Raw genomic sequence first — 123,965 nt, 5'->3', positions numbered from 1 at the left:
TATGATACTTATTCAGGTCTTCAGGGGGAGGTTAGGCGTCGAATTTCTTTAATGATACACGTACATACACTATATGTTGATACACACATACTTCCCCACGCTGTTCCTGTTGTACGTACATACACTATATGTTGATACACACATACTTCCCCACGCTGTTCCTGATGTACGTACATACACTATATGTTGATACACACATACTTCCCCACGCTGTTGCTGATGTACGTACATACACTATATGTTGATACAACATACTTCCCCACACTGTTCCAGATGTACGTACATACACTATATGTTGATACACACATACTTCCCCACGCTGTTCCTGTTGTACGTACATACACTATATGTTGATACAACATACTTCCCCACGCTGTTCCTGATGTACGTACATACACTATATGTTGATACACACATACTTCCCCACGCTGTTCCTGATGTACGTACATACACTATATGTTGATACAACATACTTCCCCACGCTGTTCCTGGTGTACGTACATACACTATATGTTGATACAACATACTTCCCCACGCTGTTCCTGATGTACGTACATACACTATATGTTGATACACACATACTTCCCCACGCTGTTCCTGATGTACGTACATACACTATATGTTGATACACACATACTTCCCCACGCTGTTCCTGATGTACGTACATACACTATATGTTGATACAACATACTTCCCCACGCTGTTCCTGTTGTACGTACATACACTATATGTTGATACACACATACTTCCCCACACTGTTCCTGATGTACGTACATACACTATATGTTGATACACACATACTTCCCCACGCTGTTCCTGATGTACGTACATACACTATATGTTGATACAACATACTTCCCCACGCTGTTCCTGTTGTACGTACATACACTATATGTTGATACAACATACTTCCCCACGCTGTTCCTGATGTACGTACATACACTATATGTTGATACACACATACCTCCCCACGCTGTTCCTGATGTACGTACATACACTATATGTTGATACAACATACTTCCCCACGCTGTTCCTGATGTACGTACATACACTATATGTTGATACACACATACTTCCCCACGCTGTTCCTGATGTACGTACATACACTATATGTTGATACACACATACTTCCCCACGCTGTTCCTGATGTACGTACATACACTATATGTTGATACACACATACTTCCCCACGCTGTTCCTGATGTACGTACATACACTATATGTTGATACACACATACTTCCCCACGCTGTTCCTGATGTACGTACATACACTATATGTTGATACAACATACTTCCCCACACTGTTCCTGATGTACGTACATACACTATATGTTGATACACACATACTTCCCCACGCTGTTCCTGATGTACGTACATACACTATATGTTGATACACACATACTTCCCCACGCTGTTCCTGATGTACGTACATACACTATATGTTGATACAACATACTTCCCCACGCTGTTCCTGTTGTACGTACATACACTATATGTTGATACAACATACTTCCCCACGCTGTTCCTGATGTACGTACATACACTATATGTTGATACACACATACTTCCCCACGCTGTTCCTGATGTACGTACATACACTATATGTTGACACAACATACTTCCCCACGCTGTTCCTGATGTACGTACATACACTATATGTTGATACACACATACTTCCCCACACTGTTCCTGATGTACGTACATACACTATATGTTGATACACACATACTTCCCCACACTGTTCCTGTTGTACGTACATACACTATATGTTGATACACACATACTTCCCCACGCTGTTCCTGATGTACGTACATACACTATATGTTGATACAACATACTTCCCCACGCTGTTCCTGATGTACGTACATACACTATATGTTGATACAACATACTTCCCCACGCTGTTCCTGATGTACGTACATACACTATATGTTGATACACACATACTTCCCCACACTGTTCCTGATGTACGTACATACACTATATGTTGATACACACATACTTCCCCACACTGTTCCTGTTGTACGTACATACACTATATGTTGATACACACATACTTCCCCACGCTGTTCCTGATGTACGTACATACACTATATGTTGATACAACATACTTCCCCACGCTGTTCCTGATGTACGTACATACACTATATGTTGATACAACATACTTCCCCACGCTGTTCCTGATGTACGTACATACACTATATGTTGATACACACATACTTCCCCACGCTGTTCCTGATGTACGTACATACACTATATGTTGATACAACATACTTCCCCACGCTGTTCCTGATGTACGTACATACACTATATGTTGATACAACATACTTCCCCACGCTGTTCCTGATGTACGTACATACACTATATGTTGATACACACATACTTCCCCACGCTGTTCCTGATGTACGTACATACACTATATGTTGATACAACATACTTCCCCACGCTGTTCCTGATGTACGTACATACACTATATGTTGATACAACATACTTCCCCACGCTGTTCCTGATGTACGTACATACACTATATGTTGATACACACATACTTCCCCACGCTGTTCCTGATGTACGTACATACACTATATGTTGATACAACATACTTCCCCACGCTGTTCCTGATGTACGTACATACACTATATGTTGATACACACATACTTCCCCACGCTGTTCCTGATGTACGTACATACACTATATGTTGATACACACATACTTCCCCACGCTGTTCCTGATGTACGTACATACACTATATGTTGATACACACATACTTCCCCACACTGTTCCTGATGTACGTACATACACTATATGTTGATACACACATACCTCCCCACGCTGTTCCTGATGTACGTACATACACTATATGTTGATACACACATACTTCCCCACACTGTTCCTGTTGTACGTACATACACTATATGTTGATACACACATACTTCCCCACGCTGTTCCTGATGTACGTACATACACTATATGTTGATACAACATACTTCCCCACGCTGTTCCTGATGTACGTACATACACTATATGTTGATACAACATACTTCCCCACACTGTTCCTGATGTACGTACATACACTATATGTTGATACACACATACTTCCCCACGCTGTTCCTGATGTACGTACATACACTATATGTTGATACACACATACTTCCCCACGCTGTTCCTGATGTACGTACATACACTATATGTTGATACAACATACTTCCCCACACTGTTCCTGTTGTACGTACATACACTATATGTTGATACACACATACTTCCCCACGCTGTTCCTGATGTACGTACATACACTATATGTTGATACAACATACTTCCCCACGCTGTTCCTGATGTACGTACATACACTATATGTTGATACAACATACTTCCCCACACTGTTCCTGATGTACGTACATACACTATATGTTGATACACACATACTTCCCCACGCTGTTCCTGATGTACGTACATACACTATATGTTGATACACACATACTTCCCCACACTGTTCCTGATGTACGTACATACACTATATGTTGATACACACATACTTCCCCACGCTGTTCCTGATGTACGTACATACACTATATGTTGATACAACATACTTCCCCACGCTGTTCCTGATGTACGTACATACACTATATGTTGATACACACATACTTCCCCACGCTGTTCCTGATGTACGTACATACACTATATGTTGATACACACATACTTCCCCACGCTGTTCCTGTTGTACGTACATACACTATATGTTGATACAACATACTTCCCCACGCTGTTCCTGATGTACGTACATACACTATATGTTGATACACACATACTTCCCCACACTGTTCCTGATGTACGTACATACACTATATGTTGATACACACATACTTCCCCACACTGTTCCAGATGCCGCTGCATGTAATGTTTCCTCATAATCTTCCAAGTTCTTTGATTAACGAAACTAACGTACTTTCGCAGAAGATTCTTCCACCTTTTGTAGAAGATACTTTCATCGATGTTGGGATACTTTCATCGATGTTGGGATACTTTCATCGATGTTGGGATACTTTCAAGTTCGAGGATGATACTCACTTCCGTGTAAAGACAAGAATTTAGACGACAGTGTACTAACACAGTAGATCTACATGCTAAGTATTTAATCATTCCTAGATCAGCTCTGAAGAAGGTGGAGAGTTGATTATGAAGCAAATGATCCTATGGATAGCAAACTCTTGTTGATTGTGTGGAGAGACAATTTTCTTAACCTCAATCTACACGTTGCTATATGCAGTAACCAAGAGGCCGTTATCCCTGAGGTCGTTTGTTTAAGTATTTACCCAACACGACACTCAGAGGTGTTTGAAAGGCACAGAGGACGTTTAAAGGGACACACAACTGTATACCCTCTGTTGCGGTGCTGCACAGCGGCTTTTCCGTGTGGATTCCTACACCGTTATTAAGCTGGGGTGACAAGAAACAAGCAAAAGTATTTGTGTATGATTGATGTGTTGTGGTCATCAGCAGGTGAGCATTCACAACAACAGGTAAATACAGGTCACAGGCTCACAATCCCAAATACTACACAGATAATGAAGCCAGTGTACCTAGACAACATCAAATACCACACAGGTAACATCAGATAGTACATAGGTAATGAAACAGTTGTTTAGTGAGAATACCAAGTAGCATACAGGTAATTAATCCAGTTGTATAGTGGGAGTACCAAATAGCACACAAGGAATGAAACAAGTGTACATTGGGAATACCAAACAGCATGCAAGTAATGAAACAAGTGTACAGTGGGAATACCAAACAGCATGCAAGTAATGAAACAAGTGTACAGTGGGAATACCAAACAGCATGCAAGTAATGAAACAAGTGTACAGTGGGAATACCAAACAGCATGCAAGTAATGAAGCAGTTGTATAGTGGAAATACCAAATAGCATACATACTATGATTACGCAATGCCATTTTAGAAAGTGGTCAAGTGCAACATATGTCACATCTGGGATTACACTTTTCTTAGTAAAGTACAAATTCTAGTACGTTTTTGGTTGAGTCCCATCCGGGATTCGAACCCGAAGCCTCAGAGTCAGGCACCAAATCGCCCGCACACAAAGTCAGACGCCTAACCCACTCAGCCACAACGACTTCCGTGTGGATCGAATCCCCATATGGGACTCATCAAGAATTTGTACTTTACTAAGAAAGTGAAATCCCAAATATGACATATGTTGTAGTATACAGGCGGTGGAACAGCTGTATAGTGAGAATACCAAATAGCATACAGGTGACGAAGCAGTTGTATAGTAAGAATACCAAATAGCATACAGGTGACGAAGCAGTAGTATAGTGAGAATAACAAACAGCATGCAGGTGATGAAACAGAAGTCTGTCCTAGACTCTAAAGACCCATTTGCAAATATATCCATGAAAGCCCGAGAAAGTTTAGAAAATGTGGTAAGTCTAGATTTCCATGGCTTCTCAATATGAAGAAAGTCTCAGGGCTTCTTTTGATTATATTTTATTTTATTATAGTTTTTAATATGAGTTTTATTCTGTAGTGAGTGGGTGAGTGAGTTTAGTTTTAGGCCGCTTTTAGCAATATTCCAGCAATATCGAGGCGGGGGACACCAGAAAATGGGCTTCACACATTGTACCCATGTGGGGAATCGAACGCGGGTCTCCGGCGTGACGAGCGAACGCATGAACTACTAGGCTACCCCAGCGCCCCGTTTTATTCTGTAAAATATGTTCATTTCAGAGACTAGTTGTTAGTGTAATAGTCTATAGAATAATTTGGCTATCTTGGCTGAGTCGCCTTACATTGTTATGTAATTGTCAAACGAACAAGGTCCACGGTATACCAATCTACCATAATCTGCTAATAGGCGATACGGTTAATCATTTACAGGAGCTAGGATATACTGGGCCAAAGGACACTGCATGGATAACAGCACTGAGATAAAATACCTGATTACACATACCGGTAATTGTGTTTAGACACGGGCTTCTGGTAGGATATTTGCAGGGATTGTTAAATGGTTAAGTCTCTGTTACTTCATAAGTTTGAATGATATAACGCATGAATGCTGTCCTGCTAAGAACGTAATGTTCTATGAAAAAAACGATTGGGAAGGATGTGGCCAACTGAAGCGCATCATGCATGCACGAGGCACATGCACATGCACATGCACATGCACATGCACGGTTGAGCGCAGTACTTACTTCCTAATATAAATACGGTAATGTGCATGAAAATCCGAGTTAGTACTGGTATTCAGCAACCCATCTCAAAAAGAGGATACTAACTAGTATAGTCAAGATTCGATTATTTACTGACCGCCGCCCTACAGCTGGAATGCTGCTTAGCACAGCCTAAACAACAAACAATATATAACTGCGGTTGAGTGCTTGGCGATGCGCTCAGTTTATATATGGGCTAAAGGGATCGTTGTCGGCATAGGTACTACAGAAATGTACCCCACTTTCCTTTCTGTATACAGAAATGTACCCTTGCCAAAGCTGTTTTGGCTTAAGAAAAGTGGACTCCTCTGCTGTTTAGGGTACCGGGTACGTTTCTGTACATTTACTTTGGCTATAGTACATTTCTGTATACAGAAAGGTACCTGGGGTACAATGCCGAGAACGAGCCCAACAGCTATACTCGGCCTATGTCGCAATGTGTTGGTGTAGCGGGGTCACAGATTTCTTGACTATGGCATAGTTCACAGTAAATACGTATGCGTGTATGTCACAAAAAATCAAAAGTAGGAGCGTTCATAATGGGAGAACCTCACTGCGACGTACGGAGCGCCATTGGCTGGTGTAAACAATCCAGCATTAGGTGTATTGTGGCTGACAGAGTGCATATAGAAACTAAACGCCTCGCACATTACCGCATATAAAACCTGCGCGGAGTACAAACGAACATCACCGTGGATGCTTGTTGTATTTTTGCACCGGGAACAGTTTCATCCATACACCGGTAAAGATGGCGGCGATGATTCGAGTGGTAGAAAATGTGCTTTGGAGTGAAACGTTTTGGTTCGCTAACGGGACATCATGGAGAGATTTGGAAAGCACAGACCCAGATATATATTACCCAAAGTTCTCCGATATGAACATATCATTTTTTGTTGGGTTCTTGCTACTGGGAATGCGATATATTTACGAGAGGTACGTAACCAAGGCAGCTTCAACTGTCGTCCCGAGTCTTCCATATCCCCATCCTGATCTCGCCGGCTGATCTTTCCGAGTAGAATTTGACTCATGATTCACCAGACGTGTAGTGTTTTGACCAAAGAGATAGAATTATTTTGTTCCCCTTTCAGCGAAACGATTTCCTCGGCCATTGAAACTCATTGCCAACTTGAACACCAATGAATAAACGTTTTCTTGTTTTGACTTTTGGGTGGAGCACATGGCGAAAAGTCACTATTGATATATTCATGGATATGTATGATAAACGTTTTCAGTATAGTTCTTGACACAGGTGTCTTCTCAGAAATATGGTTGTACTGGTGGAGTTAAGCAAGTGTATATGACGATATGGATCTCAGTGACGCTGGAAATTACAGACCTACAGTAGTTGGTCACAAGTGAGTCATCAGTTAGTAAAATTCATACATAAATCAACGCTTTAAGGATTTTTTTCATACATTTACTTTCAGTCAAATTGCTTTATTAATGTACCTGCTGGGAAATCATCTCCGCTACATACACGTAATGTGCATTCAGTTTTCCGATGATTATTAAGAAAACTACAACAATTTAAGCAACATATATTAGATATACCAATCAGGTTTAACATGGTTGTCTATGGAGTAAATTTAGAGTTGTATTTATTTATGGTGCTTAATCAGGTGACAATCGATAACTGATCAATGGAAAGATGAAAGAAAATTATGTACATGTACTTGAAGATGATTGATATTTTGTTGCAAAATATCAAAATGAAGTGACTTCTTCTCAGTTTGTGAAAATTATTCTTGCAACAGTTAATTAACATATATTGTTGTAATTCTAGGGAATTTTCACCAATAATGACTCACTTATGGCCAACTAGTATATCTTTTGCTTTTGTGTTGTTTAGTTTTGGTAAACTTGTTTTACTGTAAACACGTTCTGTTTTCTACTAGGATCACAGTCACAAATGTACATTCTATAGCCTGTCAGAAGTAGTGAAAGTATTGATAAAAATATTGTATACATTTGCAGACTTCCAAAAAGCACTTGACAGAAATTGGTGATGAGAATGCTGTTGTGAAAAGCAATCTTAGGCTAAAGTGGCCATAAATCCCATACTTTAACATAGTACGATTGTTTTATATACCAGCACTCTGATCTGTATTTTGAAATTATTATACTTTGACACATCAGGTAAAGGTTATCAAATTACATGGTATTGATTTATAATGTATCGTATGTATGTTACAAATTTCTGCCTGTGTAAATAAGGTGCAAAGCAAGGAAAAAACGTGTTTGCCTCTTTAGTTTGCACTGTTCCATACCCTTGTAGAGATGTTACTACCAGATGAATTTCATGAGTGAAGAGAAAGTGTCAATGTATGCTTATATTATTTTATGTAGATGATGCAGTACTATTAACCTAAAGTGTGAAACACAAGATATTGTAAATAATATAAGATCATTGATATTAATACTTCATTCAGATATTGAGTTTGGGTAAATCCAAAATGGATTACAAAAACAGTTCCCATATAGATGAATTTAGTTTAGGAAATGTGGAATTCTAAAGTACTGTAGTGTCATCATGTCAAAATTGTCAAATGTACTATTATGAGGCAACAGAACAAGCCACTAAAGCAATCTGTTATATTCAGTGCTGAAGGTAGGAATTACATTTATCAATCAATGTCAAACAAGACCATGCTTAAATCATTGCATGTACCAATTGGTAGCAAAATGTGGAGATTTTGAAATCTGTCTCTCACCATCACTAAATACCTTACATCTTTAAGAGAGAGGGAGAGCACTTTAAAATTTTATATTTTTTGGGGGACTTGGAATATCTGATAAAACGAATGTTGTCAAAATTAAGATCCAGGCAAGAAATTTGATAATTGCCAGTACGTACCCCTTCAGCATAAAGGCATAGGCCATTTTCAAAAACTGTACTGGTTATGATTTCGGTAGTCTTAGTTCCTGCTATGAAATAGTAGCGGAGCATCTTAGAATACCGCACCACAACTTCTCGTGAGGACATTAGGGTTAGGCTAACCTACCCTAAATTTAACCCTAACCCCAATCACCTACAATTACGTAAAAGAGTATTATAACATGTTTTTAAAGTTCCTGGTGCTGTAAAGGTAGGCCATAGTAACAGTACAGATGATCTGTGTGTCATTTGGGGGAGCACCACGCAACACCTTTTAAGACCCCCCTCATGTAACTCCCAGGGTGATTCATCCCACACAACACCCAGGGTGGCTTATCACATCCAACACAACAGCCAGGGTGCTCATCACATCCCACACAACACCCAGGGTGGCTCATCACATCCTGCAAATTAGGCACTGGCTACTCCCACAAGCACCCTCAGTATCCCCTCTCACATTACACCCTCGGGTATGTTTGATGTCTACCCATAATCCTGACTTAATCATGACTGAATGCGTTGTCTGCCTGGAATAATGAGTTAACTTCATGTTGATGTGTCAGCATCATAAATTTAGCAGAGCAAGAATAGAACTGCATCCTGATGAACTGGCAAGCCCTTTCAGCCCTTACATGTTTGATACCAGGTTACTGAACAATACCGTGTTGTCAATCATCCGTGGAACCCTTCCTACACACTTCCTTCAGGTTGTTGTGTCCACAGTTCTGAAATATTAAAGTGAGATAATGTGTTGATGTGTTCTTCTCTATGTTAGGTTTACAAATGCTAGAAATCTGTGTATTTCACAAGGTTTCCATCCAAAAGCTATTTGGGCTTCTGTTATTTCGTTTATCAGTGGCTTAAACACTCACCTAATAGATGACTATCTAATGTCTGCATTGTGTGTGTATTGACTTGCTTGTCATGACTCCCAACATCCTATAACAGTATGGTAAGAGGTTAAGTATGTCATGTATTCTCTCTAGCTGCGTCCATCAGAAGCTGTACACCTCAGTCACTCCATCAATAATTGATAATTGATGTATTGAGTCATAGCCAGTCTTTCAGGGTCAGCATCTTCTAATCAGCTTCCCCAAATCACCTTCCCATTGATAAGGCTGTGACAGGTGCTTGGGCAAATTAATCTGGTCATGGTTCCTCCTGAAAGTTAGGACAGTGGATGATATAAATGTAAGACCTAAAATAATATTGCTTAGATGAACTCATTCACTAAAACTCAAACTATGTGCTAGTCACAGGATTTTAAAGTGCTGTTTATACAATCAGCAGTGAAGCGTTTCAATGTCTATATTTGAACTATCTTGTGTATGGGACTATTCTGGCTGCGTAATACGAGAGCATGATCACAAGTGTCAATAACCATGCCTGCATGCAATCTATCATTTGTGTACAGTGAGAGAAAGAGAGAGAGGGAAGGTTTAGAGATGTTATAATGTTCAATAAACCAGAGAGAAAGAGGTTAAAATCTTCAGTAAAATCTTCTCAGAGAGAGAGAGAGAGAGATGATATAATCTTCAGGGAAAGAGAGAGAGATGTTATAATCTTCAGAGAGGGAGAGATGTTATAATCTTCAGTAACCCAGAGAGAGGAGGGGCGGGGGGAAGGGTTATAAACTTTAGTTACCTGGCGAGAAAGAGAGAGAGAGAGAGAAAGATTCTACAGTCTGCTTAACACAGAGTTCAAAACAGACATGAGCACAGGTAGAACATATCATCCACTGCAAAATTACCTGTCCAGATGTATTTATGGTTGTTGAGGGCAAAGGCATGGAGGAAGGGGTTTCTCATGTATTTATCGTTGTTGTGCTTGTTGAGGTCCAAGGAATCATGGAGAGGGGTTTTTTTTTCATGCATTTGTTGGGTTTGTTAAAGTCAAAGGGATGGAGGAAGGGGTTTCTCATATATTTATTGTTGTTGCATTTGTTGAGGTCCAAGGAATCATGAAGTAAAGGGTTTCTCATGTTTTGTTGATGACTTTATTCCTTAGATTAAACATACTGAACCTGATGTTAATAGTACACAATATGACATTGGGGAACATGTGAGTTATAGAACTCATCCACCATTAAGCACCTGGTGAGGTTATAGGGCATATACACGGGTTTGAATGACCCAGGTTTTGTAATCGTGAAGTAGCTGACTCCTTGCTCACTCCTTCCTGCATATCCAATGGTGGTCATGCTTGTGTCAGACCAAAACCTCACAAACTGCATATTTTGTTCCTGATGTGATATCTGTATGAGATGTAAACACTCTTCAACATGTATTTATCCTTCTGGATAACCTTATCAACTTGTTTTGGTATGCAAATGAAAAATCAAGGGACACAAATTTTGTCTTTTATTGATCTAATTAGCTGTAAGTTGTTAATTATCTGTAAGTCATAACAGATAATAAGATGTGGAATGATCTTATCTGACTTCTGACTGACTTTTGTCAGTAAACTGAGACTGACACAGATTATTAAATGATAATGTGTTGCATATTATTATGAAAGGTGTATCACAATTTCCTTGTTTCACATGTGAGAACACAGTCAGTACATGAATACTCATTATTCAAGCTTCACGAAATCACTGTGACGCTCACTAGGATCATACCTTCTTTATGGCGCACAATATTTCTTTATCTTTGAACTCCCTTCATAAAAATGTAGTGATTACAAACACCAGCAAGAAAATCAGCTTTGAATAATGTTATTGGTCTTCAGCTATAACATTATTTCATATGACATGTTTGTAACTTCATGTCACATTTAGATTCAAGGTATCTCAGCAGTGATGTCTTTATCAGCTGAGCAATGTGCTAATGTGTGTGTGAACAGTTATTTTGACTTGTGGACATTCAAGTTTTCTTAAGTGTCTAATCCTGTGTGCTACAAACAGAATTTCATAGCCATTCAAGTTGTCAAGCCTTAGTCATTGATGTCAGTTTGCACCATAGTGAGGCACATGTGCGAGACAAAAGTGCATTTGGTAAAGTTACTCGCCAGGTTTTAAATGAGTTCATGTGCATTGAGATCTGGAGATAGATAGAATTGGTCTTTGCCAACCTATGTTTGTCATAAAAGACGACTAATGGGATCAGGTGGTCAGGCTTCTTCACTTCGTCGACACGTGTCATTGTATCACAGTTGTGTAGATTGATGCTAATGCGGTTAATCACTGGATTGTATGGTCCATACTCCATTATATACAGATTGCCGCCATATAGCTAGAATATTGCTGAGTGTTGCATAAAACTAAACTCACTCACTTCCAAATGTTTTACTTGACCTGAGTCTGCCTTTAATTATTGATTGAAAATATAAACCACTATCACAACATGGTAAAGGGAACAGTTTGAAATGTTTTACCCAGTGTGAGGAGTGAAACAGTTGATAGGATGACCATGAATTGTTTTTGTGATGGAACTTAAACACTATCACTTGTCATATGTATGGTGAGAGGTACTTGACCTGTCCTGATCAGCAGCATCAGGCTACAAACAGTATTGTGTAACAAAGTACGTAGGAGTGGAACTATGTGATAGGCTGATGATACACACCAGTCACTGACTCACAGTCCAATGTTAGGGTCAGGATACAGTTGGTGAGGGATAAAAGTCATATATAGTTGCTCAGGGTGGACATGTAACTGTGTGATAAAAGTCATGTCAACTGTCATGGTGTTAATCAGGACACATTCCTTGTATCTACTTTGTCACATAATGTGTATACGTACAAAGGTCCTCTATACAATAGTCAAAATTAAAGTTGGCCCTTAGGTCCTCCAGCATTATGTAAGGCCCCCTAAATTGTTAGAAATTATCAGGAGAGCACTCACAAGGACTTGTTGACTTCAATGCTTAATTTCAGACACTGACTATATAAACACTTGAAGCAGGATACAAATACTATATGATAAGTGTTACCCCACTCATACTGGTTGTCATTTTAACATGGCCTGAATGATAATTATTGTGCTTAGTATGAGTGTATTTTATGTTTCTAAAGTTAACAGACGAGAAGTAGAGTGGACGTTTGCAGATTACAGTGCAACCAATATCCCATCTAGAGCTGGGAGGGGTAGGAAAGAAAGGAATCGAGTACCCTCATGTATTTACCTGAATCAGAATCGAATACCTGGACATGTAGGGAATACAGCGCTTCTGTCGACTTTCTGATTATTCAACCATGAATTGACACAGATTATTTTAGAAAACCTGAAAGGATGGCAATAAGACACTGAAACTGATCTTAGACTAATTAATTTAGGTGTGTTTAATATAAAGAGTAGCACCTGTAACTTGATTAGTCACTACTCATGTGCAGGTAAATTACTGTCATTAATAATAAGCTCAATAAATTGGACAGTACCAATGATGTATGTTATGTCAATAATGAAAAGGCAAGTTATTATCTGAACTTCAAGTACCCAAGTATCCGTTCCAGCGCTAGGTCCATCAAACACCCGCTGATGCCCACCAAAGTCTTGTCCACATATTATTTTATTTGGCATTGTTTGACAAAGATGTGGAGTTATTAATTCAATATATATTCATAGGACATTTTTAAACATTGTTTTATAAAGGTTTCATTATTAATGGGATTGTAAAATATTGTTTCATAAATGTGTGTCCATATTAATGCAATATATAGTTATGGGAGGTTATCAAATATAGTTTTATAAAAGTGTGTTATTTAATGCAAGATATAGTCATGGGATTGTAAAATATTGTTTTATAAATGTGTGTTTGTATTAATGCAATGTATATTTATTGGAGATTATTAAATATTATTTTACAAAAGGGTTTTATTTAATGCAAGATATATTCATGGTACATTATTAAACATTGTTTTATAAAGGTGTTCTATTTAATAATTATATTCATGGCTGAGTGATAATGGTAATCTATACCATTGTCCATATAATGATATGCCACTATTTCTCATCAGGAATAAGCTGTTTAGTTCTTCACTCCAACTTGCTGCTTCAAACTATTGTCTGAGAAGTGAGATATTTTGGCCATAACTTTCAGTGCAAGTAAATAAATCAACATCAAACACAGTTTGTGATTTTCTCAAAAACCTTTCCAGAGTGTGAAATGATGATCATCATGATCATGAAAATGAACAATGAAAAGATCCCAGATAGTCCCACACAATTTATGGCTACATTTGATGAATATGTTAGTGTTCTGTTACTGATCAATAATCAGGTGTGTTTGATCACCAGAATATTACTGATCATATCTTTGTATGCTGGGATTATAACAACTAGTCAATGTTTTTCCATGGACTGGACAGTGGGATGTTAGACGACAAGTTATGTTACATCGTTGGTGCATAGTCACATAAACGGTCTACTATTCAGAATGATTTTAATGTGTTGAAATGACATTGTTTATCATGTAATTGCCTGATGCTTGTGCACTGCATACTTTTAACCCTATTATGATTAAATGATGGTGCATTCTTTATACTCAGAGTAAATACAGAAGATAACGGACCCTTGAAGGTCTCGGGTAGAATAGACCTTCAGCAACCCATGCTTGCCATAAAAGGTGGCTGACTATGCTTGTCGTAAGAGGCGAGTAACTGGATCGGGTGGTCAGGCTCACTGACTTGGTTGACACGTCATCAGTTCCAAGTTGCGCAGATCGATGCTCATGCTGTTGATCACTGGATTGTCTGGTCCAGACTTGATTATGTACAGACCGCCGCCATATAGCTGGAATATTGCTTAGTGTGGTGTAAAACATTCATGACGACAATGTGAATGAACCAAACGGTCTATCACTGTGCAGTGAGCAGGTAGCTATCATGAACTCCACATGCATTTACCTTTCTGACCCAACACTGCCGCTGTTACAGGTCATTGGCTCCCTCCCTCTGCAAGTCGTCTGTGTTCTGCTGTTTGCTTTGTTGACAGTTACATAGACAGATTCTTTCATACAAATGCATAAAATCAGTGATTTACAATATGATTAGGCTGTTTGACAAAACATCCACTTGCAAAGTTTGAGATTGATTGGATCATTGGATGGAGAGTTATTTATAAAAAAAACAAAAAAAACAGGTCCACATTTTGATGTCAAACTATAGCTTACGTATGTTTAGGGATACCTGAAAAACAGTGAAATGGGTGTGTAAGCGATTGACACCATCATCATTATCATTACAATCACAGACACACTTGGGAGAGATAAAGTATTGATGGCATGATGTGTGGGCACATTCTCGTGGGGTCTGACATGGCCACTGTACCAGCATTCAGATCACTATTCGTCATCAGTCATGGTGTTTTAACTGGCCACTGCATGTAGAATACTCTTTATGACCAACTGACAATCACACTTCAAAATTAACTTTTGATATAACATTGCTAGATATCATGATTTTCATAATAAAAGGTAGTGTACTTGTCTCACAAAATTTGCATTCAATTCTATACATGTTACATGTCCCTGATATTCTCAGTGTCTTAGCATATGTTTTGCTTCCGATAACAATCCATGTAGTTGACCATATCCGAAGTATTCTGACTCCATCAGTGATAAGCAGGGGCAGGCCTATGTTTGTAAACACTGAAAGTAGAACCTATCTGACCTGTTTGTTTGCTTACTTGTCTGTAGGTGTCCCATGCAGATACTGTTTTCAATTGGCTAAATAGAGAAAGTGAAATCAAGTTGGCGTGTCAATTTTGTTGTGCACGTAACAACTTTTTATTGCCGTTTAAGAAAAGTTACTTTGACTTGGTCACATCCTGATAATGAGTGTCTGTAAAACAAATGTGACTGAATCTACAACTCATTAACACGTGCTCTACTGCCCAAGCTGTATTTCTAAGAGAGAGAAAAAAAACATGTTACTCCCTAGTCACTTTTTTTTCTATAAAAATTACAGAGAAAGTCCATCTGCTCTTGTCACTATTGAAACACTTTTTTAAATTTTAAATTTTTTTTAGGCAGCCTGACTGTCCAAGAAACCTGCCTACCTTCACATTTACTGATACTCTTAAGTAAACATGTATAAGTAGACACCCCCAGTTTCTGACCTCATCCCTATACAAGGCACTCTCTGAAAGCAGATGAGGACACTGCCAGGACAGAGGTCTTTAGTGAGCTTCCCACTGTTCATGTACACTCAGATTCAGAAGTTAAAACACACTCACCTTTCACAATGAATTTTCAACTAATATGTTCAGTGGTAATTATGTATGCACATAAATGGTTGGTTGCCTGGTGATTAAGTCGTGCAAAGTGCCCATTGTTGTGTGTGCTTAAGGGTTATAATGCACAAGATGTGACATATGCATGATATTGCCTGAATAATAACTAGCGCACCAGCTGTGTATCCCAGCACTTGATATCATTGTTATTGTGATGGCATGTTGGAATGTAATGGACACCTTTTGATGAGGACTGCATTCAGTGACACATTAAATCTAAACTACACAAGAAGTTCAATTACATGTCCAGGAAGTTGCTGAGCCATGCCATGTTCCACAGGCATTTTATGCAGGCACAAAGTCTGATCACTTTCGGCACTTCTAATTTCAGAATCAGTGGCCATTTATGCATGTAACAAGTAGAGACATAAATGTAACAAGAACAGACACAAGTGTAACAAGTTTACATACAAGTGTAACAAAGTGTAACAAGTTTAGACAAATGTAACAAGTACAGACATAAATGTAACTAGTTCAGATATAAATGTAACAAATTTAGACATGTGTGAGAAGTTTGTACATAAGTGTAACAAGTACAGACATAAATGTAACAAGTTTAGACATAAATGTAACAAACTTAGACATAAATGTAACAAGTATAGACACAAAAATGTAACAAGTGCAGATATAAGATAAATGTAACAAGTACCGGTAGGCAACTCGACACGTAAATGTAAATAGCTGTTACATGATGCAATGGCACTGTCACACTGTATATCCTAATTCTGTATGAGGTGTGCATTTACATTTCATACACAGTTATGTTCACAATTCTCACATCATATGCATGTCAGTCGTTTTGTGTAAGTTTATAAATATGCACTGAATCATCCCAGAGATCCAGATAAGCTGCGTATTTGCGCATAATACATGGCAGAAGAGTTGAAATATGAAAGCAAAATAAATGCCAGTGTATAATTATTTGCGTTTATGCTATGTCAAAATAACAATGTGTGTTGACCCATAAGTACATCAACATCAAGTTGCTGATCATATCAATTCGAGCCAATCAAACCAAACCTTAAGTTTTTCCATCTCCAAATTTTCGTGCATAATGTATCTTGAATAATTGAAAATGCATTTAAGATGCGCAACAAAGGTAGAATACCAGTCATGGTTTGTTCACCCTTCACTGATTGGCCACAAGCCCGTCACTGATTGACCCATCTATGAATAACAACCAGTGAATTAGCTGTTGTCTTTCTACATGCAATGTAAACAATTGATAATGTCCAGAGAGCATGGTCGAATGCTTAAACACACTTAAAATATCTATTTTTTTCACTCTACAAACAGTAAACAATTTTATGAGAGGACTGCTAGATGAATTTATAGGCAAGGGCTGTGTTTCATAATCAGATTCAATTGACAGTGATATCATAGATGAACTTGTAACATTAGCTGTTTGCAGTACCAAAACAGATATAGACTAAGGCACCTGATAAGCACGAGTGGATAAATCTGCATTAGCTATCAGCTACAAATGAGCATTATTTGTTATTCATCTTTAACCTGGAGGAGCTTGTATTATCTCTATTATCAAATGAAAACATGTTGCACCTCTTGAACTTGTTTTTAGAAATAATTTCCCAAATTTTTGTAATATGGTAGGTATAAAAAAGTATAGATACCCACTTGAAATTGGAAATACCCACTTAGTTTCACATGTATGGGTACGATACTCACATGGCCTAAAGCTTATCTGGAGATCTGTCGTCCTAAGTCAGTCGAGTGCAATACAAGTCTACTATGTGTTCATTGGGTATACATGGTTCATACACAGCAATAGGCTGTACTCCCACCACAAGTTATTAGCTGTCTGTATTGGACTTATGCCTTGCGTACTTGTAGTGCGGATACAATGCAAGCTGAATGAATTCCTAGAAAATGCCATCATATTGCACAAATCAGGTCCCTTTGTCTTGCATTTCCTAATTCCATATGAGTTGCACATTGACATTTCTTTCATACGTGGCTATATGCATAACCCATATATATCTCAGTCATTTTGTGTATGTTTTATGTACACCAGCATGCGCACAGTACAATGGAGTATGTGTGATAGTTTTGGACATGCAGAGTATGTACAAAACTTGCTGTATTGCAGGTTACAGATGCTGAACGTGGACTCCCTCTAGGAAGTAGTATTATTCTGATGGTCAAGTAAATTTTGAACTTGTTTTTCAGATTTATTGTTGTTCCAATAGCCAAGAGCCTTGGCCTTAAAGACCGACATGTCTATCTTGTGCCTAACCAGAATTTGGAGGCCATGTACAAGCATATCAAGGGCAAGCGTCTGACAAAGACAGACATTGAGGTAAGGTTGGATCTGTTCCTATTTCACAGTATTTCATAGTCCAGTGTGCAGACAGACTCAGATAAGCAGCTGAAGATTAAACTTCAGTAGTATCATCTGGGAAGGCAGGATCAGGCCAAATAAACCACCCAGTATTTCTACTTAACATAGCACAGCAGTTAGGCCACTAAAGGACAGTTGTGATTGCAATAGGATTTACTACTCCATAAAGTAGTTTTATCAGTAAAGAACAGGGAGGATCTGCAAGTAAAGTATAAGCTGATAGAGGGGATTTAATGTTTATGAGGTAGTCTAGTGGTTAAAGCATTTGTTCTTCATGCTGCAGGCCAGGGTTTGATTCCCCACATGGGCACGATGTGTGAAGCCCATTTCACAAATTTTCAGGTGTCCCCGGCCGTGTTATTGCTGGAATATTGCACAAAGCGGCCTAAAACCTCACTCACTCACTCACTCAAAGGTTTACAAGTTAAATATCCTGTCAGTGGATGGGTGGGCCGATAATACTAATTGAATTTTGTTTTATACATTTCAGAAAGCACAAAAACAGAACGATATGACTGAAAAACAAGTCCAGAGATGGTTTTTCAGGCGTAGATTGAAAGATGTGCCCAGCAACCTGTTTCGTTTCCGCGATCAGAGGTACACCTCAACTGTCACACTTTTCTTCTCAGTATGCATATCATTTGTAATCTTTGACTGTAACTGCATTATCTAGCTGGGATCAGCCATTTGTTTTGACTAAATGGATTGTCTTTATACAATTGTTTTGATTTGACCAAATGGATTGTTTTGAAGAAGTGTATTGTTTTGTCACTGCCTCCATTTAGTCAAATGGGAAGGTTTGCAATAAAATTCTGTGTTTTCTAATCCAGGCCATCCTATCAAAATTGCAAAGGTTTTATGAAGTCCTCTGAGGAAGATGTTCAGTCTGATAATGTGAATTCTGTTCAGTTGGTAAAGGTTTCTCATTTAGTCCGCTCTATCATTGGCGAAAGTGCTATTAAAACAGTTGCAAAGGTTGTTTGTAACAAAATATATTGTTACGTGAAGAACAACAATCTTCAGAAACCAACAAAGCTGAAGAAAACCATAAAGAAGATGTCCACATCGGCAATTGCAACTGTTACTTCAGGGGATTTGAACCTTGTCACATTAGTTGATGACCACAATACTCAGGGGACCTACCCATCGCAAAGTCTCCCAGTGCTTATAACAGAATAATTGGAAGGTCATTCATCATTCTTTCAGCTGCCCATGCTTTCTTAAGCATCATCAGCTATTCATCACAGAACCTTCACGCAGACCCAGACATTTATGCAGCTTAGACCTTTAGCAGCGTAAATGTTGTATTCTCTAGTCACCCTGGTAACAAAAAAAGAATTCAATCAAGAAATTGTGAGAAATTATCAACACAAAGGAGTAGAAGAAGAATTTTCTGGATCATCAGAATCACCAGTTTTGTCTTCTGTCACATCCAAAGAAACACATACGTATTGGTGGAAGATGAGATTAAATACCTGCAGAGGAACTTGTTTAGAAGAGCGATTGTAACAACCTACATCAAAACATAGACGCTTCATTGCATGGTTAGGACCTCACTTCAACAGAGAAGCGATGGCAGGACTATGGTCCAAAGCAGAGAAGTCTCCTCACAGCAACCAGCTAGAATTCAAAGTGGTTATCAGAGACATATCTCTTGAGGCCTTTATTGTCAGGAGTTCTACAGTAAAAGACTTCTGCATCAGAGCACAAGGCACAACAAGTTGGCAAGTCTTCTACAGTTGATGTTTGAATTGTATGAACTGACAGACATTCTCAACTTCACGTAGTCTAAGTAAACCTAGGCTCAGTACTGTATTGAGTCTTGTAGAAGATCGTGTCAGCTAACCTTTTGATGTGACCAATCAAAATACAGTTTACTGAATCAAGAAAGTTAACATTCGCACGTACTGTTTGAACTTTTACCTCGAAAATGTGTGCAGAGAATGATCCAGAATGCTATTTAACTTTCAGAAGTACATTCAAGAGTAATTTATGCCACTATGAGGCAAATTTTCTTCAGAACTTTCAAGAACAACTTTATTAGTTGGATGAGGGGTAATTCTCAGAGCCTGCATAGCTGCTGGACTCACTTCAATCCAAATGAAGTAGCTTTAACATCCAAGTTATCTCTTCATGACATTCATTATGGAAGGATATTTGTGGAAGTCTGATACTCAGTCTTTGTCAACCTGTACCTTAGATATGCTACAGAAGTTGTCGCTATTCTTCAATTTGAACCTTTGACAGTTCCTTCAAAAAGATAATGTTCACTCAGAAGTTGATTGAAGTCGGGTTACTGTCCAATAGACAGTGGAGCATCTTCTTAAAGAGATTATGAGGGAATTACAATAACTGAATGAAAGATAAAGTCAACAGTAACATATGCCCAAATATTCAATTCAGAAATTTGTATATTTATGTTTTCATGTTTCATCCAAGCTTCAGCCATTATGCATATTCCACTGAAACTCGCATGACCTTTCCCCTCGTGACGTCAAATGTGCCTTGAGTCTGCATAGTGCCAAAGACCTAATGCTACAGTTGTACAAAACTTAGTTTCAATTTATACTGGCATGTGGATGCATACCTAGTCACATGAAGTGGTCAAGATTTTAAAATTGTAACTTATTATATGCTGCCTTGGTGTTCTGTTATGGTCGTTGAAGTGGTCAAAAGTATGTGAAACTGTCTTCCTCAGAGATAGTAAAGTCATTTTCTCCATGCATTGATTATTTCGTAAGAATAAGCAAATTTCCTTCCCAGTTACTTGTGTATTTTATGGAAAAATCATGCCTGCATTACTCAGTGGTTCAGGAATTTGGGGGTAGGTATTATGAATGCTTAGAAAAGGTACATACTATATACTTCAAATTATTTCTAAATGTTGGCAAGTATGCATCAAATAAGACGATATTGGATGGGTGTGGTAGACTATGCTGTGCGCTCAAATACATCTTGTAAAGTTTTGGTTAAAATTATTAAAAATGGAATCAACTCACGGCCCTCACCAGTGTTATTTATTCCTCAAAAACATGGAGATGGTAAACATACATGGGTTTCAAATGTCTGTCAGTTACTTTTCACAACTGTTTTCACATGTTTGGACAGAGCAATTTGCAGGAAAAATGCAAATGTTTATGTTTGTCAATACTTTGTCCAAAGAGTCTGTGATGTATATATATTCCCTGGTCTGGCATGGCTCACTTTGTATATCCCCATCACTCGACTTTCAAATCATTATTACAGCCTGAAGTATAGTTTTCAGCACTAAGTCATAAAACCTTTATTCGAGCATCCTGTAAATTATGTATTGATAAATTCTTCTTTATCATCTTCACTTGAAGGTGCTTGCATGATGTAAAATCTGCTCATATTGGTATGGTTCAACAACATCTAGGTCAGAAATGTCATTGGGAACATCTTTTATTGCGTCAGAATCAATGGTCACAGCTGTCAAAGAAAAAGAGGAAGCCATTGGCAAAAGGCACATCTGACGTTATATCATGTGATACCCGCCTCTGCCCGTTAACTGTCAGGTGTTTGTAGTATATGGGATTTTGAGGATGTTTTTCGCCTTTTTATTGAGATTTTACAAACTTTTTGTGGAATTTTAATAAGGGAAGATGACTTTATGATGCTTTTTTTTTTGTATATCAAAAAATAATATTATATTAGTATTCTCCTTTAAGACAAGCATGAAACATTAAAAAACGTGTATGCAATAGTTCTTACAAATCCATGAAATCTTTACGATTTACTTCTTATTCATTTGTTCCAAAGTAAAGGCGGTACCCTTTTTCATCAAGATTCAAGAAGACTGGCAATTACCATTGGTTATACGATCAGTGCATAAATTTAGAATTAGGTTTGCTGCCCACCACCTACTGATGGATGGAAGAAATGGTGTGAGTCAGGATAAGGAAAGATGCATATGCTTGAGGCAAACATTATTTTATGCTGAACCTGACTTACACTTAACTACCCACCCACCATATCTCACTTTCCATTAGTTTGTTTTTGTGATTTGGAAATTACGAAAATGGAAAGAGTGACAAGTAATGCTTGTCCGATGCTTTGAAACGAGCTGTCTTTTTACTAAGTTTGAGGTACGCCACCCGAATGTTTCCTCCACTGGAGTTAGGGAGAGAGAAGCAAACCATATGAGTCATGTTTGATATTATGTAGTATTTCCACACTAAAAGTATATTTTTGATAATATTGATTGCTGTGAATAAATGTCTTGAGAGGTAGGGGTCACTAGAAGTATCATTTTGACTACCCATATTTGTTAGGGCATCATGTTATGTTTGGACTGTGTGTATATTCCCAAGAAATGTGTTTTGTTTGAACAAGTGTCTTGTTTTGACCATGTTTGTGTTGATTTTTTTCAGCTGGCAGATGCTGTTCTACTTGTCATCCTTCACATATGGAATGTTCACTTTGTGGGATGTGAGTACATGAATTCATAATTGTGCTATGTCACTGGTAGAAGACAAACCTATCTGCTTACAGAAGCTCCAATAGCTAAAGAACTTTTGTGTGTAAATTTCGTAACGCAATGATATGATAGTTCTGTTTATTGAGAGGCAGGACATACATAAGAATTGCATCTGTGGTTAAGGAGTGTCCTCAGAAAGAAATGTTCTTGACTGACATCTTTTCATGTAGACCAAGACTGACACCTCTCCTTGTGGGCTGTGACTTGACACCTCTCCGTGAAGACTGACACGCCTCCATGTGGACTGTGACTTGACACCTCTCCATGAAGACTGACACCCCTCCATGTGGACTGTGACTTGACACCTCTCCGTGAAGACTGACACCTCTCCTTGTGGACTGTGACTTGACACCTCTCCGTGAAGACTGACACCTCTCCTTGTGGGCTGTGACTTGACACATCTCCATGAAGACTGACACCTCTCCTTGTGGGCTGTGACTTGACACTTCTCCGTGAAGACTGACACCTCTCCTTATGGATTGTGACTTGACACTTCTCCGTGAAGACTGACACCCCTCCATGTGGACTGTGACTTGACACCTCTCCGTGAAGACTGACACCTCTCCTTGTGGACTGTGACTTGACACTTCTCCGTGAAGACTGACACCTCTCCTTGTGGGCTGTGACTTGACACCTCTCCATGAAGACTGACACCCCTCCATGTGGACTGTGACTTACACCTCTCCTTGAGCACTTGAACTGACATCTCTCCTTGTGGACTGTAACTAACACCTCTCCTTTAGGACTGTGCCGACACCTCTCCTTCTGGATTGTAACTGACACCTCTCCATGTGACATCCCTGTGCGAACTGTAACTAACATCTCTCAATGTGGACTGTGACTGACACCTTTCCTAGTGGACTGTACCTGTGCAAATACAGGGTAGAATAGGCCATCAGCAACCCATGCTTGCGATAAAAGGCGACTAAGCTTGTCGTAAGAGGCGACTAATGGGATTGGGTGGTCAGGCTCACTGAATTAGTTGACACATGTCATCAGTTCCCAGTTGCACAGATAGATCATCATGTTGTTGATCACTGGATTGTCTCTTCAGAACATTGCTGAGTGTGGCTTAAAACTAAACTCACTCACTCATCGTGTGGTCTGAAACCTCTCTTTGTGGACTGTAACTAACACCTCTACATGTGGACTGTGACTGACACCACTCCTTGTGGACTGACACCTCTCTCAGGACTGACACCTCTCTCAGGACTGACACACCTCTTGTGGACTTATACCTACGTGGACTAACAGCTCTCCCTGTGGAATGACAGCTCTAGCTGGACTGACACCTCGTGTTTGGACTGACACCTATGTGGACTAACGGTTCGCAGGACTGACACACCTCTGTGTGTATTGACACTTCTGAATGTGGAATGATGTTCCTCCCTGTGGACAGCAAATGACTCCCTAATGTCGACTGTGACTGACACCTCTCTGTCTGGACTGACATCTTTCTGTGTGGACTGAGGCCTTTCTATGTTGACTGATTTCTCTGCTTATTTTGCTGTTGACAGAAGCCATGGCTGTGGGACACAACCAACTGCTGGAAGGGATGGCCTAAACAGGTATGATGTGATACCTATGTATTATGACCTTGGGGATTAACAGGACCAATTATTGTAAATACTGTAGGCTTGCAGTTTTAAGGGACCCTGATCCAGAGCAAATGGACTGGTTGTTGCTTTTGTTATTGGTTTTCTCCCATTTCTCCCATTACACAGATGATATTCCAAGAAATCTTGACAGGTTTCCGATCTGATCTCTACTGCACTACATGCAAGTTCATTTGGTTGTATACGGGCGTATCCTTACATTGATCAACAAGGTTGAAATACTGTTTCATCTTGAAAGTAATTGGAAAATGTAGTCATCTTTTTAACCTAGTGGTGTTTCCATCTTCATTATCATGATACAAAAAGGTAACATTTTGAAGATCGTCATCTCCCAGTTGTAAACAATGTTTGGATGGAAAGAAACCAAAGTCAGTGCACATGTGTCTGTCTGTCTGTCTGTCTTTTCTTTTACTCATAATCAAAGTCAACCAGTTTTGGAACACTTGTTTGCTTAAACATCATGTTTCATAAAGACTCCAGGAAATTTATGTTCCTAACATGCTAGTATATATATAACAATATATATATATAATTAACAAACATAAACAGGAGAATTTCATAAATGACATTAACCAGTCATTGTTTATGACTGATTGGTTGTAATGAAGCACCAATCATCAGTTGTGAGATTTAAACCAATTCCAAACAGTACTTAGAATGCTAGCATAATTACTTTATGAGTACATTTCATTCACTTTGGGGTCCCATAAAGAAGTACACAATCTGTTCTCAGTGAACCTTATAAAATGACACATTTAATATATCCTAGGTGCGACTTTGTGTGTGTTGTCTATATCGCATCAGAAAACTTCATGTCGAAAAAATAATGAAGTGGAATGATGTTGTTTAATGCTGCAACAAATGAGTAAAAGGTAAATACAAATATGCAAATTATAACCAACAAAAGATATAGCAATAATATCAGGCTATTACCTTGTTCAAGGAATGTATCTATCACAAGGGAAATATACGCCGTTCATCTACAGCTGTCAAAGGAATCTGATACATGAATTTCGGGGTTTTTTCACATTGATGTATACTCTCAGTGGTCTTTTTTTAAAAAGGCAGTGAGCAACCAGTGCAATGTTGGTTAAGCCTTTGAAGGAAGCACGTTATATTTACACCTGCACTTTACAGTATACGTTAGTACCTCTACAAACAATAAACACTACCTTTTGACAAATTCTCTTTGCAAGATAAAAGTTAATGTATCAATTATGGGTTAATGAATTGATCAATGTTTTACAAAGGAGTAGTCATCGCTGAATTGTGTGTAGTTTTTATTCCATTAAAAACATGCTGCTGTTTTGAGGATATGAATGGAGCTTCATTGTTTCGTAAGAAATACAGCATTTGCTATGTACTTCATTATAAGCTTAAAAGTGTATATACCTACTTACAAAGTGCTGTTAAGGTTTTTGTAGCAATGGCAAAGTGAGGTTGATTTGGTTTACAGATTAAAATAAAACAAATGTGTGTTTTGGATATAATCATGATAAGATATCACATTGTTACATCAAGTTGAAAAACACAAAAACACAGAAATTGGATCAAATGGGATCAGTCATCATGCCATCAACACATCAGAATATCCAAAAAAGTGTACAAAGCTGGAATACTGTATTGTAATCGGACGAGACCTACAGAGGATAGTTTTAATTATTGGCATCTGATAGGCATAAATTGTTCATATAGAGATATACAGTATTACTGTTAAACCAGTATATACCAGTCAGGGTTCCAAATCTATGCTAGTCCACTAGCCAAAGGCTAGTACAACTCCCAGAGGACTACCAAAATTATATGGCTGAAATATTGCCGATGTAACATTTAATATTAACTCATACACTCTTGATAGTGTTTAGCAGCTTTAATGTGATTATGCATCCATGTTTAACACACTAAGCTGCCAGATGCAAGGGGATTGGATTGTGCGATTGGCTGCTTTTTTAAGCATTGGCCAATCAGAAACAGATTTTTCCAAACATCACCCCCACCGACCCCGCCCTAAAATGTTATGGAAAATTCTCAGCCACATCAGAGTTGTCAAAGAGCAACGTAACAATGTTTCGAGGAAATAATTATACAAATTGCATAAACTGAAGAATTGAATCAACAACAGTACGCATTAAAGTTGTTAAACGTACATTTACAATTGGCATGATGTTAATTTTAAAAGCTAAAGAATTCGGTGACAAGTTGTCAGTTACGGATTTCGCGTACTCTCGTGGATGACTGGCCAGATTCAAATCTCGACACTCTATATCGAAGCAAGTGCTCCAGGGAGAAGCAGCCAGCGCCGACAAGACTGCAGTCAACGTGGGGAGAGAGGAACTGAAGAAAGTTTTGAGTGAGTACGATGCCGAAACAATTTTCAACTTTGATGAAACGGGACTTTTCTACAGATTAGGACCAAATTGCACATTAGCAACTAAAGCCACTGCTGGCGTGAAACGTTCGAAAGACAGAATAACTGTGGCATTGTGTGCAAATGCAAGTGGAACTGTGAAAGTTGAGCCATTTGTGATCGGTAAAGCAAGGAGACCACGATGTTTCGGACGTGATTTTAATCCAGAAGTGTATGCGAGATACCGACATAACTCAAAGGCGTGGATGACCAGTGAGCTCTTTTCTGATTGGCTGAAATTTTTTGACAGACAGATGCGTTCATGTGGAATTAAAGTGATTTTGCTTCTAGACAATGCTGCAAGCCATAAATGTGCTTCGATCACATTGCAAAATGTGACCCTGCATTTCTTGCCACCAAATACCACATCACACATTCAACCAATGGATGCAGGCATAATTCAGACTTTCAAGGCCTATTACAAAAGATCGCTTGTCAGGCATTGCATCACCTGTGATGAGGAAGGACGCAATCAGACACTGACTTTGAGACAGGCACTTCTCTTTGTGAAAACCAGTTGGGATGAAGTCAGTGCGAAAACAATTAGGAACTGCTACAGGCATGTGGACATAATATCTCATGATGGTGATTCAGATTTTTTTAATGAAGATGACATTGCATTGTCAGAACTGAGACTCACCCTGAATGAATTTCCTTCATCGGATGTTGTGAGTGCAGAAGAATATGTTGCCGAAGAAGACAGTGAAACAACATGTGAGCCACTCAAGGAGAGTGAAATCATTGACATAGTTCAACCAACTGACGATTGTCAGGAAGAAGAGGAGGAAAGTGATCCAGCACCGGTGCCACCGAGTTCGACAGAGGCAAAGAATTATCTGGAAAGTCTGGTGACCTATTTTGAGTCAATCGGAGACGAGATATCACTCGGGAAAATCATCGATGTCAAGAATTCGATGAAAAAGGTAACACACACACAAACGACCATGAAGGACTTTTTGGTGTGACTGTGACATTGTACAATGTTCCTGGAAAATCAACAACGAGAGACTTTGCAATGCCTTGAATTTATTTACATGTATTGTTGTGCTTGCTATTGGTCATTTTATTAGCTTTACAAACACTAAATGTTTATTATTTGTTTAATCCAGAGTCGTGTCTTTTTTGTAATGGTAAAGGAAAGAAACTCTTGCTGAGACGTGGGTTTTGATTCAGTATTCTGGATCATTCACATTCCGGACGAATTTGCTGAAAAACACAACCGTCCGGATTAACAAGGCTTCACTGTACCTACCAAGTGCCTGGGACTTGTTAATAAATTAATGTCTTCTATCTGTGTACATTCCATCTATGTAATTCATTAGTGTTTACACACGTGTACATCCTTTATCATCATCCCTATCATGTACATCATCCTTAATCCTCATCCAATCATGTGTTTGTCATCACCATTGGCCTCCTTAATCCCCAATCATGTACATCATCCTTAATCCCCATCTGTGTTATGTAAACATAATCTTACCATTGGCTTCCATCATTGTTATCATAACTGTCAGCTTCCTATCAGTGCTTGTTTATACTGGCTCCCAGCTTTTGTTAACTCATTCTACTTGTTACTTTGTTATTGTTTACCTGTACATATAAATATAGCTCTGTACCCCTTTCTTATTCACCTGATGAAGGAGTAAGCATTAACTCCAAAACATTGTGTTCTCATAATAAAGAAGTTCATATCCATAAAAATCTTCATTCTAATGTATTTCACTTCTAAATGTCCTTCAAAGACTTGAGGTTGTAAGGTATCTGGTAGGGCCAATCTGATGGTCGGGTACAGAACCCAGTTTGATAGGAACAGTCTGATTGGTACAGTGCAGTGAGACATGTATATGCTGTCATTGTTGGAAACCAAGATGTTTCACTAGCAAGCACTTCAACAGAACTTCCTCTAAATGAAAAACCAGCTATAGATGTAGTCCTGTGCAAGGTAACACTAATCCTTCCGGTAAGTGTATTGTGTAGCAGTTTTAAATTATACCGTTTGCTAGGTGTATGATGTGTACTTTGTTTTACAGCATGTGACCAATGACGTGTACTACTTCTATCTGGTGGAATTGGGCTTCTACTGGTGCTTGCTCTTCACGCTTTTCTATGACGTCAAACGCAAGGTGGGTCACCAGTTACTGAGTAACTTGTCTTGAAGGTGTACTTTTCAAACTCATTAATCATACTTCAGCAAAATGAAGGCTATCTGACCATCCTTGCTTATGTCTACAAATCACATGTTGTTTTTCAGGACTTTTGGGAGATGGCTACTCATCACATGATCACAATGCTGCTGCTGTACTTTTCCTGGATCACAAACTATGTCCGTGTGGGGACACTGGTCCTGGTTGTGCATGATGCTTCTGACCACTGGATGGCTGTAAGATATTTCCTCTTCGTCCTGCAATATGTCCTCTAGCACTGCAGTCGCCTGTGCTTCAGCCAAAACATCTACCTCCATATCTCCCCTCCACTCCCACCTCTACCATCACCTCTTCCCTCCAGCACCAGGTCAACCTCCACATCTCCCCTTCACCCCGACTTATATCTCTCTATTTCTCATCCACCAGGTCTACCTCCACATCTCCCCTGCACCCTGACTTCTATCTCTCTGTTTCTCATCCACCAGGTCTATCTCCACATCTCCCCTCCTCCACCAGGTCTACCTCCACATCTCCCCTTCACCCTAATTCTATCTCTCTATTTCTCATCCACCAGGTCAACCTCCACATCTACCCTCCCCCCCCAGGTCTATCTCCACATCTACCCTCCTCCACATCTACCCTTCACCCTAATTATATCTCTCTATTTCTCATCCACTAGGTCTACCTCCACATCTCCCCTTCACCCTAATTCTATCTCTCTATTTCTCATCCACCAGGTCAACCTCCACATCTATCCTCCTCCACATCTACCCTCCTCCACCAGGTCTACCTCCACATCTCCCCTTCACCCTAATTCTATCTCTCTATTTCTCATCCACCAGGTCAACCTCCACATCTACCCTCCTCCACCAGGTCTATCCCCACATCTACCCTTCTCCACCAGGTCTACCTCCACATCTTCCCTTCACCCTAATTCTATGCCTCTATTTCTCATCCACCAGGTCAACCTCCACATCTACCCTCCTCCACCAGGTCTATCTAGACATCTCCCCTTCACCCTGACTTCTATCTCTCTATTTCACATCCACCAGGTCTACCTCCACATCTCCCCTTCACTGCGACTTCTATCTCTCTACTTCTCATCCACCAGGTCAACCTCCACATCTCCCCTTCACCCTGACTTCTATCTCTATTTCTCATCCACCAGGTCTACCTCCACATCTCCCCTTCACCCCGACTTCTATCTCTCTATTTCTCATCCACCAGGTCTACCTCCACATCTCCCCTTCACCCCGACTTCTATCTCTCTATTTCTCATCCACCAGGTCTACCTCCACATCTCCCCTTCACTCCGACTTCTATCTCTCTATTTCTCATCCACCAGGTCAACCTCCACCTCTACCCTCCTCCACCAGGTCTATCTCCACATCTCCCCTTCACCCCGACTTCTATCTCTCTATTTCTCATCCACCAGGTCTACCTCCACATCTCCCCTCCTCCACCGGGCCTACTTCCACATGTCCCTTCCTCCACCAGGTCTACACGTCTCCACTCTCCTCCTCCACGGCGACCTCCACATCTCCCCTCCTTCCTGTCCTCTACCTCCACCTGTCCCTTTCTGTCCTGAAATCTACCACCTCTTCTTCCCTCCTCAACCTCTAGTCTGAGCACCTCCTTCCATGACCACTGCCTCATCTCACATGTGCTTCACCCACATAATTGCCTCTTTCATTGCCTCCTCTAGTGCTTCAACTATCCTACAGTACCTCCTCTTCTGCCCTTTCTAAGCACAATGGCTACTATCTCCTTAACCATTATCTTAATTGCCAGTATAACATACTGTCACTATACACATTGAATTAGCTAAAGCAGCCAGTATGCATCTAATGAGCATCTGTATTTAGCAGCTTTACTTAGGAATACAACTGGTTTGTAGTTTGTTGTTTAGTGTTTTGCTCAACAACTTATTACACTGTATGACTCCAGTTTGGAAATAATTGAGCCTGGCTCACGGTTTACTGATTGACAAGCACCAGTGACAATTGATGTATGATTAAAATGGGATTCATGTACAAAATATATCTTCTCTAAAATCTGCTACTGAAAGACCGGCTTTCCACATGCAGTTAACCTAGATCTATGTCCATGTCCTGTGTTATGCTAGTGAAGTCCTGTAGCAGTGTTTTATTTTCTGTGCAATACATGTAGATCTTCTGTCTCTGTGCAGGGAGCGAAAATGGCCAAATACCTTAAGAAGCAGATGCTATGTGAGGTGTTGTTCTTTATCTTCATCGTCATCTGGGTGTACTGTCGGCTATACCTCTACCCTTTCAGGTGAGTCACTGGCTGGTATCTAGCACCCTCCAGCTCAGGGATAATTTAGCAGCTTCAGTGTGAAGGGACTGCATGAAGCAGTTGTTGAGATTTTACCAGTGTTGCAGTTACACTCTTTTCTCAACCATAACATCACAGCATAGCTTGAGGCCTTACAGCTGATGTACCTTTGCTACACCTGGAGAGAATATTTCAGACAAATATTTGTTGGTAAATTTTTGAAGGTCAAGGTCACATGCTATGGCTGTCCACCTTTTTGGAAACATGCCTCTCTCTGTTTCTATTGTACAGGTCATCTAACTAGTTTTGATTGGAATTGAATGCTCACTTAGTAATATTTCACCTTCCTCTTTGAAAATGAGTCTGTCTTATTTTCTGTTGTTAAGTGCATATTAGTCATAAACATTGGAAGTGGAAACATGAAAATGCACTTTCTTTGTAAAGTACAGATTCTAGTACTTTTGTTGAGTTGTGTCCCATCTGGGATTCAAACACACACCCTTAGAGTCCGGCGCCTAATCGTCAGCACACAAAGTCAGCAGCCTGCTCAGCCACTGTGGCTTCCACTTTGAAATTCCACTTGCGTAGTCAAAATAAAAACATTTTGATATCTGTGTTTATTCAATTTCTGTTTCTTGTTGCAGGATATTAAAGACAACCTACTTTGAAGTACACGACTATATTGCAGTGGGGACATGCTTTTGGCTGTTTAACTTTATGCTAGCTGCCCTTCAAGTTCTACACATTGTGTGGACATGTTTCATACTACGAGTGATAGTTATAAAAGTTACAAAGGGATCGGTAAGGATATCCGTATAACAAGTTGCACAAGTGTGGTGTTGTCATTCGTCCATGTGACCCGTGAAGATCTCAGTTAGAACTGATCTTCAGCAAGTCATGTTGTCGTAAGAAGTGACTACCAGGTGACGTCATCAGTTCTCCCTTGCGTAGACTGATGTTTATGCTGTTGATCTCTGTATTGTCTGGTCAAGGTTATAGCTGTCCTATAGCTGGAATATGGCTGAGTGTGGCATAATAACAAACTCACTTGCTTATTAACAAGTTTGTTGAAATAGTTCTCTGTTTCCATTGATATTGCAGGCTGAATTGGACACAGAAGTTACCATATGATGAAATCAAGTACATGATAAGGCCTAGAAACATCACATCAACTTTTTTGTTAATTACAGTCTGATGACATGTGCCACAAAATCAACAATTTGCTGCATGTCGTTTGTGTATACTGTGAAATAAACAAGAAAATAGGTGCGTTAGTGCTACAAATTTCAAGCAGGCATTTTCGCTCAGAATAAAGAAATCATGATTTTTTAGCCTCCAAAGACCCTATCGTCCAAAGTAATGCTTCGATTTTTGTGCTGTTTGTCTCATTTTGTAGATAAAACTGTTGGCTTGAAATTTGTGTGTTTTTATGATGGGATACATACAGAGGGCATTGTTAAATTCGCCCTGAAATGAACTTAGCATGTTGACCTCGTTACATCCCCTTCCTTTTATGTAGTGCTGAGACCCCAATATTGATAACATACCTTGATGGCAGTTTTTAGCACTACAAGCCCCTGTACATTACTGTGTGTTTTTTTTTTCCACATGTGGAAAGAGTTGAGAATAGAACTTTTTTAACAGACAACATTGATTGAACCTTCCACATGGCAGTCCTAAGGAGGAAGTGCGACTGATGCTTGTGACCAAAACAGTGGATTTTGAACATGGTGACTGTTCAAAGAGTTCTGTTCTAATAGACCCACCCAAAGAAAGTCTTTCGAATTCCAATGTCTTCTTGTTGATCACGAACAGAGCAATACTTTGAATACTGTTGGGGACGCTGGGGTAGCCTAATGGGTATAGCATGGGCTTGTCATGCCAAAGGCCTGGGTTCAGGTCCCCACTTGAGTAAAATGTGTGAAAGACCCACCCTTGTCCATCCTTCCTTCCTTCTGAGAAGGTTTCTTCAAACAGCGTTCTAGATATGGAAACCAAATTTGGTATGTGTTCAGGACATGAATGTCTTTATGGAGTTCGAAAACAGCAAGTGTGTTACAGAGTTATGCCCTTGTCGTGCGGTTCTTGACATACAGGTTCTTCACCTTGACCTGAGTTTCTCTACTTATGCATGGCCCAGGAGGTCAAATGGGACAAATGGCAGGTCGAGCTGACTTAAGTAGGGGAGCAGAGAATGTTGTCAATGTTCTTTTCCTGTGAAGCATGCATACATTACAGCAGATACATTAAACCATCTGTTTCTTTTTTAAAGAAAGTTAGGACATTGCTGACAATTTCTCAATGCTGAGATGTCAAATGACAGCCTTGTCTCGGCTGTTAACAGTCACACACCAAAGGTGCACCCCTTGAAAATAGTAGACCCAACCAGTTTTGACACGGTTACACAAATCATTAGTATTAGTGTAATGAACTGTAATGAACGATGTTCCTAAAGGGGACAGATTCTCTCAGAAATTTTTATAGGGAAACCAAATTTGTTATGTATTTTCAGAACACAAATGCCTTGATTAAGTTCAAAAACCGTTACAATTCTTTACAGAATTATGGCCCATGTCATATATTTCTTGACTTAGTGCACATTATCCCCAAAGGAACAGCTTTTTTCAGAGGCTGTTATTGACAGGGAAACCAAATGTGATATTGTTTTGAGGATATGAATGTGGTCGTGGAGTAAAAAAAACCGGAACGAAATAGGAACAGCACAACACTGTGGCAGGAGATATTGATGACCATGTCATCTTGTTTCATTTTGTTGTTGACACATCTCTCATCATGGATCCCAAACATGTCAATATTCTAGACACTGCCTACCAGTCATTTTTTGCAAATGCCATTTCCTGAGAACCAATTTGTTTGCCGAATAGATGAACATTACCTGATGTTTCAGATCGAGCGCGACATCCGCAGTGACACAAGTGATATGGATGATATTCCATGCAGCAGCGAGTCGGACACGGATGTTTCCAAAAGTACTCCTAGCAAACCAGTGATGAATGGGGTGACAACTCCCCGTCTGATACGAAACCATGACAGCTAGGTGAAGTGGCGCCCATGTCCAGCTCAGCAGACTTCAGCTCATCCTCATCATGTGACTACTACTACTACTACTACTACTACTACTACTACTACTACTACTACTACTACTACTACTACTACTACTACTAAAGTGGCATTATTCAGAGTTTCCCTTGACTGTATTTATGCAGGAATGCTGTTAACATTTGTCAGTGTGACATGTACATTTAGTAATGCTTGATTGGTATGCAGTATTGTTGAGTACGGTCAAGCTTTATGTATGTTTGTTCTGACAACTTTCATAGTTATGAAAGAGAGCAGAAAAAGTAAGAAATAATCTGTTTTGTAAGCTAGGTTTCTATATACAGCATTTCTAACTCAGGTTCAAATACTGACTGAACAAACTGCCATGTAAAGTATTTCATGTGACCAACACTTTGTTAAGTGTCCAGGATATGTCACCTTCTCAGCATAACCACAAATGCATGTTTTCTATATGTGTTGAATGCACTACGAGAACCCGTTGTTCTCTCACATTGTAAGGTCAGTGGTACTCTCTTTTAGGCCTCGCTGTTGCAGCATGTTTTTAAACATTCCACAGACTAAAGACATCTGCCGTATAGATTCTCTTCTAGGAACAAGGTGTCAAGAATATAGCTTTAGATGATGTTCAAAAGCTTTTGTTTTCCTGTGTGAAAATGTAGAATTGTCCTTTCAGGTCATAAATTCATGTTGTCACAAGATCCTTTGTTGTAGACCAGAGATGGTCATAAGGATGTTTTGATGGACTTAGTGCTTGTTTGCTCTTGGCACAAAAATAATGTTTGGGGATTATTTCACTGACATCACTGATGATGCAAGGGAGATCACTGATGGTTCTGATTTTGAAAAGGGGAGCTATGCTAACTCTTATAAAATTCAACTACCTTGAGCAGGTGCCTGTAGTTTTGTATCAGTCTCCAATCTCAGGCTTAAAAGAACATGGTGTCTTTGGGCATAATTGTCAACAGTGTCTGTTAGTGTCAAACTAAAAGAAACAGAGTTTTTATTGTGTAACAGTAATCTTGTATGATTTTCTCCAGTTGCTTCTCTTGATGTTACCTGCTTGCAGTCCAATAAGATAGGAACCATGTTTGTATTTTAGCAAAGACTGTAGCTCTATACCAGAGGAAAATTGTTTTGTGAAAATAACGCCAAGGGAATATGAGTTTGATTTCCCTGAACATGTTTAATCGGCAAGTTTTAATCGTCAGGAGTCTTGGAGGTCTTGAAAGATGGACTGATTCGACATAAAGGCAAAATATTAGAAACTTTATTACTATACTCTGATTAAAGATGTGTGGTTAATAGTACACTGAAAGATGCCAGTCACTTCAGTCATATATTGTTGTCATCATGCTCTTAAAGGTATTTTGAGAAGATAGTAAAAGTATACGAGGCAAGAGCATACATATGATACAGGCATAAACATACTTTAGTTAGGTCAGGATACCATCAGCACAAGTCATTGTAATGCGGCAGTCAGGGGAATGTCATCCTTTCTTCCATTCATTGTGTTTACAAGTGTGTCTTGGTTTTGGCATATTTAAGTGTACTCATTATTAGTGTAAGGTTTGGAGAATAAATTTCTGATAAATACAGGGATGAGAAATTTCCGCGGAAATCCGCGTTTTTTTACATCCCCAGGGTCATTTTTCTGAAACGTCTAAATATATATACAGTGTTAATATTGATTTTAGAAGCCATATTTAGTGTGTAAAATGCCAAAATCCCAGAAGCTTCCGGGGGGCTTGGCCCCCCTGGGCCCCCGACCAGGCTCCTCCCTGGACCTGGCTGTTTTCAGCTGTAAATGAAAATTTCCATTCTCATCCCTTTAAATAACAAAGAAATAAATAACTGATATCTACAGTTATGCCACCTAAAATACTTGGATTCAGTACGTAAATAATATTGTGAGTTGTAAGATACTTAGACTGTTGAGGAGTGTAGTAGTGTTTCTTGTTCACAGCATTCAACAGTATATGCAGCATTGTTGCTTGTTCTGTAGCAGGCCAGTATGTGAGGTAGAGGAGCATATGCAGATCTGTATGTGCCCAGTAAGGTGGACCAAAGAAATTATATTAGATCTGCAAAAATTAACTTTTTCCCCCCTTTTTGTTAGATATATCCTGTTCATTGCCAGTTACTTATATTTGGACAGTTATTCTGCTGTTGTTAGTTGTTATTTGACATCATAGCTTTGGAATACTCATAGGCTGGTGCTTAACAGTTATATTGCATGGGTTTGTTCACGTCAACGACACTTCTCCCAAAGAAGTCTATACATTTCCTGTAAATGCCCACGATTGTTTGTATGATTTTTCTGTGTTTCTGTGATGCTTCACGTCAAGTACTTCAAGTAACAGGTTACTTACTCTTGGCATTTCACTTGCCAGAATATATGCTTGATAAATTCATGAGCATCAGTCTAGTATGTCTATATAATACAGTTGTGCTATAGAGTTTGAAAACTGAACACTGTACAAACATCTGTATGATACATAGCGCTACCGAGTTGGAAGACTGAACACTGTACAAACAGCTGTATGATACATAGCGCTACCGAGTTGGAAGACTGAACACTGTACAAACATCTGTATGATACATAGCGCTACCGAGTAGGAAGAATGAACACTGTACAAACATCTGTATCATACAGAGTTACAGACGATTGTGTTCTTATTTTCTTAATGAGATGTATGTTCACGAAAATATACAATATGATCATTTAGGTTGACTGATCTGTATGTAGGGATCCGAGTAAGAAGTAGAAACCAAATGCCTTATCATGTATGTAATTTTTTAGTTAGTTAATCGTAGATGTTTTGAAATTAGACAAAGTATACATGTGTCAAACGGTATAACCACACTTTTTGACCTTCCTTGATGCAATACCTCACTAGTGACAACTCTCTGCTTATTCAAGCAGCCTTATGTTGGCTACAATTTTACTGTTTTAATTCAAAACGTTGTCATATATGGGTTTGACTGTAAATAATTTTGCAATGTTTCTGCATTATATATTATATGTCTTTAAAGGCTTTTTTGGCCAGACATTCCACTTCTCAAAAGTGGCAACAAGCAAGTCAACATGTCAAATCTATATCCAATGGAAGGGACGCACAGTGACATCATGTTCTAACGTAACGACAGATTTACTTGTCATGCTGGCCTGTCACTGTAGGAGTTGGCGTTTCAGGTTGAACTTCGCTGTGGTAGTCCTACTGCACAATAGGGGGCGATGGGGTAGCAAAGACCCAGGTTCAATTCCCCTCATCCGTACAATGTGTGAAGCCCGTTTTTGTTGTCCCTCACTGTGATGTTCCTGGAATATTGATAAAGGCATCATAAAACTATGCTCACTCACTCACACACTACTTCCTAGTTGCTAAGGAGCTTGTCTGTTCTCAGCTGTGTGATGTGTTGTATGCACTATCTACTACCTGGATTGTCTGTGGAAGGTAGATATTGCTGTAGAAACCGTGTATACTTCAGATAGCTGCATAGTATATACTACTGCAGCATTTGCCAGCACACTGTCTTTAGCAGATAAAAATTATGTCAATATCTTGACATTCCAGGAAGAGATTTACAGATGTGTGTCATAGAAATAGGATCAAGAAAACATCAGGCCATGTATTGGTCAGTATGGGAACATCATTTTTTTAGCCATTAAATTAGGGTTTTGAACAAGTATCTTTCCATAAGCAGTACTTAGTGCATGTGACACTGGCCACTTTATCCATACAAAGTACATAGGGCACACCTTCTTAAGTGTATTTCAAAGTGAGAGGGGGCAGTGTGCTACCCTTATGGTTAAAGCGTTCGTTCATCACATCAAAGACCTTGGTTTGATTCCCCACACAAGTAAAATCTGTGAAGCCCCTATTAAGTGTCTCTTGATGTGATATGGCTGGAATATTGCTAAATGCAGGATGAAACCATTGCTGGTACAACATGTCAGATCAGTTCTGGGAGGCTACAAGTAATAAAGAACATTCCATCAGGGGATTTATAGGATGCGAGTCACATGGGCAAGCCATCTTAGAAGTTGGGTTCTAATGATGGGTTGTAAGTGCAATACATGGACACTCAAAGAAAACAAACTGTAGCTTTCCTGAAATCTGTTTAGTAAATTTGTATTAATTACTAAAACACTTTCTGGATTCCCTTGTGGTGTTTCAAACCTGTATCTTGTCTATTTCATGTGCTGCCTTGTGTATGCTTAAATCATGGCACAGAAAATCCCATTGCACTGATTGTTCACTAACTCTTAACATTCTTTCAGTTACTCAAGACGTATGTCTCAGATGAGACATTCCTTACACTTGCCCAATGTTTAGAGCCATATTTGTAAATTGGTACTTTCCCAATGTGAAGACCTTTACTTTCCATGACCCAAGTATTACTTGTTGATTTTTCCTCCTCTGAGTTGCCCTGGAACAACACTAGATGACTTTATACTCCTGCCAAACTCAGTGATGATTGGGGAAACACCTGGTATGGGGAAACACCTGATAGCATGGCAGCCTCTGTACAACCAGATACAGCTGCTTCAAGTGTATACAGGTTGGAAGTATTGATATAGATTCAGTGGCTATTCATATTTGAGGCTGAAGTCCATTTCGGGTACCCTGTGTTATTTCTGGAATATTGCTAAAAGCAGTGTAGAACGCAACTTGCTCTTTTTTAAGGTGTACAAACAGTGAATTCAACCAGTAGCCTGTGTGTTGGGCCAGCTGACAACTGTACCATAATAACAGGCTCTTGAAGTGTTAGAACATGTTTCTTTGTCTTGATTAACTGACACATAGTACTTACTGACTGCTGTGCAGATATTTAACATTTCTCAGATAATACATTTATGTAATGTGAGAAAGAAATAACTAGCTTTGTGTTCATATCTTTGTTACCTGTTCATGTATATTAATGTTCTTTCCTGCATGTGTATGTTTCTGAACTCTACTATCTTGACATGTGATAATACCAGGTCACTGGTGCTTTAACCAGAGCAGATATATCTTAAAAGCATATCCTAATATATGCACTTTTATGCAGCCATTGATTTAAGAAGCTTTGCTCTCCGTTTGTCTTTCGACAACACCAGCATAATACATGTTGTGTGAACTTGCACCTGCTGACCCTGAGCTGAGACAGCCATGAACAACATGGTGAGCTATGAAGCCCAGAGCACAGGGGTGGGTGGACCCTCTTCCTCATCTTCACCTCTCTCTATCATCACCTTTAGTAAATCATTTTACATTTTATCTTCTCCAAAAACATATTTTCAAAATTCTACAAATGTGACAAGAAAGTAACAATTGTTTGTCAATTAAATGATGTTTGCTGTAATTTAAAATTAGTCTTGGAGTAAATGCTTGAGTGGTTGCTGAAGGCTGTGACTGGAGAGCTGAAATACATGAGGGATTGTATTTGTCCTTTAAGCTCAATATAGGATTGGATTTATAGTAAAATAGTCAGATGATTTTGTGATATAATCTGATTTTATTGATTACCACTGTTATCTTTATAGTTGTTAACAGAAATAAGATATGATTGTGAATCTAGTATGATGTATTTATTTTCTTTTATACTTTTTATTGCACTATTTATGAGGGTTTATATTTGGAATTATTTTCTTAATGAATTGTTTAGATTCCATTTTGTTTTTGATTGCTTGGGATGACCAGAATATAATTCTTTTATACACGTTCTGCACGGGTAATTCATCACAGCACATACATGTATTCATCTTGCAAGTAACTGTGGTGGATTCAAGAGAGACCATGCCTAAGTCAAACGTGGAACCCACCACAGCTTGTATATTTCATGACCAGTATATTGTGAAAATGAATTACAGAACTGCATAACCTGCAGCATATGTACATGTGCCTAGGTGTTCAGAGATTCATAGAAATGGAGTAGTTGACCACGAAAACCATTTATTAATCCAAAATATGTCCCATTCAAGCTGCCCGGTTGCTGTTGACATCTGCCAATGTGATGGATACTTATGCTTTCTATGGATTCTGCCTATTATATCCCACCTGGACATTGTTGTACTATTATATATTAGGCTGTATGAGTACAGTATCTGAAGTGTACCAGGCTGTCACAGCCCTTTATCTCTAGTGATGGTGACATCCATGGACTAGGATTTAGAATCACTTATGCTTGGCCTTATGGAATCCGAGAAAGCTATGGAAGTGACTGTCCCCCAGTCACCTGTTCAGCTCCCGGAGTTGCTTGTTACACTGTTCTGTCTACGTATTGTATGTGTGGAAACCCTGAAAAAGGGGGACCTTTTGTAATTCTTACACTTTTGTATCTATCGCAGTGCAATAAAAATTGTCAACTTTGACCTACCATGTGTATGGATGATTTTTTTTATTCATTTGTCAAGGCTAATGTCAACCCTTTCTATAAAAGAGATCTGGACTATTTGGTTAATTTATCATCTGGATTGTTTTGCACACAGTTACTTCTGTGATATTTAGGTCTTACAGCCTTTGGCCAGAAATCCGCTCAAGGATACGACTTTTGGGAAACACAGATACTGCAGCTGCACCTGTTCTTTTCCAGAATCCCCACAAGGATAAGATGGACTTCTCCATCATCAGAATTCCCTCTAGGGACAAGGATAAGATGGACCTCCATCACTAGTAGGGAAAAGAATAAGATTGAACTCTCCATCAGTATCCCCAGCAGGGATAAGGATACGATGGACCTCTCTATCAGAATCCCCAGCAGGGACCTCTCCTCCCCCAGAGTCCCCTCTAGAAACAAGGGTAAGATTGACCTCTCCTTCCCCAGAATCCCCTCTAGAGACAAGGATTAGATTGACCTCTCCTTCCTCAGAATCCCCTCTAGAGACGAGGATTAGATTGAACTCTCCTTCCTCAGAATCCCCTCTAGAGACATGGATTAGATTGACCTCTCCTTCCTCAGAATCCCAACCAATTGCACAAATTGGTGCTACTTCACTTCTATGTGAAATTTATTTTAACAGAAAATTAACATGATGTTTCATGTTAATAGAAATGAAACATAAAGGTGAAACAAATGGCAGTCTGATTTGTGAATTACTGCATTTTTCAAGACAATAAGAGACCTTGTTGTATCTCAGGAAACAAACCCATTCGCGCATCTGAATATCAAAGGCGTTTTTACGTGAAGTTCTTTACCTGTGTCGGTTGAAATGGAAATGGATTATCTATGGATCTGAGTTTATGTTCCGTTATATTAATACTCGGTCAGCCTGTAATTCCATTCCAATTAAAACCCATTCCGTGGCCATGGAATCTAATGGCATTGGTTGTCAATACTTGGGGGAAATGTTAGAACATAAGGACCTAATGTCTGATCGTTAAATGGCTAGTTACAGCAGGGAGTGTATAAAAGATCTATATGGAATATTGACTCCGTTATATACACGCATGGAGCAGAGGTCCAGGGATTTTAACTGACTGCTTCACAGGATCCTTCAGTATGAGGTTTCAAGTCTTCTGGCCAACACTAACATTAAAATTTTACTCAGCACCTAAATTGTTGTAAAAACATTGTTTTTGGGGGTTTTTTTTCAGTATTAAAAAACCTGAAATGACACACGTGTACATGACATGTCACCCCTGACAGTAGCCGTACAGGGAAGTTTCACTCATCTGTGTGGAGATATATCAGACTGTGTCCGGTCGTGCCGACCGACAAGTTTCATTGTTAAGTTGGGTTTATGGTATCCCGAGGCATGCTAATACTTTTTCTCTCAGTGGACGGCTTAATTTGAAATTGAGCTTGTGGTTAATAGGCATGCACAAGGAGCACCCCAAGGTTAACAGAGGACAATATCATCAATGTCCTTCGCAATGGCAAAATTCTCTTCATAAATATGGCAAATAGTCATGACCATTCCAAATTATTTGGCATGTGGAAGGAGAGAATAAGTTCAGCTCCAGGAAGGATCACTACCACTAAATATTACATCATATCATGTATCATAACATATCACATCACACCATTTCATATCATATGCAGTACCATATCATATCATGCTACATCATATTATATCATATCATACCATAGCATACCATATATCACATCATACCTTACCATATTATGTATCATATCACACCATACAATATCATATATCACACCATATGTCATCATATCATATATCACATCATACCATACCACATATCGGACATATCATATATATATCATATCATACATCATATCATATATCATATCGCACCACATCATACCATATCACATCAAATAACAATATAAATACATGCTTTCTATACGTTATTAAGTTTATTTCGTAGAGACAATGTCTGGTAGATAAAGGCTGACAACTTACGGATAAAGACATTGTCATCAGTGCTCATTAGCAAAGAAAATTTCACCCTATCAGGATATTCATGATAATTTGTTGGTCTTAACTCCCAATAGAATGGGCAAATTAAGAGGAAGTGATATTCATTTTCTACACAATTAAGATCACAAAATGTACGAATTCTATTTTCTCTCTCTATTTTGTGATATCCCCCTGTTTCGACTGCCGTGCTATGTGAGGAACACCTAAACCGGGCAAATGCCTTTTGAAATTTCTTGAGTTTAGTGAAAACAGATAATTCTCCCTGTATATGTGGGATTTAAACCTTCTATAATAGAAACATTTACTTGACAATGAAAGTGCTGCAGTCCATTCTTGTGTGTATATATCTTTCAGCCTTTCAGTAACATTATTCATAGAATTCGTATGAACGTCAACATGCTGACTTTGCCATACATGCCCAAAACCTATTGTATTTAACAACTGACGAATGTTGGTCACCCATTTAGTCTTCCGGTTGTCGTACATTAGCATCATATTATCACATCCCACGATATATTTAACAAACGTATCCAATATTGTATTATTCTAGCCTTAGCGAAAACGTGTATGGGAAATCTTCAACAATCTCCGTATTCCATAGTATTAGGTGTACTTGCTTTCATTCCTAAAGATTTCTTTCAAACATATAAGTGTATTTTCTCAATTACGTCAAAATGATTGAAACCCCATACCTCGGAACCATACAACAGAACAGGAAGGATTTTTGTATCAAATATTTTGAAAAAGGAATGATAATCAATATCTAAGAGCGTGTGACTGCTTTTGAGAACCTCTACAATTTCCTTTCTGGCTTGTGTGGAACAATATTTAGCATGAGATGAAAAGCCACTGCGATTAGTGAAGCAGACTCCCAGGTATTTACATGATTGTGAGACTCGGAGTGGCTCTCCTTTATAATACCGTTTTCAGTTTTAGATAGTTTGCTCCCATTCTTTGAAACAACTATTCTAGTTTTCTCAATATGAACAGTTAATCCAGCCTCATTGTAATAACGTTCCAACTGATGTATATGCCTACACATCCAACAACAGTAGTCGCAAACCAAATCATATTAGCAGCAAACAGCAATAAAAATAACTCTCGAATAAACCGATGTAAAAAATAAAGTGTACACTGGTGCTTTGGCATGAAAAAAACACAACAACAAAACAAGGAAGCAAAACAGCAAGTAAAAAGCTTATGGTGCGTAACATGGAATCGGCAAAATCAGCATTATCTGTGCATGGTGTTTAGGTCATAGTAAACTTTATAAGGCGGACACTAGCACTATCAATTTTAATAGAGTGTCATGTCAGTAGCCTAATGAGCTCTAACTGCGCACGGCCCTGGTGTTTTGGCAAATTGTATGCGATGTTTGTGACCGGTGTATCACATTCAAAACACTGTTTACTTTCTTTTGTACTCCAGTATAGTTGCTTACCGTTCTGCATTATTTCCTCAATGTTGCCTGACGTGTTGAACATGTATGGTATTGCAGAGTTCCACGTTCATGACATCGTGTCATCGTAATGTGTCAGCCAACGTCCATCCAGCACTTTCGGGGAAACCACCTTAGTGGCAATGAAAACCAAGGATCATTATGAGTCATTTCCTCAATGTGTACCCAACATCAACCGATCCTGCATTATGGCAAAGGGACGTAACTGTGTTTAGCAAATTAGGAGCTCGTTGTTCCGAGTCTGAATGTATTGATTCTTGCAGAATCTTCAATTCAGTTTTCACGTTTGATTCATGTAAGTAATGAGAAAGCAAGATAACGGACGACACTTTCGGATATTGGGTGGATTCAAGGGATGCATAGCATGTGGACCGAATTATCATTATGAAGGAATGGGATACTACTGGTAAACAAGGATAAGTTGGACCCGCGCAGAGAACGCATTTGTGAGAAGTAGGCGGTGCACGGCAATAAAAAAAACAACATTTGGTGTGTGAAAGGGAGCGCAGATGTAGGCTTGTGCACGTGCAGTGCATGTCGACGAAATTGATTCGGCGCTCAGCTACACGCCTTGCTCACAAGACTAACGTGCTTCACCAATCGCTCTACACCTGATTGCGGGCAACCTGATTCGCGTGGGCGGCAACCACTGGGCGGCATTCACACATGCTGATGTCAGGTCTTAACTTATCCTTGTTTGTCAGTACCTGTCGTGTCTCATACCGTCGGTAACATCAGAAACGTCGGAAAGACTAACGTCGTGCTTAGCTGATCGTAAACCCCAGGGCAGGTCCCTTTGTTCGTTGATTCAGGCCTCATTACGTTAATGGCTGACATTACACAGATGGACAGATGGACAGATATAATTAAGACAGCAGTTTCTACTCCCGCAAATGCAATTTCGAACGCACCCCTACTTCTATATTTGTAGTGAGTGAGTTTAGCTTTACGTCACTCTGTAAATAATCGAGTCTGGACCTGACAATCCACTGATCACCAACATGAGCATCTACCCTCACAATACGATGACATGTGTTGACCAAGTCAGCGAGCCTGACCACCCGATCCCGTTAGACAGAGAAGTATGTTCATGAATTGTTGGATGGATGTGTTCAGTATCAAACAAATAAATTAGAACGGCAATTAGAAGCAGCAACAATTGTTACAGGTTTACCTAAATATACTTGTCATTAACATCTGTATTATGAAACTGGAAGGGATTCTTTGGCAGAGCGTAGGAGAATGCGAAAACCTTTTCACAAAACACAACATAATATAACACCATCGTATCTTATTGATCTTGTTTCTGGGGAGGTAGCATCGAATCGTAATTATAATCTTTGTAACTCTCATGATGTCTCACTACTTTTTCACGCAGGTTTTCATATAATTCATATTTTCCAGCCACACATTTAGAATGTGGAATGATTCTTCCAGCTTAAGTGAGAAAATGCGTGTCTTTGAATTCTTTTGAATCTAATTGTGTTATAACACAAAAACTGCTCCTCAATGCTTTGCTTTTGGACCGACAATCACTAATATCATCTTTACAAAACTACGTTACATGTGTAGTCAACTGAATTATGATGTATTCCGTGCTTTTATAGCAGATAACCCAAGTTGTTCTTGTGGAAATGTTTGTGAACATTTTTATCATTACCAGTTTGACTGTCAATTATATACTCAAAAGAGAACCATGATGAGAAATTGATGAGCAATTTACGCAGTGTTACCACTTTGAAAATAAACTCTGAGTTACGATTACATGGTAATGCAGATCTGACTGCTCATATAAATCAAAACCTATTTAAAAATTGTTCAAGCATATCTTTGTCAATCAAAAGGATTTCTTGATTGTTGCAGTTGTTCCACTCTTTCCCATCTTTCTGTTCTTGTCTGGCTGTCTTGTATAATAAATGCACGTAATAGTATGTAAATACTACGGAGAGGGTGTTCTTGTGGTATAACTTGTACCCAATCCTTTTCTCATGAATAATATATGTTTAAAAGAAACAGATTCACCAAGTGTGCAGCTTTAAAAAGCTGAAGATGTATGCACAGGATTCTTAAGGAATTACGAAGAAATTCGCATTAAATTGATAAGAGACGAGACATGGGTAACGCAATGTTGTGTATGCGCGCAGTATGGTATTGTGTTGAGTTTTAGCACGGCTTGAGTTTGATAATCTGCTTTTGGTACTAGCCTTAATCAAGCCTGCGTAATGAATACTCGTTAAACCCTTTCACGAAGATAATTGAACCCTAATACATGCCCCAGGCAGAGAAGTCTTCAGTGGTAATTACACATTGGTTGGTCTGGTTTAACCATATCATATTCAGGCTGACGTAGCATCAAAATGCTATTATAACGAAAGTCTCGCAACATGCCTTCAAACATAAGTCTAGTGTTTTCTCAACGTTATGCTAACATCACGGAAACCTCACTGTTGGACTATCATATGTCGAAGCTGTGTTCGTGAAAAAAGCGCAGGACACTCTTTAGTGTATGAAGATCGTACGAACTATCAGACTTAAGACTCTAGAGCAGGCGTGAATGTCTGTGGTCAATCATGACAGAACATATCCCTTCCTATCCGTCAGGGCTAACGGAATCGCGTGGTCAGAATCGCTGACTTAGTTCATCGTATACGAACTGCGTTGATGGATGCTCATTCTGTTGATCACTGGATTATCTTATCCAAACTCGGTTATTTACAGACCTGCACCATATAGCTGTCCTATTGCCGAGTGTGAGGCAAAACTAAATTCACTCACTCTTTTCGTTTGCAGGTGAGCCTAGGTCATGTGATCGCGATTTCGAAATCGAGGTTCTCCTTGCTGAGGACTGTTTGTCAGTCAGCGCCGACAGCATTCATGGGAACTGCTGCGCATTTGGCTTCAGATAACACTTAATTACTCATGTCACGGACTTGCGCCAAACAAATTATAAATCCCTCGCCGAACCTGGTCAAAAAATAAAAATAAAAAGCAGTCGATTTGTAAAATTTGTCTTTTTGAATTCTGAATGACCTGTTCATACCTGATAGGAGATTCGAGGCTGTAGCGTCCCTAGTATCACGTTACTTCCTTCACTACTGTTCAGCAAGGGCGTGGCGTGTCAAAGCGCCGTGTACATATTGACTTTGTAATCTGAATACCAAACGTCCCAACACAGTGTGATTTCTAATATTTTAATATCGACGATCGACTCTTATATTATCTTATCTTGTGAGTGATAGCGATGCATCCATGCACGTTACAGGACAATATGCATTGTACTGGCAAATACATTGTATTACAAGATATTGCGGTATTGCGATACGCATTGCGGTGAATTGGGGACGTAAGTGTTTGACAGCGAGTGAAACTAACTTTTCATGTCATTTTACAACACCTACATGTTCTTTACCCAATTTGCAATACGAATCGTTTTAAAAGCGTATTGCGATATACTTGTAATGCCGCGCACTCATCCAGGACAACATCTATAGGCAGAAATGTATGTCCACTAAATACTGCCATCAGTAAGAGGACTTCAGTTGTGTACGAGGGCATCTAAACAAATTCTAATTTTCGGTATGAATTTACTGAGAAATGATGTTGGAAATTATAAGGCAACACCAGTGATTCTTATCTAGTTAACGAACGGGCAACTACTTCCTTCATTTTATTCTATCTTCTGGTCCTTGATCCTAAACGCGAGTAGCCCCATGCTTGCAGAAGACTGAGTCATGCAGTGTTATCAAGTTTTTGCTATTGAAGGGTTGCACTGCCCGACAGAGCAAGAGGAGATGAAATCTGTTTATGGTGAAGATAGCTCATCTCATGATACTGTTGTGACATGGAAGAGGAATTTTCAAACCGATCATATGTCCCTGACGGATGAGCCAAGATGTGGACTCCATTCTGATGATAGTAGTGAGGTCATTGAAGAGGCGGAGTGTTGGTTTTCCACGAAATTAGGGGGTCTATAAGCGGTCTGCCCAAGGTCAAGAGAAATGTGTCACTCTGGATGGTGACTATGTAGAGAAGTCTTAAGGACAAAAAATCAAAGTGAAGTTTCTACTCTGAAAACGTCTTGGTGATAATTAGAACTTTTTCATATCCCCTCGTATGCGTTACATGATAGGATCGAGGTGGCACCGAAATACAGAGAAGCTGATTTGGAGCGGTTCTCTCTCATTTTGTGAAACGTCAATTGTTTGCAGCCACTGCTTGTACGCACTATATATAGTTCACCGTTTCATTAAATATATTGCTACAGACACTTGCTACGTGCATTATACTTTGAGTCAAAAGTTACAGCAGTGTGAACTTGTGAGTTTATTCGTGACTAAAATGTCATGATGATATCGTTATAGATCATCTGTGTATCTATCTACCATTCACTAATAACGTGTAATAATACATTCTTTTGAAAGTCCATGTGGATAGCGGCATGTCATTGCTGCCAGAAGAGGGGTTTGTTCTATGTCTACTATCAACTGTTTGTCAGTGGACAGTTTGGTACAGACTTGATAACTTGGTATCGCCGTCAGTGCGGTGTTAAACAACAACAGTAACGAATTGGAGACGAAAAACCACACGAAAGCATTCAGCACGCACGTTCACCTATGATATATTTAGGTACCAGTGTGGTCTACCATACTGACCCTGAAACACACATATCCAAAAAAGCCCAGGCAAGTCTAGATTACGTGGCAAGGCTAGCTTTCCACTGCTTTAGAGTCTACAAAAATGAAAAAAAAGGTCTCCTTTTGATTCATTTTTTTATTCTGAACATTTTTCTGTATAGTATGTTCATTTCAGAGACTAGCTGCAGAAAGTCCCGGGGATTCTTTTCAATGTGTTTTATTTCATTTTTACTAGGAACTGTTTTTTTCTGTAAAATATGCACGTTCATTTCAGAGAATAGTGCTTAATAGACTAAACGGTTAATAAATACTAATCATAAAATAGAATGAAAAGGAGTCTGGAGACTTGTGTCATTTTCAGAAACTCTACTAGTAATATTCTACATATTTCTACATATTCTAGGCTTGCATGGGTCTTCTTGGATATGTATGTTTCAGGATCTGTACAGACTACGCCAATTCATTTTCGACATACGATGAGTTAAATTTAAGTCTGACGTCTTACTAAGAAACGTTTTTGTTACTGCAGACCCTTATCTTTATTCTAACATTTCACGGGTCCCTCCTTTCTTGGTGTATCCTCAACCCCCCACGTGTACTCGGGAGCGCGGACACGTTTAAACAGCCGACGAAGTTATAATTTATACTCCATACCGTTATCCAAGTGCCATTGCTGTAGTATAATAGAAATTAATGCGACTGTGACATTAAGCTAAGCAATTTACAATTTTACGCCAAGACATAAAATGTCAACAGTTGTATAAATAGCAGTGAGTCACTGTCGCGAAGCAACGAAACATGCGTGCACACGTCAAACGAGTGAGCCTCGCACACCGGCTTGTGTAGCCAGTAAGCTTGTGTGCAATAGTCGTACGAGGTGTTGCATTGATTGAAATCAGTCGAGGTTCCAAATAGCACAGAGAGTTGTCACACCTTACACCGCAAAACATGGCCGCCCAATGGAGAGCGCTGTGCGATTCATTTTGGAGTACTAAGTTTTGGCTGCCTGATGGATATACTTGGTCAGATATTCAAAGTAAAGACAATGATGTTTATCTACCACAAGTTGCAGATATTAATATGTCCGTTGTAGTGGGACTTTTGATGCTCGTGGTGCGATATTTGTACGAAAGGTAAGATTTGTACATGTCGCGTGTCAGATTTGAACTGTCATCCGGCATCAGTTACGTGTTTTGGGGTCTCGTGACTTGATAAACATTTCTGTATATGAAAAGACGACGAGTGCGTGTATACAATATACTGATTCTCTTGTGGACATCGGTGAGTAGACTTGTCTTACACTGGTTGCATGTAGGACTCCGATCATTGTGAAGCACGTTGTGTCGATTGCCGGTCATGTTGGGGGAGCTTTCAAGGCCATACAACCCCAACATGCCTCTCACACGATCAAATAAGCACAATTTTTGGGTGGATCGTTTGTATTGCGAACCACGCAAACAGTATAACCCTGTACATGTATTAGGATCTCTGACGTTCGCACTGATGCACGTGTTATTTTAACTCGGATTAGTTGACCTGTTGAATCTGCATGGGTGTCATGTAGTACCGTTTGTTCCCATGAGAACTACAGTGGAAGCTGTCTCATCCGGCACTCATTGGAACTGAGGAAATAGTGTGATTTAGGCAATGTGCCGGATTGCAGAGCTGATGGTAAATTTAAACGCCACAGAAGTGACTTGGATTTTATGCCAGTATTGACAACTTGCTGGATTAGACAAATGCCAGTTTTTACAGCTTCCACTGTATGTCCCATTGGAACTACCACCCAAATTAACGACATTAGAGATTACATATCTGAGTGGGGTATTTCCATGGCATGAACACACTTCCCACAGCTCAAAATAACAAGTGAAGAGTAACTTGATACAGTAGATGACACAGTACTGTACCTTATGTTGATGAGGAAGTGAGCAAACACATGTTACGTAAGCTCTCCTTTGGAGGAAGTGATTCCAAAACATTCATTGTTTCATTTGGTTGTTGGATGGCTATTGGTGTAAACATGAAGTCATGTACTACCTGAAATTGTGGAAAGCATTCCTCAAGGTATAAAATAGGATTTTAAACAATTGTCGTTGACTTTCACTTTGTGTGAGTTCATTGGGGTGTGAACTTGCATGAAATTAGGGCTAAACATTGTATAGATGTCATTGCAAGCACCATCATTCATACAGTTACGCAACTTCAATACTTAGGTTTAGCAGTGTACAAGGGACCAGTGTACAAGGGACCAGCGTACAGGACAATAGACCCTTTTATTTCTTGTACTCTTTCAACATGAAATGTATTTAACTAGCAGTTTGATAATCTAATAATACAGATATGAGAAGTCACTGTGTTGAAAACTGTATACTCTTTGTCAACATCTAATTTAAATTTGCGTGTGTTGGCTTCAAGAGCTCTATGTGCACATTAAGCTTGTAACCAAATACTTGCATAATTTATGCGTGAATGATTTCAATGTTATCACAACTATTTGTGTAATATAATTCAGATCCTTTTCTTAATGAAATATGTTTGAAACAGGTAGTTTGGGTGTAAAAGCAACTGCTTGAAATGCCAGTTTGGGTTTGATTTCACATTAGTGCAATGCATGATGTCCATTTGCCATACAATGTAAGCTGAGCAATGATTTATAGAGAATGAAAACCCACACAAGTACATTTTCAAGGTGCCAACACAGGCCAGTAGTTGAGACATATTATGCTAGTTTCTCAGTATTGTGTTACAGTTCTCAAATCAGGTTACTCAATTACTTTCATTTTAATAGAGAAATGTATTTGCTGAAATCCTGGATTCTGGCTACCAGTTACATCTCTACTGAGTAATTTGCCTAATTGCCCAGTAGGTAATTGCAGTCAAGTAGGTTTTGCACCGTGAATCAACGCATTGTAATCAGTTGCCCTTAATAGCCCATCATGTGCTTTATGTGTCGTTTACTAGCCTACTGTTTCATGGATAATATATTCATCAAGACTAATTAACAAGTCCAAAATATTGTCTAATTGTTAATCTGTCTGCCCTAGAATGATTTCAAAGTAATTTTGGAAGCAGTTGATGCGTCACAGATCATCAACAGTGTTGCCATTACCAAAATACTACATTTATTTGCATGGCTTACTCACTGTTTATAATCACAGACTGTGGTGTATGAAGCAACCACATTCTTCTTTTTTTAGCCATCAGTTCAGACTAGGTGCATATACCAAACATTGAGTTCATGTACAGTTTGCCTCATTTTGTGTAAATGACTGATTTCATAATCTGACTGTAACATCTGTACACTGTAAGATCCAACCTGGCCTCATTGAATAGCCGCTTGCTGTCACTACAATATTGATGTTACTCTGCTCGTTATCATAATGTATCATCCTCTATATGTTATATCTCATCACATGGTTGTAGTCACAATTCATCAGAGAAGAGGTAGTAATCCATTCAGTTGTGACTTTGGTGGATTTTTCAGCCAGGTTGCCTCATCAGACAGTTGCAAAGTTTCAGTCCAAATGTGTGGACTTGCAGCTTAGCTGCTACTGAAGAGGACAATATGTCATTGAGAGATATCACTGTAGTAAAGTTTAATCATAATACTTTGCAGACCATTGTGACGTCATCAATTACCATAAGAACACAGTTATATGATATCACTAATCTGTTTGCTACTGAGGATGATTGTCGGTATTATCTATACACAAGTCATGTGGTGGCCTGTTGACAAGATGTCTTAGGTAAGAGCAAAACTGCAACTGCTCAGTCTCTAAGTAAACTTAGTCTCAGTGTATTTCGTTACACTCCACCACTGAGTCTAACATAACCTAGTAGAAGGTCGCGTCAGGTTACCTTTGAGCGACCAATGACCGTCAGGTCGAAAGCGAGACAGTTAAATAGATTCAACCAATCAGACAACTGCTACTATTTAGGGATTGGGGGGACTTTCAAAATATTCATGTCACTGACACAGATCTCTCCACAAAAAAAAATCCCACATTACACAGTTATTTGACCTGCAGTATATACACTTTGGGGTTTCGGTTGACATTGTTACTATTAGCTAATATTTCCGCAAGATGACATCCTTGAATATTGCCAAAAACACCATTTTCAGTGACTGTTTACTCACCATTGTCATGGTTGTACATACGCCGTGTGCATCACTCGGAAGCGATCGTACGCTAAATAGCATTAGGAATCGTTCGGGTACGAACCTTTTCTAGATAAAAAGTTCAAAAGGTATGTGCGAATGTGCACTTTCGTGATTTGGTAAGCTGTGTTCTGATTGGTCAATCTCAAAGGTTACCTGACGCGACCTCCCATAAGGTTTTGTTAGACTCAGCAGTGGAGTGTAACGAAAAGTACTGAGGATAAGTTTACTTAGACTGGTGACTGCTATAAGAGGTATTCTTGAAACTGCCTTGAAACACATGTTAGACTAGGAGTGAAACGATATACATTTGTACTGCAGCATTAGTAGAATTGAGCTATATACTGTGCATCATAGTATTGAACATCCTGTGTTTTTCGACTTTCTGTTAGGCACATGACATATCTGGTAAAGGCTACATTGTCTTCTGGAACAAGTTGTTCATGTTTTGAACTATAAGTAGAAACTTTATTCACTCTGTAGACACATACTGCAGAGTCATTTTCTTTAATTAACATGTAGTTTGTTGACTTGTCCAATCCTGTCTGAATGTGTTTCATAAACAATACATAGTGATAAGACAGCTACAAGAATAGGCTTGTCTGGGTCAGAATCTTCAAATATGTGAGGGGCTTTTGTCCAGAAGGGCTTTTGGTCAAAGGGCTTTTGTCCAAAAGGGCTTTTAGTCAAGGGGCTTTTGTCCTTGGGGGAGGGAGGGGGATTTGGGCAGGTACCCCAGGGTTAAACTGTTTACAAACAGAACAGTGAACAGTAAAAGCATTACAGGAAGGATTTCAGATAGGAAGAATACCACTCTCATCGCTTCCCAGTCTAGATATTAGTATCTGCTGTTCATTCAAAGGCATATTACCTGTCATTAGGAATAGCATTCCTTACCTTTGTTGTTGATATGGTATGTAGTGTGCTTACACAACAGAGTATTTGTGACTGTTTGAAGTGAAAATCATAAAGTATCTTTTTCTTGTTTTGTCAGTTCATTCCGATACTATCATGTATGACTAAACCATGTTTATGCTAGTATTTCATCTGAAATGTTTGCCACCTGAAATCATCATGTGTATATTTACAACAAATTATGTGTGACTGTTGTCTTCAAGCTTTCAGTCAGTCTTGATATGTTCGAAAAATGCATGTAACTGATATTTTTTTGGACGTTTTCAAGGTTTAGACCAGCTGTTTGCAAAAAAAACAAACTAAAATCAGTGTCATAAAATGACACATTGCATCCTTTGTTCATTGGCCTTGAAAGGAATGTATTGATTGTATAAAGCTTAAATATAAATAAGCTGTACTACATATATATAGTGTATGAATACTGGAAATCAAAGATGCAGTGATCCAGAGCGATACCTGTTTTGCTGCAACAATCTATTGAAGACTTCAACCTGCAAAGTGGTCCTGTCACCCGTGACGGACATGGTGACTAGGCAGTTGTCCACCTTGGCAGCATTTCGTTAACCCAAACAATGAGACAAAAGAGCAAAGGCTAGCCAACAGATACCGTTATGTTAAACTATCCCCATTTGGGCCAGTATTATTGTATCCAAGCTGTGTATCTTTTCTTCTGGCTTTCTGATGCATGGATGGTATGATGACGGATCAAATTTGATTATAATTCTGTAGTATTTACATTAATGTTTGATCATGTCATGTAACAATTTGATTTTTTTTAACATGTAATAGATATCACATTGCCATTGCTAGAAAAAGTTTCTCAGGCAAATAGGTAATATATGGAATATTGTTTCACACTTGATTACAGCAAATGCTTACATGTATTTTTTAAGTAACAGTGAAGTTCATATCTTCAAAACAGCAGTAACCCCACACTTCTTTTACTATTTTAATGAGCAAAAATTGCATCAATGACTACTCCCTTGTTCTAACCCAGTTTTGGTGGTGCAAGATATATAAACCTGCACCTGTCTATTTGTGATTGTTCACTTGAGGGTCATTTGAGACATTTAGAACAGGTATAATTAGTGGTAGCACCATTCAGATTACCCAATAAAGGTTACCATTTAGCATTTCTCGTGTCTAGAGTAAATACTAAATGTTATTAATTAATGTTTGATGTGGCAAACACATTACATGTTATACAATATGTACATGGAAGTGTAGGAAGAGGAATATCAGATCAGATAAAAAGAGAAACATCAATCAATGGATTAACCATCAACACTTTAATTGATTAATTACTTTAATCTTGAACTACAGTTTTGTCAAAGGGTAGGGTTATGTATGTAGAGATACTGACAGCTGTCACATTCTTTTATAAAATGCCTTTTGAAATACAGTGTATTGACATCACATAAATTGTTGTCTGGTGTGCTGTCTTGGGTGACCATTCAGAGTATACACCACTGTGCAAACCTTGAAAGAAAGTCACATAACCAGTTGAGAAGGTACCTCAAGTTCTAACATTAGATACAATTTGTCGTTATCAGACTGTTTAGAAGACACGACAAGGAACAGATTGTTTGTTATATGAATAGTGATGGATACATTCCTCAAATTCCAGTTGTTGCTATATTTTGATATTTTTATTTTGTTTTCTTTTTATTTATTGTAGCATTCAACAAAATCATACTGCTTCATTTTTTTTCGCCATGAAATTCTTTGATGCAAGACAGGACCTGCTCTGGGATGCACTTACCAATTGCCCTTGCAGGTAGAGATCGCAACCCAGTCAAGAATTCTGGGATATCATCTTAGCAGCCTCAGGGGAAGAACAATAACAAAACCATAGCCAGTCCTGTGGAATTACTATGGATCAGTCTCCCTTTAACATAATTATTGTGCACACTGGAAATTAGCATGATTATTATGCTGTTTGTTCTGGATTTAATCATATTGGGTGGTAGTGATCCACTGGAGCTATGGATTTTCATGAAACACACATTTTATCAGGTCCTGTTTGCATAGATCGATGCTCATGCTGTTGATCACTGGACTGTCTGGTTGAGACTCGATTATTTTCAGACCACTGCCATATAGCTGGAATATTGCAGAGTGTGACATTAAATTTAACTCACTCACTCACTCACTATGAGATTATTTCTTCTAAACTTCTGTTTCTTTTGCAGTTCAGTATATGTAGAAATCTATCTTATAGCTGTCCTTCATCATTTGCATGTTTTGCTATACTTTTTCAGGGCTCCAGATAATTTTTCAACATGAGGAGTATGTTCGCCTTGTTTTTTCAATATAAGAGTAGTGTAAAAAGTTAAGAGTACATTTAGAGTGCTGATTGGAATTTAATGGCATGTAAGTAATCATGTGTTTCGTTTCATATATGCACCACAACATTGCTACTCTTGTGTAAACAGGTCAATAAACAATAAAGCAATACTTTTTCAGATAAATATGTCTGTAAATGATTCTAAGAACATACACCATTGCTGTGGTGCATATCTGCTACTTTTTCTGATTTTTTAACTATCATATCGTTTATATTTTTATCCGTGCGTGTACAGAAATGGCCATGATCTAGAGCCAAGCTTTTTCTAATGATGACCCACGATCAGCTGTTTGGACTACTGGTGGATGTATTTTAATGAATGATATTTTTGTCAGTTTCCCTTTGAAAGTGAGTGAGTGAATGAGTGGGTGAGTATTCTTTTATGTTACTTTTAGCAATATTTCAGCAATATCATGGCAGGGGACACCAGATATGAAGCTCACACATTGTACCCATGTGGGGAATCAAACCAAAGTCCTCTGTGTGATGAGCGAACACTTTACCCACTAGGAACCCCACTACCCGTTTCCATTTGAAACTTCCGAGATGCCTTGCTGTTTCCATTGTGGAAAACTAATTTGTTGGTATTCAATCTATAACAAATCTTTTGAATAGTCACAGTGAGATATATGATACATGTATCTATTGTCTGCAAACCAGCCCATTTCGAGGCATCTACAGCAGTAATCGGATTGTGCCTGCTCAGGTATGCTGAAGCTAATGACATCAATATGAAATGAAAAGTCACATAAAATTAATCATAAATTACATGCTTCAATGCAGATGTTCAATGGACATTGGTTTTTGCCAGATGTTGCACAACCAGGATCACCTTGCATGTTTCGGGACACAGCTGTCAGGTGCATATTCAGATGTTACATGCTCACTATAATGTGTTTTTTTTGCGGGATAAACAATTAGGAGATAAACCTATTGTCTTTGAAAATCAGAGACATGCTGTACTGAATTGATCGCAACTAAATTTCAGTTGGAACAGGACATGTAGTGTGCTACCATTTTCCATTTAGGTATATGTTTATGAACATTTTGTTGCACAACTTTGTATTTTTGCAAGGCATTCTGATTTATATGTTAAATAATGTTTATGTTAGGGGCTGTGTGTTGTAATTGATTAATTTTATAATAGAGGGTAATATGATTGTGAAATTCCCAGATAATTTTGGAGGAAAACTCATATGATTGTATTTTTTTAGTTTTAGTAGATGTTTTTATCAGCATTTCCATCGCATCTGTTGTGTTGATATCAATTATGTATGTGGTCAAACTGAAGTAGTGTGGCAGTGTTGTATATACATATGGTGTGAAGCGCCGTGAAATCAGGCGCATTTTCAATCCCAAAAGTTTGAATTGCAAGTGTGGAAAATTCCAAAGTTCGTGTCAAAATCCATGGAGTTGTTGTTATGATCTGCCATCATTGTGGTCAAACGGAAGTAGTTCTCACAATAAGATTTGTTAATGCACAGTGAAATGGCCTATAATCAGATGAGCGTCAATCCAGAAATGATGCCGTTTGATTTTTCTAAACAACCAATCAGAATCCAGTATTTTTCTTGAGTCATGGTAGAATCTAACATCACTGTGTATGCATTGTGTCACCCTTCTACACAGCTGTATTTTTTAGGGAAGTGGTGTTCACCATATACTAGAAACTAATACAGAATAACGCTAAATGTAATCATGGCATAACAAGGCCATCATAGTGGACATGCATGCTTCGTTTATGTGCTCAGTTTGAGAAATGCCAGGATACACCACTAGCAATCTAGAACACCTAATTCACCTCTACAAAACCAGCTCAACACCACTTGAATCATCAGAACTGCTCCGTGAAATTCACCCCCAATTTGGTGATAGTCTAGTCTTGATCATATAGGTTTAGCAGTTAGACTGATCACTCTGGACTGAACACATCTTGCAGCTAGTCTTCTCTTGATTGAATATGTACATGTCTAATCTTGTCGTGACAGTCTTTCTGGCAGCTAGTTATTCTTTTCATAGCTTTACTTTTTGAGCAGCTTTATAATCTCCTAGCCAATTCTGGCTACTGGTAGCACTCCAGTACATTGCAATTGTTTCCTGATAGCCTGTGTCCAGTGCTTGTTTTACAGAGTGGACTACAGTCTCCTTTCATCAGGACCCAATGCTAGGGAATAATGCTTTATAGCAAGTGACTAAGGCAAGACCAATTCTCTTTCTTGTGTTATGGATTTTTGTCCTCTGAAAACCTAAAGGCAGGCAGGAAAAAAAATAAGAACAAAATTTCCGATCAAAGTGATATTCCTTCTAAATACACAAAGTACTTTACTTTTGGCAATTTATTATGTGAATATGGGGGAAAAAAACAACCTGAAAACTATTTTTTTGTGAGTTTACTTTTTTATCCAATAAATACATTAGGATTTTAAATTTTGAGCAGGGCAAATTAATTTTTTTTTTCATATTCTTGAAAACAAAAACAAGAAATAAAATTGGTCTGTCCTAAGGTAAAAAACTAAATTGCAGTAGTTGGTCATCCAGATAAAAATATAAATTATAGTAGTTGGTCTTCCTGTCTTCAGTCATTGCAGGCGGTGCAGTGGCATAGTGGTTAAAGCATTTGCTCGTCACACCAAAGACCCGATTCTTATTTCCCACATAGGTACACTGTGTGAAGCCATTTCTGATGTCCTCCTCCACAGTGTTGCTGGAATATTGGTAAAAGTCATGTAAACTTAAACTCTTCAGTCACTGAAATATGTGTCTCTAGCTGATATGTGATGAGCTTATGGCTGACTGAGTACCTAGATACCTCCAGGAGTTGTTTACAGACAACCTGAAAGGTGAATTTGTTCACAGCACAGACCTGCCATTCACTCCGTGACAGTGTTGACTTGTTGCACCTGTTTGGTCATGCATGCACCATAGTGAATACATGTGAAACTGCAACACATGTCATCACCAGAGTAGTGCTAGGCACAACAGCCAGCACAGAACAATGCTTGTTCACATCACGTAACCACTAAACTATTTACAAAAGCTGGCAGGTTTTATTGGTCATAAATATTTCATTTGGCCATAGATGCTAATTATGTCTGTTGATGACAATTGGAGTGAAAGGAGATATTGTACTGACTTTGGTATCCAGCTTTTTCATTCACATAACCTGGCTCAGAAAACATGTGAGATAAAATCTCACATGGGATCAAAAGCATGAGATTTTTTAAAGTGTTATGAGATTTAACTGTTCATGATCGTTCAGAAGAAAAAGATAACGAGACAAATAAAACATTGTCATAATCAATTTCAAGTCAAGCAATCCTGAATTGCAATGAATTAAAAGTCTGTAGATCTACTAGCATCACCATTGGTGTCTGCATTCTGGTTGTCATCAAGGTCAACGACTTAACTCTTTCAACACCAGTCAACCAGCGGCATAAACTGCCATGACACCGAGTTCCTAGCAACTCTGAGGTCATAGATGAAGTTTATGTTTATCAAGAGAAAATATCAACTTATAAATCATTATTGCTACTGCATATCATACACCAGTTGAAAGGACTAATCTTACTGTTTGTAAATCTGAAAGTTATTTTTATCATATGTTTCACGTAATACGACTACAACTTAAATAAGTTAATTTGTAATGAAAATGCAGGCATAGACATTTATATGTCTAGATGAACCACGGAGGAACAAAAACCTGGAGCGTTTTTTTCTGTTTGTAACAAGTCATGACATCCCCTTCACTTTTTCTTTCATATGTTCATTTATACACAATCAGAAAATTATTCTAGAAAGATTTCAGAAGTAATATGTATGGTCGTGTATTTCCCGATATCAGTGGCAATTCGCTTGGTAACGTGATACAACAGCATGAAAAACCTCCGTTTTAAAATCTTTGTCTGATAATGAAGAACATGTGAGGCGATTCGTTTGATGGCGGGTATCATTCGAAAGCTCTGAACATCAACAAAATGACGGTATCCTTGCCTAGAGTATTTTCATAGTTGTAAGAAGCGCGTTTATTGGATAAACATTGGTTTCTATTGACGCTTTTTAGCCTCAGCCTGCAGTAAGGATCGTCAGGCCCCCCTAAGTAATTGAAGGAATTACAACAAATTTGAAGGAATTGCATCTCAAATGTAAACAAACGCAGCCCACTCGCGAAACAATTGCAGCGATATCGGTAGTTTAGCGGTAATAACAGAAACACATCGGCCCTATCGGAAGCAATGTCGGTAATACTGGAAACATGCTCGGCCATCTTCGGAGATTTTTCGGTCGCGAGCGGAAACTCACGCAGCAAAACATGGCGTCGTTGGAAGAAACAACCGTCTCGGTGAGTTGTGTTTTTAGTTCCTACTATTACATTTTTATACTTATCCATCTTTGACCACCGGTGTTGAATGCGTTTAGGTATGAGGTGTTGTCGGGACAATAGCTTATGTTTTTAGGAAAAGATTGTCACTGCAGAACAGTGTCACAAGTCATGCCCCTGGAGATTGTTTACACCTGAACATCAAGGTCGTGCCGATGATTACGAACATCATGAACGTGCGCCATGAAGAAGTATATGAGCCATAATTTTTCTTTCTATGAAGTGCAATTGACAAACTTAAACATATTTTCCAAAACAAATGATGTTATATCTGGCGCACGTTCGTAATCATCGGCACGACTTGGATGTTCAGATGTAAACAACCTCCAGGGGCATGACTTGTGACACTCTTCTAGAGTGACTATCTTTTCCTAAAAACATAAGCTATTGCCCCGACAACACCTCATACCTAAACGCATTCAACACGGGTGGTCAAAGATGGATAAGTATAAAAATGTAATAGTAGGAACTAAAAACACAACTCACCGAAACTGGTGTTTCTTCCAACGACGCCATGTTTTGCTGCGTGAGTTTCCGCTCGCGACCGAAAAATCTCCGAAGATGGCCGAGCGTGTTTCCAGTATTACCGACATTGCTTCCGATAGGGCCGATGTGTTTCTGTTATTACCGCTAAACTACCGATATCGCTGCACTTGTTTCGCGAGTGGGCTGCGTTTGTTTACATTTAAGATGCAATTCCTTCAAATTTGCTGTAATTCCTTCAATTACTTAGGGGGGCCTGATCGTGATCGGTCAAATTCAGACAAGTGACCTAAGTCAGCCAATCAGATAACAGCAATGGATACTGTTTCCCCCCCCCACAAACGAGAAAGAATGACATGACACGATCGCACAATAACGTTTGAAATAGTAAGTTATAATGTTCTTAGACAATTTTTATGATTACTGTTGTTGCTTTTATTCTTCAGTTTATGTGATTTGTTTAATTATATCCTCTACGCATTGTTGATTTGCTCACTGAGAACTCGGATGTGGACCCGTTGCCGAAGCATGTGTGTGAGAATAGTTTTTTTAAAAAAATAACATTGCGGAAAAAGAAAATAGTTTTCAATTCTAACCTTGTCGATAAATATGGCTATCTTAAATGTAATAAGTGTTGACAGGCATTATGAAGAGTGATAGATTTGATAAATGAATCATATGTTAGTTAGGTTCCGAAAAGTATAAATCATTTTGATGCAACTACTGACTGGTCGTTTTTTCGACCTACAGCTCCTGGGGACTGGCGATGTCTTGGCCAATTTTTCGGCCTACGGTGTTGAATGGGTCAAGTTGTTTCTTCGTTTTCATTCGTAGTCTTTAAGAACTTAAAGATTTTTATATCGAATAAGATGGTTTCGTTAGAAGCTGCCCTTTGTGTGACGTTGCAGAACACAACTTCCAAATGCGAACTCTGTACACCGTCGCACTGTGCATAAACAACACAGTACTGCGGGGTTCAGAGTTTGCCATACTCCTTGCAGCGCAGCTCATTTTGTGCAGCACTGTGTAACGATGTTCGGTGTTCCATACCAGAAGTTATGTTTCGAAGATTAAAAATAGGTAGAAAGCAACGGGAATATCTTTGACAGGACAAAATAACGACAAATCCTTTCTCAGTAAAACAGATTTAAAAACTTCCTATCATACAGGTAAGCAGGATGCGATTTTAAATCGCTGCAGGTAGATTTGAGTGCGATTTTAAAGCAACTGGTGCGAGAAAATCGCGATATCGCGGCCCAAGTCAATCCCTGCATGTATTAGAGAGTGAGTGCTTGAGTGAGTGACTATAGTTTTATGCTGCTTTTAGCAGTATTCCAGCAATTTCACAGTGGGAGGATGGCAATTTTCTGCAAATCTGTGGAAATCAGCGTGTTAATGCAAATCAATCGATCCAGTGCCCTGTTGATCCCCTAGACTTCCAGCTGAGTTTCCGCTGAAATCACTTACTTTTGTTTCCATCCCTGCAGATACCACTGACAGATACGTTTACAGGGATAGAAGTGCAGTGCTTTCGAATGGTTCCACAGAAAGTCAGACAAATGATTTAAGCATCCCTTTGTGAAAATAATTGCCTCAAACATTTTAAAAGATCAAATTGAACTTAAGACAGTACTTATAACAAATTTATGTTATTTCAAATAATTGTTCATTAAATCAATAAATATCATGTGAAACCTGTGAACTTTGGAGCTTGGTTTCATTAACACTATCAAGAGTGCAATTATAGTTATGCATTATTTTTCCTGGACCCATAAAGTAACCCACAAACAGTGTTGTCATATAAAACAGGACTTACTGTCATGTGCCCTGGCATGCAAGATGGCCACTCCCATGTTAAGCTGTGACATTGAGTGCCACAAATAATAAACAATTGTATGGGGTGCAAAAATAGGTTTTGAATCATTTCAATTGCTCAAATTTACTGCAGTGTGTGCATCTTGTTGTTTATTATTTTTATGATTTGAGTAGTGCAGCCAGGACTCATTGAGAATATTTCATGCATGTTATTTCATATTTACCGTACCATTACACGCAAAGGAAGCATTATTTCGATCCTTGGTTTGGACACGGTTAAAGATGACATGATCGGCACAGACTAGGACTGGCTTGGACAGATTGTCTGTCCAGTCTGGTGGTGACAAAGAAAGAGGTTTCAGGGTCCAAACATAGCCAAGAATGAGTGTTATGTGTAGGTTATGAATTGGTTAGTAGAGCTGGAAGAACTGATCTCCATGTACCACTAAGGGTCAGAATGATGTTCACGACAGGCATGACATTGCAGTTGTGGACATGAGACCGTGTGCTCCACCACTTTGTCCAGACTTCATCACAGTGGACCCCTTAGTGTCAGAGACATTCATGCCTACTCACACCAGGAAACAATAAACGGAACTGAGGGGCCATCCCAGTCACCTGTCTTCACCCAGGATCTCTATAGGAACTTGGCAGTGATCTAACTGAAGAGTGGAACAGTCACCCTCTTAGCAACCATCCAGACATGCTCATGCAGTCATTCACTCAGTCATTCATTTGGAGCATGAGACAATGTTAGTTGGCAGTTATCACAACATGTAGATCTCATACATGCCACTGGAAGGTTTGGGTTATTTTGGACAATGATTTTTTTGTTTGTTCCATTCACAAATGCCAAAACAGTCCATAAAAGAAATGGGTGTTGCATTTATGGAAAGGGGAAACTAATAACTTCATGGTCAGCATGTATCATAACTTGTGTGGCTGGCCTCATTACACACCTGCAAGATATTCACTCCCTAGCCTGCCATATCGATGATTGAAAACTGTAATGTGCTATATGAATTATGTATGCAGGTAGTGCCTGATATTTTATCTTCTAGCTGTTGCTATCTAGTTTAGCCTAATACATAATGCAGTGCTCTAGCTATCATGAAAATGGGAGAAATTAGCATTATTTGTTTTGTAACTATAGCAGATTTAGGAAAAAGGGAAAGTTGTTTTCTTGGAAAATATATTTATTAGTTCATGAATTTTAAGTTGCTACCCAGGATTTATGAGTGAGTGAGTGAGTTTAGTTTTACGCCGCACTCAGCAATATTCCACCTATATGGTGGCGGTCTGTAGCTTAGAATATAATGACACAAGACATTTCCTTGTTGTGAACATGGGTGTGTGTTCTAGACATGCTCCAAGTCTTTTGGCCACTTAAGTGTGTCAAGGTGCAGTGGCAAGTGAACTGTCTGATAGTTTGATGATGTTTCTGTGGAATTAGCCTGATGTTCATCATATACTGCCAATAAAAAACAGGGAACTGATAAAATGAGAGTCAATGTGCAATTGCACTGAATGTCCACTAAATCCAGTTTGGGTTCAATATCTGGTGTGTCCACCAGGTTGGGCAACACATTCATGACACCTTGATGGCATACTCTTTTTAATTTTTGGATGGTTGCCCATGATATTGCCCATTCCTCCTGAAGAGCTGCACCACACTTGGCCAGGTTGACATGTATTGGGTGCCTGCACCACACTGGGCCAGGTTGACAGGTGTGGGGTCCCTGGTGTACACCCTTCGACTGAGAACGTAACATAGGTGTTCAACTGGGGACAGGTCTGGGGACTTACAGGGCCAGTCCAATGTCTGTGTGCCAGTTTGCTGCATTCAATTTCTTACTTCCCATATTTTTTGGTGGATAGTATAGCATTTGAGTTTATAATACAAAGAGAATGGTGTTTGAAACAAGTAAGTGATCAAATCTTGAATCATACTGGTTGGGCCTGTCAGTTTACAGTCGGTTTGCCGTTCTTTAAATCTTACAAGACTAGGGATTCCTTATTCAGCATGTAACAGAACTACCACGATCTGACTGTATATAAGTACTGCTGTTCAACTTTATTATTTCTGCTTGTTCGTGTTAGTCAGTTACTGCTGTGAAAATACAACAGTTGTCAGTAATTTATGTCAGGAATTCATGAGCCATCAATCCTTGTCAGGTTGAGAGATTTTTGACTATTCAGCTTAAACTAAGCTTAGGTTTTCCAAAAAGTGAGGGATGTCTGCCAAAAGATAACTTGTTGTAAAATTAACAAATGTTTCATGTGTCTGGTTTTAAAATGTTCTAATTTAGTTTGGCTTTGTGATGTCAGTTTGAACAGTTTTATTGCACAAGTGTAAATTATTCACATTAATTGTTTCTGTGCAATATTTATTGGCGTTATTAAACCTTTGGGAAAACTGGCTTCCAGTCTCTTGATACTCAAGGTTTCTAATCCTATATGCTAATATCCGGACTACTGCAACATTAGACTGTTATTATATTATTTAGATTAATGTATCAGTTGGAAGTAGATACCAGATGTCACTGAACATTTCTATAATTGGATTATAAACAAGTACTTACTGCATGTAAGGTAAATGTAGTATTCTGCGGGTTTATGTAGGTAATATGAATGCAGTGATGTCTTGGAGATATATCAGATCAAGTTCAATCCTTGGGTCTGAATATCAGTCAGTGTTCCCTACATATCCATCAGTATGATGGTGCCCTGAAGTCGTGACCATTATCCAACTCAGTGAAGTGACTCGTTTCTAACATTGCCTCTCAGTGTTCAGGGTTAACCAACCCATGCCTGTCCGTTCCAGGGAAACTTGTCTAATGTTGTGATGTTCTTTATTAGTGAATTCTTTATTATGACTTTTGCCTCTTAATGAAATTTATGGGTCCTTTTCTATTTTCCCCACTCAGATTATGGTAGTCTGTCGTTATGACCGAAGTAGTCGTTTTTCTAATTCCTGATCTTTGTTTTCCTTGTTCCTTCTGTCTTCATTACACACATTGTCAACCTCAGTGCTCCTTCTGTAGTTAGATTGAGCTCATGGGAGGTCTGTATTTCATGATACCTCAATGTTAGGTGATATCACCGTGTCAACCTCAGTGCTCCTTCTGTTGGTACATAGAGCTCATTGGGAGGTCTGTATTTCATGATATTTCAGTGTTAGGTGATATCACCGTGTCAACCTCAGTGCTCCTTCTGTAGGTACATAGAGCTCATTGGGAGGTCTGTATTTCATGATATCTCATTAATTGATGATATTGCGATGACAATCTCAGTGCTCCTTCTGTAGTTAAATTGCGCTCATGGGAGGTCTGTATTTCATGATATTTCATTATTAGATTATATTACAATGTCAACGTCAGTGCCCCTTTTGTAGTTAAATTGCGCTCATGGGAGGTCTGTATTTCATGATATCTCATTATTAGATTATATTACAATGTCAACGTCAGTGCCCCTTTTGTAGTTAAATTGCGCTCATGGGAGGTCTGTATGTCATGATATCCCATTATGAGATGATATCACAATGGAACCTCAGATTTCTTTTCCTTATGAGGATTAATGGTTCCTTACTGTCAATTGACAACCATGAGACCATTTGAAAAGGAACGAAACATTGCTTGTCACTGAAAATTAAGTAAGGTCTCACTATGTGACTGACATGTCATGTAAACCGCATCACATCAGTGAAAACAGGAGATAATAAGTGTATCACACTCTTTTGCATGTCACAATGCAAACACAGGCTGTAATGACTAGATCACATATTGTGTTCCAAGGGTTTGATTCATTCTGATCGAGCTGCTTGGTCTGTATACTTAATCAGTGCGATACAAATGTTTGTTATTGATTTTGTGAATGCAGTAGGCATGAACGGCAAGAATTAGTTTAGGTATTTTGAGTTAATTAAATCATGAATGTATAAAAGAGTCATTGCAGTTACATGTTGAGCTTTATTGTGCGTTACAAGTTGATCATGTTATGCTACTGTCTGTATCTAAGTCTTTTCTGCAACTGTTGGCAGTGAGGTTTTCAAATCAGGACACCAGGCAGACTTCCATGTTTTACTCATTGAAATATTGTCACATTTAGTTGTAAGTACATGTCTGTCGTGTTTCTATAGAAACAAACTCTGAAATACTTTGTATATACAAGCCGACAGGAAAGACAGCACAGTCTAGACTTAAGGACAGAGAGGGAAGTAGGGTAGGGATCGGTTGGGTAACTGAAGTGTATAGCATTGTTTGTCCTTCCACACCCACCATGAAATAATTCATTTGCAATTTTCATTTGACTATTGAGGTAAAGGATCATAGATGTTTCAAATGTCATTTTGAAAAGAATATTTTGAGTCAAACATCAGTTTTAAAAGAAAGTTCTGAATGAAAAGGAATGTGTGAATAGAAACATATGGTGAAAGTATTACTGATGTTTATTAAAGTGAATTTGGAAATGCTTTGGATGTATTGGACACTGACACTGCTAATATAGTTGGTGATGTGGACACAGATCAGTGTGCTGGTCAGACTTGCTGTACTGTTCCAAATTTCCGGTTTAACCATGCCATGTCTCCATCATGTTTTCATCAGGCAAACATGAAATGTCATTCATTTCTCAAGGGTCTAAAAGCTGTAAAAAGGCTTCTGAAAGCTTCAGAAAGCTTAAGAGGAGTCTCATAACCATATACTTTCAAAAGTACAAATGATATGGACAAGATACGGTCCAAACTCAACATGTCCATTTTGACTTCAAGTGTGTCACGGTGTTAAATAGCCCAACAAAAAATATGTGTCTTAAGTTATTATTAATGAGCAGTTGGGAAGAGATGTTTGATTGAAGTTCTTGACTAGGATTAAGAATTCAGGGTACTTTGCCATTTTGGCTGATGACAAGAGGGATGTGTGAAACAGGGAACAACTGGTAACTTGCGTATGGCAGGACAATGATGATTTTACAGTAAACAAGGATACCATCACCATGTTCTACCTCATCCACAATGACCTCTCTAAGACTGTTAAGGACAAGGTTATGCTGGCACCAGGAATACCACTTGAGTTGCTGCCTAACTGCAACATGATGAACCAAAAACATTTTTGGAACAATGATGAACCAAGGGCATTTCAAGAACAATGATGAACCAAGGGCATTTCAAGAACAACGATGAACCAAGGGCATTTCAAGAACAATGATGAACCAAGGGCATTTCAAGAACAATGATGAACCAAGGGCATTTCAAGAACAATGATGAACCAAGGGCATTTATAGAACAATGATGAACCAAAGGCATTTCAAGAACAATGAATAACCAAGGGCATTTCAAGAACAATAACAAACCAAGGGTAATCAAGAAACATGCCTTAACTTTGCACTTCAAGCAGCAGGGAAAACCTGTCACAGTGGAGATCACAACATTAATCAAATATTCCCCAAAGCGAGAACACCTCTTTCAGAATCTCAGAAAGTGTCTGCAAAAGGAAACTAGAACAAACTGATTTTGATATTAAACAAGACACATGGTTCAAGGCCTTAATTATTGTCCTACATGATGGACTGTGAGGACAGGCTTTGTCTAACCGTTTTTGAAATTTATGATTTTCTTTCAAGATCATAAGTAAAATTTATACACAATGCCAGAATGGGTATGCATGAACTGCAGGTTGTTGGATGGCTCAGCTTGAAAAGACCAGTACATACCTAAGTAAATAGCTTCTTAGGTGTTTGCTATGTCTGAACATCTGTCAGTGCTATGAACCTTACACAATTCCATTCCAAGTATTATAAAGTCATTGAGGTCCTTCCAAATGAACTGACAAAACACTTTCACACAGTTGTTAAGCTAAATCATGTTTGGGAAGCAGTCAGGAATGTTGCAGGTTAATAGACCGATCAAGTCCGGGTCGATAAGCCCCGTCCACTTCGTTTCTTGACGTAAGGGGGACAACCTCTGATTGATAACAATGGCGTCACCGCTGTCGAAACGTAAGAACGGCGTTGATGACTTCTGCTTTTGGTACTTTGGTATCCGTTGTTTGTGAATGATATTTAAAGCGGAAAGTTACACATATTTTATGTTTAATATATCATAGCTGACAGACTGTAATTAGCGAGTGAAAATGAGTTACATGCCCGATGAAAAATCGTCTCGGCCAGTGGCTGCGTGTAGGAAGCGTATTTTCTTTCAAAATGATTAATCTATCTGGCAATTCACGTCCTTCCAAGATACTAAAAGGGAAGTGAAACTGAAGTATGTTGTTTAGGTTTTTTTCCCTCTAAATTCCCATCGTAATTTTATAATAACTGTGAACATTGCCACATGTTCAAGTTGCAGATCGTTTCGGTATCTATAAATAGATTGTCAACACTGCACGAGGAGACTTCAGTTCCATCTGTTATCCGATTTCAAATTTAGTTCAATTATTTATGTGAAATCATGGGTCTATACCTTGGATTAACAAAGCAAAAATATTTACATACTAGTAGATGTATCTGGACATAGATCTACCCAGAAGCAAATATTCAGCAGCTAATCTTAGCAAATCTCAGTAAAATTTCAATCTTCATATTACTACACCATCCTAAAATGACACTTAATATATAGAAATATATTCTTTTAATCATCCTCTTCAATTTATTTTTCTGTGTGTACTTTGTTGTGGAATTCTAATTTACAAACTTCCACAGTACTGGACTTCATGAACTGCCAGTGTTTATGTTCGGGTATATAACACCACCATAACACAAAGAAGATCCAAGATACACTCTCCACCTGTACACTTACCCATCTGCCAGAAAAAGTATAAACTCTGAACAGAGGATCCACAGTTACCAAAACAAATAACTAGGTTTCGTACATAAGGTGCAAAGAATGTCTCCAAGTTTCAAAGGGTTGTGTCAATAAAATTACATTTAGACATCATTGCTTCTTAAAGAGTGATTCTAGAAATCTTTGTTTTCTTATATCTGAGACCATATCCCCAGAGGACATGACATGAAATCTGATCTATTCCATTTTCTGGAATACTTAGAAATGTTACCAAAAACATATTCAAGTTGTCTCAAAATGTGGTAAAAGTCATAACATAACTTTAGGAAAATATCCTAAAGCATTCACATCCTGCAAACCAGTGTGCAATTTAATATGAAGCTAATTTTCCAAATAACCATGCATCAATAAACCTTGAACAATTTGTTCATCTTAATAAACAACAAAAGATAGTGATTTCTAAGAAGCATTACATCACATCTGGGCTAAATGTATGTTTCAGTATTCATTCTAGTTACATGAATAGTCAACTAAGATTTTCTGTTTCAAGACTGAATAATGCCAGGTTGACAGGTGTGGGGTCCCTGGTGTACACCCTTCGACTGAGAACGTAACATAGGTGTTCAACTGGGGACAGGTCTGGGGACTTACAGGGCCAGTCCAATGTCTGTGTGCCAGTTTGCTGCATTCAATTTCTTACTTCCCATATTTTTTGGTGGATAGTATAGCATTTGAGTTTATAATACAAAGAGAATGGTGTTTGAATCAAGTAAGTGATCAAATCTTGAATCATACTGGTTGGGCCTGTCAGTTTTACAGTCGGTTTGCCGTTCTTTAAATCTTACAAGACTAGGGATTCTTTATTCAGCATGTAACAGAACTACCACGATCTGACTGTATATAAGTACTGCTGTTCAACTTTATTATTTCTACTTGTTCGTGTTAGTCAGTTACTGCTGTGGAAATACAACAGTTGTCAGTAATTTATGTCAGGAATTCATGAGCCATCAATCCTTGTCAGGTTGAGAGATTTTTGACTATTCAGCTTAAACTAAGCTTAGGTTTTCCAAAAAGTGAGGGATGTCTGCCAAAAGATAACTTGTTGTAAAATTAACAAATGTTTCATGTGTCTGGTTTTAAAATGTTCTAATTTAGTTTGGCTTTGTGATGTCAGTTTGAACAGTTTTATTGCACAAGTGTAAATTATTCACATTAATTGTTTCTGTGCAATATTTATTGGCGTTATTAAACCTTTGGGAAAACTGGCTTCCAGTCTCTTGATACTCAAGGTTTCTAATCCTATATGCTAATATCCGGACTACTGCAACATTAGACTGTTATTATATTATTTAGATTAATGTATCAGTTGGAAGTAGATACCAGATGTCACTGAACATTTCTATAATTGGATTATAAACAAGTACTTACTGCATGTAAGGTAAATGTAGTATTCTGCGGGTTTATGTAGGTAATATGAATGCAGTGATGTCTTGGAGATATATCAGATCAAGTTCAATCCTTGGGTCTGAATATCAGTCAGTGTTCCCTACATATCCATCAGTATGATGGTGCCCTGAAGTCGTGACCATTATCCAACTCAGTGAAGTGACTCGTTTCTAACATTGCCTCTCAGTGTTCAGGGTTAACCAACCCATGCCTGTCCGTTCCAGGGAAACTTGTCTAATGTTGTGATGTTCTTTATTAGTGAATTCTTTATTATGACTTTTGCCTCTTAATGAAATTTATGGGTCCTTTTCTATTTTCCCCACTCAGATTATGGTAGTCTGTCGTTATGACCGAAGTAGTCGTTTTTCTAATTCCTGATCTTTGTTTTCCTTGTTCCTTCTGTCTTCATTACACACATTGTCAACCTCAATGCTCCTTCTGTAGTTAGATTGAGCTCATGGGAGGTCTGTATTTCATGATACCTCAATGTTAGGTGATATCACCGTGTCAACCTCAGTGCTCCTTCTGTTGGTACATAGAGCTCATTGGGAGGTCTGTATTTCATGATATTTCAGTGTTAGGTGATATCACCGTGTCAACCTCAGTGCTCCTTCTGTAGGTACATAGAGCTCATTGGGAGGTCTGTATTTCATGATATCTCATTAATTGATGATATTGCGATGACAATCTCAGTGCTCCTTCTGTAGTTAAATTGCGCTCATGGGAGGTCTGTATTTCATGATATTTCATTATTAGATTATATTACAATGTCAACGTCAGTGCCCCTTTTGTAGTTAAATTGCGCTCATGGGAGGTCTGTATTTCATGATATCTCATTATTAGATTATATTACAATGTCAACGTCAGTGCCCCTTTTGTAGTTAAATTGCGCTCATGGGAGGTCTGTATGTCATGATATCCCATTATGAGATGATATCACAATGGAACCTCAGATTTCTTTTCCTTATGAGGATTAATGGTTCCTTACTGTCAATTGACAACCATGAGACCATTTGAAAAGGAACGAAACATTGCTTGTCACTGAAAATTAAGTAAGGTCTCACTATGTGACTGACATGTCATGTAAACCGCATCACATCAGTGAAAACAGGAGATAATAAGTGTATCACACTCTTTTGCATGTCACAATGCAAACACAGGCTGTAATGACTAGATCACATATTGTGTTCCAAGGGTTTGATTCATTCTGATCGAGCTGCTTGGTCTGTATACTTAATCAGTGCGATACAAATGTTTGTTATTGATTTTGTGAATGCAGTAGGCATGAACGGCAAGAATTAGTTTAGGTATTTTGAGTTAATTAAATCATGAATGTATAAAAGAGTCATTGCAGTTACATGTTGAGCTTTATTGTGCGTTACAAGTTGATCATGTTATGCTACTGTCTGTATCTAAGTCTTTTCTGCAACTGTTGGCAGTGAGGTTTTCAAATCAGGACACCAGGCAGACTTCCATGTTTTACTCATTGAAATATTGTCACATTTAGTTGTAAGTACATGTCTGTCGTGTTTCTATAGAAACAAACTCTGAAATACTTTGTATATACAAGCCGACAGGAAAGACAGCACAGTCTAGACTTAAGGACAGAGAGGGAAGTAGGGTAGGGATCGGTTGGGTAACTGAAGTGTATAGCATTGTTTGTCCTTCCACACCCACCATGAAATAATTCATTTGCAATTTTCATTTGACTATTGAGGTAAAGGATCATAGATGTTTCAAATGTCATTTTGAAAAGAATATTTTGAGTCAAACATCAGTTTTAAAAGAAAGTTCTGAATGAAAAGGAATGTGTGAATAGAAACATATGGTGAAAGTATTACTGATGTTTATTAAAGTGAATTTGGAAATGCTTTGGATGTATTGGACACTGACACTGCTAATATAGTTGGTGATGTGGACACAGATCAGTGTGCTGGTCAGACTTGCTGTACTGTTCCAAATTTCCGGTTTAACCATGCCATGTCTCCATCATGTTTTCATCAGGCAAACATGAAATGTCATTCATTTCTCAAGGGTCTAAAAGCTGTAAAAAGGCTTCTGAAAGCTTCAGAAAGCTTAAGAGGAGTCTCATAACCATATACTTTCAAAAGTACAAATGATATGGACAAGATACGGTCCAAACTCAACATGTCCATTTTGACTTCAAGTGTGTCACGGTGTTAAATAGCCCAACAAAAAATATGTGTCTTAAGTTATTATTAATGAGCAGTTGGGAAGAGATGTTTGATTGAAGTTCTTGACTAGGATTAAGAATTCAGGGTACTTTGCCATTTTGGCTGATGACAAGAGGGATGTGTGAAACAGGGAACAACTGGTAACTTGCGTATGGCAGGACAATGATGATTTTACAGTAAACAAGGATACCATCACCATGTTCTACCTCATCCACAATGACCTCTCTAAGACTGTTAAGGACAAGGTTATGCTGGCACCAGGAATACCACTTGAGTTGCTGCCTAACTGCAACATGATGAACCAAAAACATTTTTGGAACAATGATGAACCAAGGGCATTTCAAGAACAATGATGAACCAAGGGCATTTCAAGAACAACGATGAACCAAGGGCATTTCAAGAACAATGATGAACCAAGGGCATTTCAAGAACAATGATGAACCAAGGGCATTTCAAGAACAATGATGAACCAAGGGCATTTATAGAACAATGATGAACCAAAGGCATTTCAAGAACAATGAATAACCAAGGGCATTTCAAGAACAATAACAAACCAAGGGTAATCAAGAAACATGCCTTAACTTTGCACTTCAAGCAGCAGGGAAAACCTGTCACAGTGGAGATCACAACATTAATCAAATATTCCCCAAAGCGAGAACACCTCTTTCAGAATCTCAGAAAGTGTCTGCAAAAGGAAACTAGAACAAACTGATTTTGATATTAAACAAGACACATGGTTCAAGGCCTTAATTATTGTCCTACATGATGGACTGTGAGGACAGGCTTTGTCTAACCGTTTTTGAAATTTATGATTTTCTTTCAAGATCATAAGTAAAATTTATACACAATGCCAGAATGGGTATGCATGAACTGCAGGTTGTTGGATGGCTCAGCTTGAAAAGACCAGTACATACCTAAGTAAATAGCTTCTTAGGTGTTTGCTATGTCTGAACATCTGTCAGTGCTATGAACCTTACACAATTCCATTCCAAGTATTATAAAGTCATTGAGGTCCTTCCAAATGAACTGACAAAACACTTTCACACAGTTGTTAAGCTAAATCATGTTTGGGAAGCAGTCAGGAATGTTGCAGGTTAATAGACCGATCAAGTCCGGGTCGATAAGCCCCGTCCACTTCGTTTCTTGACGTAAGGGGGACAACCTCTGATTGATAACAATGGCGTCACCGCTGTCGAAACGTAAGAACGGCGTTGATGACTTCTGCTTTTGGTACTTTGGTATCCGTTGTTTGTGAATGATATTTAAAGCGGAAAGTTACACATATTTTATGTTTAATATATCATAGCTGACAGACTGTAATTAGCGAGTGAAAATGAGTTACATGCCCGATGAAAAATCGTCTCGGCCAGTGGCTGCGTGTAGGAAGCGTATTTTCTTTCAAAATGATTAATCTATCTGGCAATTCACGTCCTTCCAAGATACTAAAAGGGAAGTGAAACTGAAGTATGTTGTTTAGGTTTTTTTCCCTCTAAATTCCCATCGTAATTTTATAATAACTGTGAACATTGCCACATGTTCAAGTTGCAGATCGTTTCGGTATCTATAAATAGATTGTCAACACTGCACGAGGAGACTTCAGTTCCATCTGTTATCCGATTTCAAATTTAGTTCAATTATTTATGTGAAATCATGGGTCTATACCTTGGATTAACAAAGCAAAAATATTTACATACTAGTAGATGTATCTGGACATAGATCTACCCAGAAGCAAATATTCAGCAGCTAATCTTAGCAAATCTCAGTAAAATTTCAATCTTCATATTACTACACCATCCTAAAATGACACTTAATATATAGAAATATATTCTTTTAATCATCCTCTTCAATTTATTTTTCTGTGTGTACTTTGTTGTGGAATTCTAATTTACAAACTTCCACAGTACTGGACTTCATGAACTGCCAGTGTTTATGTTCGGGTATATAACACCACCATAACACAAAGAAGATCCAAGATACACTCTCCACCTGTACACTTACCCATCTGCCAGAAAAAGTATAAACTCTGAACAGAGGATCCACAGTTACCAAAACAAATAACTAGGTTTCGTACATAAGGTGCAAAGAATGTCTCCAAGTTTCAAAGGGTTGTGTCAATAAAATTACATTTAGACATCATTGCTTCTTAAAGAGTGATTCTAGAAATCTTTGTTTTCTTATATCTGAGACCATATCCCCAGAGGACATGACATGAAATCTGATCTATTCCATTTTCTGGAATACTTAGAAATGTTACCAAAAACATATTCAAGTTGTCTCAAAATGTGGTAAAAGTCATAACATAACTTTAGGAAAATATCCTAAAGCATTCACATCCTGCAAACCAGTGTGCAATTTAATATGAAGCTAATTTTCCAAATAACCATGCATCAATAAACCTTGAACAATTTGTTCATCTTAATAAACAACAAAAGATAGTGATTTCTAAGAAGCATTACATCACATCTGGGCTAAATGTATGTTTCAGTATTCATTCTAGTTACATGAATAGTCAACTAAGATTTTCTGTTTCAAGACTGAATAATGCCAGGTTGACAGGTGTGGGGTCCCTGGTGTACACCCTTCGACTGAGAACGTAACATAGGTGTTCAACTGGGGACAGGTCTGGGGACTTACAGGGCCAGTCCAATGTCTGTGTGCCAGTTTGCTGCATTCAATTTCTTACTTCCCATATTTTTTGGTGGATAGTATAGCATTTGAGTTTATAATACAAAGAGAATGGTGTTTGAATCAAGTAAGTGATCAAATCTTGAATCATACTGGTTGGGCCTGTCAGTTTTACAGTCGGTTTGCCGTTCTTTAAATCTTACAAGACTAGGGATTCTTTATTCAGCATGTAACAGAACTACCACGATCTGACTGTATATAAGTACTGCTGTTCAACTTTATTATTTCTACTTGTTCGTGTTAGTCAGTTACTGCTGTGGAAATACAACAGTTGTCAGTAATTTATGTCAGGAATTCATGAGCCATCAATCCTTGTCAGGTTGAGAGATTTTTGACTATTCAGCTTAAACTAAGCTTAGGTTTTCCAAAAAGTGAGGGATGTCTGCCAAAAGATAACTTGTTGTAAAATTAACAAATGTTTCATGTGTCTGGTTTTAAAATGTTCTAATTTAGTTTGGCTTTGTGATGTCAGTTTGAACAGTTTTATTGCACAAGTGTAAATTATTCACATTAATTGTTTCTGTGCAATATTTATTGGCGTTATTAAACCTTTGGGAAAACTGGCTTCCAGTCTCTTGATACTCAAGGTTTCTAATCCTATATGCTAATATCCGGACTACTGCAACATTAGACTGTTATTATATTATTTAGATTAATGTATCAGTTGGAAGTAGATACCAGATGTCACTGAACATTTCTATAATTGGATTATAAACAAGTACTTACTGCATGTAAGGTAAATGTAGTATTCTGCGGGTTTATGTAGGTAATATGAATGCAGTGATGTCTTGGAGATATATCAGATCAAGTTCAATCCTTGGGTCTGAATATCAGTCAGTGTTCCCTACATATCCATCAGTATGATGGTGCCCTGAAGTCGTGACCATTATCCAACTCAGTGAAGTGACTCGTTTCTAACATTGCCTCTCAGTGTTCAGGGTTAACCAACCCATGCCTGTCCGTTCCAGGGAAACTTGTCTAATGTTGTGATGTTCTTTATTAGTGAATTCTTTATTATGACTTTTGCCTCTTAATGAAATTTATGGGTCCTTTTCTATTTTCCCCACTCAGATTATGGTAGTCTGTCGTTATGACCGAAGTAGTCGTTTTTCTAATTCCTGATCTTTGTTTTCCTTGTTCCTTCTGTCTTCATTACACACATTGTCAACCTCAATGCTCCTTCTGTAGTTAGATTGAGCTCATGGGAGGTCTGTATTTCATGATACCTCAATGTTAGGTGATATCACCGTGTCAACCTCAGTGCTCCTTCTGTTGGTACATAGAGCTCATTGGGAGGTCTGTATTTCATGATATTTCAGTGTTAGGTGATATCACCGTGTCAACCTCAGTGCTCCTTCTGTAGGTACATAGAGCTCATTGGGAGGTCTGTATTTCATGATATCTCATTAATTGATGATATTGCGATGTCAATCTCAGTGCTCCTTCTGTAGTTAAATTGCGCTCATGGGAGGTCTGTATTTCATGATATCTCATTATTAGATTATATTACAATGTCAACGTCAGTGCCCCTTTGTAGTTAAATTGCGCTCATGGGAGGTCTGTATGTCATGATATCCCATTATGAGATGATATCACAATGGAACCTCAGATTTCTTTTCCTTATGAGGATTAATGGTTCCTTACTGTCAATTGACAACCATGAGACCATTTGAAAAGGAACGAAACATTGCTTGTCACTGAAAATTAAGTAAGGTCTCACTATGTGACTGACATGTCATGTAAACCGCATCACATCAGTGAAAACAGGAGATAATAAGTGTATCACACTCTTTTGCATGTCACAATGCAAACACAGGCTGTAATGACTAGATCACATATTGTGTTCCAAGGGTTTGATTCATTCTGATCGAGCTGCTTGGTCTGTATACTTAATCAGTGCGATACAAATGTTTGTTATTGATTTTGTGAATGCAGTAGGCATGAACGGCAAGAATTAGTTTAGGTATTTTGAGTTAATTAAATCATGAATGTATAAAAGAGTCATTGCAGTTACATGTTGAGCTTTATTGTGCGTTACAAGTTGATCATGTTATGCTACTGTCTGTATCTAAGTCTTTTCTGCAACTGTTGGCAGTGAGGTTTTCAAATCAGGACACCAGGCAGACTTCCATGTTTTACTCATTGAAATATTGTCACATTTAGTTGTAAGTACATGTCTGTCGTGTTTCTATAGAAACAAACTCTGAAATACTTTGTATATACAAGCAGACAGGAAAGACAGCACAGTCTAGACTTAAGGACAGAGAGGGAAGTAGGGTAGGGATCGGTTGGGTAACTGAAGTGTATAGCATTGTTTGTCCTTCCACACCCACCATGAAATAATTCATTTGCAATTTTCATTTGACTATTGAGGTAAAGGATCATAGATGTTTCAAATGTCATTTTGAAAAGAATATTTTGAGTCAAACATCAGTTTTAAAAGAAAGTTCTGAATGAAAAGGAATGTGTGAATAGAAACATATGGTGAAAGTATTACTGATGTTTATTAAAGTGAATTTGGAAATGCTTTGGATGTATTGGACACTGACACTGCTAATATAGTTGGTGATGTGGACACAGATCAGTGTGCTGGTCAGACTTGCTGTACTGTTCCAAATTTCCGGTTTAACCATGCCATGTCTCCATCATGTTTTCATCAGGCAAACATGAAATGTCATTCATTTCTCAAGGGTCTAAAAGCTGTAAAAAGGCTTCTGAAAGCTTCAGAAAGCTTAAGAGGAGTCTCATAACCATATACTTTCAAAAGTACAAATGATATGGACAAGATACGGTCCAAACTCAACATGTCCATTTTGACTTCAAGTGTGTCACGGTGTTAAATAGCCCAACAAAAAATATGTGTCTTAAGTTATTATTAATGAGCAGTTGGGAAGAGATGTTTGATTGAAGTTCTTGACTAGGATTAAGAATTCAGGGTACTTTGCCATTTTGGCTGATGACAAGAGGGATGTGTGAAACGGGGAACAACTGGTAACTTGCGTATGGCAGGACAATGATGATTTTACAGTAAACAAGGATACCATCACCATGTTCTACCTCATCCACAATGACCTCTCTAAGACTGTTAAGGACAAGGTTATGCTGGCACCAGGAATACCACTTGAGTTGCTGCCTAACTGCAACATGATGAACCAAAAACATTTTTGGAACATTGATGAACCAAGGGCATTTCAAGAACAATGATGAACCAAGGGCATTTCAAAAACAACGATGAACCAAGGGCATTTATAGAACAATGATGAACCAAGGGCATTTCAAGAACAATGATGAACCAAGGGCATTTCAAGAACAATGATGAACCAAGGGCATTTATAGAACAATGATGAACCAAGGGCATTTATAGAACAACAAGGGCATTTATAGAACAATGATGAACCAAGGGCATTTCAAGAACAATGATGAACCAAAGGCATTTCAAGAACAATGAATAACCAAGGGCATTTCAAGAACAATAACAAACCAAGGGTAATCAAGAAACATGCCTTAACTTTGCACTTCAAGCAGCAGGGAAAACCTGTCACAGTGGAGATCACAACATTAATCAAATATTCCCCAAAGCGAGAACACCTCTTTCAGAATCTCAGAAAGTGTCTGCAAAAGGAAACTAGAACAAACTGATTTTGATATTAAACAAGACACATGGTTCAAGGCCTTAATTATTGTCCTACATGATGGACTGTGAGGACAGGCTTTGTCTAACCGTTTTTGAAATTTATGATTTTCTTTCAAGATCATAAGTAAAATTTATACACAATGCCAGAATGGGTATGCATGAACTGCAGGTTGTTGGATGGCTCAGCTTGAAAAGACCAGTACATACCTAAGTAAATAGCTTCTTAGGTGTTTGCTATGTCTGAACATCTGTCAGTGCTATGAACCTTACACAATTCCATTCCAAGTATTATGAAGTCATTGAGGTCCTTCCAAATGAACTGACAAAACACTTTCACACAGTTGTTAAGCTAAATCATGTTTGGGAAGCAGTCGGGAATGTTGCAGTTAATAGACCGATCAAGTCCGGGTCGATAAGCCCCGTCCACTTCGTTTCTTGACGTAAGGGGGACAACCTCTGATTGATAACAATGGCGTCACCGCTGTCGAAACGTAAGAACGGCGTTGATGACTTCTGCTTTTGGTACTTTGGTATCCGTTGTTTGTGAATGATATTTAAAGCGGAAAGTTACACATATTTTATGTTTAATATATCATAGCTGACAGACTGTAATTAGCGAGTGAAAATGAGTTACATGCCCGATGAAAAATCGTCTCGGCCAGTGGCTGCGTGTAGGAAGCGTATTTTCTTTCAGAATGATTAATCTATCTGGCAATTCACGTCCTTCCAAGATACTAAAAGGGAAGTGAAACTGAAGTATGTTGTTTAGGTTTTTTCCCTCTAAATTCCCATCGTAATTTTATAATAACTGTGAACATTGCCACATGTTCAAGTTGCAGATCGTTTCGGTATCTATAAATAGATTGTCAACACTGCACGAGGAGACTTCAGTTCCATCTGTTATCCGATTTCAAATTTAGTTCAATCATTTATGTGAAATCATGGGTCTATACCTTGGATTAACAAAGCAAAAATATTTACATACTAGTAGATGTATCTGGACATAGATCTACCCAGAAGCAAATATTCAGCAGCTAATCTTAGCAAATCTCAGTAAAATTTCAATCTTCATATTACTACACCATCCTAAAATGACACTTAATATATAGAAATATATTCTTTTAATCATCCTCTTCAATTTATTTTTCTGTGTGTACTTTGTTGTGGAATTCTAATTTACAAACTTCCACAGTACTGGACTTCATGAACTGCCAGTGTTTATGTTCGGGTATATAACACCACCATAACACAAAGAAGATCCAAGATACACTCTCCACCTGTACACTTACCCATCTGCCAGAAAAAGTATAAACTCTGAACAGAGGATCCACAGTTACCAAAACAAATAACTAGGTTTCGTACATAAGGTGCAAAGAATGTCTCCAAGTTTCAAAGGGTTGTGTCAATAAAATTACATTTAGACATCATTGCTTCTTAAAGAGTGATTCTAGAAATCTTTGTTTTCTTATATCTGAGACCATATCCCCAGAGGACATGACATGAAATCTGATCTATTCCCTTTTCTGGAATACTTAGAAATGTTACCAAAAACATATTCAAGTTGTCTCAAAATGTGGTAAAAGTCATAACATAACTTTAGGAAAATATCCTAAAGCATTCACATCCTGCAAACCAGTGTGCAATTTAATATGAAGCTAATTTTCCAAATAACCATGCATCAATAAACCTTGAACAATTTGTTCATCTTAATAAACAACAAAAGATGGTGATTTCTAAGAAGCATTACATCAAATCTGGGCTAAATGTATGTTTCAGTATTCATTCTAGTTACATGAATAGTCAACTAAGATTTTCTGTTTCAAGACTGAATAATGCCAGACCAGGGTGTGGCCAAAATGTAGCATTTGCTAAGTTCATGCTAAGCTATTGCTCTGCCATGACATGTCTATAGTGTTGTCTAATTATGCCTGGTTCTGCTTTCAAACCACATGAATCTAATATGTCAGTCAGTTAGGAATTATTGTTTATAATCGGTTACATTATTATTTATTTTGCTACCTTTCTACCTTTCTGCTTACACTATCCCTTTGAATTAAAAAGTATTACTCCTCAAATATTTTGAGCTATTGACGGATAGTATACTGCACAGTGTCCCTTCAGATTGTGCTTTTGAAACTTGACAACATCATAAAATGTGTGACAAATTTAAGAATATGTAAGATCGAAGGCAACCATATACATCACATTGTTCTTTAATGTAACAAATTGTGCCATTTTGATCTTCCTTAACCGAAATCAGATCACTGTCAGCTTTGTTTACATTGTGTCACGGCCTTCTCGCCTGTCTTGTTTCAGCTTTATGGTCAACCAAATCAATGCCCAGTATTGACTACAACGTTATGCAAAAACAATTTTGTAGTTACAAAATTTATCCATGTTTATAACACTTGCGAAGCCTAAAACTGCTAGTTGTTGTCATCCAAATGGTAATGGTTTTGCGAAAGTGTGGAAATTCATGCAAATTCTCAACGTCGAGCAGACGTAGGTTTCGAGAACGATGGTTCCGACAATTAACTGATCGTGCGGCCTATAGCATTCCTTGATCCACCTAAATTTTGTTTGTCTTCACCAAAATGGTTTTGTTGAAGGTACTCATTAAATTGCAGTAATGTATAACAGATACTGCGAGTGTGAATGGCATAATTCGAAGCACATCGCTTCGGAGCCTTCGTTTGACCCCGGAAATAAGTCAGACAAATCCATGATGCACACCCGGCGTGCTGATTGGCCGAAATCGGTGCATGCGCCAGCTTTGATTGACGGACTAGATCGGTCTATTGTCTACATTGGTAAACAGTGGTAGTAGACTGCTTCATGAGGGCTTCAGATTGAATGTCATATTGATCATGTACATGATTATAACAGTAATGAGGACACTGTATCTTTCCAATACAAATACATTAGTTTCAACTGTCATGAATCTAGGAAAAGTAGTATGTATTAATAATATGTAGTGATTTTTGCCAAGCCGAATTTACAACTGATGACTGTAAGTCAAATGACCTTATGTCATGGTGAGCCGTTTATGACACCAGCCTACAGTCACCTGGGGAGAGCAACTGAGTCTGTGTATGGATGATCCAGCTACATTGTAAACATGCTTGGATTAACTCTCCCTATTAAGTGAATTAACTGAACATCTGCTGTGCATGCATGGTATAACATTTGATGTATATTCTGTCTTTATTGTTTTCAACTTTTTCAACACGATGCTGCTATGCTTGTGTGATCCTTTGTTCTGTTGGTTTTGCAACGTCTCATCTGAAACTTCCCAGGTTTTTGGAGACGTAACTTTGTTTGAAAGTATCTAAAATTTCCTCACATAATCTTAAACATGGGTGTCATGAAAAACAAATGTGTCAAAATGTGTAATCATAAGCTTGAATGCAGTGTAAACCTTGGACAGTTTCCATGTTCATGTCCCATTGTTTAATGTTTTTCATCCAGTCAGCTCACACTGCATTCATGGCATTACTTGACTGGTCACTGATGTGATGGTTGTGTGTTGGTATATTTGGTTTTGCTTCATTAATAGTAATGATTAGCTGACATTATCGTATCATATTCATGTACCAACATGTGTTTTCTTTGTGCCTGTGTGATAATGTAGTGTATTATTCAGTGGGAGCCAATGGGAAACACTGCTTTGCAAGACTGTTCCTCACACAAATCATTTAATATCCTTATAACTGGAAGATAAATGCAATCTTTTATGAAATCATATTTTACTGTGTATCAGTGTGCGAAATAGCGGCTGGCCTGTTGGCCTGTGGTTCATAAAAATCTGGTCGAGCCCGTGAATCTCCACAGTCACTGGCTTGACTGGCTGTTGAATTTTCGTGGGGTCATTTTGTGAATATGGCACCTAGACTCTCAAACTTGCTAATCCGTAATGCATGTTTAAATCATGCAATCATGTGGCCTGATAAAAATGTTCATCATACTAGCAACTTAGCGTTGAATCCCATGTCATGCTGACAATATTTTATTTTTATCTATTTTTGTGAATGTTTGCCTAGTTTCCACATTCAAATTGTGGGCGTGAGTCATTTTGTTGGCTAGTATAGAGTAACTGACTGCTACCAATATTTGGAAACTATTTTGCACACTGCAGTGCATGCTTCCAACTGCAAACTTTACAAAATCATGACTCACTGTTCATTAAACTTGTAGAAAACACTGGAAGAATGACAATAGACTGAAGTTGTTCTTCACAGGCAGGAAGACATTGTATGAAACTCTTCTTGTCAGCCAATTAACCACTGTGTTATTGTCTTTTCAGACTGGTGATAGTTCCTTTTGCCAAATTCCTAGGAATCAAAGAAAGGAAGAGATACGTCCAACCCAACCCTGTCCTGGAGAAGGCCTACAGCAGCAACAAGGGCAAAGCTTCACAAGGAGATCTACAAGTGAGCTCAGGAGATGATTTCCCTGAAGAAAAAGTTTTACTCAAATTTCACAAATTGACTTTCAATTTCTAATGCAGTTGCATTTCTAAGACCAAAGAGTCAAAAGAACTCAAGTAATCTAACTACCAAACTAAGTTTGAATACAAGGTGAAATTCAGTATATTTTGAGAAACTCAATTTTCTGTGTTTTCTCAAAATAAAAAAAAATGTAACTTAAGTGAAATCTCAAACTTGAGTTTGTTTAGTTAAATCAGGGCCAGGTACACATGAAGTGGTGCTGGACGTCCGTGGTACTCAGTACTGCATGTAGAAACTGGTGTGTCTGTCAACACAGTACCTGGCTCGAATTCCGCTGCCAACTGTAATTTAATAAGTGATTTCTCATCATTATTGTAAGTGTTATATATTTTGTTGTAGATACTGTTGTTGTTATGTTATGATAATATATTACTGATTTCAGACTGAAGGGGTTACTGAAGTCCATGATTGTAGTTATTGCTGATGCTCCCTCAGATGATATTCAGTGCCATTTGATAAATGATGTTTTGCAATAGTGGTATTGACTTTGACATTATACATGTAGTGAGGAAGTACTCTGCTGAGAGGCATATCAATTAGGGGCCCTTTCAGTATGTCTGTCCCAGAGTCCCTTGAGGTAAAACCATTAGATATGACATCTGTAAATGTACAGGAGAAAATATGCCTCCAAGGTTTTGGCAGACAATGTGAAACTGGAGAGGGAAGGTTTTACATTGTCTACCCAAACTGAGAAGTGTTTTTTATAACATATATAAACCCGAAGTCTGCTTCACACTATACATTTGGTCACATCTTGTTTTCCCAGAATAACCGCATTTGAGGTTTTTGTTATGCAGGGACAGGGTTTACTTTTTGCTTGAAAGACCTCTTCCCAGGTTATACTTTTCATTAGTAAGACCTCTTCCCAGGTGGCCATGTGGTAGAGTGTCTAACTACAAATCTGAGAGTTTCAGTCTTGCTCAGGAAAACGTTTGCACTTTGAACTTAATCTTGAACATTTTTCAGTTGATTTCAAACACTCATATATCATTTGAATGTTGATGTCCATATGGTTAGGAAAAAACAATTACAAAAAGTAAAACCTTGGAAGAGGCCTTACTGACAAAAAGTAAAACCTGGGAAGAAGTCTTACTTGCAAAACAAAAACCTCAAATGCGGTTATTCTGGGAAAACTAGCGATGTCCTGATATATAGTGAGAAGCACAGTTCAGGTTTATACGTTGTCTGAAGGTTGGCCTGTGTGGAGTAGTGCAGTCACACACAGGAGGAAGGACAGTCACACACGAGGGACAGAGTCACATATGATGGATGCAGTCACACAAAAGGTTCATGATCACACACAAGGGACACAGTCACATACAGGGAGACACTGTCACACAGGAGGGACACTGCCACACACAAGAGGAGGGACACAGTCACACACATGGATGAGACAGTCACACACAGGGAGGACACATTCACACACATGAATCAGACAGTCACACATAGGGAGGACATGGTCACACATGGATGAGACAGTCACACACAGGAGGACACAGTCACACACGGGGAGAACATGGTCACACGTGGATGAGACAATCACTCACAGAAAGGGCACAGTCACACACACGAATGACACAGTCACACTCAGGGAGGACTCATGTACTCATCTGATCATGACAAATATTATGTGTATATTATAATACCAGTTTTGATCCTGTGAACTATTGATGTGAGGTCAGGGTTGTGACATCTAAATCCTGTCTGGGAACATACATCAGATATCTCAGGCTTGGTGGCTTCACAGTAGGGCTTGGTGATACTGGCTACACTGGCCTGAACTACATGACATGACCTTGCCCAGATTGCAGGGACCTGATAAGGTAGAAGTAGGATAGTGACGATGATGTTGTGTATACCGTGATCTACCTGTTCCTGGTTTCTGACACTGCTGCCTGACAGGAGGAGGTCAACACACTTAGTGGCCTTGATTCCTATTGTCCTAAAACTAACTCACCTCATACAAGGTTTATCATCTATGTCATGAAGTCATCTTTTCAGCCTTCGATCTGTCTGTCTACATGTCCATAGGGCAGTGGGGTAGACCAGTGGTTAAGCATTTGCTCATCATGCCGAAGAACAGGGTTCAATTCCCCACATGGGAACAATGTATGAGGCTCATTTCTGGTGTTACCCCATGGTGTTATTGCTGGAATAGTGTTAAACACTGTGTAGGCCTAAACTCGCTCATTCACTCACCCACTCACTCACTCACTCAGTATTTGTCCATCAAATAGCATAACCATGAAAAGTTTCAGCATGATGCTAGATCTGTTGATAAGTGGCTGTCATCAGATCATACAAATCTTGTTTCAAAGTTAATAGATAATAATGTACATAGTCATTACCTATTTGTATTGCAGTATTTCTTCTTGGGGAATAGAATCAAAATACTGAATGTGGAATAGTAGTAAATACACATACTGATGATGATGCTGTTTGTCACATTGAATGAGAATGTACAACGTATTGTAGAGAAGGGGTTAGTTATGTACGTGAACTATGAGCACATCCCATCCTGAGGTATTTACACTTCTGTTTTACAATATTAATATTTACATCAAGATAATAATTCTTGCCTAAGTGTTTTGAAAATCCTTCCACCCCAGGCCACTTTTGTATAATAATGGATGATTTAGTGTCAGCACTACATCAACACTCACATTACTAGAGTTTCTGTATTCCCTCTGAAACTACACAGCCTTGTAACGTTAACCATTTACACTGAACCTAATAATTGCTGACAAAATTTTGTTACACTTATAACAATGCTTTTTTTTAACGACCATACTTTTCAAAATGTATTGAGAAGTGTGTTGGTCCAGCAGTAACATATATGTTCCAATTACTCCAGGAAGCTATTTCACAAAGCTCTCAGGAGCCTAAGACCTCAACTTTTCTCATAGTATTTGTACTTCCTATGCTGCAGTATAGGAGGTACAATTGCTACAAGAAAAGTTATGTGATCATAGGCTTCAGAGAGCTTTGTGAAACAGGACCCAGTATTGTAACTCTGGCCTTGAATTCTAGTTCCAGCATATTGTCATCAAAGTGAAAATGTAGGTGCAGCAAATATTCTACATCTTAGTCCCCACAGCACACTATACTGCCATTGCTCATCATATTATCTGAATACATTGGGGAACAAAGACAAAGGGTGTTATGCAAATCAAATGTGACTTTGTAAAGTACTAGTTGAAGCAGGATTTGGTGAGACTGTCTGTGAGGCTTCTTTTAGTATATGAGAAAATAATGAAAAAAGTTAGTTTTTTCCTCAGAATCTTTTCACAATATTTCTTCGACCTGACGTGGATATTTTTGGCATAATGCTACAAAAGTGACATCAGATTATTGCTTCATTTATTAACTGACCATTGTCAGTCGTGATGTGGACTTTGTTAAACAGCAAACTTTACACCTGTCATTGCTTTATGTATAACCATTACACTGGCATGGTACTTTCACTTACTGACCTGTTCATGTGCTCATTGCTGTTCCAGATTTTATCAAAGAAGACAGAGTTGAGCATACGAGAAGTAGAAAGATGGTTCTTCAAGAGAAGGTTAATGGACAGCCAATCATCCATGAAGAAGTTTCGAGAATGCAGGTATGAGCAACAATCATACTTACTCAAAACAACTCGATATTGTGTTTACTAACTGTCACAAATCTTGAGGAGGAACTAATGAGACTTATTCACAAAGGAAATCTGACGGTAACTGAGTAATTACAATTCACCTCTAACTTTAGTTCCTTACACATGTTACAATCTTCTCTGTAACAAAAGGTAGCAATGTGTGTTCTGCCAATCATGTGAGGATAATTGTTGTTGAAATGATGATACAACAGACGTATTCGTTTATTTGCTATGATGCATTGTGTTATCAAGCATTATGTCACAGAGGTTTCAACACACAATAAAATCAACAGAAGCTTTGGCATGAGAAAAACCATCATTTTGTAAGTCAAGGTTAAACCCTGTTGTGTTGTAATCTTTGATTATGAAGTATTTTAGGTGAAACTGCCTTAACCACTACATCAGACTCAAAACAAAACAACATTTGAAATGTAGTCAACAAGAACTCACAGATACCTCATGAAATAAATACTTATAAATATGATCTAAAGGTCACTTATGGATACAAAATGTACGATATTTTCACTACATAGTAAAACAGTAGCATATGAATAGTACTTGTGCTGCAAAACTTGGTCATGGAGTCTTTGATGTTCATGTGTATGTTCCGTTTACTTGCTTCTGGTTATCATACATGACAGTTTAAAATGAGAGTAACTATACATGTGCCTTTATTATCTGCAAACACTCCTAGGAAAGCAAGTTTTCTTTTATCTGTTGTCGAAATTCATTTGCTCCCAACCCAATGCCACCCAGCAGTGAGCCATATCCATTTCTTGTATTTAGATAGATGGATTACAATCAGGGTAATCACAGAAGGTGACAGACTGGTTCCACTGAATTAATAATAGGCGTATGTCAACCAGCTTTGGGCTCATTATCAAGTAATTATTCAGGACATGTCACATCATTTTTGAAGATGAGTAGGAATGTTTGGGTTAGTAAATAATTTAAGAACCCTTCCTTGAACAATATCTGTTTCACAATTAGTCTATTGATTATATACATGATTCATCATAGGTGATAAATTACTATCGCGGAACTCAGTGCTCACTTTTATATGGCTGGGTAACTCATTGGGTAGATGCTCCTGTTGATTAGTACTGCTTTTACATCATTGTTGTGATACATGTGTTGTAATTGTCACAATGTGTGTGTAGTAATTAGGGCTCCTTGCTGCTAAGCAGGAGACCTATTGTGATTGTTGGTGTTTTTATTATTATTATTTATTATTCCGCTGGATTTTGTACCAGCACTACAAAGAGCACCAGTGGACAGAATCACTTGAAAAAAGTTAGGCAGATGCCCATCGAGGTGTAGATATTCCCCATTAAAATGTCAAGGCTGTCGCCCCAATAGCAAAGGGGAGATAAATCAAAATTAATTACAGTTTTTCAATTTCAACTTCAAATGTCTCCAAAACTACCGATGCTACGAGCAGATGCGCAATCAAAATGTCTGGAATTTCGCCCGCATGGGTCGAGTTGCTAAAATGCACTGATTGGCCGCTATTTTGGATTCAAGTTTTTGGTGCTGTTTTTCAAACAAAATCCCGACTGCTTTACTCCCAAAATCTGCTGCACTCAAACTACAAGAGCTACGGCTTTCAAACTTTCCAGACTTTGTGCCTATCTTGACATTCTGAGTCGCTAAAATGCACCCATCTGGCTGCTGTCAGAACATGCTTTTACCAAAAGAACAAAACTACATTTGAGACATGCCTCAAATGAAAGAAGAGAGTGCAAAACAAAGTCGGTCACAGCTCAAGGTAGCCGACAGCGAGAATCACGCAGAAAGGCTTGGAAGAATGTACCAGTCACAATAAACAATACTGGCTCTCAAAACCCACAATTCTTTTCCATAGAGATCGTCTTTGGGTTACTTATATGCATTTTCTGCTGCCAGGAAATGTCACCTGACAGTTGTAACAATGTTTTAATAAAAAAATGTTAAGGAAACAAAAAGTCTTTTTTGTTCATTATACGGCCCCTCACCATGTGGAGTCACCCCTCTGTCACGCATGCGCAGACAACCAGGTAAGCATCGAAGCCCGTGTCATCATTCCTTCTGCTGTCACCGTGGTGTACGGACAAGTAAGCTGGAAATAAAAAGAGAATTCTCTACAAGGTTGCAGTTACATGTGTGAAGATGTCTCAGGAGTCTTCCTCTACTGTATGTATGTTTTATTCGTTCGTTAGTAAGAAACAGAACGTATTTAAAGCCAAGAGTTACCTTGTTTGTCTGTGAGTTGTATTGCAGCGGCTTTCCCGTGGGTTACGCATGTGTTGCTTTCCCATGGCGGGAAGCCGGCGTCCCCGCATGTTTGAATATTGTGTCTTGTACCAACTAGTTCATGTTGCGGGCATTCACGTACTTTTCAATGTTTTGTATGTGATAATTACCATTTTATACATTTGTATGCTGTTGTATTCGCTGTTAGCTTATGCCTTGCATATTTGGCTTACAGGCATTTACGGCGTTTGCGTCTTGGAGGAAAAATATTCCCCCACAAGACAAACATTCTAAGTGCCTTTGTTGTCTGGAGAAAGTGGGACATGACCCTGAAGCTTGCGAGCTGTGCTTGGGTTTCTCCCCCCAGGCTCGGAAAAGGAGGGCGGTGGACTACCTTTTCTACAAGGAATTGCGAGAGGCGAGGGGGGGGGGAGCTTCCCACATCCATGTCTAAATGGGCTGAGCAAGATAAGCAGAAATCTAAGAGTAAATCTAAGGTTCCTTCGTCTTCCCCCTCCACCGGTTTTGACACGGCACTAATTACACAGTCGTTCCAACAGCATATGGACTCCGTGAAGTCCCTCCTTCATGAGTCCTTTGGAGGTCTCCGGGAGGAGTTCCTCACGCACTCTGGGCGGTGGACAGAGATTCTGGATGGCAGATCCCCGGGCTCTGGTGCTCGCTCTACTAGCCTTGACATGTCGGTCGACCTGTTGCCGTTGGCTCCGGGTCCTGACACTCCCAGTCCCTCTCACGGTCTTGGCGCAGGGTCCGTTGAGGATTCCTGGGGTTCTGGTCCCTGCGTCACCCCTCCCCATGAGAGCTTCCTCTCACGTCTCGGGACGGGGGTTTGGCTGGCTCCGTGTCGGTGGCTCTTCTCTCCCCTCTCTCCTACTCCAGCTGGCAGACTCGGGCGTAGGCTGTGCCTCCTGTTCTATCTCAGAACGGCGCGCCACACCGCCACACCCCACAGATTCAGTGGGTGGCTTGGCCTCTGTCAGGTCTAGCCTCGAGGCACACGAAATTCCTGCGGCAGTTGCAGACACATTTCTGGCTTTGAGGGGGGATTCGACAAACGATCAGTATGAGGATAGGTGGTCCGGCTGTGCGCACTGGTGTTCAGATAGGGGGATTGCAGCTCCCTTTTCTGTGGATTTAGTCCAAGCATTGGAGTTCTTGCAAGCTCATTTGGAAGAAGGCCTGGCGGCTTTGACCATTCGCGGCTACTCCACCACTATTTCCACCTTTCACATGCCCTGGTGCTCTTCTGGGACAGCACCCTCTCGTACAGCACTTTCTAGCTGGCGTGGATCGGGTTCGACCTACTGTCAGGCGAACTAGCCCACCTTGGGATTTGTCAATCGTGCTTGATTGGCTGTCCGGTCCCGGTCTCAAGTCTATCGGCTATTTCCATTCAGCTTTTAACATGGAAGGCTGTATTTCTGGTGGCGGTAACATCAGGGAGAAGGGTTGGCAATTTACATGCCATATCTGCAGACCCAGCGCTGACAGTGTTTCACCCTGACCGTGTCAGTATTCGCCTCCTGGATACTTACCGTCTGAAGATCGATCACGCTTTCCATGTGACGGCTCCTATCGAACTTCCTACTCTCACCCAGCCTTCTACATCGGGGACCTCTGCAAAGAGCACTCACTCGTTGGATGTCTGTAAGACCCTCAAGATCTATATCAAACTAGCTCAAGGGATCCGTACGGGTACCCATCTGTTCTGCTGTTATGGTGGCGGGAAGGCTGGGTTGCCGGCTAGCAAACAAACTCTCGCTGTCTAGTTTCTGTTGTCTGTGCTGCATATCAGGCTAAGGGCAAGCCTCCCCATGAGGGGTTGAAGGCTCACTCAGTCCAGGGTAGTAGTCGCTTCCCAATTCTTTGAAGAGAATCGTCCTGGGGATAGGGCCACCCACCTCCCCGCAATTCTGTTCACTGATTTATATATCAGCAGAAGGAATGATGATACGGGCTTGGATGCTTACCTGGTAGAATGCGCAGGCACGACAGAGGGGTGACTCCACGTGTCTTTTTGTTTATTGTACAATAATTTATTAAAACATTGTTACAAATGTCACCTGACATTTCCCGGCAGCAGAAAATGCATATAAATACCCCAAGGACAATTCTCTTTAGAGAATTAGAGACCTCTATAGGTATGTCTAAGTATTTCTGTGTTGACATGGTAAGTATAGTCTGGTTCATAATTATTGAGAATTTTTCTTCTTACTTTGAGCTATCCTAACACCTCAACTGATTCACTGATACTTAAAACTAAGTAATGGTATAAGGGAGGTAACTCATCTTGGCCTACTGAGTATAGTACAATTAGAGTTACCTCCCCTGAATTTGTAGCAGACGTCATTTTCCTCAGCACTGTCAACAATGTCTGCTGAAGATAAAAGAAGGTTGATTTTTGAGTTGTGTAATCAAGGAATTGATGATGTAAATACACTGGCAGAGAGAACAGGAACTCCTCTTTCTACTGTGTATAGGATTAGGAAGAATTTTAAAGAGGGAAAGGATTTTGGGCACCAGAAAGGAGCAGGCAGACCCAGAAAATTGGACTTCTCAGATCGCGTCCGGCTGGGACTTTTAGCGTCTAAAAAGCAAAGGGCAAGCATCTCCAACATCAGGTATGAAATGATAGAAAGGGGATCAACAGTTGTATCAAAATCTACAGTTAGAAGAAATTTGATTGATCTTGGATGGGAGAAAAAGACTGGAATTCCTTCTCCTCTCATGAAACAAGAACATAAAGACAGGCGTGTTGAGTGGTGTTTGACACATGAAAACTTTGACTGGGAAAATGTGATTTTTACTGATGAAAGCTCAATATGGGTATATCCCAATAATGTGAAAATATGGACGTCTGCGTCAGCACCGTTGTATCGACGACCTAAATACAGCCCAAAGTTTCATGTATGGGGAGGGATATCCTTATTAGAAACGACCCCGCTGTGTGTGTTTGAGGGAAATCTGACAAGTCAACGCTACACTAACATATTAGATAATTTTCTCCTTCCAAGTGCACATGTGTTTTATGGAAATGACTGGATTTTGCAGCAAGATAATGATCCTAAATACACCGCAAAACATGCCAAGCAGTGGTTTCAGGAGAAAAATGTGACTGCATTACCATTTCCTGCATATAGTCCTGACTTAAATCCCTTTGAGAACATTTGGGGGATGATGAAGGAATGTGTGAATCAATAGGGGTTGACAAAAATTGAAGACATGAAGAGAGAAGTGGTCCGATACTGGGACAGCATAACTCACGAGACACTAACCTCTCTGATAAGAAGTAAGCCTACCCGTCTTAGACTGTGCCGTGAAGCTCAAGGAGACTTGATAAAATATTAAATTGTTACCTACACAACATGAAAAGGTCAGTTCACTTTCACAATACATTCAATTTTATCTGATTTGTTCTCGTTTAATGATATGAAATGCTTTAGCTATTCTCAATAATTTTGAACCATACTGTATTTCTTAGTCATAATTATCCGTATTTCTGTACTGTTCTGTAATTGTAACTTTCTGTACTGTAGTTATTAATGTTTTGTGTTGTAATTATAACTGTACTGTATTTATTAATGTTCTATGTCGTAATTATAACTGTATGCGCTGTAGTTTTAATGTTCTGTATTGTAATCATAACTGTCTGTGCTGTAGTTACAGTGTTCAAAAGTTTTCAACATTTTCCACTAGACCTCAGGACCAGTTACTGGACAATAATTAGTGCTCCTATCTGTACTTCCGTGATCCAAAATGATACAGCATTTTGTAGATTTACTTAACTGTCAGTGCTGTTTAGTATTATTCTCATTTGAACTTTTAACATCTTTTAAATTTTTTAAGAATTCACTGGCCATCAGGACCACTGCAGACTGACTTATCATTTAGTGGTCCTGATGAATTTTTTCTAGCCCTGGACCACAGGACCAGTGTAAATTTCACACACTGTAGTTATTAATGTTGTGTTGTTATTTTCAGTGTTTCTATGTTGTAGTTATAAGAAATCTGTGTTTTCATGATTAGTATTTGAGTGTTGCTGTTGTCAGTGTCTCTCTGTGCTATAATCAATAATGTTTCTGTGTGTAATTATACCTATTTTTGTGTCTGTTGTCAGTGTCTCTCTGTGCTATAATCAATAATGTTTCTGTGTGTAATTATACCTATTTTTGTGTCCGTTGTCAGTGTCTCTGTGCTAGAAATTAGTAGAATCAATAATGTTTCTGTGTGTGTAATTATTCTTATGCATACGTCCTTCTTAAAGCTTACTTGCCTTTTGCCAGACAATTGTTCCTGAGTCCACAGGTGTTAGACATACTATTCTGACGATTGTCCTTGTTGATAATGTTGATAACGTTTCTGTGTTGTAATTATATCTCAGTGTTGTAATTACAACTGTGTCTGTCCTCTAATTATTGATATTTCTATTTCTTTCAGCTGGCACTTCCTCTTTTACTTCTCAGCCTTTGTATATGGAGTCTATATTTTATGGGATGTAAGTACACTCAGTGGCTACACTTAACAGTCTCACATTGGACCTATATATTTGCAGATGGTGTATTTTGCTTGGAATTTTATGAAAACCCATGAACTGCTCAGATGCAGTATTGACCAGAGTTCAAGCACCTGTTGACATTGTCAGTGTTCTCTGACCATGTTTACCATCAGTACCCACACAGTATCACGTCTTCCTCATATCGGGGATCATTTGGGGGGTAGTCTAGTGGTTAAAGCTCATCATGGTGAGGACCTGGGTTTTATTCCCCACATGGGTACAATGTGTCGAGTCCATTTCTGGTGTTCTCAACACTGATATTGCTGGAATATTGCTAAAAACAGAGTAAAACTGAACTGACTGACTCACTCCTCATGACAGTAATGGTAGATTTGTCAGTTTCAACTTGATTTCAGGTTGGTGTAATTAGCTGAAATACTGCCTAAATATCGCCTCGAAACAAAAATCACGTTCTACAGTACTTTGTGTTCTGCTTGTCAAGCTAAGAGAACTTGTTTGTTCCAGAGAGACTGGATATGGGACACCAAATATTCCTACATCGGCTGGCCAAATCAGGTATTTAATGATTTTTAGGGTTGCATTCCCATTTTTTTATGATTTTTGTGTGTGAACATGTAAGAAAGTTGAATGATTATCACAATTTTATCTGTATGATACTGTGATGAATATCAAAGGGAACATTCCCTCCATTGTCAATGCATACATTTGAAATTGGATGTGTATTACTCGTGTGATATATATTAAACAGAACACCTCCATATAATTAAGGTATGTGTGCATTCTTCCCTTGCATGACAGTGGGTGTTCTGTTCTCAGATACAAGCTATTTACAATTCTTGGTTTGTTGATGGGGAGATGTTGGGAAGCATAGTGGTAAAATCATCCACTTGTCTCTCCAAAGAACTTGGTTCGATGTTACTTATTGGTACAATGTGTGTAGCAAATTTTTGTTCTCTCCCAGCCATGATAATGCTTGAATGTTGCTTAGAGTGATGTAAAACCAAACTCACTCACTCACTTACTTGTTTGTTGATGCCATGATGGGTCCTTTGGCTCGATGACTTTTGGATTTCCATCTGACATTAATCTCACAGTGTTAAGCTGACATATGTCTTGAGCACCATCTCATGTACTCCCTGATCTGTTTCAGCATGTTGACAATCCACTGTACTTCTTTTATCTGGTTGAATTAGGCTTTTACTGGAGCCTACTGTTTTCTTCACTGACTGATGTCAAGAGAAAGGTAAAAAACTTCACACTATAGTACTATGGGATACAGGAAAAAACTGTTTTTTCATGTTTATCTCTACAATTTATGTAGTTCATTTGTGAAAGTGTGAAATATCTGTAAAATTGATTTCTACCTAACTACGGTTCCAGTGGTAGAGAGATATGAAACATGACAAAAAGGAATTAACTTAGGAGAGATTAGTGCAGAAATGAGCAATGCAGTCACTCCAAAGTGACTTGTTTGGAACAGACCATGACTTTATGCAAATTAGTTTGCGATGATATTGTATTACAAAGGTCGCTTTTTATACCCATTTTGAAATTAGACTAAGCTTCATAATTAACGAAACCCTGAAAAAAAGATGTAAAAAATAAAAACTTTCATCCTGAAACTACTAAGGTTGTAGCTAGTAGACATTATCAATAGATAAGACATTTGCAACAGACATGAAAAATCATAAAATATCTTGTGCCAGTAGGCAGCACATGTATTTCATGACAGGTGAGTGGACAGTCCATCGCCATACATGGCTGTGATCTAATTGTCATCTGTTGTGTTGTCTGATCTATTGTTTTCAGCAGTTATAAGTCTTTTTTCTAAGTTTTGCTTGATTTTACAAGTAAACATGCTTTTATGGATATCCTCTTACGCATCCCACTGCATGTACAGTTAAGCCAAGCCGAGTTATTTCGACATATCCTATTTGCAGTTGTGTAAATTTGAGGTATACAGCGTAACAGCCTAAACACAGTTTTTTAATTTTCCGACAGTAGTTTATCTCAAGACTGAAACAGTGTTTTATAGATTTTACTTGGGACTGTCTCTGTAGCCTGGACATGCTAACAGTTAGAACAAGTCATTGGGGTTTTCAGTTCTGAAAATGTGTTCAATTAAATTGACTTCCCACTTGTAAACTTTCCACAATTTATTGATTTTGAAAGTTCTTTGTGCCAAGTGTGTATAAGACCATGAGACACAGGTCCAGCATCTGAGTTTATTTCTGTCTTGTCTGGAAGGCATTAGTGGAATATTTTCACCTCATATCATTTGGATTAACTTACAAACTGAAGGCTTAACAATTATCTCTGTTGAGTGAAAGCATTTTTCTAACCATATGGCTTTTGTCTTTGAGTCAATAATTTAGCACCAGCTACCATGGTAATAGTGATCTGAAGTTTGTCGCTACTGTGATTTCAAGGTATATTGGACCTGTGAAGGTTCTTCAGCAACCCATGCTTGCCACAAAACACGACTGTGCTTGTTGTATGAAGTGACTAATGGGATCAGGTGGTCAGGTTGGCTTACTTGTTTGACACATGTCATCAGTTCCTATTTGTACAGAATGATGCTCATGCTGTTGATCACTGGATTGATGGGTCCAGACTAGATTATTTACAGACTGACGCCATATAGCATGAATGTTGGTGAGTGTGGTGTAAAACCAAACTCACTCACTCACATGCTCTCAAAAAACACTGATTAATCTCTCAAAAACGAATAATTGATATGGCTTCAGGACTTCTGGGAAATGACCACACACCACCTGATAACAATTACCCTCATCTACTTCTCCTGGATCATCAACTTCGTCCGAATCGGTGCTCTCATTATTTTAGTTCATGATGTGTCTGACTACTGGATGGCTGTAAGTACACAAAACCCTTGTGACTAAGTGTTGTTGATGCAGTCTAAATTTCTGGTTTTCTCATATTAAGCTTCAAAGATTACTGAATCGCTTCTTTGAAAAATATTTACTCCAGTTTATATTACTTCACATGATCAGACTCAAAAATGGATAACTTCACTGCCATTGGCATTGTTGTTTCCTGATTGCAGTCAATTGCACAAAATGATGCTCATGCTGTTGATTGTCTGGTTCACTCTCGATTATATACAGACTGACACCATATTGCTTGAATATTGCTGAGTGTTGCGTAAAAGCAAACTTGTGATTGCAGTAGAACCTATTGAGGTGTACTTTCTGGGAGGATAAATACAGGAATTTGCTTTGTTTACAGGCAGCAAAGATGGCTAAATACAGTAAACACCAGAGTGTTTGTGAGGCGCTGTTTACATGTTTCGTTGTCATATGGATTGTGACCCGGATGATAGTCTATCCCTTCAGGTACGTTGTACAAACTCTTTGCCAAAGTCCTATGTTATATCTGGTAGGCTAGCATGACTAATCTCCATGATAGCAACATGAATAACATTAATTCTAAAGCTGCAAGAGGAGCAGCTGCAGGGATGGATTTGGTGGCATGTCAGAAACATTGGTTTATGTTTCAGAGTGTTAAGATCGGTGGTGTTTGAGCTCCCTGAATTCGTGCCGCCATTTAGCTCTCACAAGATGTTTGTGGTCCTGCTGTGTGGCCTCCTGATGCTTCACACTATCTGGACATACCTCATTCTCAAGATAGCTCTGCAGAAGTTCACACACGGAGAAGTGAGTGTACTACATTGCCAGTTCTACTTTAGAATTACGTGACACATGAAGATCTGGGATAGAATTGAACTTCAGAAACCCATGCCTCTTGTAAGAGGCAACTAATGGGATCTGGTGTCAGGCTTGCTGACTTGGGTGACATCGTATCCCATTTGCCTAGATTGACGTTCATGCTGTTGATGACTGGATTGTTTGGTTCAGACTGCCATCATATGGCTTCAATATTGCTGAGTATGGCATAAAACTAGACTCACTAACTCTTTGACTTACATGAAATGCTGTATCACGATTAGGGCTTCCTGACTTAATGAAAGGGAAAAGGGTTTTCATGTCCCAGGGGCTTTCAGTATTTGATTAGGTTTCCAGACCCTGTGCTTGTCTAACACACAACTAATATCAGATGAGTACTTGTTCCAGTGTGTATCCACAACAGTGTGAATTAACAGAGACCATCCAGGCAACATGGTTGTTCTAAGGCAGATTTTTGAAACTATTCAGGCATATTCACCTTTGTTGATGCATGGATTCGAGAAATTATATCCTTTGAAAAACAGAAGCACAATGTTTCCACCAGTAATGTTAGTTGAGTGAAGCAAGGGCAAATGAAGAAACTGACATGCATGGTGACATCGGTTACCAAGGGGGCCGACATAGTGACGTCATTACAATATAACACCACGCAAAAAGTGTACAGCAGTACAACATTCTTCCACAACATCTTTCTGAAACCATGAAAAGAGCTCCAGATAAGTTTTCAAGCAATTAGTTATTTACTCCCATCTTTGTTTATGGATGATTAATTGCATTTTTTAGGGGTAACTAGCATTTCGTATACTCCCTCTAGTTAAAGGAATTGAGAACTTTCACACAGTTTCTTGTCCTTATTAGGTACTTAACTCTTCTAGATATATAGATATAAATGGATCTCAACAGACTTAAAGATTTTAGCAATGGTCATATTACCAAACGTTTGGCAGCCATTTCTAAATACTCAACACGGAAGTCATGTGACTATTAGAGTACAGCCCAGACAGTGGCTATAATAGTGTATCATTAGGCATTGCCTACCATTAGCTAATTGCTTTTATAGAGTTTGGATGCCATGGTGAATCATACGCAAGCCAATTTAGTTAATTGAGTGATGTACAGGGATGAGAAATTTCCGCAGATCCGCGGAAATCCGCGTTTTTTAACATCCCCAGGGTCATTTTTCTGAAACGTCTAAATATATATACAGTGTTAATATTGATTTTAGAAGCCATATTTAGTGTGTAAAATGCCAAAATCCCAGGAGCTTCCGGGGGGCTTCGCCCCCCTGGGCCCCCGACCAGGCTCCGCCCCCCAGACCCCCGACTAGTTTTCAGCTGTAAATGAAAATTTCCATTCTCATCCCTGGATGTACTCAAGATATTATAGACCTATTGGGTTCTTAGGGATTCTTATGCACTTTGTATACCCAGATATGTAAATGTTTGAGTAAATGTGATTTTGTTTTAGTAAAATACGCAAATACGCGCCTTATTTAGAGGATTGATAAACATAACAAAATATGCTATTTTGTCAGTTTAGTGCATGTAGAACATGGGTAATATGTAAAATACCACACTCGGTCTCATTACATATGAATTATACAAATATCCTTGGTCAGATACCATAGGAAGGACACGAGTTAAGTATAATTTGTATGTAATGAGACCGAGTGTAGTATTCCCCGTGGCTGACGTTATAGGCAGCTGCCATGTTAGTACATCGATGGCGTCGGTGGAACTTCTAGGACTCTCGTGCTCATACTGACTCTTCTATTTCCAGCTGCAGAAAGATGTTCGGAGTGACACAGAGTCTGATTCAGATATGTCAGATGAGGATTCTGAGCCTGAACCAGCTAAAGCAACAATGAATGGAACAGCAAGTCTTAGAACAAGAAATAACAACATTGCCTACAAGGAATGATCTCTCATTATTTAAGCAGTTACTTCCAAGTATCATCAACGTGTCTTGCATCTTCTGTTTTGTGTTTAATATTGCTCAAAATAGTGTTTAACTTTTGAAGAGTCCTTTACAATGGAAATTCTCTCTGTCTCACAAGGTAATTGCTCCTACATTGTAATAATTGTAATCAAATTTATCAAATTTCAAACACTAAATAGTTATGTGTTGGATCCTCACTATTTTGTTCAGTTCAGTTTCACCTTTTTCCTCTGGAGTGAGTGTATTCTTAGTAATCACAGTAATCCAAATCCAAATTTGGCCACAGGATTTGTAAACTTTCTGAAGTTAACTGTGACTTACAGCCAGCAGTTCTCTTTTAGAAAAAATGCTTGATGTAATAGAATGAATTTCCACAGATTTATTTCAAAGTGATCAATTCGTTGTCTCTCCTTCCCTCCTCCCCCCACCCCCCGAACCTCTCAAATCCAAATTTTTCAGCTGAAAATATATTTTCCTGTTGCCATCCCTGTCATAATGTTTACAGAGCGTTGGTCTCCGGCACAATGATTCTGTCTTAGTCTGTCTGTCTGATGAAAGACATGTACCTTTTGTGATTGCTACATACATTTCCTGACTAATGCCTAGTCATTGATTGTATTTATAATTTTAATATAAGGTCAGACATCTGCAGGATACATCACATGCATAGTTTCCTGATCTATTTGTTCTATGATATCTGTGAAGCTGTGTAGCTGTGTAGCAAGATGTCTGGCTGTCATTGAACAACTCATAAGCTGAGCTAATTGGGCACACAGTGATTAGTTAACTCCCTTGAGTACCACACAGCATATGTAGAGGTACTGGTGAAGGCACATGCCCTCTGTGAGCTCCAAAGGTTTTAGTTACTGTGTAGCTATCTGTAGTGGCTGGCTGTAGCACCAGAATGATGATAGAGAAGTGTGGCAGGTAGGAAGATGTCTGTCTACTCTCTACTCCACAATAGCAATAGTTCACTAGCGAAAAAGGTTTTGTGTGAGAAGTTTCATCATTTCCTGAGCATCTTTGTGATTACACCATTTTTCTTTTCTTATGTGCCCCATACATGTGGAATGATAATGGTGATTCAGGAACAAATGAAGAAAAAAATATTTTTTCCCTTGGACTTTGTTACAGTGTGTGTATACATGGAGTGCTTATCTGAGTGGCTGACAGCACAGCCTCCGTACATCAGACAAGTTGGTTACCTTGCTCAAATGAATTTGCCCTAGAAACTGTTCCTCTGCATGATACGTTTCTACAGTAGCAAGATACTGTTCTGGGTCACTCGTTTTGGCATTGTGTACCACTCACTCAACCCAGATTTGGCCACTAGCTCTAGGATTTTCAAATGTTTAGCTTGTTGGCAGTGGAGACACAAGCTTCCTGTCAGCATCCATAGCTCTGCCAGTCAAGCTGGTACTGACCTCAGCTCAAAACTATCAGTTACTTCTGGTTTTCACCAGTGTCTGAAATAAGCCAAAAACATCCAGGTATCAGGATTTAAGCAGACCATAATCCAGCATATAGGGAATTTACTCAGATGTATGGAACATCTAAAAATTTTACAAGACCACCAGGCTGGCTTGCTGTAAATTTGGACCGTCCATCAGAAAACTAGCCTGTCTTGCGCAGTCAGCCTAAACATCATGTCTGACTATTTGTACAATACCTGCAGACTTGTGTATCTGTTGCAAGCAGTAACACTGATGACGAGGTAATAGAGTGTCACGTCATTGTCACATGTCATGCCAGGAACATGTCATCATATCTGATCAGACCTCCACAACACTTTTTCCATCTTAAGTTGGTATGAAGGAAAGTGCTTGTAAAAGATAACATGTTTGTCAATAAATACAAGATACTTTTATTCTGTTATTTAAGATGCAATGTTTCATGCTTGACATCTGTATAGGGATCTACATCAAAATATAATTTTGGACTTTTCATCCATAAAGTATCCTGCCTTTTTTGTTTCTCACCAACTTCTACAATGCAGTTCATATGTTTTTGTAGTATATTTATTAGAAACTTAATTATGCAAATTCTCTTCCAGTCTTAGCATATTTATTGGACAGAGTAGGATATGTTAAATTTCCCCTTCATGCCTGGAAAATTACCAGATTTATATACATGTATTTTCACATCCCCTTGTTATGTATGTTCATTACCAATATTAATCCATGTTAATGTCCATCATATTTAGGACCATCTTTTACCGATGACAGCATACCAATGAAGCTCCAACCATCAGTCTGAAGTTGTTACTATTTCCACAGTTCAAGGCTGTTATCAACACAGGACATAAAACTATGTTCTTGACATGGAGGCTGATTTAATACTTGGCCAATGTCTTCCATTCTGGCTAATGCATGTGTTCTTGATATTGAGGCTAATGTCAATGGAATTAATTTTTATGCTAATGTCTATGGAATTCTTATCTAACCAATTTTTTATGTTCTTGATATTTAGGCAGATGTCTTTGCTGTTATATCCAGGCTGTCTTATTTAGCTTAATTTCTATGCTCTTGATGTTAAGGCTAATGTCTCTGTTTTCTCTGTTAATTCTGTCTATATTTGCTGTTTTTGCTTATATCTATGCACTTGGTATTAAGACTAATGTCTGTGCTATTGATATGAGACTCATCTAGATACCATGCAGTAAATCTAAAGGCAGGGCTTAATGAGATGTTCTCTGTACATGTGCCCATATCTGTACCTATTGTGAAGGAGCATCATTGATAATCTCCTGTCCATCGTTCTGATACATCTCCATCAGTTCCCTGGATGCATCTGTGGCTCAGCACGATAATTGTATTACATCCCATTGCTGGCTTTTTATCCAATCAAGTGTCTACACTTGTAAGTTTAGCGTTCCAGTCTCTTAAGGCTCTTATCATAACTCACTTCGGCATATTTTATCAAACTGATTAAAATTGGAAACACAATTGTTGCAGAGGTGCCCTGCAGGAAAGAGACTGAAGGAATTCTTGCATATATTTTTTGACGGTTTCAGACCAGTCCATTTATTTATATGATTTTTTCCCTAAATCTGAGTCACACATCAAGCAAACTTTCGCTTCAGCAGATGCCAATTTGTTGTGACTAGCAGGCTCATTGGTAACGGCTTACATGATTGGCCACTGTGAGAAAGAGGAGCCACCAAAGGGAGGTAATACAATCATCAGGCTGACTTAGATGCATCCAGAGTATTAGTCGAGAACTAGGAACAATCAGTTCAGTGTCTTACTGATAATTCATTTTCATAATGATACCAATTTTCAGAGAAGCAGAAAAAGGAACCTTTTGACTTCATTTGGCCCCACATAAATTACCATTGAAAGTAAGAACTCAGCCCCATTTTGCATATTATCATCGGAGTGACACACCTATTTTGGAAATAAAAACTACAGTAAAAAAGGTAAGTGAGCACAAGATGGGAATTCAACCAACTCAGTTCGCATTGGTGTTCATATGTATTTGCCATTGTCTTGATACAGCAGAAGCAACGCATTGCTACTTTGTGTTATAATTTAAAGAATATTTTTTCAATGTCTGTGTTCATCAATTGATTCATCATTTATTTATATGTTTGCTTTTGATATTATTGTAACCATAATATTTTTTAATGTCAGGTGATACTTGTCACTGAAAAGACCAGCCTCCAGTGGAACACATATTCCAGAATAGGGTTCTCCAGTTGTATGGTCTTAATAGTGCTAAGTTTCTATATCAGTCAAACATATAGTTAAAACAAAGATGTTTTGTCATCTGATGTGTATCATAGCCTTTACACAGCAAACTAAAGTTTGACAACACATGTTGTCAGAGTTTGAGAGTGTGGACATTCCAACAACTCGCCACCAACACCAATTTCCTAGTTGTCAAACTGTTGTCTAGAAATAATTGTAGGATTGGTCTCTATTCTCACCATTTTCTCCATCAAACTTTCGGTGTTGTCAAAATCAAGTTTGATGTCTGAAACTTTGTCAAACTTGAGTTGTTCAGAAACAACCAGTCACAGTCAACTTTCGCATGACCGCACCAATAGAGATATGGTGCTCAAATGACACAAAAGGTCGACAGCATGTGTCTCTCTGACGTATGAAAGCACAAGTTTGGCAACATGTAATATTTCAACATATTGTCAAACATCAGTTCGCTGTGTGAAAGCCCCTTAAGGCTTTCTTCCTGACTTCTTTTTTCTGTGTGTTTGGCCTGCAATGAACCTGTCCCTGCAATGGCTTATGGGATGTACTACAACAACCTGAATCTTGCCATGTTCAAATCAGTATGTGTGATGTAAATAAACAGTGAAGGACGACTGCCTGTTGGCAGATTCAAGCCAAAGTTTCACCATGTGAAATTTTCTTGTGTTGTCATGGTAACATGGTAAACAGTGTTTATAATGTTCTGTAATGATAGTGTTATTTTACATCTACTTGCTCCATAGTTGTCAGCTCATCTTGTTTTTTCCTGTTCTGTTGTTTTTTAAAGAAAATGCATAATGTTATTCATCAGGATCTATACAGCATGATTAAAATCTGTGAAATTTGGTTTCCACTCATTAGACTGTGGTAGGAAGAAAATGAAATCACTGAGGTGAAGAGCTTATGGTGAGCACGCTGAACACCTACCCTGTAACACATAGCTGTAGCACATAGCTGTAACATAACACATAGCTGTAGGGATGAAAAGGTATACAGTACTAGAGGAACCTTGGTATTTTGCTTCAGGTCTGTACACTTTAAAATAAAACAAAAAAAAACATTTTTGGTTTTTGCACCTTTTTCTATTACAGTGTCCTTTTTAAACCTTTTCTAAAATGTCTAGAAATCAGATCATTTTGTCAAAGTCTGTGCATTTCTTTGCAAGATGGCCACTATTTTCTCTGAATCAAGTTCTCATACACCGAACAAAATCATACCAAACCAAAGGTTTTGTACGGCAATACATACCATACTGTTTCCCCTACATAGCTGTAACACATACTTGTAGCAGATGTCACTCTTACCAAAGTGTCTTTGTGATCTCCTACAACAGTGAAACCCTTGCAGGTGTTGCTTGTATTAGGCAAACATCCACAGCCAGAGAGTATGTTTTTACACAGAAGTTGCTTCAAGTCTGTCTGTATTACCCAGAGTCATTTATCATGGGCTGGTATATTTTTCATCATAACAGGAAGTTCCTTAAAGTGCCTGAAGAAAAATATGGTTGTCAAACATGCTATATCATTTGCAACTTGTATAAAAACATTAGTGGGAACAGATGTAAACAAACTATGTATTTGTCATGATTTCACTGAAGAACTTCTAGTTTTGCATATGGTGGATTATATTTACAATGACTGAGAATATTTTTATTATTTGTGATTGCACTAATCATGTGTGTATATAAGTCTAAAAATATTTTCTCATTGTGCTAGATAAACAAGTAGCAGTTTGTACCAAAAATGTGAATGGAATTGCCAAACTGTGTAAATATGTTGTGTTCTTTGTGATTGTTATGTGACTTCCCAGAGAAGCTTCAATTCAAACATAATTGTTTCATTCTTTTAAGGAATCAAAATATCTGGTGTAGCTGACATCTTTGTTTTGAGAGATGAAGTATTGAATTTTCCTGTTTGGTAGATCCTCGTGACATTGATGGAAAATAGGGGCCACAGTTGTATAAGACCACGTGGACAGTAGCCAGATTAGCTAGTTGTACGTTGGAATCCTTTATCTGTCACCATCTTGCAAATGCTCATGAGTGTAACCCATGTGAGAACCAACAGGAAAATATGATGTTCAATATTCTTCCACTTTAATCTGCTCTGTTAGAGGAACACCTAAGAGAATACATTTTTAAGAACAATGTGCTTTAAGATTTGTGTACTTAGATAGCTGTGCATTGTTATGATGCATGTTGTTTAATTTGTGCTTTCATCTATTATCCAAGGTCGAGGTTTTGTGAAAATATCATGTCACCTGTCAAACAAATTGTCACCAACACTGCCAAACATCTGCGGCAGCATCAAGCTGATGGCAGTTAGTTGTATTGTCTGTCAGGTCTTCAGGAACATTGATTATAAAGTACAGTTGATGAAGTTATATATTTTGCTAAAATGGATTGTTAATCATGAAATATGCCTGTTTAAGGTAAAGACTAGATGACCACTGGATGTTCGGCGCTACATTTTCTGTCAAGAGAGATGTGCAGATGTCCAGGCTGTGTGCATTACCAACTGTTTCCCATCTCCTGCCTGCCCAGAACTGTTATTCGAATATGAAATAATAAAACTGTCCTCTTGTCTCAATGCACGCCCTTATATGATGGGAAAATACACTTATCCAAGAACACTCATCAAGATGATCTTTCTGAATCCACAGTTAGTAAAAGCTGTTTCTAAAGCAAAGCAATTTGATCTTTGTCATTAATAGAATTAATGATGATACAAATTAGTAGAAAACCTTTTTTTCATATTCAGTGATAGAACCTTTCAAAATTTCCCACCAGACCACATGACTGAGGAGTGGACAGTGATAGTGGTCCTGTCCGGACTTCACTGGTGCAAAATATTTTTCATAGATTTGCTATTCAGTGCTATTATATTAGATTCATTTGAACATTTAACATCTTTTAAATTTTTAAAAAATTCACTGGCCACCAGGACCAATGCATACTCAATATTTAATGGTCCTCATGAATTTTTGCAAGTCGGGGACCACAGGAGCTTTGTAAATTTTGAACATTGCATATTCATTATTTTTTGTTTGCCCATCCCATCTCTTGGTGGTTCAGGCTGGAGATGAGGGACAAATACAGATGGCTTTTTTGAAGTTATTGTGTGTGATTGTGATTTCATTCAGAGAATTGGATGTGAAGTAGTATACCCATTTGATGTGAAGGAATGCTTAGTGGGTGGATGCACTCTACTGTATTGTTAATGACCTGAGCCACTGTTTTGTACAGTCCTCCCATTCGTCTTACACTAATTTCATATTTTTCTACTCTTGCAAAATCCGTACAAATATGGTCTAGTTTGTATTCAAGGAATTTGATTATTGAAAAATCAATCTAGTATATACTAAATCATGTAGGTTGCTAATACAGTGCAACGTTCTATTAAATTGTCAAAGGTAAGGTGAACTTTATTATAACCTGTGTTCAGACAGGCATTGTTGAGAAGAGGACAAATATTGATCACTGCATCATTTGATGACCTGCTTGTTCATACAAGCATTTATAACTTTCTGTCCTTTGGCGTGGTGCCAAGTTGGTACGTTCTGTTTCTTTTAAATACTCTTGAAAGGTTCCTGGTTGTATTAATTGACATTTTTAATATTTAGTGATGAAAAATAAATTACCTTGACAGTAGGAGTATCTTGTTATTTTTTGAAAATGGAAACTTTGGAAATAACGTTATTTCTTGAAAATAAAGACGATTGAAATGAACATGGGCTGAAAAATTCTGATGGTGACATGAAATAGGGCTGTAGACTTGGTACTTGCATTACTTTAAAATCCGGTGTGCTCCAGTTTATATACACAGGCACTAATTTGAAGGAGATGCAATATTACGCAAACACAAACGGTGCCAGATCTAAGTATTCAGCATTGAGAGGTCATTAGAAATTTCACGCCAGCAAATCCTGTAAAGGGACGTCAGCAAATCTCTGTCCCCAAACCTGATTATCATCCCTACTGCAATTCTAAAGCCCTAAAAATGAAGCATGTCAAGATGTCTTCAGGTTCCTCTCCTATTTCAATGGGACCCCTTTTCACTTACGTCTCTTCACTTACTTATAGATATAATTGGATTATATTGGATCTTGATGATACGATAGCTTTGACTCAAACACAAGTAAATGTCCAAAGCAGAATTTCATGAAAAGACTTGTCTGCCTCTGATCAGTCAGTCAGTAGTGGGTTTGTGCTCGGTTCAGAACACATGCCACAGGTAATATAGGTTATCACACGAGTGTGTTCTGGGATGGTTAATATCCTGCTTTTGGAATATTAAGTTTGTTTTCACTGACTTACAAAATCAAAATTACTTTTCACTGGTAGTAAAATATTTATTATTGATGGACATTAGGGTTTTACATGGCATCGCTTCTAACATAACAATTTCACTCTAGGAAGCGAGGCGGGGGTCGATATAATATTACTTACGATAATATTGTCACTTCGACCACAACCTTGCTTCCGTGGAAGAAAGCGTTATATTCATGCAAAATCCTTTTGGTCAGCAATGTGTAGTCAGCAGTCTTGATCTTATAAACTCGATGAAACCTGAACTCCATTTTCAATCCTGAAAGCGTGGAAGGGGGCGTACCATTCGATTTAGTATATACCACCGGCTTCCACAACGGTCGCTTTGCACACACAAGCAACCAATTGAACCACAAACTACGGGGTCCGGTGGAAATCTGTGCATCTGTGCATCATCCGACTCCAAGGAGTAACTGACGGCAACACAACAATTCAAGATGTCTTTGGTCGAAAAATCAGCAAAATGACGACCTTCCTACACATTTTCTATACAATCAGGGAGACTATATATAGACGTAGATTATCCCTGATACAACTAAAAATTAATGAAAATCGTTCCTTCTATGACGTCACAGCAGGGCTCTGGCGACAGAGGTACGTCACCTGTCTGTGGTTCCGTTTGCGGGCGAGAGAGAAGCAGACGGCTTTTTGGCAACTTTTAAGCGCTTGATGATGATGAACCACAATTTTTTTTAAAACCACAATTAATGGTGTTCCGTTTATGACTTACCAGAAGTCTTTCATATGCAGTGGTAAAAAGAGTACCCTAAACTGAGTTTATTCGTTCTGTAAGAACGGTGTTGATGAATTCTGCTTATATGGTACTTTGGTATTCGTTGTTTGTGAGTGATATTTAAAGAGGAAAGTTCTTATTTTATCTTTATTATACTAAGAAAGTGAAATCCCAAATATGACATATGTTGAATTATAAATAAGTCTGACAAATCCACACAGCGCGCCCGTACAGCTGATTGGCCAAAATTGATGCATGATCCAGTTTTGATTGACAGACTGGATCGGTCTATTGAGTTTGAGCCCAGTATTTTGTCACAGATGCTTCTTTGTGACGTCACATCATGTTTTCTATTATCGATGACGTCACAAAACGGCACACATCATCCAAGATGGTTTCCAGTCATAAGGGCCCGCCAATCTTAGCCGGTAGGCTCTCGCTGACTAACCCAGAGGTGTACTGGCTGAGTGATGTCTTCTACAGATCGGCGTTTTATGTGACTCTCCTGTCATGGGTTATTTGTTTGGCAGACCCATTTCTTATGCTTGGGTAAGTTAACGTCACGTGGAATAATGTGTCTTGTAGATGCAGAACCTATTTTTTTGTGTACACGTACAAATAAGCTCATAATTTTGGTCAAGAAATTTTGTATATTCCCTTCCTTTTCTGCCCAGCATTCCCATGCATTTCGTGACAAGTACAAGCACCCAGAGCAGCGACCATATGGAAAATACTTGGGATGACGAAACAAGGAAAGATTGGATATGGCGCCATGTGCGTATTTACAGGGAGTCTATCCTGGTATGTTTGTATGTTTGAAGAAGTTGCCGATGTTGATGCAGTCGAAGGCAAATGAAAAATAAAGTGATAAAAAAACCAAACAAACAAAAAGCTAAAACAAACGCAAACACATAAATAAACGAAGAAAAAAAACATAAAAAGAACAAGGTTTAGAGTTGGGGTGGCGTGACACTAAACAATATGGATGGTAGGTATCGGTATTCTGTAGGTGTACCCCTATCGCTATACATATTTGGTGTGTTCAAACATGCCTAGGGCCCAAGTACAGGCCTTTGAAAATCTGGTTTAGAATACTAGGCGACTAACGGAATAGGGTGGTCAAAGGGTATAGCAACTTGGGAGCTGTTTGTTTGGGTTGTGAGTATTGACGAACTAGTTGGGGACTGGAAACGTTTTTGTGGTGAGGGCATTTCAAGATTTGACGATACCAGTTACAACTATGTTCCATCTTATCCCCACTCGTGAGTAGAACCAATTTTCCTCATAGATTTAAAAAAACGAATTTCCGTTACACAGTAGGTTGACATTGAACGAACTTCAGAGACGGATACAGTTTTTCGAGAGAGGGGGTGATGTGCACACTATTGAGAAAGCGGACAAAAAGGGGAGGTGGGGTCGGGGGGTGTGGTGGTGGTGGATGGGTACCCCTGCACCCCCCTCTGGATCCTTTGAGCTTGTTGTGTGTCACACGGGTTGGGCAGAGTAACATCGACCAACCTCGGGCAGCTGTGTGACCAATATTTGTTTTTGACTGATTCCTGCAATGCTGATGAAGTGAAGTCTGGTAGATATTTGTCATGATTAGGGAACGATTTTGTCGCTGAACATTAGTGATGTCGCCATTAGCGTTATTGTTATTTGCAAACCCAATTCATGTGTCAATATATCATGGCATTATCGTGACGTAACCATGTCCAACCACCATCGTCTGTGAGTGGCATTTTAGTTTGGGAAAACAATACTGACAATCTATATGGATGACAACTTCTTGTATTTCGTGAGTGCGACATTTAGAAACACATTATTGCACCGTTATTTCTGGATGACAACACTATAAGATTCTATACAACAAATACTTATGGATGACAACATATTTCATTCAAGAGCACAACGTTTTGATACAGGTGTTTGTATCGTTTTCTTGCATCGTTGTCGAAACGTAGTGTTCTTGAATGAAAGAAGTTAACACCATTCGTCCTTGTTCTATCTGATATGTCGCACTCACGAAATATTGGAAGTTCTTATCCACAAAAGTTGTTTATCCCTTATCTGTCTACCCTGTTATAACCTTCCTGTTATATCCATTCTGTCTATCCTCTTATAACCTTCCTGTTATAACCATTCTGTGTATCCTGTTATAACCAACCTGTGTATCCTAGTTGATGGAGATGAGAGATACAGCCTCGGTGTTCATGCTAGTTGCCTGTATATTGCGGATCTGGCCCCGGACCTTCAGCCAAATACAACTCCACTCATATGCAGGTATAGTCTCGATCGCAAACAGGGGAAAATAGTTGATAAGTTGTTGATGAGTTGTTGATGAGTTGTTGAGTTGGGTTTACGTCACACCAGCATTATTCCAGCTATATAGTGACGAAATCTGGTTTGCATCCCTTACCATTTTAAGTACATGGTCCTAAACTCACAAAACATATATTTTCATCTCACCACAATTTAGAAACAGAAGATGTTATAGCACTGGATAAAAAAGCAATTCGTTATTCTCCCCATGAAACTACAATTTGTGAGGTAGGTCACCTTCCTTCAGGAAATTTAGATCAGGTGCCCCCTCACACGAGAAGACAGATCTCTAAGATTTCTCGCAACATAACGGGAGGTCCTTGCAGTTGAAAACTCCACACAGTTAAGCAAAATATGCCTGATGGTGAACACCTCATTGCAGGCGATACCCATGGGAGGCCCATCACCATCCGTTTTCAGCATCTAGGCATGGGTAAAACGGCTGTGGCCAATACGGCATCGTCGTAAAACTTCATCACGTCTTGACTGACTCCTAAGTAGGTATAGTCAATTGTTGGCTTCAGTTCATGAAGTTTATTTCTTCCTACCTGGGTGTCCCACCTTTTTTGCATGAGGTCAGCAGTATAACTTTTGATAGTGGGTTTGAAGTGGAAGTACGCTATCAGTAGTGGAGATAAGGGCTTGTCAAGAACTGTTTTAGCTGCGGCATTGGCAGCCAGCAGAGGACGATGTCACACAGGCCAGTAGAAAGATCGTTGTAAAGTTGTAAAATGTCCAGGATGATAGGGTGACCTGAAGTAGCATTTTGAAGTGCAGGCAGGATTATGAATCTGTAAACACGATGAAATTTTTTGAATGGCTCTGGTATCTTATATAAGTCAAAGCTGTGACTATAGCTTTGGCCTGGGCGGTGAAGATGGAACTGTTGTCTGGGATTCTAGATGGGACAGTCTTGGGTCCAATGACTGTAGCACTGGCAACTTGGCCATCATCCTTGGTTCCGTGAGTGAAAATGGATCTATGAGTGTTATATACTTGGATCGTAACTGGTTGTCTTCCTGTTGGAACACCAAAGGGTTTGTTTCTGACTTTTTGAGTTTGGTAATGGCAAGATCGATCTGTGGATTCACCATCTGCCAGGGTGGCGAAGATAGAAGCCGATAAGATGCTATGATATTGAGATCAATTTTAGCTGCAGATATGTGTGTTTGAACTCTGATTCCAAATGGTGGAACCAGGCTTGGCACTTTAGGAAATGTGCTTTTACGTAGAGGCTTGGAAACACAGTTGTATGCTGGATTGGACTCATTTGACCGTAATTTAGTGATATATTGCAGTGCGATCGCGTTGCTCGAGGAAGGGTTTGTTAGGCTCCGCATATAGACTGTCTACCGGAGAGATCCCAAAGGCTTTCTAAGTCGAAAAAGACAGATACAACATGTTTTGTTGACAATGGAATTTTCTATAAATGATTCCAGACTCACTAGATGGTCAGTGGTACTTCGGTTCTTTCGGAAACCTCATTGGAGGTCACTAAGGACAATATCAATCGATTGTTCACCATGCGTTCCATTGTTTTACAAACACAAGTTAGTTAGTGATGTAGGACGGTAGTTGAGGGATTAGTATGATCCCGGACAGACTTTGCTATAGGGATGATGATGATTTCCGGTTGTCCAAATGACATCAAATGCACAGAGTAGAGTTTCTTAGCTTGAATCAGGGGGATGAATATCATCAGCTCCTGCCGCAGCGTCGTAAGTCTGCCCATGCAGGGCAGTACATAAGTCGTCAAAAGAAAAAGTTTCGTTGTAATTCTTGCCAGTTAAAATTGACTAATTTCTTTTCTTGTTGGGTTTGGTATTTCGGGAACATATGGTTATAATTTGATGAGGAGTCGTTGGCCAAAGCTTCAGCAAGTTTGTTTGCATACAAATACTCAAATATATTTGTTAAAATAGAGTTATCATCTTTGAGATGGAGAACAACAGATTTGGATGCTTTGCCCTTAATCTTTTGAATCATGTTCCACACCTTGGACATGGGTGTGCGGGAGTTGATTTCGGACACGTAGTTCCACCATGACCTGCGTTTAGTTTGCTTAAAGGTACGTCTGGTCACGGCATTTGTCATTTTAACGGCATTTAGGTTATGCGCAGTAGGATGGTGTCGGAAATTATGTCCCGCCCTCTTCCTATTTTTTTCTTGCTTGTTTGCATAAAACCATGTGTGGGTTTTCAGAGGGCATGGGAATGGCTTTGTCTCCAATGGCATTAAGACGTCTGAAAATAGTTCCATGGGATCTGGAACATTTCTGAAATTGTCAGGTTTAAATAAGGTTTTCAGAACATAGGGTTTGGAATAATGGCCAACTGGCCTTAGTAAAATTCCGTCTTGTTGAAAGTGGTTCATCCGCGGGGTTGTTAGAAAGTGGTCGCTTCCACAAAGGTCATCATGGACCGACCATTCAAAACTCGTTTAGAAGATTAGAATCTGAAAATAATAGGTCAAGAACAGAGTAGGTTCCAGTGGCAGGATGGAGATAAGTGTTTGAGCCATCGTTGAAGATCTCCCCCATAGGTGGTTATGACTGTTCATATTGCCCATGATTATGCAGGGCTCCTGTAGGTTTTACACCGGGAGGAGAAACAGAATGGTAGGAACGGTAAGGACGGCTGTAAAATTTATCAGTTCTTTTTAAGTAGGTTTCTTGGAGACAAAAGGCAGCTCGTATAAAATCTTGGATCAATAACTGCAGTTGCATTGAATCATGTTTTGTGGCTTCATGGTGCTCCCACTGGTGATATGTCACGTGAGCGTGTGGTAGCGTATGAGGTATTTCTGTTTGTGTCAGGTGGAGATGGAGTGACCTTCATATCCAGAGGTCCAAAGGAGTTATGGACTTCGACGGGGTTTGGCAGTTGCTCAGGCTGCCTTAGTTTCTGTAGTTTATTTTCCCCCTTTCCTTCCTCTCTTGAGCGCAGAGTCTCGGTTTCAGGTTTTGACGTTGGTTCTGTTGGTTCTGGAGATAGATTGGTTGAGATGGGCTGAGAAGATGTGACCCATGTCAGAGCGGTTTAGCACGAGATAGCTGCAGTAGTGACAGAAGGACGGGAGACGACTGAAGATGTGACCGATGTCAGATCGGCCTGGCACGAGATAACTGCAGTAGTCACAGAAGGGCGGGAGACGACAGAAGATGTCACCCATGTCAGATCGGCCTAGCACGAGATAGCTGCAGTAGTGACAGAAGGACGGGAGACGACAGAAGATGTGACCGATGTCAGATCGGCCTGGCACGAGATAGCTGCTGTAGTCACAGAAGGACGGGAGACGATAGAAGATGTGACCCATGTCAGATCTGTCTGGCACGAGATAGCTGCAGTAGTGATAGAAGGACGGGAGACGACTGAAGATGTGACCGATGTCAGATCGGCCTGGCACGAGATAGCTGCTGTAGTCACAGAGGGGCGGGAGACGACAGAAGATGTGACCCATGTCAGATCTGTCTGGCACGAGATAGCTGCAGTAGTGACAGAAGGACGGGAGACGACAGAAGATGTCACCCATGTCAGATCTGTCTGGCACGAGATAGCTGCAGTAGTGATAGAAGGACGGGAGACGACTGAAGATGTGACCGATGTCAGATCGGCCTGGCACGAGATAGCTGCTGTAGTCACAGAGGGACGGGAGACGACAGAAGATGTCACCCATGTCAGATCTGTCTGGCACGAGATAGCTGCAGTAGTGATAGAAGGACGGGAGACGACTGAAGATGTGACCGATGTCAGATCGGCCTGGCACGAGATAACTGCAGTAGTCACAGAAGGGCGGGAGACGACAGAAGATGTCACCCATGTCAGATCGGCCTAGCACGAGATAGCTGCAGTAGTGACAGAAGGACGGGAGACGACAGAAGATGTGACCGATGTCAGATCGGCCTGGCACGAGATAGCTGCTGTAGTCACAGAGGGACGGGAGACGACAGAAGATGTGACCCATGTCAGATCTGTCTGGCACGAGATAGCTGCAGTAGTGATAGAAGGACGGGAGACGACAGAAGATGTGACCGATGTCAGATCGGCCTGGCACGAGATAGCTGCAGTAGTCACAGAAGGACGGGAGACGACAGAAGATGTGACCGATGTCAGATCTGTCTGGCACGAGATAGCTGCAGTAGTGATAGAAGGACGGGAGACGACAGAAGATGTGACCGATGTCAGATCTGTCTGGCACGAGATAGCTGCAGTAGTGACAGAAGGACGGGAGACGACAGAAGATGTGACCGATGTCAGATCGGTCTAGCACGAGATAGCTGCAGTAGTCACAGAAGGTGTAGGGAGTAGGTGATGGTTGCATGGGTTACAGTTAAACTTGCAACCTTCTTCTTAGCTTCGTAAAAGGAGATATTTTCTTTATGTTTGATCTTTAGAATGTGTGATTAGCATTGTCACACTAAACAAGACTTGGAATAGGCCATATGGTTACCACCGCAGTTTGGACATTTCGTTTCCTAGGTATAGTCATCGCCCTTATGGTTGTCACCACAACGGTAGCAGACAGCAGAGGACGACAGGACATGGATCCAGGTGCAAACTTTTGACAGTTGTAACACCGGAGTGATTGGGGGCGTACACCCCCACGATAATGCTGCAATGATCAACTTTAATCGAGTCAAGAATCTTTGCTCGCGGAAATGCAAAGAGATATTTGTGTTTGTTGTGTTTGTTGGTTGATGGTTGAACAATACCGTCCTTCTAGGAAATGGATCGTCCTACAGCTGTGACAATTTATTCTTCAGTCATGTGAGACAGGCATCGACCACTGTCCCGTACAATGCCTCTTCACGACTTAAGTGTTTTGTCCGCTGAGACTGAAACCTTGATATTGACAAATTCTTTTATTCTGAGCAGATTTAAGGACTGTTGTCTCCGAGTATATTTTGTCAGGAGCGAGCCGGATCGGAGCTTAGCGAGACAGGAAACCTAACCGCAGATAACAGCGATACACTTGGAGATTGCAAAAGGGTTCGGTTGCATGGGTTGCTTGTCACACGCTTCAGTGATGAGGAAGCGTGGCCAGTAGTCAGATCGTACTCTCGTCGGAGTCGGCGTGTCTTCGTTTTGAACCGTGGTGTTGGGAAGCCACGTTGTTTGGGATATGGTTCACCACCACCTCCCCACCCTCCATGGAGGGTAAACGGTGACGATCTTACTTTGCTTCGGATCCCCGAGCTGCAAAGGCCAGGGATATGGGGGTGTTGTACTCCAGCAATGTCTACCAGATCAAAGATCAGCATAGTTCCGTCAGTGACAATCAGTTGGTGACGTACAGTAATCGGTGGTCATCATCACCAGATTGGCTCATGAGCCACCACCGTCTCTGCATGGGTCTGCACAGTTCAAAGGTGTTATGCTATGCCAAATTTTGTATAAGTGTTCCATGCTCAGGGCACGGCGTGACCATGCGATTGGTAGAATCGGTCCTATTCTACCACCCGCCTAGGTCAAGTTAGGGTCGAAGTGGTGTGCTGGATTATTGAACACTAGTGCCGTTTCCGTCATCCTAAAACACTAGACTCCCTTCCTCTGCCGACACAGGGACGCATCCCACGCCAAATAGGTTGCCCAGTTTGGTTGCCTCATGCAACCAACAATGGGGTGCTGTGGACCTATTCGACCCCGGGTCCACACAGGGATGAAAATCTATTGCCGTTACCCAGCACCCACAACGAGGAGGTTGCCTTACCATGGAGGGTAGCTTCAGAACAGAAGTCTACATATTAATAAGAAAAGCCTGGGTTCTTTGACGTTCTCTATTACACACGCGTTCTGAATATCGATCTTTATGAGATATTGGTTATTTGAAACAAGTGTTATGTAACCAGCTGAAAGCTTTTAACGAGTGTTGTGTAACCAAGCTAGGTTCTCCAACGATTGTGACATCACAATGCCGAACTTTCTGTTGCCACCTCGATATTTTATATTAACATTATTTAGAGGATATTAAATGATCGCCTAAGGCATACTATGTTTACGACACGAGTGCCTAAATGTTGGTATTTCCCAAGCGAGAGCAAGGGACATACCGATATTTAGGCACGAGTGTCGTAAACATAGTATGTTATGGACACGAATATAATATTCAGTTTGTTACCGAAGTCCTTAAATTGAGGAAAATAAACCCAAATGTGTTTCCAAACATGGGCTGACTATCCGCCGTCGCCGCATGTAAAACGCAACGTCTCAGAAGAACCGTTGTTCATGACGTCACGTCACCATGACAGAGTACAATCATTTTGCCCTAGGGCATCGTATGAAATATATGAACCCACGCATATTCGCCCTCGTAGGTAATAAACCTCCATTCAAGCAGTTTGGGGCCAAAACTGTGAACCGAACAAAACGTTACGTTTGTTGATAATCAGCTCGTAAATGAATCCACACGTTAAACAATATCTAGTATGAATATATTCCATTTTCAACATCCGCTCGTCTTGTAATGTCTGTATATTAACAGGCCGAGTAATGAAAAGAAGTAATCGTGTGGCTCAAACCACAGGACCCTACTTGAAGAAATTTCGTCAGGGTTTACGCCATCTGGCGGAGGTTACAGAAACTCTTCGTCTGGAGAAGGAGAAGCTCGCCCGCAGGAGAAAGAAGGTCTACACGAAGTACAGCTTGGCAGGTACGGTGGTTCAATACCTGATACGTGGATTGTGCTTGTGCTTTTAGGGTGAGTGAGTTAATATTTTACATCTCCTCAGCATTAGTTCAACTATGCAGTCTCCACATACACACACACACGCACGCACGCACACACACACACACATTTCCTTTAATTTCAGATGGCTATCAAACGGTTTGGGCCTAAAATACGTCTCATACGTGCGTGATAAAAACAACTGTATGACACTGAAGAATGGTTTGCATCATTAACATATAAGTAATAGTGACATGTACAGGGCGTTAGTTTCCGGTCACGTTTCAATGGAGATGCAGGTGATTAGATGTCACGCCCCGTAGACTAGCGACATGTGCATTTCAATATTACGATCAAAACCATTCAATATCACAGTTATTTTTATCATGCACATGTCAGAAGTATTTTAGGCTCAAAACATTTTTAAAGTCCACGTAGTTCACGAAGAGATTTCCCGCTCACATGGATCTTTCAGATTTACTGTTTAAATGCATATGAAAAGTCCACACAGTAAAGCAGAATATGCATCGTAAGAGGTATACTTAAGAGGTCTTTCTCCATCTGTTTTGAGCGGATTGTCATGAGTAAACTGACTGTGACCATTACATGTATGGTGAGGCGTTCTTGTAAGAGTAAAACTTACTAGCTAACCTACAAAACGGAGATTAGTTTTGCTATGTCTTAGAATCTTTCACGACGCCAGAAGCCCATGCTTATCCGACACTTAGAGGTATCGGCTGTTTCGTCGGGCACTGTGATTTGAATTGGTTGATAGTGTAGCAGCACACAGCGGCAACGTGCGTCGTTGTTCGTAATATAACTTACTGGATTATCTGCCCCAAGATTTTCTGCCGGCCTACTTTTAGAATTCAGCGGCACAAAACTTACAAGTTATATCGCAATACTTATGACATATTTTGTGAAACTCTGTTACCAAAAACACTCGAGCATATTGAAATCTTTTATGTATCTACTTCGGTTTTCAGAAGAGACATTACTTCGGGATATACGCAGTAAGGAAAAACTTATCGGATTCTTGAGGACACAGATGCAATGCCAAACACTTGGTTTGAAGGAAGTGACGTCATCGGTGAAAGTCTCGCGAGACCAACTCGAAGTACAACGAGAAGAAAACAAGTCTATTTTAGACCAGTTAGAATATTTTGCCCACATAGCACAGTTTCGTTAGTATTTACAAAAGTACAAATGCGTAACATTCGGTTTGAATCTGTATTGGATAATCTGACAGACACTTCTTACTGTGTATAAGGCTCGATTTCGTACCGCTGCAGTTCATGTTGGTTTTGATAGCAAAATAGTTGGTCTTCACAAAATATATAATTGCATTCTTCAGTTATGATTGAACAAGTTCCACATCGAGGTCTGCTACAGTGATAGTGTTTGTATCTTGTGAATATTTAGATGGACAAAGAATTTTAGGTTGCCATATGTTACGTATATATTTACTCCTAGATAAACCTTTTTTCATACTATCACTATCAAGGTTGTCCTCTATAATGGGTAGAACTGTAGAGTTATTAGCAATGTAGGTACAAGCAAATGGAAGAGTGTCTGTATTTGCTTCCTTTGTTTTCATAAGTATCTCTCTTTGTGAACAGCGTTTCCAACTACTCGTTGATATCCTTGAAGTTGAAGATATGTCTAACTTTGGTCACATATATGTAACTAGGCAATATTGTAACGAAAAGAAAGACGAATCGTTTCTCAAAAGTTGTGATATAAACGAAGAAAGGCTTCGCACAGTAAACGAAAGGAAGTATTGTGACTTCTCTTAATTATTACCCACAAGGGCAAGGATGAAAATCAGAGACCGAGCGTTAACTCAAATTGGAGATTGAAGGTTCATTGAAATCGTATGTATCCTGGGGCGCATCTTGTCCCGAGGGACAACTGTCCTCGAACGGCGGTTATCTTTTGCCTGTATACGTAATTAACTTCTGCCGTTCAGGTTGTTCTAACGATAAGAAAGGTGACGGTAATAATAAAATAGAACAGTATATTCGTATTATGTAAAACACTATTTTCCCCATAGCGACATGTAAACCTCACCCATTCATTGTGCACAAAATAGGGCTGATTGTCCCGTTTGAATGTTCTGTTCCGGGGGCAGTTGTGTTTATATCAACCAGGCGAGGGAAGATGTGTTTATAGATAACTAATACATTTATTGAAATGGACCTGTTTACACACCTGTCCGTATGGGGGAAACACGGTGTGGAGATGCAGCTGGCATCCTAACATCAATTTCCTCCTGGGCATCATCGGAACAATGACAACAGCAAGTTGCTTTCATTATCAACAGCATCAATAAGAATGGAAACTGGATTATCTGCAAGTAAAATACTCGTTTATCGACATCTGTAACACGTTGTTGTCTCAACATGACCGATATCGGCTCATTATCGAGCCGACATGTCACCAGCTTTCAATAGATAGTGTACTCCCATGTATATCAATGAAGTACACGATTATCTTGACATCTAAATGGACGTTCTACATTTAAAGCAAAGTCGTGGAATGTACAGAAATTGAGAAAAGGCAGACACTGACGGAACCTACTGAACGTACGGAACCTACGGAACCGTGGAAGGGACATCGGATGAAAAAATAATATCAATAGTAAGGCGTGGCCACGAGAAAATAAGCCGACGTCACGAGATAATAAGCCGACGTCACGAGATAATAAGCCGACGTCACGAGATAATAAGTCGACGTTACGAGATAATAAGCCGACGTCACGAGATAATAAGTCGACGTTACGAGATAATAAGCCGACGTCACGAGATAATAAGCCGACGTCACGAGAAAATAAGTCGACGTCACGAGATAATAAGCCGACGTCACGAGATAATAAGCCGATGTCACGAGATAATAAGTCGACGCCACGAGATAATAAAGCCACGACATAATTTGAGTTGATGATATTTAGTTAATGATTAATCTGTAATATTAATTGTGGCATGGCTCGCTGCTCCTACTATCTTTGCCATGCCTGTGGCTTTGACTCAGAAGTCCATCCATGATACGATCCTGAACATGTCCAGGACGTCATGGAAATGATGCATTTAAACTTTTTTTGGAATAGGCACATACACCATGTATAGAAAACGATCATGTCCTTTTTGCTGATGCTTGCGAACTTGTTTTTATTACTCAATTTTCTGCTTCTTTTGACAGCAACGTGATTGGCAAGATTCAGGAAAAGCATGCTAAAGATGCGGATCTCGCCTGTGAAATGTCTCGCTTGCATCCAAGGTACACTAGGCTCGGTGCCCTTGGTTTGGGACCTCCTGATCTCTTGATCAGGAGAGTGCACGGGTTCTCCACCTTTTGACACTCTGGACAATGTAGAAGGCTGCAGTGTTGGGGAGTCTTCGTATTCTCCGGAATGTTCTTGGTGCGTTCGACTAGGTAGTGTTTCCTGGGAGAAATCCCATTCGCTGTCTGAGCTAACTGCAGAGGGTCAAGGGCCCTGAGCTGACGATGAACCTTACAAGCCTCATTGGGTGAATGCTCATAGTACTAACAATCTGGGTCTGTATTTTCGAAGCTCTTTTAGGTCTAAGATAGTCGTAAGGTAATGTTAATGTATGGCACTTACGACTATCTTAGCGCTAAGAGAACTTCGAAAATCTAGACTCAGATTATTACTCCAGATAACCCAAGCTACCTGTGAGGTGCTCGAGAGTCAATAGTCACATGCCGTATCTCGCCGTGTACCCATATTCTCCTGGGTGAACAAAGGCAATTTTGAACATTTACGTGCCTAAGGTGAGACCTCATGTACTTCGTTGTGGGGCAGGACTGAAGTCCCAGTAATTCTCAGGAGTCAAGCTGCCAAACACGGTCACCCATCCAAAGACTGTCCGCACACAACGCTGGCGTAATTCCACTGATTTGTGAACTGAGCTCCATGCACAGGTCTACACACCACCACTTTTGACTTAAGGTTTTACGTCGAATAGGCACCATGCCAATCATATAGCGACGAGACCGTAACTACAAAGTTTACACAATTTATTCATAATGTTACATAATGATTTACAGACAGGAAAAGTCATAAAACCAAATACAAGAACAAACAATCCGCCAATCGTGATTATTTCGATTTGTGAAACAGACCAATCTCTCTCGAGTAGTTTACAATGAGATACCCACTTACGCTGGGAAAAGGTGTTTGGGATTAATTGGCAGTTAAAAACACCACACAGAAAGTGTTTGATCGCAAGAAACATACTTAGGAGGCCCATCTCCATCCGTTTTCAGCAGATAATAATGAGTTTATCGAATGTGGCCAATACGACATTGTCGTAAAATGACGTCCTCAGTGACGACCCAAGTAGGTATAACCAACTGTTGGTTTCAGTTCATGTTGTATATTTCTTCCTCGCTGGGTTTCCCTTTTCTCCATAAGGTCCTAGGGTGCTATGATATTCAGATCCATGGTAGCTGCAGATATGTGTGGTTGAATTTGGATTCCAACTGCTGGAACCAGGCTTGGCAGAGTAGTAAATTGGTTTCATAGAGAAGGTTAAAACACAATTGAATACCTAATTTGGACTGATTCCAACGTAATTTAGTGATATACTGCCGTGAATGTTAAATGCGGCGCTGTTCAAGGAGAGGTTCGTTGTCCTCCGCATATACGCTGTCCATCTGAGAGGTCCAAAAAGCACCCAGACAGTGCCAAAGGCCTTGATTGGGGATATACATTTTTCTGTTTGGCCTCTATTTTGGGAGTACCAAGATTGGCCTGGATCTTATTTGTGTGGTGAATACAAAAGGTGAATATAATTTGTTTCAGATTATTTATACTTAAAGCCATTTACATTGACCCATTTCTTTAAAGTTTTGTTGTAGCTGCCTTTCTATTTCGCGCATATTCTTACCACGGCATGAAATATAGACATCATTCACAAAAAGGGACCCATCAAGACAAATGTTCAAAACATTACTGAGGCTGTTAATTTTGATGCTGAAATACGAGACAGGCAAGATGGTGCCTTGAGAGGGGAGCGCCAAGATCTTGATGCTGAAATACGAGACAGGCAAGATGGTGCCTTGAAAGGGGGGCGCCAAGATCTTGATGCTGAAATACGAGACAGGCAAGATGGTGCCTTGAGAGGGGGGCGCCAAGATCTTGATGCTGAAATACGAGACAGGCAAGATGGTGCCTTGAGAGGGGAGCGCCAAGATCTTGATGCTGAAATACGAGACAGGCAAGATGGTGCCTTGAAAGGGGGGCGCCAAGATCTTGATGCTGAAATACGAGACAGGCAAGATGGTGCCTTGAGAGGGGGGCGCCAAGATCTTGATGCTGAAATACGAGACAGGCAAGATGGTGCCCTGATCTTGATGAAAATAATCAAGCAGTATGGAATCTATTCTTACTTGAAATCGTTTGTTGTTTAACCGCGGAGATATTAACAGCGGTAATGTGTCCCTCGACCCAAATTCATGTTAATCTCTTAATATACCAGGTTTCCACATTCTACCATGTGCCGTTTTCTAAATCGAAAAGGATGGATCCTGTGTGTTGTTTGTTGACAATGGAATTCCAGATTCATCAGATGGTCAGTGGCTTTTGAATTGCATGACAATGGCATTATG

General features: G+C 39.2%; 3 protein-coding genes across 3 annotated transcripts; all 3 read left to right on the top strand.

Moving 5' to 3' along the window:
• Nucleotides 1–6,966: 6,966 nt before the first annotated feature.
• LOC137255622 (ceramide synthase 2-like) lies at nt 6,967–41,077 on the top strand. The gene is made up of 10 exons (XM_067793075.1): nt 6,967–7,151; nt 18,512–18,641; nt 19,174–19,280; nt 23,075–23,132; nt 24,699–24,749; nt 29,235–29,327; nt 29,456–29,584; nt 31,537–31,643; nt 32,288–32,444; nt 34,552–41,077. The coding sequence occupies exons 1-10, from the start codon at nt 6,967–6,969 to the stop codon at nt 34,699–34,701; spliced, it is 1,167 nt and encodes a 388-aa protein (XP_067649176.1). The 3' UTR covers nt 34,702–41,077.
• Nucleotides 41,078–50,112: 9,035 nt separating this feature from the next.
• On the top strand, nt 50,113–107,938 carry LOC137255624 (ceramide synthase 2-like). The gene is made up of 10 exons (XM_067793076.1): nt 50,113–50,318; nt 84,327–84,453; nt 88,032–88,138; nt 94,859–94,916; nt 95,442–95,492; nt 96,088–96,180; nt 97,685–97,813; nt 98,187–98,293; nt 98,458–98,614; nt 100,424–107,938. Exons 1-10 carry the CDS (start codon nt 50,134–50,136, stop codon nt 100,562–100,564), a joined length of 1,155 nt encoding a protein of 384 aa, XP_067649177.1. The 5' UTR covers nt 50,113–50,133; the 3' UTR covers nt 100,565–107,938.
• Nucleotides 107,939–109,740: 1,802 nt separating this feature from the next.
• LOC137256630 (uncharacterized) lies at nt 109,741–119,536 on the top strand. The gene is made up of 5 exons (XM_067794527.1): nt 109,741–109,898; nt 110,024–110,123; nt 111,530–111,632; nt 118,152–118,319; nt 119,321–119,536. Exons 1-5 carry the CDS (start codon nt 109,741–109,743, stop codon nt 119,521–119,523), a joined length of 732 nt encoding a protein of 243 aa, XP_067650628.1. The 3' UTR covers nt 119,524–119,536.
• Nucleotides 119,537–123,965: the final 4,429 nt, after the last annotated feature.

The sequence above is a fragment of the Haliotis asinina genome, chromosome 11 (assembly GCF_037392515.1).
Source record: "Haliotis asinina isolate JCU_RB_2024 chromosome 11, JCU_Hal_asi_v2, whole genome shotgun sequence".
NCBI classification, from domain to species: Eukaryota; Metazoa; Mollusca; class Gastropoda; order Lepetellida; family Haliotidae; genus Haliotis; species Haliotis asinina.
Note: the sequence above shows the minus strand (reverse complement) of the source record. Positions and strands in the feature narration are given on the sequence as shown.

Bases quoted from the DNA above. Each gene is read 5' to 3' on its own strand.
- LOC137255622 (XM_067793075.1), top strand. From the start codon at position 6,967: ATGGCGGCGATGATTCGAGTGGTAGAAAATGTGCTTTGGAGTGAAACG. The intron at 7,152-18,511 runs GTACGTAACCAA...CTTGTTTTTCAG, and splicing joins ATGCGATATATTTACGAGAG to ATTTATTGTTGTTCCAATAG. The intron at 29,328-29,455 runs GTGGGTCACCAG...GTTGTTTTTCAG, and splicing joins TCTATGACGTCAAACGCAAG to GACTTTTGGGAGATGGCTAC.
- LOC137255624 (XM_067793076.1), top strand. From the start codon at position 50,134: ATGGCCGCCCAATGGAGAGCGCTGTGCGATTCATTTTGGAGTACTAAG. The intron at 88,139-94,858 runs GTATGAGCAACA...TATTTCTTTCAG, and splicing joins AAGAAGTTTCGAGAATGCAG to CTGGCACTTCCTCTTTTACT. The intron at 98,615-100,423 runs GTGAGTGTACTA...TTCTATTTCCAG, and splicing joins AGAAGTTCACACACGGAGAA to CTGCAGAAAGATGTTCGGAG.
- LOC137256630 (XM_067794527.1), top strand. From the start codon at position 109,741: ATGGTTTCCAGTCATAAGGGCCCGCCAATCTTAGCCGGTAGGCTCTCG. The intron at 111,633-118,151 runs GTATAGTCTCGA...GTATATTAACAG, and splicing joins ACAACTCCACTCATATGCAG to GCCGAGTAATGAAAAGAAGT. The intron at 118,320-119,320 runs GTACGGTGGTTC...TTCGGTTTTCAG, and splicing joins CACGAAGTACAGCTTGGCAG to AAGAGACATTACTTCGGGAT.